This window comes from Palaemon carinicauda, chromosome 15 (assembly GCF_036898095.1).
Source record: "Palaemon carinicauda isolate YSFRI2023 chromosome 15, ASM3689809v2, whole genome shotgun sequence".
NCBI classification, from domain to species: domain Eukaryota; kingdom Metazoa; phylum Arthropoda; class Malacostraca; order Decapoda; family Palaemonidae; genus Palaemon; species Palaemon carinicauda.
The window spans coordinates 38,301,431-38,445,609 of NC_090739.1; the positions used below are offsets into that span (position 1 = coordinate 38,301,431).

At 43.9% G+C, this 144,179-nt stretch overlaps 3 protein-coding genes across 8 annotated transcripts in view; 2 read left to right on the plus strand and 1 right to left on the minus strand.

Annotated features, from left to right (window-relative positions):
* Positions 1-12,342, minus strand: part of LOC137654565 (ubiquitin carboxyl-terminal hydrolase 8-like) — a 181,327-nt gene extending 168,985 nt beyond the window's left edge. Inside the window, exon 1 of the mRNA XM_068388305.1 lies at positions 12,205-12,342. The gene's annotated coding sequence lies outside the window, so the exon portion shown is untranslated. The remainder of the gene's footprint in view (positions 1-12,204) is intronic.
* A 13,979-nt stretch (positions 12,343-26,321) lies between these two features.
* Positions 26,322-90,843, plus strand: MsrA (methionine sulphoxide reductase A). 5 transcript variants are annotated; one of them, XM_068388308.1, is made up of 6 exons: positions 26,352-26,394; positions 27,829-27,942; positions 52,483-52,661; positions 70,877-70,991; positions 76,717-76,853; positions 88,894-90,843. In XM_068388308.1, exons 5-6 carry the CDS (start codon positions 76,720-76,722, stop codon positions 89,123-89,125), a joined length of 366 nt encoding a protein of 121 aa, XP_068244409.1. In that variant the 5' UTR covers positions 26,352-26,394; positions 27,829-27,942; positions 52,483-52,661; positions 70,877-70,991; positions 76,717-76,719; the 3' UTR covers positions 89,126-90,843. The 5 variants fall into 5 exon arrangements, with proteins under 5 accessions (XP_068244410.1, XP_068244412.1, XP_068244409.1 ...); XM_068388307.1 differs by having other exon boundaries at positions 26,374-26,407; XM_068388309.1 differs by lacking the exon at positions 27,829-27,942 and having other exon boundaries at positions 26,322-26,407.
* A 49,156-nt stretch (positions 90,844-139,999) lies between these two features.
* Pmi (Transmembrane protein Pmi) overlaps positions 140,000-144,179 on the plus strand; it is a 78,056-nt gene continuing 73,876 nt past the window's right edge. For both annotated transcript variants that reach the window (XR_011046660.1, XM_068388312.1), the window contains exon 1: positions 140,000-140,122. Coding sequence is in view for 1 of the 2 variants with exons in the window: in XM_068388312.1 (XP_068244413.1) it covers positions 140,103-140,122 (20 nt within the window). In the remaining variant the exon portion in view is untranslated. The remainder of the gene's footprint in view (positions 140,123-144,179) is intronic.

The window sequence follows — 144,179 nt, forward strand, 5'->3', positions numbered from 1 at the left end:
CTCTGCAAGGACCGCGGCCTACATAAGCTTATGTGTGAAGGAATGAAGTGTGACTCGTCCTAGGAAGTTGACCTGAAGTCCTTTAGATGGAATTCTAGGATAGGATGTTCCCAATACCACCTCGTAAGGGTATGGGGACGTGACAATATTATCTTAATACTAGGAACACAACGAAACATGGTTTACCTGCATTGGTTTGAAGTCAGCTGTGCAGAGAACCCAGGATGCTGCTTTCCCCAAGAGAGGGGAGAATGAAGAAAAGAATAAGGGCCAGGCATACCTTTTCATTTATGCAAACTAAAACTGGGTAAAAATGCCCTCAACCCTCTGCTACTTGTCCATTAAGGAGCCTGAGGTTTAAACCAGCTGTTGTGCAGCCACCACAGGGCCGATAGAAAACGTATCGAGCCTCCTGTAGGTCACGTCTTGCCGGTAGTGGGCTGTGAAGGTCGTCTGACGCTTCCAAACCCCTGCTTGTAAAACCTGCGTCACTGAGTAGTTCTTCTTGAAGGCCAGGGACGTAGCGATGCCCCTGACATCGTGTGCTCTAGGGCGACGTGACGGAGGAGGGTCGGGATTCAGGGAATGATGGATAACCCTGCAAATCCACGCTAAGATAGTATTCTTAGTGACCCTCCTCTTCGTCCTTCCGGTGCTCACAAACAATGCCTGCACCCGAGGATGAATTGTAGCTGTTCTCCTAAGATAGAGCCTCAGTCTCCTAACTGGGCACAGTAGGAGATGGTCTGGGTCATCTGTTACAGAACGAAGACTCGAAATCCGGAAAGAGTCGAACCGAGGGTCTGGCACTCCTGGATTTTGAGTCTTAGCAACAAACTCAGGGACGAATCTGAACGTTACCTCCCCCCATCCCCTTGAATGGGCGATGTCATACGAGAGACCATGAAGTTCGCCGACTCGCTTGGCCGAGGCCAAAGCAAGTAGGAACACCGTCTTCCAAGTCAGGTGGCGATCAGAGGTCTGGCGTAATGGTTCATAGGGAGGTCTCTTAAGAGACCTGAGAACTCAAACCCCGTTCCATGGAGGAGGTCTCACTTCCGACTGAGGGCAAGTGAGCTCGTAGCTTCGTATGAGTAAAGAAAGTTCCAGCGAAGAGGAAATGTCCCTTCCTTTGAGCCTGAAGGCAAGACTTAAGGCTGAGCGATAGCCTTTCACTGCCGAGACCGAAAGGCACATTTCTTCCCGCAAATACACGAGAAACTTCGCTATTGCTGGAATAGTGGCATCGAGTGGAGAGATACCCCTTCCATGACACCAACCACAGAAAACTCTCCACTTTGCCTGGTAGACCCCTGCGGATGACTTTCGCAGGTGTCCAGACATCCTTTCAGCAACTTGTTGCAAAAAGCCTCTCTCTGTGAGGAGATGCTGGATGGTCTCCAGGCGTGAAGTCGCAGCAAAGCTATGGCTTTGTGAAAGATGTTGGCCTGTGGTTGTTTGAATAGCTCATGTCATGGAGGAAGTTCTCTCAGGAGTTCTGTCAGGAGCTGCAGAAGGTTCGGAAACCACTCTGGGTGATGCCATAGCAGAGCTATCAAGGTCATTGAAAGGTTGACCGATATTCTGGTCTTGTTGAGTACCCTCCTCATCAGACAGAACGGGGGAAAGGCGTATACGTCGATGTTGTCCCACCGTTGTTGGAAAGCCTCTTGCCAGAGAGCCTTGGGGTCCGGGACTGGGGAGTAGTAAAGCGGAAGCTTGAAATTCAAAGCTGTCGCGAACAAATCCACCGTCGGGGAACCCCACAAAGTCAGGACTTTGTTGGCTACTAGACGATCCAAAGACCACTCGGTACTCACTATCTGCGATGCCCTGCTCAGACTGTCGGCGAGCACATTCCTCTTGCCTGGAATGAAACGAGCTTATAGGGGAATCGGTCCATCTCAGTATCTCTACTGCCAGATGGGATAGCTGCTCTGAAAAGGTACCTCCCTGCTTGATGATGTAAGCCACTACCGTGGTGTTGTCGCTCATCACCACCACGGAGTGACCCGCCAGGTACTGTTGGAACTGTTGAAGTGCCAGGAATATGGCCTTCATTTCTAGCAGATTTATGTGGAGGCACTTTTCTGATTCTGACCAGAGGCCTGAGGTCCTGTGGTTCAGAACATGGGCCACCCACCTTTTCTTTGAGGCGTCCGAAAACAGCATCAAATCCGGGGGGAGGACGAGAAGATCCACTCCCTTTCGTAGGTTCTCATCTGTCACCCACCACTGAAGGTCCGTCCATTCCGCACGACCCATAGGGACCATGACATCCGGGGAATCGTGTCCTTCATTCCACCGAGACTTGAGTCGCCAGTGCAGGGATCTCATCCTGAGGCGACCGTTTGGAACTAGACAGGCCAGGAAAGAAAGGTGACCGAGGAGACGTAACCAAGATTGGGCTGGGAGTTCTTCTCGTCTGAGGAAAGGATCTGCGACCCTCCTCAGCCTTGCTATCCTGTCGTCTGATGGGAAGACTTTGTGGAGATTGGTGTCTATGATCATGCCTAGATATATCAGTCGCTGAGTTGGAAGCAGAGAAGACTTCTCAAGATTTACCATGATCCCTAGATCTTGGCAAAGTCCCAGAAGCTTGTCTCGGTGTCGAAGAAGGGTCGACTCCGAGTCTGCCAGGATCAGCCAGTCGTCCAGATAACGGAGGAGACGGATGCCGATCCTGTGTGCCCACGAAGAAATTAGGGTGAACACTCGGGTAAATACCTGAGGTGCTGTAGAGAGACCGAAACACAGCACCTTGAACTGGTAGATCTTGTTGTCTAGGCTGAATCTTAAGTACTTCCTTGAAGACGGATGGACTGGGATCTGGAAGTACGCGTCCTTCAGGTCCAGTGTACACATGAAGTCTTGTGGTCTCACTGCAAGTCTGACCGTGTCTGCCGTCTCCATGCTGAACGGGGTTTGTTTGACAAACCTGTTCAGAGCTGAGAGGTCGATGACTGGTCTCCAGCTTCCAGACGCCTTCCTTACAAGAAAGAGTCGACTGAAGAAGCCTGGGGAGCCGTCGACGACCTCCTGGAGAGCGTCCTTCTTTAACATGGTCTCGACTTCTGCCCGTAGGGCTTGGCCCCTTGCCGGTCCCATGGCAAAGGAGCTCAACGACACTGGATCCGCTGTCAGGGGAGGTAGAGATGTTGTGAACGGGACGCGATATCCCTGACTGATTACGGAAATCGTCCAGGAATCGGCCCCGAGTTGCTGCCACCTGATTGCGCAACTTTGTAGGCATCCCCCACACTGGTGGACATGCAGGGGGATTGCCAATCCTAGCGTTTGCGGCCTCGGCCACTCCCTCTAGGATTTTTCCCTTCCCTGGAGGACTTTTTGCCTTTCTTGTCTTTGACAGGAAAGGGCTTCGACACCGTTACCTTTGCTGCCACTGCCGGTTTCGTCGTCTTGGACGGGCGAGGTTGTTGAGGTGCTGGAGGTTTATAGGGCTTTGATGTAAGAACCCTATGTAGGAGAGAGTCCTGATTGGACTTCCTCCACCTCTCAGCTGCCTGTTCCACGTCTTTAGGCTCAAACAGATTCTTCCCCAAAAGGGAAGAATGTCTGAGCCTGCTGACCTCGACGGCTGGGACCTTCGTGTGGAACCTCTCTGCCACCGCATTACGTCGTTTCAGGATGAAATTGGCCCACAAGTTCGAGACTTGGTGGGCCAGAAACACAATGGTGCGGGTGCCCGAAAGGAGGAAGGTCTCCAGGGCCTTCCTGGTGCTCTCCTTAGACAGGTCCTCGGATCGCAACAGGATGCCAAGAGACCCCAGCCAGACGTTCAGCCACGAAGTAGCCTGCATGGCACACTTCGCAACCTTCTCCTGACTTAGGATCTCTGTCGCCGAGAAAGACTCTTGACGGCTAGAGAGCCTCTCTAGAGGGACTCCCTTGGTGAGCTCTTCTACCGAATGGTGCAAGGGGAGAGCTAGGCAAGACTCCTCCGTGATCTCAAAGTACCTCCTCTGGTGGATACGAGGAGGAGGGAGGAGCTTGTTGCCAGCAGTGGAACGGCTGGAGGAGGCGAGTTCGGAGAGCTGGCCCTCAACCTTATCCCTGGCACTCTTCACCCCTTGGGACCAGGGCAAAGCCGCACTGGCCTTAGCGGGTTTCTGAGTGCCAAAGACTCGGTCTAGGACCGTGTCCTTGCCCTCTCGAGGAGGAATCTCAGGGTCCGGGAACCCGTTGAGATGCCTCATCAGGGTCAGAACCTGCCAGAAGGCATGCTCTGACTCCTGTGGCTCCCCTCCTGGAGAACTGGCAGCAAAGTCTCCCGTTCCCAAAGGCTCTTCTTGGGGGGCCACGTGGACGTTCTCTGCGGGTCTTGTTGGCTCTAGTCGAATCCTTGAGGAAGACTTGGGGATGCTTTTAGAGTCCTTAGGCTCCCTCCTGGGAGGAATACAGGACTCCAACAACGTCGTCTGTGGGCTCTTCTCCGCCCCAACCCAGGACGATTCTCCTGCACGAGGTGGGGTTTCTCCCATTGGTGCGATGGGAGAACGTCTCACCTCGGTCGACTCCCCTGAGGACGGAAAATCCTCATCCACAGGAGAGGGAGAGAAAGTCTGGGGAGGGGGGAAAGAGCCTCCCTCACGGACTTGCGAGGAGCCAGCTTGGCCCTGGGAGAAGTTACCACGACTTCTACTCCTCTCTTCCTCTTCATTGGGGTCGAAGCTGCCATTGATTTGAGGCCCAACTCAGAGAAGGCAGGTTTGAAAGCCTGCATGACGGCTCTGACAAGGGGCCCGAACCATAGCTGCTTAAGAGACTCCCTCTGAAGGGAAGGGGATCGGGTGATCCTTTGGAGTACAAACAACTGGGCCTGCCTGAAAAGAAAGGGAAGAAGAAGGTTGGTTCCTGGACCTATCCAGAGTATTCCCCTCCTCCTGCGGGAGCGCTGATCTGCGCTTGCGAGGTGGGGGGGAGAACGTGAAGATGACGACCTGGAGGCTCTCGTTCATGTAGCTTCGTGCAGGGGCTCGCGCTGTGAAGCCCGATGGGAATCGCGCTGGCGCTCGTGCGATGGGATTTTCCCTAGTTCGCGCGCATGCGCGCGGAGATGATGGCAAGAGCGCGCGGGCGAGCGCTGGCGTGCAGGAGAGCGATGGCACCCTGGTGAGCGATGGCGTGTTGGCGAGCGATGGCGTGCAGGCAATCTGTGACGCGTGAGCGAGTGGGCGCGTTGACGCGCTGGCGAGCGATGGCGCACAGGTGATCGGTGGCGCGTGCGCGATCTGGCGACAGCAGAGGAGGCGTCGAAGGGTGTGCAAGCGCTTGCGCGCGCGTTGGCGCGCAGGAACTCGCTAAACTCTAGAAGGAGTGCGCATACGCGCAGGGGAAATACCCCTAGCGCGTGGGCGCGCAGGAGGGCGCACCGCAGGAGCTGTGACAGGTGCGCGTGATGGAGACTGCGCGCGATGGCGCGTAGGCGGGGGCTGACGAGCAGGCGAGGTCCGAAGGCGCGTAGGAGATCGCTGACGGGAAGGAGAAGAAAGATTCTTCCCTTCTGCATCCAGATCCGAAGATCGTGGGCGTGCAGGCGCACATTGGTGCGCAGGCGAACGCTGGCGTGTAGGTGAAGAGCGCTGGCAAGGAGATCGTGGGCGCGCATCAGGATGAGGGCGCGCAGATGTGCGCTGGCGAGGAGAAGATCGCTGGCGTACAGGAGATCGCTGGTGCGCAGGTGAGCACTGGCGAATAGGAGAGCGCTGGCGCGTAGTCTCAGCCACAGGAAATCGCTGGCGCGTAGTCTCAGCCACAGGAAATCGCTGGCGCGTTGTCCCTGGAGGCGGTGGTTTCTGAAGAGCAGTCTCAGGAACAGCAGGAGAGCGCTTGTGCGCCATAGCGCGTGGGCGTGCAGGAGAGCGTTGGCACACAGGGGATACCTGGTGCTTAAGGGACTTATTCACCATGTGAGAAAGCCCCTTTTGCCCCGAAGGGACCGATGCCCGTTGGATAACAGGGTGCGTGGGCACCCACAGTGCGTCAGCGGCCAGGAACAGAGATGGAAGGTCAGCAGGTCTGGCAGGCGAAGGAGATCGTGAAGGATCTGCAGAGAGGTCCAGGGATACAGCTGCAACGGTCGGTGCACGGCGAGGAGGATACTCTGCGGGGGACTGCGAAGACGAAGAACTGAAGAACCTTTAGGGGAGAAGGAAGTCCTCTACGGCAAAGAGAAAGGCGAGCTTTCTGTCTGATACCTCCTCTGGGGGCAGCAGGCAGACCATCGGCAGTCCTCCGAAGAGGAGTCTTTGTTAGTGAACTCCCCCGAGGGGAAGAATCACCTGCAGGAGAGACCGTTGGACTTAGCTCCTCCCTCGAAGGATGTTCGGAGGGGGGAACTAAGCCTTCAGCTGCATCAGGAACCATAGCAGGGGTTTAACCTAAGTCGTCGGAAGCCCCTGCCACAACAACGTCGACGATAGACAGAGGATCAACCTCTGCTACCGCCGGCGACTGTTTGGCAGCATCCCCCAACCTGATTATGTCAAACAGGGCTTCCTTGGAGGGCAAACCCTGAAGCCCCATGGAAGTCCAAAGCTGCAATAAATCATTGTTAGACACATTATCAGAAATATCCTCCCCCGGGGGAGGAGGAGGAGCTGCCTCGCTATGGGAGGCAACTCCCTCTCTCGAACCCCGAGGTTGGTCAACGTAAGTACGGCCTACGCTACCACTCGACGGCCCCTCGGGAGAGACCGATGGAGTGGGAGCTTCGGAGGAGGTTCGGGCTACGGAAGAAGAGTCCTTGGGATTTTCTCTCTTCAAGGAAACCCCTGGAGGAGAAATATCCAGTTTGGACTTCTTCTTTGGCGCTGGGAAAACCTCTCCCACTGGGAGGTAGACCACTCCCTACACTCACCGCATACTTTATTTCTTTCACACCGTTGGCCCCTGCAATAAGGACATAAGGTGTGAGGGTCTGTGTCCACCGCCGACATAAACGTTCCGCAAGGGCGGTCAGGTAAGCCGGGACACTTCCGCATGGTAGAGGCCAACTTCCAAACACACTGAAAAGAAAAAGCAAAAAACAAAGATCAAAAGCTGTCATAAGCGAGGGTGGGAGCAGACACGTCTGATTGTCACCCAAGCCAAAAGCAAAGGGAGCTAATCACATGTGTGTGAGGGGGGAAGGGGTAGCAAGCTACCCCTCCCTACCCCCTCGCTAGCTCTCGTTAAAATTCTAATGGCTTGTCATTTCAGCTACGCCGAAAGTAATACCCATATTAAATAGCGTGGTTTGTATTTCAGTTACGGAACAACGACAAAATTTAATGACAGTCCAAAATAGGCGAGGAGAAAGAGCGGTAATAACTGGTCTCCATCCAAGCCAAAAGTAAAGAGCTAAATCACAGGTGTGTGAGTGGAGTGGTAGCAAGCTAACCCCCCCATCTACCGCTAACTAGCGGGATGGGTAGTTAACCATCGCTAAAATTTTAATGGCTCGTCCTTTCTGTTTCACCCAAAGTAATATCCCTAATAAATAGCGTAGGTTTGTATTCCAGTTACGGAATAAACTTTCTTTGTAAAATGAAAGGAAGAGGAAGAACCTCAGATGACGATCCCGCCCGTAGAGAGCTAGAAGAGCCTGCTACCTGGGAGATTGCCTTCTTTCTGGCCGCTATCAGTCCCTTCAACCAAGGCAAAACTGCGCTGGTCTTAGGGGCCTCTGGGTACCAAATAAGTGGTACAGGACCATGTCCTTGCCTTCCTGGGGAGTGGAACCAAGGTCTAAAAGCTTTTTGATGGTACGCATACAAGCAAGGACTTGCCAGAAAGCGTGTTCCAACTCCTTATGCTTATCTTCGGAGTGGAATTTAGGACTCGCTGCTGTAGCAAGGTGGTCATCCTCAGAGTCCAGGAACTCATCTACCTCCAAGTTCTTACACATAGGAGGCTAGGGTAGGTCTAAGTCATCAACAGGGGTGGCTTCCTGGGAAGGTCCCGCCTCGGGGGATCCCCGAACTATCTCAGGCCTAAGTGTTTTTCTTGGTTTTGAGCTCTTAGGAACCATTTTGGAATCCTTAAGCTCCCTACAATGGAAGCTCTAGGGGTAACCTGTGGTTCCGTCAAGGCGTGAGCCTCGGAGGTGGAGGATTGCTCGTCTCTATGTGGTCTGGAGACGGGGCGACGTTTCAGAGGAACTTTTTCCAAGGGTTTTGCCTGAAGGATCGAAGGGAGATCTCCCAGGGCGAGCCCATGTCTCAGCTCAACCGAGGTTGAAGCCAGTCAGAGTGAGGTGGAGTACAACGCTACAGCCTTTTCTGTCTAATTGTTAACCTATCCCCAAAACGAATAGGAGTGAAGGGGGGTTGACCGAAGTCTCTTGACTAAACCGAGTTCAATCCTGTCTTCACCCCTAAGTCTAGTTGGAGTGGACAGGTGAACCGGAGGGTTGTCGAGACGACAAACCGAAGCAGGTTTCTTCCTGGGATCAGAAGGGCGTGCGGAGGTTGACGAGTAGGATGCCAACCTCTCTAGCGGGATCCTTGGGGTGGACGACCGGATCCGAAGCTGCTGGGGCTGAGAAGGGGCCAGAAAGCCTGAGCCATTTAAGGACTCTAGTAGGGCAGACACCAAGGTGTAATACCACAACGGAAGTTCCCCTACGGACATCAGGTCTAGGGTGTCCTTCGGGAGACCTAGAAGAAGGGAATGCTTTTGAGCAGGACGATGTTTTGGAGCCTGAAAAGACTGATGGGACATATGTCAAGGCATAAGGTCCTCCTTTGTCGTCCTTAAAGGACAATCAGGGGAGATCAGAACACCCGCGAACTTATTTGGGGGTTCTCAAAACCCTTTTGGGAAGGGGATCGGTCTACTGTACTGCTAAAAGGAGCAATTGTAGGGGCTCTTTGCCGAGGCTTGGGGCTCGAGACCGATGGTGAAAGCGTGGCTAAAACATGTGAAACTTGTGTGAAATCAGCCGATTCACATGTGAAAGGGTGCGATTCACGAGCCAATAAAAGTATTTTACGAGAGACTAATAGCGAGCGAGGAGGAGGGACCCTTAGGGGCGTCTGCAGCACTGTAGGGCTTCGATCGCTCGCTGGAGGAGTCGAAAAAAGCCTCTGATGTGGTGAAACGTGTCGCCTTGTCGAGTGTCGCATCAGCGGGCGACATGTAGGAGAATGTCGCGTAGGAGCGTGTCGTGTAAGCGAACGCTAGCAAGGACACCCCATGCTGCAAAGGGAGGATGGATAGACAATAAGGAGGACTTTTAGTAGGAGATTGCCCGTCGTTGTTCAAGCGCAGGTCGTATGGTAGAAGGAACTGTGGGAGATCGCCGGGTCGGAGAGCGTCGCATTGAACATGAACACAAACTTCTACATCATCATCGTGAAGAGGATCGTCTTGATCTAGAAGGATCTCTCTGTGCCCCAAGCTCAAGAAGCTGAATCAACGCTTCTTTAGAAGGGAGTGCAGTCACTCCTAGGGACGGTCACGCCTGAAGCACATCTGAAAAAAAAATGGTTCCCGAGTGGTCGGAGGTGAAGGTGCTCTTCTAGGGGAAGCAACAACCCCCCGGTGCTACAAGTTTGCCTTTGAGTCAACAATTCTGCGCTCTTACTTGACTGGCCCCCGGAGGAGGAGCTCCAGAGAGATATCTAGGGGTGAGGGAAGAGGAAGTCCGAGGTCTTTTCACCCTTGAGGAAGACCCTGGGGGAGAGAGATCTCTCTTGGACTTCTTCTTACGACACCCAAATTTCTCCCACTTTGAGGCAGGCCACTCCCTACATTTGTCACAGGGCGAGCCCTACTCGCAGCGACACCCCCTGCAGGTCGGGCACAGCGAATGAGGATCGGTGTCCACCGACGACCTGAAGGTACCACAGGAGCGCCCTTCGGGACCCGGGCAGGTATACAGGGGGCCGTCAAAGAGAAACAATCACACCCGTAAGAGAGAAAGAATTTTGCATAAGCGATAGTCTGTAAGGCAAGCCTTGAGAGGCGAGAGCGGACATGTCCGATCTCTACAAGCCAATAGAAAAAGGTGACGAAATTCATCAATGTGAGAGTATATATAAGCAGCTAGGTAACCTCCAGCAACCCCTCCTCACATTTAAAGTCTTATGGCTAACTTTCCAACTTCGCCGAAAAATAATACTGTAAATATAAACACTGTAAGCTTTATTAGTGCAGGAACAAACAGGGTTTCCCATACCATTTTCTATGGCATCGTTCATAGCTGTGTTCACTGTATTACAAATAATTCCTTACTTCATTGAGCTAATGATTAATTGGTTTTTGCTCTGCCGTATACTCGTTCTGCTTGCGATTAAACACTATCTCACTGCTCCTATGTTTTGCTATGTGCACTAGAACTGTGGGGTAGTATTTTGTCTTTTCAACTATACAAACTTAAAGGAGTGAATATATACACACTTAACAAAGGGGTGAATTGTAGCTTCGTGCTCCAGCATCTGTTCGAATATGGACTTGGCTTCCATTTCTAATGATCAGTCTAAATATATCAAGCACACGTTTCTACCCTAACCTTTTACTATCAACATGATCAATAAAATAAGAACTAAGATTATATTGCATACTCTATTCCAAAATTGAAAATAATAATAAAAAAAAAAAGGGTTTAAAATACAAAATGCGGGGCCCTTTATTCTGTTTGACCATATAACTTATGCAGAAGTACCACCTATCAGTGTTTTTCTGAACTATTGGGAAGAAGGAGGCTCCTAAATGTGCTGTGACAAAAGAAGCAATACGGGTATTTCTTATTATAATCTGTAACTTTGTTAATAGGTTTCCACCAGTAGTATATGGTACGAGGTACTCAAAAGTGTATTTGCAAATATCTATTCAATTATCTAAGTTTCATGGTTCTAACTAATATTGCACCATTCTATAACTAAACCAGTAAGTAAGGATTTGGCTCCTAGGTTAGGTTAGGTGAGGAACATTAGGTTAGATGGTGTTCTAGTGTTTGTTTTCAGGTAAAATTATAGTTATTGACGGGACAATATTTCGAACAGAAAATATACTATGTTTTCCTGTAGTAAATAACGTGCTTTAACCGAATTTGATTTTAATGTCGTGAGTAAACAGAAATATGTACAAATGGGTATTGTAACAACAAACACATACAAATGGTATCAGAAGGGCCAAATACTAGAATGTCGCGGGTAAAAATAAGGAGGGCTTATAAGAAAACAGGTAATCCTATTGGTCAAAATAAAGGAGGGCGGGGTTCATGTGCAGAAGTTCTAAAAGTGGTTTACACGCGCGTACTTAAGAATGAACGGGAGAGAATTTAACCGGTTTGTACAATGTCAACAAACAAATGAAAAATATACCAGTAGTGTAAGATATAGACAATCTGTGCAGTTTTCCATGGACTTATTATACGTCCAAGAAAATAATGTATGGAGAAAAAAAAAGTTTTGTTTTACCATTATATACCGTTTTCCAAGTATGTTTTCCTCAGCCAAAAGCCCGGGTTCCCACTGGGGTCCCCCATTGTCAACAGATATATATATATATATATATATATATATATATATATATATATATATTTCACTAAGTACTTATTTTCGGTGAAAATAAACTTAAATTTCAAAGTAAACGGGAGTTTTTCTACAGGAATAAGCTGTTTTTTGAAAATGGGGTTTTTAGTCACAACTTTAGAATTATAAAACATCTAATATAAATAAAAACACTGTATGGGGTCTCCCAATTTTTTGCACAAAAATAGTTTAAAGTACTTTTAAGTACACCATAACACTTTTTATTTCCTTTATTATGAATATTGTACTATAGTAAACATTTATCAATGGTAACTACTGACCCAGTCCACCCTAACTCTTAACCAACTACAAAAGCTTCACTGATATAAATTGACTAAAAACTGGGCAGCATAAAGTATCTCGGGATTGGCAAGTTATCGGTGCCCGAACCATTTTACAGTAATGTGCCAGTCACTAAGTTAGGTTAGGTTAAGTTGTGTTGCAAGAATTAATCTAACAGTACTTTTAACCCATTTTCTCTTTAATTCCTTAGGCTAGACAAGCCCAAAGGTTATCAACCATGGTTATCTTACCGTCCCCTAGCCTAGGCTAGAGTAGCTAAGGTAGCCTAACGTTTCATGTTTGTACCCAGTCCTTCCACAAACAATATCGAGACATTACTGCCCGTGTCACTATTTTACTCTAATATAAATAGCACACTCACTTTATAATTTCGTCTTTCACACTTGTTCATGAAAACTTTTTCTTCAGCTAGGTCATAAGATAACTGCTTACAAATAGGATTATATTTACGTCAGAATACAGAACGCTTATTCTATCAAACAGCAGAGTCAGATCAACTACTACTGTCACAGAAAACGGATTTTATGTGTTCTGCAATAATATTGATATATTTTGGGTAGTGTAAGTAATAATAAAATGTTGTTTATGAGATCGCAAATACATGAGTAGAAATACTGATTAACCAAACATGATATAGCAATAAAATTAGCACCAAACCTTAGTCTCCGAAATGGTTTCATTAGCTGTAAATGGGTTATATCATTTACCAATTCATTTTAAGTGATTATTTTAAATTTATGCTCTTGAATTTTACTTAATGAATAAGCACAATAAAGGGCTTTATATATGAAAATAAGCGCTTACAAACGTCGCAGTATGAACTCTACCCTAGAGAAGGAATTGGCATACTCCGCCTTACCTCCTTCTATTACAGTGCTTTTTATTCCTTTTGCAATTTGTCTTATTTTAGCATAATACAATTACCCTTTTTATCCTCATCAGCATATTCCACTAACAACTATGCAGGCTCTCTGTCACAAAATTTGTTCATCAGGTCTACACCCTTTCTATTGCCAGCTGAAGTTTATAGTTTTCTTTTGTCATGGGTGTTCTTTTTTTATTTATTTATTTATATATCTTTAGTTTCGTTTAGAATGTCTTTATGTGTCGTACCATTTTAGTTTCTAGGGGTGTTGTATATATAAAAGGCCATCTGAGTCTCTCTTACTGTTTGACTCCATTACTCTATATTTGTCTGTGTTTCTACAAGTAGTCACACAGAGTATATATCAGTAATGAATATCTAAAAAAAATTGCTTCATACTCTTAATTGCTATACAAGTTAAAGAACATATCTTATACTCGATCCTTACTTAACTATAAGTAGCCGGTGAAGATCAATCAAGAGAGGACGCGTGGGCGTGACCTTATCATGCGGTGGTTTGTTCTTCATACATCATTAAATAAGCTGTATTGATTAGTAACCCGTATCTTGACCATACATCTGATATACCATTATAAATGCAGTTGAAATAATGCCATATTAAGATTACAAAGCTATTTACGGTATAAGTATTTTCGAGCTATCGCTTTTTTTACATTTTTCTATGGAAGTTACATTCTTAAATCATGATATATTTTCAATGTATTTATTATCCAACCTGTCAAACCTAGGTAGACTACTATTTTGATTTATATTACAGCCTTTTTACCTCTATGTTTTTAATGTTTAGTGTTTTCTAGTGTTTCTTTTCTGTCGTGGTCTCTAATGATATGCTGTTAGTTTTGTCTTCATTTACTTTACTTTTACTTAAATTGACTTTGAGGGTTCTTTTCTTGATACTATCACGCAGAGGATTAGCCTCGAGTTGAGCCTGAGAGGAACCCTGTGCCCTACAAGATCCACAAGAACGGTTTATCGCATACATTCTTATGCATTCATTGTATCACTTAACACACTGTATGTTTATTGTCAAATCCATGTTATCGAAAGCACTTAGAAAACAAAAAAAGTTTCCAGCTTCTTGAAAGCCTTAATATCACGTCTTTCGAATGTCCAACGTGAGCTTCTATAGTCTTGGGTCAGCATATTTGAAAGCTCCAGAACCTACAGTAGACATGAATCTTGGCTACAATCATTTGAATCCACCTGTAACCATTATCGTTTCTAGACGATTCGTTGGTTGCATGATGTGTAGCAATCCTGTTAGATATTTTGGACGTCCGGTGTAGCAGGAAATTTTCCCACCTGACTAAAATCCAACCCACCTCCACGGGAAAATTACCCTTAGGATAGATTTACCCCCCAGGAAAAGCAGCCTGGGCTGTTAAGCCCCCAGGAGAATTTCAGGCCTAGGATATTTCCCCTCCATATGTCTCCCCTCCCCCCCCCCTTCTTTTTACATAGAAGCTTTGACCTTTATTTCCACCGCAAGTAAACCGTTCTCCCGTTAACCAACCCCCCTTTCCAGACGAACACTGTCGGGAACTTGGGACTTTGGGTGGATGAAAACAGGAAAAAACGTGATTATTTAACACTTTCGAAATTCGTAAATGGCCACAGAATCTAACACACTCACCTAACCTAACTTAATAGTTCCCAGGTCACAGACCTACCCGGGGGAGAATGACTCACCCTTCTAGATCACAAACCTGCCCAGGTCACAAACCTACCAGGGGGACAGCCCCCAGGATCCCCATCCTAGCTAACAGACCTAGCCGGGGCAAGGCCCCAGGAACCTCCCCCCCCCGCCTCACCCTTCCAAAGTCACAGACCTAACCCCCTTTCCAGGTCACAAACCTGCCCAGGTCACAGACCTAGCTAAGAGCTTGCCCCCGTAACCCCCTTCCAAGGTCACATGACCTAGCCGGGGGTTAAGCCCCGACCCCCTTCCAAGGCCACATGACCTAGCCGGGGGTTAAGCCCACACCTCTTTCCCAGGTCACATATCTAGCCCAGGACTCTCCTATCCCCGCTACAAACTCTAAAAGCAAATCACAAATAATTGCTTCCCTTATGACTGACACCGTCTCTTTTTATGGCTTAATAATCTTCACAGTCAAGTTACAATAAAATGTGTTAATCTTCAATAAGACAGCACTGGGGTCAAGGGACTCTTGGCCCAGAGGGATGAACATTATCCTGTGACAAAATTCACCCAGGGGGATATATGTCCTGGTCTATATTTCTCCCAGGGGAAATTTCAGACAGTGGGGAAAAAACAGACCATTACACCGGCTCTGATAACTTGATGGATTACATCATATATCTATTCTAACTTTAACAGGCAGCCAGTGTAATTCAATTAGTGTAGAGGTAATCTTTTCTCGGGGTGGGACACCTTTTATTGGTCTTGCTCCTTTGTTTATTATTATTATTATTATTATTATTATTATTATTATTATTATTATTATTATTATTATTATTATTATGTTTTGTAATCTCTCAAGTTGCACTTTGGGTACTTTTAACCAAAAGTACAACTTAATAAATTACATAACATAATAAACAGAGGAGCAGGACTAATAAAAGGTATCCCACCACGAGATAGGATCACTACTGTACTAATTGATTTAAACTGTCTGCCTATTAAAGTGAGAATTAAGTTTAAAATATGTACAATAACCAATCAAGTTATCAGATCCGGACGCCCAAAATATCTAAGAGAATTGCTACACATTTTGCAGCCAACAAATTGTGTTGACACGTGAATAGTTACAGATGGTTTCAAACTATTAGAACTTAGATATATGTTTACTGTGGGATCTAGGGCCTTTAAATATGCGACCCCGAGACTATACAATAAGCTCCAACAATGCATCCGAATGATTGAAAATATTAAGTTTTCAAGAGGAAACTGAAGACTTTCTTATTCTGTGAGTGCGTCGATAGTGACGATTTAACAGTAATCGAGCAATGCGCGTTGTGAAATGTTGAATGCTTTCCAACGAACACAATAAAATTATTGTGGAGGTCATGTAGAGAGTAGGGTTTCCCTGCTGTATAGGACCGAGAAAAGAGCCCTTAAAGTAAGTAAAGTAAGATGGTAGTATATGGAGTTGCAGTAGTCAATCCTGTTATAACACAGTTTATTACTAAGTTTCTTTATAGAATATTCATCCGGATAATTCCTTAAAAGTTCAATGTTTCTAAGATAATATCAATCGGTTCTTACTTCATTATTTATTTGAGTACTGGCAGACAAGTTAAAGTCAAGAGATCAATGAATACCTCTAGGTTACGAACTTTACTAGATATTGGGACCAAGTTGTCATTAATATTTATTTGGATGTCGTACAAGTTTCTTAGGCTGTTTTCACTCCCAATTACCATAAAGTTAGTTCTATTTTTATTTAATTTTGGTTGTTTAACTGTCATCCATTCCTTATAACTGATAAGAATGTGGTTTAAAGTTTCAGCAACTCCCACTCACGACCTGCCAACACAAGAGCCCGTGGTCCGCCTTTTTAATGTTTTGACCAATCTAATACATATATAAATTTCAGTAGTATCACCAATGTCATTATTTTATTGAGAAGTAAAATTGCATATCATCTGCAAATAGTTAAAACTTCACTTATTCATGTCTCTGTAGTGCTTTTGATAGACCGATAGTATAGATACGGAATAAGACTGAACCTAATACACTTACCGGGGGTAGTCTTACCACTCTGAATAATGATTCACAGTGAGCGTTTCCAGTTTGTACACAGTAGTTTCTGTCAACCAAGCAGTATGTTAGATACTCAATCATTAGGCAGTAGTTCGTACACAACTGCATCAAAATCAGCACTAAGATCGAGTTATATCAGGATACCACATTTGTTCTCATCCATCATTTTGAAGTATAACATTTAAACAGAACAAATAGCTGTCTCTGTAGAATATAAATTTCTGTATGCTGCCTGGTTATCGTTATATCTAAGCAACTAACAGGTTGTTCAAAGATTACATATTCTAACACTTTTGAAATAAAGGATATATTCGAAATAGGTCTGTATTAACTTAATTCCTGATAAGCTTGAACACCTTTCAGAACCGCTGTAACTATATAGCCTTTTTTTCAGATTTAGGAAACACACTATTTTTGTAATTGTTTTGTCAAGAATAGAAAAGTTTCCACCTCCAAGTAACCTACTTCAAATATTGGCATCGGATCAGTAGCACAGCTTATTATTTTTTTTTTCTTTTTTTTTTTGTCCCCTAATAATCCTGGTGACTTCATCTTTTGTTATATTAACAATTCTAATTAGTTTTATCTGTGTATTTGATATAGCATTAATCAAAATATGGAATATTTATAAATGACTTAATTATATTTTCTATTTTGTTATGAAAGAATTCTATAAATTTATCAGCCAGCTTTTGGTAGCTAAAGGCTATACCTCCGGTAGCCTTTTTCTCTTTACATTTCAGTTTTAACTAACGCTACTTTCTTTCTTTATGTTTCCTTCCTCTTTTTCTCTAAAGTCACCCAATTGAACCAAAGATATTTGTCTTTAACAGTTATAGTCTTTCTACAAGTGGACACATGGTATTATATTGAATTTTACTCACCTTATTACTGTATATATAGTGATAAGGAAGTCAACACATAATAGAGCCTAATAAACGTTGGTTATCGTGGTCACCAGAAATATTGATAACATCTTTTAGTTCTTCATTACTCCATCTATAAGTAAACAAGGAAAGAAAGTTGATTTATTTCTAGAGCCTGTTTTGTGTGTTTTGTAAAGCTAATCTTAAAGTTATAAGCTTGCGCACTGGAGAAATAGATAATTTCTCTTCCACATCAATATCAGATATAATATTATTCATTATATTACTTAAAATTAGGTCCAACGTATGCCAAATCGAAGTTACTGCAAAGTCTACGTTATTAACTAATTTATATGATTTCAATAACTCACTAAAGGCTGAAGCGTCACGATTTGATGCATCATCCATCCAAAGTTTGAAGTTTCCACAAATAACCAAATTAAACTAACTCAATATTTTTCCATGACAATCATCTCAATGAGCATACCGAACTCTTCAAAACAGATTTGTTTATGTTCTTGGAGGTTTGTAACATATTATAATAGATTTTTGGTATGGAAAGTATGTTTCCATATATTCGAAACGTGTTAGGCCTATGCTAGTTCTTTTTATTATCTTGAGATTAGAATGTCTATTCTGAACGAAAAGCCCAACTCCTCGCTAACTTGCCCTCTCTGAGAATATCAAAGAAATCCTGTGCATTAGAGATTGTATTGGGGTTCTTTTCAGCTATCTTAGCCTTGTAGAAGTTATAATTTCTTTATGGGAGTATAAATCATATTGTTATATTTTCCAAGGTCTGTAGAGACCTAAATATTTTTAATAAACTTATTATCTAACCTGTGTTACTCAGGCAGACTACTATTCTCATTTATACAACGACATTTTTTATCTCTATTTCATTAATTCTGACTACGATATGTTTTCCGCTGTTTCTCTTCTGTCTGGGGCTTTAACGATATACACTTTGTTTTGTATTTATTTAGTTTCAGACTTTTACATGCCTAGACAATTGTTTATGGTGTTTATTTTGGATATGACATATTCAACATTGTCTATGAATAAGTAAATCCGATGATTATGCAGGTCAAGAAATGTGTCTTATGATACGCCTTCTAACAAGTTTTATTCTGAGTAGATTTAGTAATTCGTCAGCTTGGACTTTAAAAAAAAATAGATATGGCAAAATCAATGCAAATCTTTTGTAGTCTATGCCCTATATCAAAAGATGTAATATACATCTTACCTTTATCAGAAGAGTCTCTAAAAAAGTGGAGTTATTTTTTAAAGATGATTGATTACCTTGTAAAACAATTCAAGATGGCCGATAAGCTGTTAGTGTGTCACTATTTTGATAAATGTGAGAAGATTTACCAGTCGGACACTGACCTGTTGACCCTACGATATCCGATTCTGCATTATCTATTAAAATGCTAAAGGTTGGTTTTACTCATGGCAACTTCACTCTGCCAGTGTACTAAGGTTTTCCTAGACACATTTATTTCGTGTAAAAATAGTATCTTAAAAATATCCTGTTCCTGTAGGCTTACCATGATTTCTAATGTTCTCATTGTGTTATTGATTTTCTCCGAGCCTAATTCTTTTAAGTAATTAATCTCGCCTTAGAATTTATGGGAAGATTGCACATATTTTGCTGTCTCTCAGGTTCAAAACACTCATATACTTTGCCTATCTCAAAATACTTCTAGAGTTCTTTACATCTTCTAGGTTGATGTACTGTTAGAGAGAGAGAGAGAGAGAGAGAGAGAGAGAGAGAGAGAGAGAGAGAGAGAGAGAGAGAGAGAGAGAGAGAGAGAGAGAGTATGTTGCATTCATCTCCGATTATGAGCAGGCACGCAAACAAAGCTTCTACATGCATACAGCTGTGTCTTGAAATTTTTGTTTAAGAATTAATCCCTATTCCCTTTCTGTTTTGTCATTCATCACATTTTCATTATATTATAAACCTTTCTCAAATCAGATTTTTTTTCTTATTTTCACTCATTTGTGTTTTGTTTACCATACCACCCACCTTATTCCACCAAATAACTACTGAAAGTTTTCCTTATTCTCTCTCTCTCAGTTTAAAAGGATCGTTCCTCTTGTATTTTGAACTATCATTAATAACATGGACCTAGAATATAAGTCCTTGCAGTATAGTGGTTAAGAAAATTACTCAATCAGCAAGAGGTTTGGTACCAGGCGAGCGAGCCCGAATACTTAGGCATATTCAGTCAATTCTCACTAAGCTTCCTTTTACCCTATGTAGCCTAATGCGTCAAGAAATATCTAACCATTATCTGGTTTAACCAAAAGTATATATAGTTAGGGAGAAAGGGGTAAAAGGATAAAGATAAAAGCAAGAGGCCTATCATCTTTGGAAGGGCAATAGATTAGATTTGACTTGTGATAACTAAACTTAGTTAAGAGCTGTTGCTCAGATACTTTATGCTTCAACTGAAAAGGAATACAATTTGGCCGTAAAAAGAAATCCTTTCTGGTGGAATGCCAGGAATATTAGTGGCGGGCTACCTTTAAATCTGCACTCTTTTGTGTAGACTTGAAAGTTCCTCTTTTACTTAAACCAGATGACTCTGTCATTCACTGTGCAAAAGAAAAGGCAAACCTTTTGGCTGATGTTTGACAGTAAGCAGGACAATGAGAAACTTCATCTTTATTTCTGCTTTCCTGAGGCTAAACTAACTATTTTAGCTTTTCTGTTCTGTAAAATTAAAACACTATTGGTGTTCTTTGATGATATTTTCCTTTATTCTTATAAATACTGCAGATTTCTTAGCTCCAAAGTTATCTGTTATTTTGCGCAAGTTAGTAAGAAGAGGTTATTTTGGCACTTAGAAAATTTGTAATGTTACTCCATGAGGTAAATGTGTTCGTAGTTGTTCTAGCCGAGCTGATTACTGGCCAATTTCCATAACTCCCATATTATCTAAAGTACTTGAACGTCTTTGGGCAAAAGGTCTAAATAGGTATGCCAAAGGTAACCTGGTCCCTAGTTTGCTATTGGACCTTTGCAAAGGCTTTGGAGCATGTAATGCTCTTTTTAGAATCTCCAATGCTGTGCGGAATTCCAATAATTGTGGTCAGGAAGTTCATAAGATTGGCCTTAAGTGGGTATTTTCTTAGCGTCATCATTGAATTTTATGTAGTAAATTACAAAATGTTGTTGTTGATGGGCGTCATAGTGAGTACAGGGATGTGATATCTGGTGTTCCCAGGGTAGTGTTCTTGGCTTATTATTTTTCCTAATATACACACATATATATATATATATATATATATATATATATATATATATATATATATATATATATGTATATATATATATATATATATATATATATATATATATATATATATATATATATATATATATATATATACACACACATGATATGTGGTTTGGATTAGAAAACAAGTTCGTTGTATATGCAGGAAATGCTAATCTCTTTGCCTCAGCTCCATCTCCTGAATATAGATTTGGGGTTGCTGATTCCCTTAATAGAGATCTAGCTAAAATGAGTGCAGGGTGCAAATTATGAGGCATGAAGATGAACCCAAAATAACCTCAAAGTATGATTGTAAGTAGGTCGATGACAGTGGCTCCTCAACATCCAGATTTATGTATAGATGGTGTTTCTTTAACTCTATACGACTCTTAAAATTTTAGGTGACGTGATCCTTGATAGTAAATTTACTTTTGAGAAACACTTCGGTCTGTTTCTTTAATTACAAAAAAAAAAATGTTTTAATTCTTCCATTCTCTCTTTTTTTCGAGTATTGCTCTCATGTCTGGTTTACAGCGGTTGACTTTCTTCTCAATTTGTTGGACAAAAACTTGCAGTCTATTACATTTCTTATTCCTGATATCAGTATTAATATCTGGCCCCGTCTTTCAGTTAGTTCTTTATGCATGTTGCATTAGATGTTTTTCTTCATAATTCTGACCATCCCTTGCATTCAGATTTTCCCAGACTGCCATCCTCTAAATAGACTATGTATAATTCTAATGGTCTTGCCTTAACACTACACAGTATTCTAGAAATTTTATTCCAGCTGTTACAGATTGGGGAATTATATTCCTAATCGCGAAGTTGAACAGGTGGAATTTCCGATGTTCAAACCTGCAGCGAATGTTTTTATGCTGAAAAGGCTGATGTTTATATATTATATATATATATATTCTAACATTATTAATGGGCTTCAAATATTTCATATTCCTTATCCATTAATTCTTATGTAGTTTATTTATTTCCTTTCTTCACTGGGCTATTTTTTTCCCCTTTGAAGCCCTTGGGCCTATAGAATCCTGCTTTTCCAACTAAGGTTCTATCTTAGCTAGTAGTAGTAGTAGTAGTAGTAGTAGTAGTAGTAGTAGTAGTAGTGATAACAATAATAATAATAATAATAATAATAATAATAATAATAATAATAATAATAATAATAATAATAATAATAATAATAATAGAACTGCTGACCGTTTTACTTCTAGTGATTGATAAAGGCATCTTATCACTGTGGTTACCTAATACTCTAAGGACTATAACACAGGGAAACCCTGCGCACTACAGGACTTGCAAAAGATCTTTTTCTTTTTTTTTTCTTTTTTTCTTTTTTATCATATACACACTTGGGTATCTAGCAGGGACGTGCAGAAGTGGGGTGCTAGGGGTGCCCAAGCACCTGCCCCTTTTGCTACTGTATTAAAAGTGCCCTTTTGAGAGGGATGTATTATAAGACTGCCGCCTATCTGTCAATGGTGATAATAATAATAATAATAATAATAATAATAATAATAATAATAATAATAATAATAATAATAATAATAATAATAATAATAATAATAATAATTATTATTATTATTATTATTATTATTATCATTATTATTATTATTATCATTATTATTATTATTTTTATTATTATTATTATTATTATTATTATTATTATTATTATTATTATTATTATTATTATTATTATTATTATTATTATTAACTCTTGGTTGGAGTATTCACCTCAGAAAGATGCCATGTTCTGCTTCAGCTGTTGTCTGTTTTTGAATGAGGAAAAGTACAGGGGCCGAGTAGCTTGTAAATCAGAGGGCATAAGCCATTAGAGGACAGCTTTGGAGTTGATAAAGGAGCTTGCTAGTTCAGAATCTCACATGATTGGTATGATTCGGTTGGTATGGTTCTATGGAAAGGGTTCCAAAGTCAAGTATTAGATATTGCTATAGAAGCAGCTAATCAGGAAGTACAAGCTGCTAGAGACAAAGAGAAGCAGAGAAACAGATATTTTATGTAAGACAATGTTTAGCAAGCATGACAGTGTAGTTAAATTGCACCTTGATGTAATTAAAAATAAACAAGAAATACTGAAAAGATCCTAAGTGTCATAGCTTCCAAATAACATAGATGATATGCGTGGACAAGGATATGATGGGGCAGCAAATATGAGTGGAATATACAATGGATTACAGTCCAGACTCCAAAGACAGAGCCCAAAGGCACTCTATATACACTGCAATGCACTCAGCCTAAATCTAGTATTAGTCGAAAGTGCAACATCAAGTATTCAGTTTGTAACTTTTTTCAGTTTTGTGGAAAAACTGTATGCTTTTATTGCTAACTCTTCAAAACGGCATGCTGCTTTCTTGGAGATCCAGAAAGCAATGTATCTAGAAGACCGCTCACTTGAACTTAAGAAGCTATCAGACACAAGATGGGCTTGCAGAGAGTCAGGTCTTAGAACCATGAAGAAGGTCATCCCAGCTCTGAAGCAAATTTTAGAAGAGATAGTGCAAAATCCTCCTCCTGATGCATCAGCAGGGGATGCCTCAATATTGCTGCAAAGTATTAACTTTGAATTTCTTGTTTGTCTTGAGATTGCTACCCCAGTTTTTCAAGAAACTGCCACTGCCTCTTATGCCCTACAACAGAAAGACTTTGATTTGGCTGCCTCTTACAGAATTGTGGATGGAGTGCTACAAAGTTTGAGAGAATTAAGAAATGATGAGAAGTTTCAGATTTTTACAAATGTTAAAGAGAGAGCTGAATCCATGGCCATCGACCTCCCCTCTGAAACTCCTGGACAAGGCAGAAGAAGAAAAATGCCTGAAAGATACAAGTATATAGCTACATCTGCTACTGAGGACCAGCAATATCAATCCTTGGATGAGTACTACCGTATGAGAGTATTTTATGTGTTTTAAGATACAATATCACGAGAGCTACAAAGATTTAAAGGTGGAGACAACACAACATGGGGTATCCTAAATGCCTTTCATTGTATGACAGTCCAACATAACTTGGAAGAACCTGTGAATGAAGAGGCATTCAAGTCATTGCGACAATTATGCCAGTTTTATGAGTTAGAAGTAGACAAGCTACGGTTGGAATTAAAGATCTTCTATTCTTCATTTCCTTGCCTGCCACAGAACACTGCAGCTACAATGCTCAACCTGATGAAAGAAAACAATATCTAGGAGATATTATCACTTATGCTTGAACTCTTAACAATTTATGCCACTCTACCCGTCACAACTGCAACAGTGGAAAGGACCTTCTCCAAACTCAAGCTGGTGAAGACAAAGCTACTCAGCCTGTCCAGTGAGGAGAGGTTATCTTATCTTTTGTTGCTAGCAGTTGAAAAGGATATCACAATCAACAACAGTGAAGTTATCAGCATATTCAAAGAAATGGCAAACAGAAGGGTTCTCTTATAAATATAAAATGATAAGGTCTGGTTATTAGCCAAGTGTATGGATCATGCTGATTGATTTTCTTGCAGTCATTTTTGTAAAAGTAATATATATATATATATATATATATATATATATATATATATATATATATATATATATATATATATATATATATATATATATATATATATATATATATAATTTTTCTTTTGTTAAATTTCCTAGTTTTACTGGTAGTCAGTACTGTAGATTTTATGTTCATAAAAAACATTAGTCCACTGGTACCTATGATATCAGTCATGTTTATCTCTTTCTTGAATTATTAATGGCTATTTTAAATAAATTTGAAAGAATATTGAGAAGGTATATATTTAGCCTCATTCATTTCTATATTTTTGCCCTTTTTTTCACTTGAGCTCCTGCCCTGAAAAAGTTCTCTGCACGTCCCTGGTATCTAGAGTATCACAAAGTATTTCGCATTATCAAATCCACACTGTCGAAACATTCAGAAAACAAGAAACTCTTTAGTTTCTTCATGAAAGTCTTAATATCTTTAGTTTTCAGGTGTCTAGAGGGAGCTTATTATATATTTCAAAGCTCTAAAACCTACAATAGAGGTACATCTCGACTCCAATAACTTGAAACCGTCTGTATTTTTCTGTTTTCTTTTTTGTCGACATGATTCGTTGGTTACACGACGTGTAACAATTCTCTTCGATATCTAGACGTCTGGTTCTGATAACTTGATGAGTCATTGAACATATCTTAAACTCTGTTCTTGCTTAATAGGCAGTCAGACTGCCAATTAGTATATGAGTAATCCTTTCTCGGGTTGGGACACATTTTATAAACACCAATACTTTGTTCATTATGTTGTGTAACTGCTTAAGTTGCACTTTGGGTAGATTGTAATATATGGAATTGTAGTAGCCAATCCTGGTAATAACACAGTTAATTATAAGTTTCTTTTATAGAATAATGGGTCATATACTTCTTTACATAAGCTTCATTAAATGGACCAATATCATTATCATTACTTGCTAAGCTACAACCCTAGTTGGAAAAGCAGGATGCTATAAGCCCAGGGGCTCCAACAGGGAAAATAGTCCAGTGAGGAAAGGAAAAGCAGGAAAACAAAATATTTTAAGAAGAGTAACAACAACAAAATATATTCTATATAAACTATAAAAATTTTAACAAAACAAGAGGAAGAGAAATAAGATAGAATAGGTCTATTAGTTTATATATTGCACTACTCCTATATCCTGACAGACACAAATGCATAAAACCTCCTGGTGACACATCATAACAGATCAACATCAATCTATTTTTGGACACACATCACCAAGTACAAACCATCTAGCACTGGGGTCACAAAAACAGAGATATGGAAAGGAAGTCCCTTCACAACATTGGATCACCTCAGGATTCCTGATAAAAAAAAAATAAAAGAAAAGAATTGAGGAAACTGACAAATGGGAAGCAAAAATAAATTGTAATTAAAAAATATCTAACAGATAGGCTATAACTGCAACCTTATTATAACATTTCTTTTTCGTTTAGAGCGATTTAGATATTTTCCTTCATGCGAGTTCCATTCCTTGATGTTATGGTTTCCTTCACATTTTCCGCAGAGCCCATCCTCAGTCTTGAGAACTTTCATTATTTTCTTATCTATGAAATTGACATTTGAAGCAGGTGATCGAGTACGATTAGTACTCATCTCGTCACGTCACTCGTATGCTTTTCTACTCCCTTATATTGGTTACAACACATTGTCTCCATTCATGAATTATAAATAGAGTGTATTGTTTTGTTCAGTGATAACGTATACACTTTACTCTCATACTTCTTTAAAATAGTTTTATATATTTGTGTTTGAGTGAGTCAGAGATAGATATTTTGTTCTAAAGAAAATGGGTACCGCCAGATTAAGTTGGAGTCGGGTCTTTATGTGGGTCCTGGTTGGAGTCGAGTATGAAAAATGAAGAACTGATAGCAATAAATCACGAGACTATGACGCAACTATTTCTAATAGCATAGTGTGACTTACCATGCTCATGATTCATCTAAATTTTGACTGCATACAACATTTGTTGGATGGTTAAATTAATGTGATCTGTGTATGAACCTTTTAGTTGGAAAATTTGGCACATGCCATGGTAAAATTTTAAATAACATGACGGGAGGGGTTAGCATACCTTAAAATGCGAGAAAGTCATTACATATTTTCAAATACGATTATGGCATATTTTAAAATGTGGACTTTCCGTAATCAAGACTTCAGTCACCTCATAACTTTAATGTAGAATGTGTTAACTTCACTCATTACTCAACAGCCTGCCTGTCGTTAGGTAACGTTACTACGTACAGTAAAGCGGGGTTTACACGGGCGAGCAGCTCGTCGAGCCTGGCTCGACAACCCTGTGTTTGAATTGATGTTCGAGCGTGTAAACGGGATATTTGGTTGTCGAGCGCGCTCGTCGAGCGGCTCGATGAAAGTCAGGCTCATCTTGACTTTTGTGGGCGGAGCTACATTGTTTGACGAGCGGTAGAGTGTGAACGGGTGTCGAGCATCGAACCTCAGTTGTTATTCAAACCTGCTAGAGGAAACATCATCAAAGAAATGCATAATTGCTGCCATTAATGAAAGTAAGAATGAGAAGGAAGTCGTACTTGATTTCATACATGCATATCGAGCTCATCCAGCTTTATGGAAAGTTAAATCAAAAGACTATTCCAATAAAGTAGCCAGAAACAAAGGAATAGCGGACAATCAGTCTTTCATGTGGAGTTATGGCCTTCCTCATAGTAATGAAAGGGCTGACACGATTCGGTAGATCAATGTACGTGTCTTCATCCATACGCAATAATTGCGCCAGTCATCAGGCTCTAATTTTAAAGCAACAAGAAAGTTGGTATATGAAAATTTCTCTCTTTTGATCTTTTTTTTTCCTTCTTAGTGCCACTGCTAAAGCAATGGCTATCAAATCGTCCTGGTCGAGAGACATGTTGACGTTGTTTTAGCACGAGGCACACTGAGGCTCGATGTACTGTCTGAAAGCTCTTCGAGCCGTTCTACAAGTAGGTTCGACAACCGGGCTCGACGAGCTGCTCGGCCGTGTAAACCCCGCTTAACGTAAGTTCCGCAACATTCTTCTGATATCAGAGAAATAAATCTGGATAAGGCATCCCTTGTAATGAAGACAAGATTAAATATGCTAAATTCAAAAGCGAATTTCAGGGGAAAATGTGAAGATAATTTGTGTGACCTGTGCAAAGATGAAGAAGATACTACCGAACATTTATTTTCTATGCCCAAAATTAGGACAGCTAATGAATGTAGACGTAAGTTTAGGTACGCTGAAAAATACTAGCAGGGATCTGGCTGCATTTAAAGGTAGGGCAATGCATATGAAAGAAGAATTTAAGAAGTCCAAACTGACCACAATAGGTTGCCAAGAGCCCAAGACTGATGATAGCAAGGTGTTATCTTATCTAATTTCAAGGTAGAATGGGGTAAAAGTAAAGATTGAGAATCTCATTACTGTATTAATTTATTTAAGGCACAGGTAATATAAGCTTAATAATAATAATAGGAATAAGCTTAGAAGCTTTGCACCTATCTATAAAGTGATAGAGTGCCCCCAAACTTATTTTGCGCAGTGAGCAATAAGGAACCAGGTTAGGTAACGTTACTACGTAAGTTCCGCAACATTCTTCTTGTGGTAATCAAGGTCTACCGTTCGAGAAAGTTTCAAGTCTGAGACGATTGTCCTTCACTTCAGGTAACAGCAGCGTCTGACAGGCACCAATCACACTGTCATCCCTCTGAACTGTGTACAACAGTCTTTAAGTTCATGAACATAATACGTCAAGTTCATAACATATTCAGGACTGGGGTAAGTAGCCTATTCTTGAATGTTGACTTTTTTTTTTTTTTTTTTTTTTTTTTTTTTTTTGCAGCTAATGACAGCCTGATTGTTTATATTAGTACGATTATTTTAGATTTGAGTTGATTCCCAAAGGCTTTTTGTCGAAGACTTTTTTTATTTATGTAGATTTTTCTCCAGCTTATAAAGTGTGTCATGGTTTCTAATGTACACTTCGGTTTTATTATAGTTACGCACTGGGGAAACTTTCCGTTTAAAAACCAACCATTCCCTACAGAAAAACGCCTGTTTCCTTCGAAAATGACACTTATTTTAACTACATCAGTGGCCAGTTCGTCCCTTGTGCATAAAAAATGCACGTCAACTAACCTAAACTCCCCCCCCCCCAACCTAACCTGCAAGCCGTGTCCTTAGCGACTTACCTAATGAAGAAGGCTAACGTCAGCCGTCGTCATACATACAGGTATCGATATCATACATACACCACCTACTTGATAAATTGTTGATTCTCGGTAACGGGATTCAAGCAGTTTTCACCTTCATTTCAATCGCAACAACAGCAACCAGTTCGGCTTCTTGAAGTTAGTCGAACTGGTTGTTCTGTTTGTTTGCGGTTGAAATTAAGGTCAAATTTGGTTAAATCACGTTATTTACTACAGGAAAACACATGGTATTATTGTAGTGTATTAGTAAAACTTTACCGGTTTAACAAGCAACTTAACTTTTCATAACTTTGGTTTTTCAATATTAAACTTACCCGATGATCATATAGCTGCATCCCTGCTGCCCGACAGAAAAAACCTACGGGCGGAATACGCCAGCGATCGCTATACAGGTAGGGGTGTACATCAACAGCGCCATCTGTCAAGTAGGTACTCAAGTACTCGATGTCAACAAAGAACCAATTTTCCCTCTGTCGTGCCACTGGCAAGACCTACTAAATACGCCGTCCCTAACTGGATTTGTTTTCACAACGATTTGGTGAAGTACACTACAGTATTCCAGTTTTGAGCTTTCGCTATGCAGGGGTTTTTTCTTCATTTCAAAACTTGAACTCGTTTTGGATAGATTTAATTATGGTGACGAAGAGAGTATGGACTCTCTTTCACTTTTAAATGGCCGACCCTTCCCTTAGACGGAAGTGTGTTTAGGTTTTTGGTAATTTTGCTTAACACGTTATAGATCCATTTATTTTATATCTCTCCGCCTTTTTAGGCCTCTTCGGTTAACTTTCCATTTATTATAAACTTATAAAAATTAATTTTTATGTTTGTTTATATGCGACCTTTCCTAATAGTAGGCGGTCCTTACTTGGAACCGAAGTTAATTAACATTGAGCCCGTCATATCGTATTTAACCTTTTAAGAATTTAATACTTTTTTAATTTTAATGTTTTATGAAAGAATTTCTTTGATAGTCTCGTACTGTTTTCAAAGATGAACTAACGTTTAGTTTTTTTTTAGTCTCCGCAGTTGTTGACGTTCAGAACGTTCAACATGCGCTCTATCGTTACGATAGAGAGAGAGTGTATCACGGTTTCACGTTGCAGTAAGAGTAAACCGATTCTAGCGTTTCGTTCATTCTTTCTTAACTTATGGTTTAAATTCTAATAAAGGAACTTTTTATTTGGGAAACCTTTCAGTTTTTTCTTTTAACGATATATAATTGGGCTCTTCTCTCAGGTGCTAAGTCAAGAGAGAAGAGAGAGAGAGATAGAGACGGAGGGAGAGAGAGGAGAATAAACGTTTCGTTCAAGCGGGTAACGTTGTTCTCGTTTTTTACTCTTCTCCCTAGTCGCTGTAGGGGAAGAAGGTAAAACGTTTCTAGGGTTTTATTCTTGTTCCCAGGCTTTATGCGGTGAGAGATTGTAAACGTAGTTTATTTGATCTAGTGTTTAGTCTCTTTTCCAGCCACTGAATTCTTTATCTTTATTTATGTTTTTCTGTTGCATTGTAAAACTGTTTTTGCAATTACTACCTTTTAATGAAGGATAGGATTGCGTGTTTCAGGTAGAAATCAGTTAAAGTTTCGATTTCAGTGAAATAAGTGCAAACAGAAAATCAAAAGTGATAAAGTGATATGCGCAAAGTGTTACAGTGTTGCGTCCGAGGGTTCGTCTGTTCGTGCCAGTTGTTCACCTAGTCCGGGACCTCTTACAAGCTCCAAGCCCAGGGGAGAAGTAATGTCGAACGACTTATGGGTTCCACAGGCCTTGATCGACGATCAGAGTTTCGGGCGTATCTACACACGTTGCCGATGTGAGATCGCCCCACCCACACAAAGACGAGAGAGCCCATTTATTCCTCGTCTGCGGAAGAGGTTTCTCGTAGAAACAATGGACCAAATCTTGCAGCTTTTAAGTGCAAGTCGGTCCCTTCCGCGCAAGTCCAACGGCCTAGGTGTAGCCACTGGGTCAGTTCGGACTCGCTGCAGTCATCCGACGACTGCACACCTCCCAAGAGAGGCAAGGTGGTACCGCAACAGGCAGTAACTCCGTCTGTTGCCGCACCAGCTGTTTTAGACCCTCAGTCACAACGGACAGTAGCTCCGTTTGTTGCCGTTTTTTGTAGACCCTAAGTGGTCTTTACTGCAGTCTATGCAGACTCAGTTAGCTGCGGTTATGCAGGAGTTTCGTGCGGAGAGGTTGACACTGCTCTCGTTAGCCTACAACCTGCCACGGTTGTGCGCCCAGCTCACGCTGAGGCTGCCTGCTCCCACACTCCGGCTGCGGAGAGCTCCACCTCCGATGCGCAATCGACCCTGCCAGACGTATGTTAACGTTAGCCGATGTGCGGCTCCCTCCGTTAACATGCGTGAGCTACCGCATCAGCAGTGGGAAGGTGGAGTCAAGCTGCCGTGTTTTGACGCGATGCGTTAGTTTCCGCAACCCACGGCAGTCCCCACCACGCACCACCACTCCGCTTTGGTTGTTGCCTGCTCCCACACTCCGACTGCGGAGAAGGTTGACGATGCACCCGTTTGCCTACAACCTGCCACGGTTGTGCGCCCAGCATGGCTGCCTGCTCCCACACTCTTGTTGTGAGAGCTCCTCCACCCATGCGCAGTCGACCCTGCCAGACGCATGCTGACTCCCACAGACACACGGAGCACTCCGTTGCTGTGCGTGAGCTACCACAAGCTGCCGTGTTTTGACACGGTGTGTCAGCCTCCGCAACCCACTGTGGTTACCGCCACTCGCCCGCAGCAGACTAGTCAGTCAGGAGTTGAGGCTTCCCCACACTGCTTTGGTTGTTGCCAGCTCACAGACTGTCAAGCAGTAACGTTGCCTTCTGGTCTGCTACTAATGCACCAGTGCTGTATGTCCTCACGCGCCTGTTGTGGTTGACAGTTCAGTTTTTTGACAGTTCACAGACCGTCAAGCAGTTACATGACGTTGCCTTCTGGTCTGCTACTAATGCACCAGTGCTGTATGTCCTCACGCACCTGTTGTGGTTGACAGTTCAGTTTTTGACAGTTCACAGACTGTCAAGCAGTTACATAACGTTGCCTTCTGGTCTGCTGCTTTTGCACCAGTGAGACCCTCACTGAGATAACCTAGCTTTTCTCGGACATGGTTCCTGTAGATGAGAAAGTGCTGTTCTCCCTCCTTCTGATATTTCTTTGAGGACTCTGTCTTTTGGAGAGGAGCCTTAAGCTGCTTAGCCTCCTATGGACTTTAATTAAAGCATAACAAGGCTTCCAGGGAGGTAAATGGTTCCGCTTCAGTCGCTAACCCCGTCTGTTGCCATACCTGCTCCCATAGACCCTATGGGCTTTGTTGCAAGACATGCAGTCCAAGCTTGTGTCCTTGTTAGAGGATTTTTTACGGAGAAGAACCTTCTAGCCAACAACCTTCCTACCGGTTGGTTGTACGCCCTGTTGACGCTGAGGTATCCTACTCACGTCCGCCAGTTGAGATGGTTCCTCCACCGGTGCGACCCAGTGTGGGTTGCCAGTCGCACGTTGACGTTAAGCGACTCTCGGAGGTGGTTGTGGACGTTCAGTGTGTCACTAGGAAGACGTTCAACAACCAGCAGAGGTGACTTGTTGTGACGCAGTGCGGCAACCTCAGCAACCCTGTAGGGGGTTGACTGCACAACCCAGACAGTCTAGACAGTTTCGGGTTGACGCTGTACTTCCTCGCGTCCCCATGGTTGACAGTTCACAGACTGTGCAGCAGTACCATGATCTTGTGTCCGGCTCCGTCACGCATCCACCAGTGCGACCGGATTCAGCGAGTCAGACGTTGCCCACTCCGTTGCCGTTTCCTCATCAGTTTCGGATGAGGAACCCTCTGATGAGGACATTGCTGAACAAGACGATCAACCCCCAGCCCTGCTATCCATCCAGGAGATGCTGAAGAAGGAACACTGCCCTGTCAGGCTGTGGATGAGTCTGGTTAGGACACTGTCATCCGTGGTTCAATTTGTGTCACTTGGAAGACTACACCTCCGTCCTCTTCTGTATCATCTAGCTTTTCACTGGAAAAGGACAAGACGCTAGAAGCGGTCTCGATCCCGGTTTCCGGAAAGATAAAGTCTGGTCTGACTTGGTGAAAGGACTTTATCAACCTTTGAAAGGGTCTTCCCCTGACTGTTCAGACTCCCAACCACGTTCTCTTCTCGGACGCATCGGACGTAGGCTGGGGTGCGACATTAGGCGGTAGGGAATGCTCGGGATTATGGAACTCGAGTCAAAGGACAATGCATTTCAACTGCAAGAAGCTTCTGGCAGTACGTCTGACCTGGAAAAGCTTCAGGTCTCTCCTTCAAGGCAAAGTGGTGGAGGTGAACACGGTCAACACCCTGCTTTGACGTACATCTCCAAGCAAGGAGGGACCTACTCTCTGACATGGTACGAGTTCGCAAGAGACCTCCTCTCCTGTTCAACAGGTCTAGACTTTTCACTAGTAACGAGGTTCATCCAAGGCAACTTGAATGTCATAGCAGTTTGTCTCAGTAGGAAGGGACAAATAATTCCAACATATTGGACCCTCCACAAGGATGTATGCAAGAGACTTTGGGCCACCTGGGGCCAGCCAACCATAGTTCTCTTCGCAACCTCGATGACCAAGAGGCTCCCAATACTTTGCTCACCTATCCCGGACCCAGCAGTAGTTCATATAGATGCCTTTCTACTAGATTGGTCACATCTAGATCTATATGCATTCCCTCCGTTCTAGATTGTCAACAAGGTACTGCAGAAGTTCGCCTCTCACGAAGGGACAAAGTTGACGCTAGTTGCTTCCCTCTGGCCCGCGAGAGAATAACTCACCGAGGTACTTCGATGGCTAGTAGACGTTCCCAGAACACTTCCCCTAAGGGTGGACCTGCTACGTCTGCCACGCGTAAAGAAGGTACTCCAAGGCCTCCACGCTCTTCGTCTGACTGCCTTCAGAATATCGAAAGACTCTCGAGAACTAGAGGTTTTTCGAAGGAGGCAACCAGAGCGATTGCTAGAGCAAGGAGTACATCCACCCTTAGAGTCTACCAATCGAAGTGGGAAATCTTCCGAAACTGGTGCAAGTCAGTATCCGTATCCTCGACCAGTACCTCTGTAACTCAAATAGCTGACTTCCTCTTATACCTGAGGAAAGAACGATCTCTTTCAGCTCCCACTATCAAGGGTTACAGAAGCATGTTGGCATCAGTCTTCCGTCACAGAGGCTTAGATCTTTCCAACAATAAAGATCTACAGGACCTCCTTAAGTCTTTTGAGACCACGAAGGAGCGTCGTTTGGTTACACCTGGTTGGAATTTAGACGTGGTTCTAAGATTCCTTATGTCAGACAGGTTCGAACCACTTCAATCAGCCTCCCTGAAAGATCTCGCCTTTAAGACTCTTTTCCTGATATGCTTAACCTCAGCTAAAAGAGTCAGTGAGATTCATGCCTTCAGCAAGAACATCGGATTCTCATCCGAAACGGCTACATGTTCTACAACTTGGTTTTCTAGCCAAACACGAGCTGCCTTCTCGGCCTTGACCAATATCGTTCGATATTCCAGACTTATCGTATGGTTGGAAATGAACTAGAAAGAGTATTATGTCCTGTAAGAGCTCTTAAGTTCTATTTTAAAAAACCTTTACGAGGCCCGTCTGAAGCTTTATGGTGTTCAGTTAAGAATCCATCTTTGCCTATGCAGAGAATTCTTTATCCTATTTTATCAGACTGTTAATACGAGAAGCTCATTCCCTTCTGAATGAGGAAGACCAAGCTTGGCTGAAAGTAAGGACACACGAAGTTAGAGCTGTCACAACTTCCGTGGCCTTTAAACAAAATAGATCTCTGCAAAGTATATTCGACGCAACCTATTGGAAAAGCAAATCAGTGTTTGCGTCTTTTATCTTAAGAATGTCCAGTCTCTTTACGAGAACTGCTACACTCTGGGACCATTCGTAGCAACGAGTGCAGTAGTGGTGGGGGCTCCACCACTACAATTCCCTAATTCCAGAACCTTTTTAATTTTTCTCTTGAAATATTTTTGGGTTGTCCGGAAGGCTAAGAAGCCTTTCGCATCCTACTTGATTTGGCGGGTGGTCAGAATCATTCCTTGAGAAGCGCCTAGATTAGAGGTTTTGATGAGGCCCTTTAGTATGGGTTGCAACCCTTCATACTTCAGCTCCTAGGAGTCGCTCAGCATCCTATGAGGATCGCGAGGCTCAGTAAGGAAGACGTACTTAAAAAGGCAGAGTAATTGTTCAAGTCGTCTTCCTTACCAGGTACTTATTTATTTTATGCTTGTTATTTTGAATAACTGCTAAAATGAAATACGGAATACTTAGCTCATAATAATGTCAACATGTAATGCTGGTCTCTACCCACCCCCCTGGGTGTGAATCAGCTATATGATCATCGGGTAAGTTTAATATTGAAAAATTTTATTTTCCTTAGTAAAATAAATTTTTGAATATACTTACCCGATGATCATAAATTAAAGGACCCACCCTTCCTCCCCAATAGAGACCCAGGGGACAGAGGAGAAAATTGGTTCTCTGTTGACATCGAGTACTTGAGTACCTACTTGACAGATGGCGCTGTTGATGTACACCCCCACCTGTATAGCGATTGCTGGCGTATTCCGCCCGTAGGTTTTTTCTGTCGGGCAGCAGGGATGCAGCTATATGATCATCGGGTAAGTATATTCAAAAATTTATTTTACTAAGGAAAATAACATTTTTGTTGGTCAGCAGATAGGTAGGTAGGTTTGGGTTGAGGCATATCCTTTGCAACCGTGCCTACAAAGATTATCTTATTATACTGTTTTGTCTTTTCCTCCACATCAGGTTCAATACTTTTTTTTTCTATAATTGTTTCATTAAATAAAACCAAAAATAATCCTATTTTCTTTAGGTCTTCATCGTTTGGTTGTTGAAATTCAATTATTTCACTCCTTTCTCTTATATATTCTAGGCAAAAATAATAAAAATATTTGTATAATTTTCCTCCTTTTCACAAAAATTACAGTTTACATGTCCCCCATTGTGTCTAATTACAATGTTTAGTTTTAATGTATTGGTTCTTCCTTTAAGATATCACTGAAGCAAAAATGTGTTATCATACTACATGTTGAGATTTCTTTCATAGAATAATGCAGTATTAGTTAGGACATTGGAACTGTCATAATTAGATGGATCTTTGCAAATACAATATTCTGAATCCTATATACTACCGGCTGGGTTTTGATATAGTTACAGACGGAAAAAGCTTTTCTACTAAAAAAACAAGTGTTTCCGATAGAAGAACATCGATTTTCACTTCAAATAAAACTTATCTAAGAAATAATAATAAATGGGATTAGTGTGCATAGTTCAGCATGTACCGCTTGATGTTTTTCTTTTAGTGAGCACACGGCGAATGAAAAACCATTAGATTTCTGAAAAATATTTCCGTTCTTAGACTGTCTAATAGGGTTTTCGGTTTATTCCCTGTTGAAATGAAGGTCAAATTCAGTGAAAGGACATTATTTACTAGAGGAATAACTATTTTTACTGTTCAAAATGTTCCGTCCATAACTATAATTTTACCTCTGGCAGAAACATATGTTAACTAAGTTAAAGATTTTAATGTAAGAAAATCCCCTTTTGCCCCTTTTGTCCTCTTGGCACAGGCTGCATGAGCCTCCTTCCAACCTTTAGGCCAGAAAAACATTGACAGGTGGTGCTTCTGACGTAAGTTATGTGTTCGAACAGAATAAAGGGCCCAGTGGGCTTATAGCATCCAGCTTTTCCAACTAGGGTTGTAGCTTAATAAGTAAAAATGTTTTAAATTCTAAACCCCTTTATGTGGTTTTAATATTTGAATATACAGTATGGTACAATATAATTAAATGGTAGCTCTTATTTTATTTGCCATATTGATAATGAAAGGTTAGGGTAGAAATGTGTGTTTATATAGGCCTATTTAGTCTGATACAGTACTAGGAAATGGAATCAAAGTCCATGTTGGAACAGAGGCCGGAGCGTGAAGTTACAACTCGCCCCTTTGTTGTTAATTGTGTATTCACCCATTTGTTAAGTTTGTGTAATTGGTAATTACAGTAACTCTGAAATATTAGCGCACGGGGCTAACGCACGAAGCAAAACATGTTCTGCCTGCCAGAACTTAGAAGCAGTGAGATGATGTTTAATCGCAAACAAAGCAAATTATGGCAGAGCAGAAAGCTATAAATCATTAGCTCAATTAAGTAAGGAGGCATTTGTTATACGATGAATACTGCTACGAACGACTACATAAAAAATGGGATAGAAATTCACGTTAATCTATGCATCCGGTAGTCCCTAACAAATAAAAGTTCCAGTGTATTGACAGTTTCATTAAATTTCTCGGTTTTGATTATAACTTTTTTTATTATGATGACTGGTAAAAACAACTAAATTTAAACAAGTTAATTTAAATATCTTACAATTAGACTAGTACACGTTATATTCTAAGGTGTTTTGAACGTAATTGATGACAATACCTAGTGCAAAGCCATAGCTTTTCAGTTTTGGTAGTCGACCCATCATAACTAAAAAAAATTGGGATATCCACTAGAAATCATAAAAAGTGTTCAAAGCCCCACAAAATTCATTTAAAAACTCTTCTTTTCTATAAAATATTTTTGTTCACATGCTAACAAACCCTTCGCTATTTATTTGGATATTACTTCTAGCGTAGCTGGAAGGCAGCCATTAGATTTCAAGTGGGAGGTGGCAACCCTACTTAACCACTACAGGGGATAGGTAGGGGTGGGTTGCTTGGGGCTACCCAGCCACCTATATCTACTCATGGTTCATTGAACTATGCCACTTTTTACTTTTGGCTGGTAGAGAGAGGACGTCTCCTCTCTCTCCCTTCAAGGCTTAGCCATTTAACACTACAGTATTGCTTTACGCTCATTCTTTTCTTTACAGATATAACTTGGGCTTTTACACGACGCTCCATTGCAGGATAATGTGGTGATTTTAGATATCAATGTTCGTTTTACGAGTTATCGTAGGATTCCTCTGCGCTGACGTCTCCTCTTGGGGGTTTTCTTTCCCGTTCGTGGGTTAGGGTTATACTTCCTCCTTGGAGGGGAGGAACTTTTAATCCTCTATTTATTTTTCCTCAGCGTTTCATGTCTACATCGGAGGTGAAGTAGGTGACTTTGGCTGCAGCTGACATTTTAGCTGTTGACGAGCTCTACTCCCGTTCCTCCTTCCTTCGACTTCTGGTGACAATGAATCTTTTCGCCTGTTTCTGGTCGCATCATCTCCCAACATTCCGCAGCTTTTTCTCTCTTCCTATAGGCAATGTTTCAGCGTGTATGCAGCTTCCGCCTGTTGAGGATTGCAGGATCAAGGACGATCGTCAACCAACAGCTCTTTCAACAATCGCCAAATTGACAGATTTTCCTTCTCCTCAATGATCGCAGGGGCGAATCTCATTAGCTCGTGCCCTGGCCAACCTACAGTCCTCGACAGACATCATTAAGAAGATGCACGTATCAAAATAACCATTATTACTTACTGAACGAACCCACACCAACATGTCTGATGTGGTGCCATTGGCTTGGCATAACATCAGTGTTAGATCAAGAAAGGGCATGTGGAATACTGAACTCAACAATAGGAATCAAAAGTGAAGGAAAGGTTTTGTTGGTTATTCAAAAGTGAAGGGAAGGGTGTTCGTTGGTCATATGCATACTATTGACAATAAGTAGAACTGGAGGGGACGTGATATAGAGATATCAAGCTTGTGATCAGATGTTTTAGAGTTTTAGTGTGGGGGATTCCTAGGATATTAGTGCTGGGGACACTTTAGTGGGAAAAAAAAAGGTCTTGAGAAGCCTTACAATACTGTGCATGTTAAGGTTGTAGGAGTTCCACATGCGATCATACCATGGGATAATTTGGAGCGTTCAACAACAGTGCAAGAGAAATACAGTGGTCCCTCGGTTATCGCGGTTAATGGGGACCGAGACCACCCGCGAAAACTGAAAATCCGCGAAGTAGCGGCGCCTCTTCAAAAATGCTTAAAAAAACGTATATATACCCCCCCCCTGTATACAGTACACCATATAGAATACGGGTAGATAGAGAGAGAGTGAAATTCATGTTATAACAAAAAAAAAAAAAAAAAAAAAATATGTCTGTTTACAATAACAATTGAGGGTCTAGAACACTGTTCTACCGAACAATTTACTTGCGAAAAAACAATTATCGTTATCAGCTTTCAAAAACAAGCAAACACTACAACTAGCTAACATAATTAGTCCGTCTTTTTGCGCAACAAATTAACATTTATAATTTCTATTTCTGGGGGTTTAAGATTACAGGAATACATAAATAAAATTGTACCATACCATATAGAAAATGGGTGTAGAGAGAGAGAGAGAGAGAGAGTGAGAGAGAGAGAGATTCATGTTAAACAATCAAACAATAAAACAACATTTAACTTACCTCTTACAATAAGTTCTTCTAAGCGTAGTTGATGAAAAGACCTGTGCAGTACGATGAGGTGATAACGATGAATGACTGCACAGGGGCATGAAGAGCTTTACTGCTCCTCGGATGACGCCGCAGACGATGCAGGAGAAGCTGCAGGAGGCGGCGTAGTGGCTGCAGGAGGTGTCGTAATGGATGCAGGAGGAGGTGTAGTGGCTATAGGAGGTGGCGTAGTGGCTATAGGAGGTGGCGTAGTGGCTATAGGAGGTGGCGTAAGGGATGCAGGAGGCGTTGTAGCGGCTGCAGGAGGATCTTCTTCTGGTTTTTTGCGCGTAAGAAGCATCGTTATTGGGAGTTGTGAACGTTGTCTTTTTTTGTCGATGAAGATGCGCCTATAAACAGCCATGACGTCATCAATACGATTGCTGAATTCGACGGCTCTTACCATGTTGTCATCCATTTCTTTTGCCCTTTTTTGGAGGTCTTTGGCAACATTGAAGAGGTCCTGTAAATTATGCAATGTAAGGCCACCTTCTTCAGCTTCGTCACCTTCGTCACTAGCAGACTCGTCTTCCTCCTCACTCGCCGATTTGGTCATTTCCTGTAGGTCCTCCTCTGTCAGTGGGTTTGAGTAGCACTCGATGAGATTGTTAATTTCATCAGCCGTCATATCCGAGAAGCCTTCAGTCTGCACCAACCGAGCCAGCCTGACAGCCTTATCAACGGCAGAGTGATGGATTTTGTTAGGCGTGAAACCCTCATAGTCATGAGTGATTTTGTGTGGCCACAATTTCTTCCAGCTGGAGATGAGTGTCTGTTCTTTCATGTCCTTTAGGGCATTCTGAATATTAGCCAGACACGTAGCTATGTTGTAGTCCTTCCAATAAGCTTTGATGCTGAAGGTCTCGTCGGTCTCTTCAATGGAGGAGATGAGACCCTCCATTGTTGACTTAGTGTAGAGGGCTTTGAAGGCCCTAATAACCCCCTGATCCATGGGCTGTATAAGGGAAGTGGTGTTGGGGGGAAGGAACTCCACCTGTACCCCTTCATAATGCAAATTAGTTGCATGACCTCCTGCACAGTCCATGAAGAGAACCACTTTAAAGGGCAGGCCCTTTTCAGCCAGGTAAAGCTTTACCTGTGGTATGAAAGAGTTAAGGAACCAATCAAGTGTGAGGGCCTTGGTGATCCATGCCTTTTTATTGGCCATCCAGTACACTGGCAGTAAGGCTTTGTTCTTGTTTTTCAATGCTCGAGGATTCTGTGACTTGTAGATAAGGCCGGGCTTCAGCATGAATCCTGCAGCATTGCCACACATGAGCAGAGTCACTCGATCCTTGTGAGCTTTGAAACCTGTCTTTTTAAGTTCGTCCTTGAAAAGAAATGTTCGGGACGGCATCCTCTTCCAGAAGAGGCCTGTTTCATCCATATTAAAGACTTGCTCCGGGACATAGCCATTTTCTTCTATTATTTCCGGAAACACATCCTCAACATAATGCCTCGCTGCTGCTTCGTCTGCAGAGGCTGCCTCTCCATACAACGACACACTCTGAAGTCCGAATCGCCTCTTAAACTTATGAAACCAGCCCTTGCTGGCAACGAAAGTCGTACGTGGTCGTCGTGGGCTAGTCTGGCTTGAGGTACCAGGCAGAGGATCATCTTCGTCGCCGTCGTCTTCTTCCTCATCTTGAACGTTGTCGTCGTCACCACCCTCAGGCACCATAGCATCAAACAAAGTTTTAGCCTTACTTCGGATCATGTTTGTATTCAGGCTGATTTTCTTCTCCCTACAAGGTGGTGCAAGGTTGAATGTCATGTTGAATGGAGAGTTACTTGAGGAGGTGGATCAGTTTAAGTACTTGGGGTCTATTGTTGCAGCAAATGGTGGAGTGGAAGCAGATGTACGTCAGAGAGTGAATGAAGGTTGCAAAGTGTTGGGGGCAGTTAAGGGAGTAGTAAAAAATAGAGGGTTGGGCATGAATGTAAAGAGAGTTCTATATGAGAAAGTGATTGTACCAACTGTGATGTATGGATCGGAGTCGTGGGGAATGAAAGTGATGGAGAGACAGAAATTGAATGTGTTTGAGATGAAGTGTCTGAGGAGTATGGCTGGTGTATCTCGAGTAGATAGGGTTAGGAACGAAGTGGTGAGGGAGAGAACGGGTGTAAGAAATGAGTTAGCGTCTAGAGTGGATATGAATGTGTTGAGGTGGTTTGGCCATGTTGAGAGAATGGAAAATGGCTGTCTGCTAAAGAAGGTGATGAATGCAAGAGTTGATGGGAGAAGTACAAGAGGAAGGCCAAGGTTTGGGTGGATGGATGGTGTGAAGAAAGCTCTGGGTGATAGGAGGATAGATGTGAGAGAGGCAAGAGAGCGTGCTAGAAATAGGAATGAATGGCGAGCGATTGTGACGCAGTTCCAGTAGGCCCTGCTGCTTCCTCCGGGGCCTTAGATGACCGCGGAGGTAGCAGCAGTAGGGGAGTCAGCATTATGAAGCTTCATCTGTGGTGGAAATGTGGGAGGTTGGGCTGTGGCACCCTAGCAGTACCAGCTGAACTCGGTTGAGTCCCTGATTAGGCTGAAGGAACATAGAGAGTAGAGGTCCCCTTTTTGTTTTGTTTCATTGTTGGTATCGGCTACCCCCCAAAATTGGGGGAAGTGCCTTGGTATATAGATAGATAGATAGATAGACAATCATGGATCCAAATAGCCAGTGCATTTTCCATTCGCACCATGGTCTTATTCTGGGTGTTTACAACCCTTTTGGCATCTTTCGTGAAAGATATTGCAGCAGTTTTGCGGATGTTCTTCTCTTCCTTCTTTATGTACCGTACCGTGGATTCATTAAGGCCATATTGTCGGGCTACGCTCGCGTAGCTATTTCCCGCTTTCAAATTGTCCAATAAACTCACTTTTTCGTTAATTGTTAACATCTTTCGCTTTTTCTTCGGTTCACTAGATGCACCAAGGGATAAAGAGCGTTTGGAAGGCATCACGAAGGGCTTCACAAAACTTTTACACTTAAAAAATCACCGCGAGACAAAGACTAACTAACCGCGATCTATGGCGAGAAGCGTATACGAGAAAAGCGTGGAGCGATGGGCATCGGGAGAAGCTTGGGCTAGTGAATGGGCCAATGGGGAGTCGAGTTCTCAGCGAGTGCTGGCCAGTCAGCTTGCGTTTATGCCCGTGATGCTTAGCGTATACGTGCATTTCTTTTTGTTTTAAAATTTTGTAAAATGATGCAATTACTAATTCTAATTGAATATTTTGTTTTCAAAATTTGTAAAATAATGTAATTTCTAATTTTAATTTAATATTTTTCATTATTATTAATTTTTTAATATTTTTTGATATTTTTAATTTTTGAATATTTTTTAGACCCGCGAAGCTCTGAACCCGCGAAAGTTGAACCGCGAACTAGCGAGGGACCACTGTACCGTTTTGTGGAAATGACTATACTATACCCATCAAATGAGGCAATGGCCTTACTTAATATTTATTCAGTTCAAAGGAGGATTGTTCCTACACTTGATACAAACCCTCATTCTTTACTATAGGAGATATTCTAGCGCGAGCTGGAAAATACAGCAGAAAAACCTTAACAAGGTCGTTAACGACCGGGCAGGTAATTACCCTTCTTTTCGTGGTGGGGGGACCGCCGGTCAGTAGCTGCTGTTTACCTTCAATCGAATTCTAGCCATCGCAGGGATAACTCCGCTGCTCCTACTTTTATTTGACTGGCAGACTAGCCTTTCTTTTTTGGTTTTTTGATTAATCCTTTTTCTCTTTCTTTGTTAGATGTGATGTCCTCTATATTGAGGAAGTGTTCCGGGCACCTTTATATCTCCGCTGGAGGTGGATCCTCTTTCCCTATGCCCTGGGTACAGAGGTCATAGGTGTTCTGAAGGCTCCCCCTGCCAAGTATGTAGAAGTGGGAGAAGTTTGAGAGAGGTAGGATAGGAAGTCCTAGAAGGACTCTTTAGCTCAAGGATCGCCGTCGAAGGTATGCGAGTCACGGACCTCTTCTTCGGCCTCTCGATCTCTCCCTTCAGACTCTTCCTCTCTTCCTTGCCTGCCTCCCTCCGCTGGAAAGTCGAGGAAGAGTGGCACCATTGATTTAACCCCCATTCCTCTTGGTCAGGAAATACTTTCCGCCACCGGGAATAACTCTGTTACTGCTTCCACTCCAGATCATGTACGAGCAGTATGGCCTGCCCTTGCACTTCCTGGTTCCCCTTCGGAGGAAGTTTGGAACCAGTTCCTCGAGGGTAAGGTAGTGCCTAAGGTCCCTTCTGTTTTGGAACCAGTTCCTCGCAGGCAAGGTAGTGCCCAAGGTCCCTTCTGTTTTGGAACCCTCAGGAGTTCCGGACCCCGCCTACCTCACCATCAACTCAGTCGGCGCCCACGGAAGTTTTAGTGGATATAGTAACCAGCTCCTGCGGTGCCTACTCCGCACTCCATTGCGCATCCACAAATTACAACGTCGCGAGCGCAAACATCGCAGTACCACCTCCTCCTCCTCCTCCTCCTCCTTTTCGGAGGCTAGGAGGGAGAGTGAGTAGAGGAAAAGGAGGGCTTGCTCTGCTTTGCCCAGACATTCTCGCTGGAGACACAGACGTCATAGGAGGAGACATCATCGTTCTCGCTCTTCCTCGCCTTCTATCTCTTCACGAGATGTCTCGCCGCAAGACTATAAGCGCTCTCGTCACAACATATTAAGAGCGCTTCCTCCTCGTCATCGCCCTCTTCGGAGGTCAGGAGGGAGAGAGAGAAGAGGAAAAGGAGAGCTAGCGCGCCTTCACCTAGACGTTATCGCCGAAGAGACAGGCGATATAGGAAGAGACATCATCGTTCTCGCTCTTCCTCGCCTTCTGTCTCTCCTCGAGAATATAAGCGCTCTTGGAACAAACCTAAAAAGAGCGCTCCCTCTCGTCATCGTTCTGCCTCGCTGTCATCTTTCACTTGCGAGGAATCATCTAAGAAGCCAGGCGCGGCCAAGGGCAAAGCACATCCTGACCTCGAACCCTCTTCTTCGCATAATAGTTTGAGGGTCTCCGTTCGCTCTAGAAAAGTCAGAAAGAGTGCTTCTCCTCGCTTTCACTCCTTATCTTCAGAGAAGATCGCTCTCGCCTTCGACTTCTTGATCTCTGACCCTTTGGGGTCTCTTGACAAGGAAACTTCAGTTTCCCGGTGCGCTATCCCTTCGTTTTCTCGCAACTCAAGTTGCTGAAACCTCGGGCTCTCATGCATTTAGTCACGCTGACACTTCGGTGTCTCGTGACATGGGAAACTTCTGTTTCCTGTTGCTCTGGCCCTTCGGGTTCTCGCAACACAACCTCTAGGGGCACACACGATCACGCTGAACCTCCTGGGTCTTGTGAAACAAGTCACCAAGAGTTTTACTCATGACAAAGAGTCTTCGGCCTCTTGTCGCGCGGAGTGTTCGCGTATGCTCAACCAATACTGCGCCCATGACCATTATGGCAGAGTCTTCAGACTCCCGTCACGTAAGGTGTTCGCACGCAATTAGAGCTACACACGCAAATCTGCGGTCATACACTCGCGTGGTCAATCCCTCGCTCTCGTGTTTCAGACAGGACAACCTCCCCAGTTCCTTTGCTTCCTGATGAGTTAAGGATTAGGAGTCTCTCGGAAACCTCGGAAGAAGATGCAGGGGTTCGGCCCTTCTTCTCTTTGGTTGAGAGCAGAAGGAAAAGGCGAAACATGTTAGAGAGGCTAATAGAAAACACCCAGATGCCAGCTACGTAGAACACAATGCCGATGGCTTCGGCTGCTCTGTTCGTTATCCTGCGCTTCATGTGGCAGCTCATGAGCTGCCCATGTTACGAGGTAGCACTCGTTGTCAACCTGCAACTTGATCAACTTGTTGTTGGGAAACATAGATTGCTGCCAGGAGGTTCGCCTCCAGGGGTTAGAAAATCTCCCCTTACGAGGGAGTGATAACCTTCCTCGGAATTGGGCTGCGCGAGAGAACCACCCCCCTTCCGAGTGAGAGCTTCACCACTTCAGCCATTCAGCCATTCTTTCCTTCGTGAAGAGTTGCGAACAGCTCGACGAGTTTTACCTCTGCTATCTCGTCCCCGAAGACTGTGCTTTCTCCCCTTGAGCTGGGGAAATAGCAAGTCTAAGGCTTGTTCCTCTTTTGAGGGGAACTTCTCCCTCATTCGTGAGAGAGATTATTACGCCTACACTTTTTTTCCCATAAGAGCTGGGAGAAAGCTTGGCTCAGGCGATGCCACTTTTGGGAGGACTTCTCTCTCGTTCACGCGAAGAAGATTACTACGCCTACGTTTTTTCCATAAAACTGGGAGAAAACTTGTCTTAGGCGATGTCCTTCTTCGGGAGAACTTCTCTCTCGTTTGCGAGAGAGAGATTATTACGCCTATGCTTTTTTCCCATAGAACTGGGAGAAAGCTTGTCTTAGGCGATGTCCTCCTTTGGGAGGACTTCTCTCTCGTTCACGAGAGGGAGATTATTACGCCTACGTTTTTCCCATAGAACGGAGAAAACTTGTCTTAGGCGATGTCCTCCTTCGGGAGAACTTCTCTCTCGTTCGCGAGAGAGAGATTATTACGCCTATGCTTTTTTCCCATAGAACTGGGAGAAAGCTTGTCTTAGGCAATGTCCTCCTTTGGGAGGACTTCTCCCTCGTTTGCGAGAGAAAGGTTATTACTCCTACGCTTTTCCCCATAGAGCAAGGAGAAAGCTTGTTTTAGGCGATCTCCTTCGGGAGAACCTTCCTCCCCTTCACGAGAGAAAACTTGTATGAGTTTACTGATCCACGCTCCTCCCCCTTACGCTTTTGGTTCTCCTCCAGGGCCGGAGCGAGAGCCTTGCCTTAAGCGATGTTCTCCTTTGGGAGAACAAATCTACCCTGCGGAGGAGTTATCTTCATCTCTGACGTTCTCCCCCCTCATGCTGTAAGGAGACGTCTTTTTGAACCTACTGGTTCTCCTCACGTTGACCCCTCGGGGTATCGTGACGATCACCCTTTCGTCGGGCGTGATCGAGAGCCTTTTGAACTCTCGTCATGTTGATCCTACGGGTTCTTATGACCTTAGGAGTCCTTCGGGACTTTTGAGTTCACACGACTTGGAACCTTCGAGTTTCAGTTACGCTGAGTCGTCGGGCTCTCGTAACAATTATCACAGAGTGTCCGCGCGCGCACGCACGCAATTAGCGCTATGAGCACGACCATCGTCATCAAGAGTTTTACTCTTATGACAGAGAGTCTTCCGACCCTCGTCAACGGTCTTCGCCATTACCTCCAGACACTCCGACTTCTACCGTTCTTCCCCTTTCGATAAGAAAGATGCGAGGGGTAAGACATAAGGTTCGTCTGCTACTCGCATCTCCACTTTACCTGTAATAACACGCGAGGAATTAGCGCAGCCTGAGGATTCCTCAGGAGAGCTGCCGTTAAGAGACTTAGAATCCTCCTATTCAAGGACTCTAAGAACTATGTGTAATATCTCATGCCTCGGCGATTTGCATCTGTCTCCTCGACCTCTTGACGCTCCAGCCTTAGACAGGCTATGTTATCCACCCCAAACCCTAAGACCAGAATTGATCTTCTGGCTGTGGCCTGATTGGTAACGTCTCTGACTGGTGTTTGACAGTCTGGGGTTCGAGTCCCGCTCAGACTCGTTAGTACCATTAGTGCCTGCAACCTTACCATCCTTGTGAGCTAAGGTTAGGGGTTTTGGGGGAGCCTATAGGTCTATCTGCTGAGTCATCAGCAGCCACTGCCTGGTCCTAGCTGGAATGGAGAGGAGGCTTGGTCATTGACCATATAATATATGGTCTGTCTCTAGGGCATTGTCCTAACTGCTAGTGCATTGTCACTGTCCCTTGCCTCTGCCATTCTTGAGCGACCTTTAAACCTTTAAACCTGGTCTGTTCGCCGAGATCAGAGACGTCAACCCTTCTCCTCTGATCTTGGATCCCCTCACGGCAAGGCTCACACCAGGCTAATCCTCGAAGAGACACCACTCTTCCAGGCTCTTCTCAGTCACAGAAGCTTCGGCAATGGAAGCAACTTCAATGTCCCTTCTGGCTTGACACGTGGTCTGGTTCAGTCGGCTACCTCATGACCCACGAGGACTTGTCAAACCAAGACTCCAGGCAGTCCCTACAGGAAGTCCTAACTGCTGGGGCCAAAACAATGGACTTCTTAACCGCTACAACAGCGACCATGTGGAGCAATTGGGTTCTCAAAAGGAAGGAATCACTAGTTCCTAGACTTCCTTTTGTACCTCAGTGAGGAAAAGCTCCTCTCAGTCTCGGCGATTAAGGGCTATCGTTCAGCCTTGAGCCTCATCTGTAGACTGAGAAGGGGTTGACCTCTCCGCCTCAGAAGACATCACCTGGGTTGATTCGGGGTTTTGAGTGATCTTGCCCGCCAGTTGAGATTAGACCATCACCTTGAGACGTGTCTTACGTTCCCTGAAGGGTCTGCCCTATGAGCCCTTAAGGGCTTCAGGCTACTTTCTGAACCTTAAGACCGTCTTCCTCGTACCTCTGTCCTCGGCTAAAAGGGTCAGTGAGCTACATGGTCTGTCTTACGTCGTCACCCATTCTAAGGGATGGGGGGGGGAGTGTCTCGCAACTTCGTACTAGGCTTGGTGGCTAGACTCATAATGCTTCATCTACCGATGAGAGATTTCGTGAATTTCAGTTTTCCAGCCTCAATAAGGTAACACAGGATACAGACCAGTCGTTACTATGCCCAGTCAGGGCGCTAAAGAAATATCTGAAGCGCACCAGTCCTTTCAGACCACATCTCCATCATCTCTTCCTTAGTTAGTACCAACAAGGTAAAGAAGAGAACCTCTCCCAACACCATCCCTTTCTGGCTCAAGAAAGTTATTGCGAGGTCTTTTCACGGAGACCCAGAGCCCATCAAGTTAGAGGAGTGGCTGCCTCACTGGCGTTTAAGAGAAATTTCTCAGTCTCCCAAGTCTTAAGTGCTGGGGTCTGGAAACGCCAATCTACATTCACCGCTCACTATTTGAGCGACGTGACACATAGGTCTCTAGACACCCTTTCTATAGAGCCCATTGCGACAGGTCAACGGGTGCTGTAGCTACTTTACGCCCTTTCAGGGGACAGTAACCATTGGCTGAGGATACTGGGTTACGCTAGGTTTTAAGAAGGACATCCATCTATCTTCGTCTCCTTCTCCCCCCTCCCATCTGGGGATCCTAGTCTGTATCCAATTTCAGCTGGACTTGCCAATGGAAATAAGGTATGATACTCATCTGATTCCTCTCACAGGGTATAAGTTATACTCGTGGTCACGAGGTTTCCCCTTTGCAAGGTCAGGGGAATTCTAAATTTGAAGGGGTGCGAGTCGAATGTTCCTGACCCACTTCATACTGAAACATTTGTTTCCTCGAAGCTACAAACCTTCAGTCGTGCTGAGATTATGGGGATCTACAAAGAAAGAAGATTAATGGAAAATTGTTGCTTCATAAGAGTCTAGTCTGAGGACTATCTTCCCTTGGCCACCCTTGCCTCAAGACTAAGTCTCCTATAGTAAAGAATGAGGGTTTGTATCAAGTGTAGGAACAAATGACAAACTTATAACAGAGTTTGTATTTTTCCTAACATACAAACCCGAATTCTTTACTCAAAACTTCCCTCCATCACCGCCCCCTAGGATAGGCCTAGCTAGAATCCGATTGAAGGTAAACAGCAGCTACTGACTGGCAGTAATTACCTGCCCGGTCGTTAACAACTATGTTAAGGTTTTTCTGCCGTATTTTCCAGCTCGCGCTAGAATATCTCTTATAGTAAAGAATTCGGGTTTTTTATGTTAGGAAAAATACAAACTCTGTTATAAGTTTGGCATTTTTTTGTTGTTTATATTGTTTCTTACGTGAGACTGACTGAATACTTTAACCTGTTCCTGGGGACTTTGTACTGTATTCATTAGTGCCATATGTGGGCAGTTTGCTTTTTTGGTTTTTCCCATCATTTGTTAACCCAGTTATTGTGGGACTGAAGTGAAGAGGGATATTGTACTAGTTTTTTCCCTACAATGAAAATCTTGTTATTTGATTAATTTTTCTTATTAAAATCTATTTTTTATAATCCTCTTTCAATACATTTCTTTCTAGAGGATGATTTACGTTCCAGCCTTTAAATACATTAAGAAAGTTTTTTCTCTTAAAGTTCTTAAGGTTTACCTAAACCAGTATAATATCTTGCCTAGAAAGCATACTGCTCCTTTTATTTAGGTCTCCATACATAGCTCTGCGGAGTGAGACGGGAAACCCAAGAAAAAATAATAGGGAAGTAAGGTATTAGCTGGGTCCCCTTGCCCAGCATAAAATCGAGGGGTGGTGCCCAGTGCCCAGTTCTCTTGACTGTTTCCCTGTTGCCCAGATTTTTTGGGTATTCCACCGTTTTATCTTTTTGTGTAGTGAACGTTGGAGTGTGGTTGTCATTCGGACACTAGGCAGTCTGCATGCTACATCTGGCCACAGTCCACAAAACACTACATCGTCCTTCTCGTCCATCGAAGGAACATGCTCTTCTCCTCCTGGACCTTCAAGGGAAGCTCATGGCTTGCCTAGAGGTTTTGAGCTTCCTGCATGGTTGAGCCCCTTCCCCTCCACCCTGCAGAAGTCTCTGGATGTGGCTCCTCCACCACCACAACCTCCGACTGCTCCAGTCAGAGATACCCCTAGGACTCCTTTGGATTCCTCTTTGAGTTTTTCTTGGGAGTCTAGACCCTAGAAGGAGACCAACGTCAGACAAGGCATGGAGATCAACTTCATCTCGATCTTGTGCCGATGGCCCTCATTTCTTCTGACTCTTACATGGCCAACCTACCTTTTACTTCAGTTAAGGCAAGGAAAACCATGACTAAGAGGCAGAAGAGAAGGATGAGAGGTGTAACACCTCCTCACGCTGACATTATCCACCGTAGGACGAGTAGGGACATATGCCCTACGCGCCCACGCCCATCCCCTACAGCAGCTAAACACCGCCAGCCTGACATGCGCCAACGCACACAGGTTCCGACTGTGCGCCCAAAATATTTGAGACCCAGAAGCATCCCAGAACTAGTGCAGCTTTGCCCTGGTCTAAAGGCTTGATGACCGCTAAAAGGTAGGCTATCGCTCGGATAGCCAGAACTTCTAGTTCCGTGAGGGCAGGTTCTTCCTCTCGGTCTCTATAGCTTACTTTTGTCCTACAAAGTAAGTACTATGAGATCGAAGGGAAACCACATTCCACCATATCCCTTGACCCTTCAGTAGAGTCTCTAACGAAGGGTCTTCCGGTCTTAACCTTCTTCTCTCTGAGGGCCTCCCTCTCGGCTATCGAGTTCCTTAACATAGAGAGAGGCGCAAAGTTCACCATGCAGGGGGCTTCGTGGCTTGACCTATGGTTAGGATCCTTGTGCTTCATGGTCTGCTCCCACGATCTTTCGTAGTCGGCCAGGAAGACTTTGGAGTCTTTCCTGTTGTCGGGTACCCGAACTCTTTGAGTTCCTATCGCACCATATTGTCAACGTGTGGGCGAATGCTATAATAAAGAGAAGGGATACTGTCATCGGGAAATCCCACAGGCAAGTGCTGGAGGTGGAAGTCTCCTGGTGAGGAATTCCACCCTTGAGGGTTTTTCTCTTTTCGTTCCAGAGGAGATAGAGAGGGTTGCTGAACGATGGAGGAAATTGTCAAACGATTCTCTCCCCCATAGGGCCATGACATTGAGGCCACATGTTAGACCTTCCCAGTCTTCTCGTAGTCAGCAAGCACCTGCTTGCAATCAAAAGTGATGTACCTCACAGTTGTGAGAGTATATATAGAGGTGGCTGGGTACCCCCCAGCCTACCCGCTCAAGCGGTTAGGCAGGGTGGTTACCTCGCATTTTAAGGCTAATGGCTACCTTCCAGCTTCACTGAAATATAATCCAAATAAACAACTCCAGGTCTGTATTAGTTAAGGAAAAATACAAATTATCTCCGAATTTGTAATTTTTCCTTGACTGTCTACCTGACCCTAGTAGTTATCTTGTCTAACACTTGTCTCCTCTTCATGCTCAGGACATTAGGAGGTTGACAGAAGTGCTTTAACCTTTCCTGGGAAAGTAAACCAGCCAGTTTATTTTTAGGGACTTTCTCTCTTCTAAGGATGTCTCATTAAAGGACGAGGGTATGTTTTGTGTAGGAACAAGTCACAAAATTTAAAAAGTATTTTGTATTTTTCCTAACTGTACAATCTTGGGTCCTTTAAATTTCACTTCCCGCCTCAATCATCCAACAAGTCCCAAGGTGAAGGTAAAAGGGTGAGCTACATGGCCTGTGGGATGGATGGGGTGTACCCACCGCCCTCTTGCTGATTACCGTCACCTTGTTAAGTTTTAACACCCATGATTAGCTTCACTGAAAGCCTACTCTACTCGTACTGAAGATCACAGGTTTTTATACTGTAGTTTGGAAATCATAGAAATTATTTGATTTTTTTTTCCTAACTACATATACTGTATCCGAGTCTTTCAAGCTATACTTCCCACCTCAACCACCACCTCTAACTGCCTTATATACCGTATATTTCAGCGTATAAGGCAACCTTTATATAAGACGAGGTGCAAAATTAGAGCAAATTTTTATGAAATTATCTCATATCGTTAGTATAAGATGACTGCTCTATCATAAAACCAACTGTGTATAGCCCAGGATAGGTTTTGCAACACCAGGCATCTTATGAATATAGGTTATGTAAAGATGATGATATTACTTACTGTATCCTTATAAATTCAAAATAAATGAAATAACAAAGCAAACCCTTTATTATTGTTCTCCTAGAACACACGTCACCTAGCATGCATTGTTTTGTTTACGCTTATCGGCTGCTTGCATACGAAATGCCTGTTCCTACTCTTTTTCTTCTTCTCTTACTGATTCTTCGTCTTTCTCAAAACAACCACAAACAATACGATATTTACAGCTAAAATTAATAATTTTCACATAAATAAATATTATGATATCCTATACAGTATGTTATTACTATCGTAATTAACACTAGTATTAAAATTACTGAAAGGTTAGCGAGAGCAAAAGTTGCTAAGAATGCAACCAATACCCGATGTTTACATTTTCTCAGCTGTGCTCTTATGGTTAAAAGTTGATATCTGATATGGAATTATTCCTCAAATTTATTATTTATGCCATTTTTGTAGATATGCCAATAATATATATTGTAAAATGGTTTTATTACTTTTATTATACATTTATATCTTAATGTAAATCATTTCATGTGTGTCGGTAGTTATCGCACCTCAACCTAGGCTAGCCTACTGATAAACCTGACATAGAATTCAAGGTGTGAGTTTTATAACGGTAGTATAAGACGACCCTCCATTTTTAATGGTTAAATTTTGGAATACAGTATAGGGTCGTCTTATACACGGAAATATACAGTATTCTTTGCCAGATTGATAAGGAAAAATTTACTCCTTTGCCACTCTTTTTATTTCTTGTTAATAATGGCAACAACGGGGAAGTATTCTCATATAGATATAGGACTATGTTGGGCTTAGAAGGAAAGAAAAATAAAAAATTACTTGAAAAATGTTTCATTTTGTTTAATTTTTTTTTTTCTCAGGCTGACTTAGGAGTTAGAACAATGCCACTCTTTGAACCACAAGTAGCCACCAAAAAGGCCACATTTGGAATGTCATGATTTTGGTTTCCAGAGGCCCAGTTTGGCGCAGCCTCCGGTGTCATCAGAACCAGAGTAGGCTATGCCGGTGGGTCTAAGGTTAACCCAACTTATCACAATTTGTAAGTATTTTGTCTATAACTTTCATGAATACAGTAGTACCTTGTAACTTACATGTGAATGTGTCATAGTTCCTACGCGTATACAAACCTTTCGTCCTTTGAAATACTGTAGGGTAATGTCTTTGTTATGAGCTAGTTAAAAAAAGGTGATGAGTGCAGGCGAGTTCCCCCACCCACTGCCCTGTCAAAGACTTCACTTTTGCCATCAGCTGCAACAAGTTTGAACTTCCTGTTGCGACCTATCAAAAGGAATTATTGTAATATGACAAATTTGAAAGTAATTTGTATTTTTCCTAACGATACAAACCTTGAGCTCTTTATGAGGGATATACTTTTGGCGAAGCTTGAAGACTAACCATAAGAATTTTAGGTTGGTGTAAATAGCTCACAGCTAGTTAGTGGGGGGCAGGAGTTGGTATTCGGTAACCTCACTTACACACACACACACGCACACACACACACACACCGGTGTTATGTCGTCACATTTGATTGCAGGTATGACTTGTAGGGGTTAGGTGATGGCGGGCCAAATTTGTATAAAGAGCTCAAGGTTTGTATTGGTAGGAAAAATATAAAAACTTTCAAATTTGTCATTTGTTTTGATATTAACCTCTTCCGCACGACCTGTCACCAGAGCATCAATATGAGCATTCCCACTTTTTTCCGTCACGCGTAAACGCACCAGAAATCAGCCAATTATCAAATATAACTTTATCTACTAGTATAAGTGTGTGTGTGCGTGCGCGCACGTGCATGTGTCCATCCGTATTCATGTATATATGTATAAGTGCACATACATGTGCATGTATATACTTACGCGCAACTGCGTATACATATATATTTTTCAATATTAAACTTACCCGATGATCATATAGCTGCAACTCTGTTGCTCGACAGAAAAAACCTACGGGCGGAATACGCCAGCGATCGCTATACAGGTGGGGGTGTACATCAACAGCGCCATCTGTCAAGTAGGTACTCAAGTACTCGATGTCAACAAAGAACCAATTTTTCCTCTGTCGTGCCAATGGCAGGACCTACTAAATACGCCGTCCCTAACTGGATTTGTTTTCACAACGATTTGGTGAAGTACACTATTCCAGTTTTGAGCTTTCGCTATGCAGGGGTTTTATCTTCATTTCAAAACTTGAATTCGTTTTCGATAGATTTAATTATGGTGACGAAGAGAGTATGGACTCTCTTTCACTTTTAAATGGCCGACCCTTCCCTTAGACGGAAGTGTGTTTAGGTTTTTGGTAATTTTGCTTAACACGTTATAGATCCATTTATTTATATCTCTCCGCCTTTTTAGGCCTCTTCGGTTAACTTTCCAATTATTATAAACTTATAAAAATAAATTTTTATGTTTGTTTATATGCGACCTTTCCTAATAGTAGGCGGTCCTAACTTGGAACCGAAGTTAATTAACATTGAGCCCGTTTTATCGTATTTAACCTTTAAAGAATTTAATACTTTTTTAATTTTAATGTTTTATGGAAGAATTTCTTTGATAGTCTCGTACTGTTTTCAAAGATGAACTAACGTTTAGTTTTTAGTCTCCGCAGTTGTTGACGTTCAGAACGTTCAACTTGCGCTCTATCGTTACGATAGAGAGAGAGTGTATCATGGTTTCACTTTGCAGTAAGAGTAAACCGATTCTAGCGTTTCGTTCATTCTTTCTTAGCTTAAAGAGTTTAAATTCTAAATAAAGGAACTTTTTATTTGGGAAACCTTTCAGTTTTTTCCTTTAGCAAATAACATGTTTTAACGATATATAATTGGGCTCTTCTCTCAGGTGCTAATTCAAGAGAGAAGAGAGAGAGAGATAGAGACGGAGGGAGAGAGAGGAGAATAAACGTTTCGTTCAAGCGGGTAACGTTGTTCTCGTTTTTTACTCTTCTCCCTAGTCGCTGTAGGGGAAGAAGGTAAAACGTTTCTAGGGTTTTATTCTTGTTCCCAGGCTTTATGCGGTGAGAGATTGTAAACGTAGTTTATTTGATCTAGTGTTTAGTCTCTTTTCCAGCCACTGAATTCTTTATCTTTATTTGTGTTTTTCTGTTGCATTGTAAAACTGTTTTTGCAATGACTACCTTTTAATGAAGGATAGGATTGCGTGTTTCAGGTAGAAATCAGTTAAAGTTTCGATTTCAGTGAAATAAGTGCAAACAGAAAATCAAAAGTGATAAAGTGATATGCGCAAAGTGTTACAGTGTTGCGTCCGAGGGTTCGTCTGTTCGTGCCAGTTGTTCACCTAGTCCGGGACCTCTTACAAGCTCCCAAGCACAGGGGAGAAGTAATGTCGAACGACTTATGGGTTCCACAGGCCTTGATCGACGAACAGACGTTTTTCCCTCCGTGGTTTCGGGCGTATCTACGCACGTTTGCCGACGTGAGATCGCCCCACCCACACAAAGACGAGAGAGCCCATTTATTCCTCGTCTGCGGAAGAGGTTTCTCGTAAGAAACCATGGACCAAATCTTGCAGCTTTTAAGTGCAAGTTGGTCCCTTCCGCGCAAGTCCAACGGCCTAGGTGTAGCCACTGGGTCAGTTCGGACTCGCTGCAGTCATCCGACGAATGCACACCTCCCAAGAGAGGCAAGGTGGTACCGCAACAGGCAGTAACTCCGTCTGTTGCCGCACCAGCTGTTTTAGACCCTCAGTCACGACGGACAGTAGCTCCGTCTGTTGCCGTTTTTTGTAGACCCTAAGTGGTCTTTACTGCAGTCTATGCAGACTCAGTTAGCTGCGGTTATGCAGGAGTTTCGTGCGGAGAAGGTTGACACTGCTCTCGTTAGCCTACAACCTGCCACTGTTGTGCACCCAGCTCACGCTGAGGCTGCCTGCTCCCACACTCCGGCTGCGGAGAGCTCCACCTCCGATGCGCAATCGACCCTGCCAGACGCATGTTAACGTTAGCCGACGTGCGGCTCCCTCCGTTAACATGCGTGAGCTACCGCATCAGCAGTGGGAAGGTGGAGTCAAGCTGCCGTGTTTTGACGCGATGCGTTAGTTTCCGCAACCCACGGCAGTCCCCACCACGCACCACCACTCCGCTTTGGTTGTTGTCTGCTCCCACACTCCGACTACGGAGAAGGTTGACGATGCACCCGTTTGCCTACAACCTGCCACGGTTGTGCGCCCAGCATGGCTGCCTGCTCCCACACTCTTGTTGTGAGAGCTCCTCCACCCATGCGCAGTCGACCCTGCCAGACGCATGCGGACTCCCACAGACACACGGAGCACTCCGTTGCCGTGCGTGAGCTACCACAAGCTGCCGTGTTTTGACACGGTGTGTCAGCCTCCGCAACCCACTGTGGTTACCGCCACTCACCCGCAGCAGACTAGTCAGTCAGGAGTTGAGGCTTCCCCACACAGCTTTGGTTGTTGCCAGCTCACAGACTGTCAAGCAGTTACATGACGTTGCCTTCTGGTCTGCTACTAATGCACCAGTGCTGTATGTCCTCACGCACCTGTTGTGGTTGACAGTTCAGTTTTTTACAGTTCACAGACTGTCAAGCAGTTACATAACGTTGCCTTCTGGTCTGCTGCTTTTGCACCAGTGAGACCCTCACTGAGATAACCTAGCTTTTCTCGGACATGGTTCCTGTAGATGAGAAAGTGCTGTTCTCCCTCCTTCTGATATTCCTTTGAGGACTCTGTCATTTGGAGAGGAGCCTTAAGCTGCTTAGCCTCCTATGGACTTTAATTAAAGCATAACAAGGCTTTCAGGGATGGTAAATGGTTCCGCTTCAGTCGCTAACCCCGTCTGTTGCCACACCTGCTCCCATAGACCCTAATGGGCTTTGTTGCAAGACATGCAGTCCAAGCTTGTGTCCTTGTTAGAGGATTTTTTACGGAGAAGAACCTTCTAGCCAACAACCTTCCTTCCGGTTGGTTGTACGCCCTGTTGACGCTGAGGTATCCTACTCACGTCCGCCAGTTGAGATGGTTCCTCCACCGGTGCGACCCAGTGTGGGTTGCCAGTCGCACGTTGACGTTAAGCGACTCTCGGAGGTGGTTGTGGACGTTCAGTGTGTCACTAGGAAGACGTTCAACAACCAGCAGAGATGACTTGTTGTGACGCAGTGCGGCAACCTCAGCAACCCTGTAGGGGGTTGACTGCACAACCCAGACAGTCTACACAGTTTCGGGTTGACGCTGTACTTCCTCGCGTCCCCATGGTTGACAGTTCACAGACTGTGCAGCAGTACCATGATCTTGTGTCCGGCTCTGTCACGCATCCACCAGTGCGACCGGATTCAGCGAGTCAGACGTTGCCCACTCCGTTGCCGTTTCCTCATCAGTTTCGGATGAGGAACCCTCTGATGAGGACATTGCTGAACAAGATGATCAACCCCCAGCCCTGCTATCCATCCAGAAGATGCTGAAGAAGGAACACTTCCCTGTCAGGCTGTGGATGAGTCTGGTTAGGACACTGTCATCCGTGGTTCAATTTGTGTCACTTGGAAGACTACACCTCCGTCCTCTTCTGTATCATCTAGCTTTTCACTGGAAAAGGACTAGACGCTAGAAGCGGTCTCGATCCCGGTTTCCGGAAAGATAAAGTCTGGTCTGACTTGGTGAAAGGACTTTATCAACCTTTGAAAGGGTCTTCCCCTGACTGTTCAGACTCCCAACCACGTTCTCTTCTCGGACGCATCGGACGTAGGCTGGGGTGCGACATTAGGCGGTAGGGAATGCTCGGGATTATGGAACTCGAGTCAAAGGACAATGCATTTCAACTGCAAGAAGCTTCTGGCAGTACGTCTGACCTGGAAAAGCTTCACGTCTCTCCTTCAAGGCAAAGTGGTGGAGGTGAACACGGTCAACACCCTGCTTTGACGTACATCTCCAAGCAAGGAGGGACCTACTATCTGACATGGTACGAGTTCGCAAGAGACCTCCTCTCCTGTTCAACAGGTCTAGACTTTTCACTAGTAACGAGGTTCATCCAAGGCAACTTGAATGTCATAGCAGATTGTCTCAGTAGGAAGGGACAAATAATTCCAACATATTGGACCCTCCACAAGGATTTATGCAAGAGACTTTGGGCCACCTGGGGCCAGCCAACCATAGATCTCTTCGCAACCTCGATGACCTAGAGGCTCCCAATACTTTGCTCACCTATCCCGGACCCAGCAGTAGTTCATATAGATGCCTTTCTACTAGATTGGTCACATCTAGATCTATATGCATTCCCTCCATTCTAGATTGTCAACAAGGTACTGCAGAAGTTCGCCTCTCACGAAGGGACAAAGTTGACGCTAGTTGCTTCCCTCTGGCCCGCGAGAGAATAACTCACCGAGGTACTTCGATGGCTAGTAGACGTTCCCAGAACACTTCCCCTAAGGGTGGACCTGCTACGTCTGCCACGCGTAAAGAAGGTACTCCAAGGCCTCCACGCTCTTCGTCTGACTGCCTTCAGAATATCGAAAGACTCTCGAGAACTAGAGATTTTTCGAAGGAGGCAACCAGAGCGATTGCTAGAGCAAGGAGAACATCCACCCTTAGAGTCTACCAATCGAAGTGGGAAATCTTCCGAAACTGGTGCAAGTCAGTATCCGTATCCTCGACCAGTACCTCTGTAACTCAAATAGCTGACTTCCTCTTATATCTGAGGAAAGAACGATCTCTTTCAGCTCCCACTATCAAGGGTTACAGAAGCATGTTGGCATCAGTCTTCCGTCACAGAGGCTTAGATCTTTCCAACAATAAAGATCTACAGGACCTCCTTAAGTCTTTTGAGACCACGAATGAGCGTCGTTTGGTTACACCTGGTTGGAATTTAGACGTGGTTCTAAGATTCCTTATGTCAGACAGGTTCGAACCACTTCAATCAGCCTCCCTGAAAGATCTCACCTTTAAGACTCTTTTCCTGATATGCTTAACCACAGCTAAAAGAGTCAGTGAGATACATGCCTTCAGCAGGAACATCGGATTCTCATCCGAAACGGCTACATGTTCTACAACTTGGTTTTCTAGCCAAACACGAGCTGCCTTCTCGGCCTTGACCAATATCGTTCGATATTCCAAACTTATCGTATGGTTGGAAATGAACTAGAAAGAGTATTATGTCCTGTAAGAGCTCTTAAGTTCTATTTTAAAAACCTTTACGAGGCCCGTCTGAAGCTTTATGGTGTTCAGTTAAGAATCCATCTTTGCCTATGTCAGAGAATTCTTTATCCTATTTTATCAGACTGTTAATACGAGAAGCTCATTCCCTTCTGAATGAGGAAGACCAAGCTTGGCTGAAGGTAAGGACACACGAAGTTAGAGCTGTCACAACTTCCGTGGCCTTTGAACAAAATAGATCTCTGCAAAGTATATTCGACGCAACCTATTGGAAAAGCAAATCAGTGTTCGCGTCTTTTATCTTAAGAATGTCCAGTCTCTTTACGAGAACTGCTACACTCTGGGACCATTCGTAGCAACGAGTGCAGTAGTGGTGGGGGCTCCACCACTACAATTCCCTAATTCCAGAACCTTTTTAATCTTTCTCTTGAAATATTTTTGGGTTGTCCGGAAGGCTAAGAAGCCTTTCGCATCCTACTTGATTGGGCGGGTGGTCAAAATCATTTCTTGAGAAGCGCCTAGATTAGAGGTTTTGATGAGGACCTTTAGTATGGGTTGCAACCCTTCATACTTCAGCTCCTAGGAGTCGCTCAGCATCCTATGAGGATCGCGAGGCTCAGTAAGGAAGACGTACTTAAAAAGGCAGAGTAATTGTTCAAGTCGTCTTCCTTACCAGGTACTTATTTATTTTATGCTTGTTATTTTGAATAACTGCTAAAATGAAATACGGAATACTTAGCTCATAATAATGTCAACATGTAATGCTGGTCTCTACCCACCCCCCTGGGTGTGAATCAGCTATATGATCATCGGGTAAGTTTAATATTGAAAAATGTTATTTTCCTTAGTAAAATAAATTTTTGAATATACTTACCCGATGATCATAAATTAAAGGACCCACCCTTCCTCCCCAATAGAGACCCAGTGGACAGAGGAGAAAATTGGTTCTTTGTTGACATCGAGTACTTGAGTACCTACTTGACAGATGGCGCTGTTGATGTACACCCCCACCTGTATAGCGATCGCTGGCGTGTTCCGCCCGTAGGTTTTTTCTGTCGAGCAACAGAGTTGCAGCTATATGATCATCGGGTAAGTATATTCAAAAATTTATTTTACTAAGGAAAATAACATGTTTGGTATGTAAATGTATGTTTAAATCTACTGTATATATATATATATATATATATATATATATATATATATATATATATATATATATATATATATATATATATATATATATATATATATATATATATATATGTGTGTGTGTGTGCGTGTGTCTGTGTATATATTTATATTTGTATATGCGTATGCATTTTCTGTGCGAAAAAGTTGATTACCCGAAGTATTTTCCAAGTGACCACAGAGGTATACTTCTACACTCGTTTTTGTTGACAGAGTATCGCCCTAATGTCCGAGAAAAGATATATGTATGTATTTATGTATGTGTATGTATACATACATATATGCATACATACATATATATATATATATATATATATATATATATATATATATATATATATATATACACACATATATATATATATATATATATATATATATATATATATATATATATATATATATATATTATATATATATATATACACAATATATAAAATTGTGTGTGCGTGTGTACGTGACCATTCGCCACCTAAAGATATGAATGTTTCGTCATCACTTTCATGGATATCACTTTCCATTGATGCATAATTTTCACTGTCTGAATCCTCCATATCATCCTCTGGATGATATGAATCATCACTGTCCAAAATTTCTATGTCAGACGTTATGTAATATACACAAAAAAGGCAAAGGCACGTCAGAAAACGTTCGTATGTCCGCCACCAACAACTCACACGCAATCGCTGGCGATACTGCTATGAGTAGGTTGAATACCCAGTTTTCTTTTATTCTGGAAAATCCCATTTTCTATAGTAGACGAATATAACCTCCACAGGCATTACGAATAGGGAAAACTAATCTATCGTGGCTATTCCGACTTTGTTTATGTTTAAAGGAGATTTAATAGAATTTTGGGACACCCGTGTGACCCATCGTAATATATATGTCATAAAAAAAAGGGTCACACATGTGACCCATCGTGAGGAAGAGGTTAATTAGAACCCTTTCGATCTTTACTAGGAAGGACTTACTCTAAAGGTGGAGGTCCAAACCATCTGGCTGGTTTTTCACCTGGGGTTTTCCTGTACATGGTCTGCATGTAACAGGGAAAAACCCCAACACCTCACTAAATTCAATGCAAAGTATGGTTTTGGGCTGAGCAATCTGTGTGATTGTGTAATACTAGCTGTGTGACTAGTCTAGGTAAGAATTCTTAGAAACGTAGAAATCTTTGAATCAACGATAGACGTTACCCAATCCCACCTCGCCAGGGGATATGGGAAAGCAACAAATAGTATTTCTTTCATAGGTTACACATAGGTGAGGCCAGCTTGCAGAGAACTGTAGGTGCTGTTCCCCAAGAGAGGGGAACATGGAAGAAAGAAAGAGCAAACCACTTGTTGTGCAGCCACCATTGGGCCAGTGAAGAATGTCTCCATGTTCCTGTGGGTCACATCATGCTGGTAGTGGGCGGAGAAAGTCATCTGACACTTCTAGACACCCTCTTGTAAGACCTGTATCACAGAGCAGTAGTTCTTGAATGCTAGCAACTTGCTGATGCCCCTAATGTCATGAGCTCTGGGTCGTGTTGTCTGTGGAGGAGGATCGGATTCAGTGCTAGGTCTTTGACCTTGCGAATTCAAGCAGAGATAGTGTTCTTGGTGATCCTCCTCTTGACCTTTCCCGTGCTGATGAAGTGCTGACAGTTGGGGGCAAGCTACTGCTGTTCTCATAAGATAGTAGCTCAAACTCCTCACTGGACAAAGTAACAGTTGATCTGGATCATCGGTTACGTTACAAAGACTCCCAATCTGGAAGGGCCCGAATCTAGGATACGCTATTCCCGGATTTTGAGTCTTGATGATGAACTCCGGAACGAAACCAGGCTTCACCTCCCTCCATCCCCTTGAATGGGAGGCATCGTAGGAAAGACCGTGGAGATTGCTACCTCTTGGCCGAAGCCAACATGATCAGGGAAACAGTCTTCAAAGTGAGGAGGTTATCTGATGCTTAGCGTTGTAGTGGTTTGCGGACTGTGGCCAAATGTAACACACAGAATGCCTAGTATCCAAATGCTGACCATACGCTGTTCAGTACACAAAATAGAAAAACGGTGGAATGCCCAGAGTTCTTGGCAAAAGTAAGCAATCAAGAATGAACTGATCTCTGGGCATCACCCCTTGATTTTATACTGGGCAAGGGGACCCAGCTAAAACCTCAAATTTCCCTATTTATCTCTTCTTGGATTCCCCGTCTCTCTTAGCAGTGCTATGCACGGAGTCCTAAATGAAAGGGGATGTATACTTTCTAGGTAAGATATTTTTTAATCTCAAGTAAACGTTACCAACATTAGGAGAGAAAAATGATTTGTTCCGTAACTGACATACAAACCACACTATTTAATAGGGGTATTACTTCCGGCGTAGCTGAAATGACGAGCCATTAGAATTTTAACGAGGCTTTACTACCCCACCACTAGGGGAGGGTAGCTTGCTACTCCCCCCCCCCCCCCTCACACACACCTGTGCTTGAGCTCACTTTGCTCTCGGCTCAGGTGATAGTCGGACGTCTCCGCTCTCACCTTCGCCTCTCTCTGACAGCCATTAATGTCTTTTTGCTTTTTCTTCTACAGGTTTGAGTGTGAAGTTGGCCTCTGCGAATATGCGCACCTGTCCCGGATTACCCGACTGCCCCTGTGGAACATTCATGTCGGCGGTCGAGACGGACCCTCACACCCTTTGCCCTTACTGTAGAGGTCAACGGTGTGATAGTGGTAATAAGTGTGGTAAGAGTAGGGAGTGGTCTACCTCCCAGTGGGAGAGGTTTTCTCGGTGACGTAACAAGAAGTCCAGGCGGGATATTTCTCCTTCGAAGTTTTCTTTGAAAGGAGAAAATCCCAAGGACTCTTCTTCCGTTGCCCAAACCTCCTCCGAAGCTCCCGCTCGATCGGTCTCTTTCGAGAGACCGTCGAGTGGTAGCGTAGACCATGGTTCTGTTTCTGGAACACGGGGTTCGAGAGATGGCGTTGCCTCCCCTAGCGAGGCAGCTCCACCTCTACCCCCGGGGGAGGATTTTAATTTATCTAATCTGTTTCAGCTTTGGTCTTCCTTGGGCCTCAAGGGTTTGCCCTCCAAGGAAGCACTTCTTGACATCATCCGATTGGGTGCCGCTGTCAAGCAATCGCCGACTTTGGCAGAGGTTGATCCTCTGTTTATTGTCGACGTTGTGGTGTGAGAGGTATCCAATGCGGTATCTCCTAATACCTATGCCTCTTCCCATCCCACAGTTGCTGAAGGCTTAGTTTCTCCCGTTCCTGCTTAACCTACGAGGGAGAAACTAAGTCCAACAGTCTCTCCTACCGGTGATTCTTCCCCTCGGGGGAGTTCACTCACAGAGACTCCTCTTTGGAGGACTGCTGAAGGTCAGCTTGCTGATCCAACGGCCCCCAGAGGGCGTATATGTCACAAGGCTCGCCTTCCTCTTCGCCGGAGAGGCCTTCCTTCACCTTATAAAGCGGTGAGGAGTTGCCTCTTCGGTTCATCATCATCGTTGCAGTCCGCCGCAGGGGAACCTCGTCAACGATCACCGACTGTTCCTGCTATGGTCCTGGACCTCTCAGCGGATCGTTCGCGATCCCCTTTGGTGGAAGGTCATGCTTTTAAAAGGCACGTCGACCTTCCACTCGACAGACCTGCTGACCTGCCGTCGCCGTTCCTGGCAGCTTATGCGCTTTACGCGCCGACAAATCCTGTCTTTCATAGTCAGGCACCGGTCCCTTCGGGGCAACAAGGGCATACGCGCCATCGCGCGAACACGTTCCATTGCGCACTCACATCCCTTACACGCTATGTTGATCATGCGCGCCAACAATCACCTGCTGTTTCTGGGATAGCGCGCCAGCGCGTCACTGGGCGCCATCAACCTACTGCGTGCTAACACCCTCCGCGCCAGCGCTCTCCTACGTGTCAGCGCTCGCCAACGCACCAGCGCTCTCCTGCGTGCCAGCGCTCTCCAACGTGCCAACGATATCCTGCGCGCCAGCGCCCTCGTACTGTCATCTCTCCTGTGCGCCCACGATCTTCGGATCTGGGGGCGGTAGAGAAGTCTAAGACTTCACTTACGCGCCAGCGCTCGCCAACTCGCTGCCTGCTATCTCCTGCGCGCCATCCATCGCCAGCGCACAATCGTGAGCGTACACCTGCTCGCACCTACGAGGATGCGCGCGCCCTATACGCCCACGCCCATCCCCTACAGCAGCTATACACCGCCAGCCTGACGTGCGCCCACAAGAGGCTCGCCAACGCACACAGGTTTCGACTGTGCACCCGTGCGCTAGGGATATCTCTCCTGCGCGCCCTACGACATCTTTTGGGGCGCGCGATCTCTCGCCCGCACGCCCATCATCCTGATCCTGCGCGCGCAAAGTGAGCTCAAGCACAGGTGTGTGAGAGTGGGGAGGTAGCAACCTACCCTCCCTTACCCCCGCTAACTAGCGGTGTGGGTAGTAAACCCTTGTTAAAAATTAATGGCTCGTCATTTCAGCTTGCCGAAAGTAATACCCCTATTAAATAGCTAAGGTTTGAATAGTTAGGAAAAATACAAATTATCTACAAATGTCATTTTCCCTAGATACAAAATTTTTTTTTATTTTTTCACACAAACCCTCTATCATTATTAGATTCCCCCTTATTAGCTCTTTAGTCCATCTCAAAAATGTCTTATGACTAGTAACAACGCCCTACACCAACTCTGTACATTTCAAGTGAATATATATTTCATCACACAAAAATTCTGAGAGAGGTAGGATGATCAACTAAGAAAAATTCAATTCATCATCTGTCCCTTCACCCACTTATCTAATTATACATATTACATTAGATTACCATTAATATTACAGGATAAATTACAGTATTACAGGCATACAGTCATGAAACTACCCAGGAAAAAGAAAACTGACATTCATTGTAGTCCAAAATCAATTTTAAAGAATACAAAACTTATTGATTTTGGACTATTACAGTACAATAGACAAGTAACAATTAATAAAACAATTAAACAAACCGTAATTCAATACATTTCCTCACACAAGGTGACCCTTTCTATAGCCCTTTAATTACCCCAGTGTGGGAATCAGAAAATGACCAATAAAAAAAGTAAAAAATTCTGTTCTGTGATTAATTCAGTGGGAGACTTGTAGTTCTTCTTCTGAGTCTCAAAATTCTGTCTGGGGACATGCGCCGCGATTCTGCAATCTGCTGGCAAGCCATATTAATCTCTTGGAGCACCGGAGACAGGCTAAGCCGGTGACTCTCCAGGTACAAACAGGGTGTCTTTATTAACCGATCGGTAACCTCGCAAAACAGTTGGTGTTTGCGGGTTAGCGGCATTCTCTGGTGAGATCCAGAGACAGAATCCGTAGACTCAGAAGAGGACAATAAAAATCCTGAAAAATCAGGTGACGACTCAGGGCAAAGTTCTGTTTCAGACAACTGGAAAACGTTCTGTAGCTTTTAGGTTAGGTACTTACACCTGACTCTGCCACTTCAGGCTCGAGTTCCGACCTTGTTTCACTCTGCCATCAGAATGTCGGAAAGGGTTTGAATTCTGAGGTGACTCAGGAAGGGAGGACAGCTCCCTATCTGTAGTATTCTTCTGGTCAGTGAGATGAGGCCTCCACTCCATGACTTGAGGCTGAACTAAAGGTAGGTCAGGAACAGGACCTTTTGACCTAGTCATGGGGGACTAAATCCACTTGAGGTGTGATTTTCAGGCAACAGTCGGTTATCACAATCGGGTGACAAAAAGCCAAGAAAGTCGTGATCAGGATAAATGGTCATTGCCGAGTCTGAAACAGGGGATTCTAAACTAGCTGGTCTTGACCAATCTGGACTGATACTTGTGGAGCCAGCAGAAAGTGGTTCCAACAACGGAATGCTGGAAACTTCCCAGAATTCTCAATTCCCTGGAGGATGAACCACACCTTCCTCTCGGAAAGAGGAGGCTAAAAATTGGGGTTTTTGGAATTCGGGCACAGGAGAGTGAACCACCAGTTCAGGAGTCAAAATCAGTTTGTTCCGATGCAAATACAAACCCTTCAACATTTATAGGAGTATTAACTTTCAGCAATGCTTGAAACTAGCCAAGATAATTTAAGTGAGGGATAACTACCTCTTTCCGCTAGTTAGCGGATGGGGGTTGGGATAGACTGGCTATGCCGTTCACTCACACACATTGGCTGAGTAACCACTTTTGCTTTTGGCTCAGTAGAGTGTAGATGTGCTGTCTCTCTCTCTCATTGACTTACCAAACTTGCTTTGACCATTAATTTTCTTTTTCTTTTGTGCAGGTGTGTGTTTGCTGTCCTGTTATGCAGACATATCCTGGTCATGAGGGCCGCAGCTACGGTACCGTCATGTCGTCCGTTGAGACGGACTCTCACCTCCTGTGCCGGGCTTGCCGGGGCCATCTTTGTTCATGGTATGACACCTGTGTTGAGTGTCAGGAATGGCCTGCCTCCCAGTGGGAGAGGTTCAGGCGTAGGAAGAAGTCCAAGCGCGATTATTCGCTTTCGGGGTCTTCCTCGAAATTGAAAAAGTTGCGGGCTTCTGCTTCTTCCACCCCAAAATCTCTTTCCGAATCTGCTCCTCTACCGGGCCCTTCCAGGTTACGGTCGAGCAGCAGTGCAGGGCTTGTGGCTCCAGGTCAACCCTGTGGGATAGGCCAAGGTATTGACTCCCCTAGTGAGTCAGCTCCTTCACTTCCCCCAAGGAGCAGCTGTTCATTTTCGGATCTTGTATCCTTTTGGCCATCGTTGGGCGTCGATGGTCCCCCTTCGAAGGAAGTTCTCTTTGAGCTCCTTCAGAGGAGAGCGGAGAGAAGGCGATCATCTCGCTCCGCTCCTTCCGCGGAGGTTAATCCTCCTAGTGTGGGCGCAGGCGCTGCAGCCTGTCGGTCAGGCCTTTAGTCTGTTTCCGACACCAAGGACTTTGCTGATCCACCAGGGGTGGTGGCGGAGTTTTCTTTGAGGCAGGTTTTCCCTTCAGGGGAACGAGTCTCGTTGGCTCGAGAAGACTGCCTCAGGGCATCGGCGGTTCCCTTACACTTACGGTTCTCCTCCAGGGGCGGAGCGAGAGCCTTGTCTTAAGCGATGTTCTCCTTCGGGAGAACAAACCTCCCCTGCGGAGGAGCTATCTTTAGAGGTGGATCAGTCTCCTCTCCGGAGGATCGTAGGGTGGAAGGGTTTGTGACCCCTCTCCATCCTGGATGTTCTCCTCTTCGGGCTGTGAGGAGACGTCTTTTTGAACCTGCTAGGTCAATTCACGTTGACCCTTCGGGGTCTCGTGTCGATCACCCTTTTGGGCTGGCGTGATCGTCAGCCTTCGGGCTCTGGTCAAGTTGATCCTGCGGGTTCTTATGACCTCGGGAGTCCTATGGGTCTCCGTTGAGTTGAACTTCGGGTTCTCGTGGCTTGGAATTTTCGAGTTTGTTACGCTAAACCTCCGGGCTCTAGTAACGATGGTTACGCTGAGCAATCAGTCATGCTGACCCTTTGGGGTCTCGTTACAGGGAAACCTCTGGTTCCCGTTACACTAGCCCTTCGGGATCTTGTAACACTGATTACGCTGAGCCCTTTTGTTCTCGTACTACTCGTCACGCTGACCCTTAGGGGTCTCCCAACGCAAGTTACGCTGAGCCTTCGGGCTCTAGTGCCTTTCCTCACGCTGACCCTTCCGTGTCTCGTGACAGGGAAACATCGGTTTTCCGATGCGCTGATCCTTCGGGGTCTCGCAATCCAGACTGCTGAGCCCTTAGGCTTTCGTGCCTCTCGTCACGCTGATCCTTCGGGGTTTTGTGGCAGGGGGATTGCGTTTTCCCGTTACCTTGACCCTTTGGGGTCTGGTAACATTGGTATCGCTGAGCCTGTAGGCTCAAGTGCCAGAAGCTACGCTGAACCCTTGGGTTCTTGTAGCATGAATTCTAGGAGTTCGCGCGATCACGCTGAACCTGTTGGTTCTCGTGACCCTCGTCATCGATAGTTTTACTCTCATGACAGAGAGTCTTCGGACTCTCGTCGTGTAGAGCCTTCGCGCTCACGTGACCAGTGCTACGCTGAATCCTCCGGTTCTTGCAACCCTCATCGTATTTTCCATCCAACAGGAGTTAGTGACAAGGTTCCCCAAGGTCCTCGCAGCGTGGATTCTTATGCGTCGCGCGATCAGGGCTTACAATCCACTGTTGCTCCCCCTCCTGGCTTTCCACCACTTGATCCTGCTCAGTCTCGCTTTCGAAGCCCAGCGCTTGACGTTCCTATGTCTCATTCGAGAGAGGGTTCTCGGGGTTTGCCACCCTTGCGAAACCAACCTCTCCTCACCACGGTGGTTACCTCGTTTTCGTACAAAGTACTATCTTCGAATTTGGCTGCAGAAGGTAACCCCACCCGTGGTAACCATCCTTCAAGGATAGACACTCTTCAGTCTCTCCAGTCTCAAAGGCTTCCATCACCTCAGAGACGTCAGTCGCCCACGCGACAATGCCAAGTCCCTATCCCTAATGGTAGGCCTGTGCCGATTTTTTCCTGCTAAGAGCCTCCCACTGGCAAGAAGGTTAAGAAACCTGCCGAGGTTCTTAAACCCAAGGATCTGTGTTTTCCTAAGGACCTCCCCCTCAGTTCTTCGGGAGCCCGCGACCTCCCATGGCTTCGAGTATTATTCAATGTAAGGCGTCAGGCCGTAACGGGGTCATTCCCCGCTCACAGTCATTAGGAGGCACTCCAAGATCTTTTGTTGCCGCCTCTCGTACCTGGGGCCTCCCCTCCTACCGATCCTAGGAGTGAGTTTGGAGGATTCCGGTCCGGTGGGTCCTTCTGGTAGGGAGAAACCTCAGTCGGGAATGAGACCTCCCCCATGGAACATGGTTTGAGTTCTGCGGTCCCTAACAGAACCCCCGTACGAACCATAACACCAGGCAACAGATCTCCACCTAATTTGGAAGACAGTGTTCCTGCTTGCCTTGGCCTCGGCCAAAAGAGTTAGCGAACTCCATGGTCCCTCGTATAACGTCGCCAATTTAAGGGGATGGGGAGAGGTAAGGTTCAGCTCAGTCCCAGAGTCTGTTTCAAAGACTCAGAATCTGGGAGTTTCGGATCCTGGATTTGACTCTTAACGGATAACGAGTCCCCGCTCTGTAACCGACGACCTAGATCATCTGTTAATATGCCCAGTAAGGTGTTAGATGCGCTATCTCAAGAGAGCAGCAGGACTCAGCCTAAGAGTGCCCTCATTTTTCGTCAGCGCTGGCAGAAAAAAAAGAGGTGGATCACGAAAAACACAATTTTCCCATGGATTCGTAGGGTCATTAACGATGCTCTGAATCCCGATCTTCCTCCATCACGTTGTCCCAGAGCCCAGGATGTCAGGGGCGTAGCTATGTCCCTGGCCTTCAAAAAGATCTACTCTGTGACGCAGGTATTGCAAGCAGACGTGTGAAAATGCCAAACTACTTTAACCGCCCACTACCTTCAAGACGTGACCCACAGGAACGTCGATATGTTCTCTATCAGTCCTGTGGTGGTTGCACAACAGCTGGTTCAGTACCTCAAGCTCCTTATTGGACAAGTAGCAGAAGGTTGAGGGCATTGATTACCTGGGTGTTAATCTGAAAAAATGAAAAAGAATGCCTTGACTCTTTTCCTTTCTTCATCCTCCCCTCTCTTGGGGAAATCAGCATCCTGGGTCCTCTGCACAAGCTGACCTCAAACTTCTGCAGGTAAACCATTGCTCCTTTGTGTAATCTAGTATTGTCCCAATACTGTTGTGTCCACGTACTCTGGCGAGGTGGTATTGGGAATTTCTCGGTTTCCTTGGTTATTCCCTACAAGACTCGGAGTAACTTTTACCTTGACAGTCACATTGCTAGTATCTCATTACGCACAGCTTGCGTAAGCCGCTGACCATGCTTAGCAGGTTTAGCAATGAGTTAGGGTCTCCTTATTTATGCACGAACCTGCAGAGTAGGGAGTACCCCTGGTAAGGACAAAAGTCAGATTGGCAAGGACGTCGACCCTCCTAATGCGTGAGTCACCCCTATAAATAGCGTTAGTTTGTATTCCAGTTATGGAACAAATGACAAATTTGGAAGTAATTTGTTTTTTCCTAACGATTCAAGCCTTAGCTATTTATATATACTTGTCAGACAACCCTGTCCCCCATCAAAGTCCTACCTCCAAGCGAAGTGAAGCACAATCGCAGGTGTGTGGGTGAGAGGGGTAGCTAGCTACCCCCTACTCACTAACTATTGGGATGGGTAGTTAACACTTGCCAAATTCTAATGGCTTACCCTTTCAGCTTTGCCAAAAGTAATACCGTATAAATAGCTAAGGTTTGTATCGTTGGGAAAAATACAAATTACTTCCAAATTTGTCATAGAGTATTTGGAAGTAATTTGTATTTTTCCTTGCAATACAAACCTGGAGCTCTTTACAAATACTGACCTGCCGTCACGTAACCCCTGAAAGTCCTGCTGCAATTACAGTTAGTGTCTAGTTCTGGTGTGAGCAGGAGGGTTAACCTACTCTGCTAACTAGCGGTGGGTAGTTACACCCTGTTGAAAAAGCTCAATGACTGGTTTCAACTTTGCCAAAATAATACTCTACAGTAAAGAGCTCCAGGTTTGTATTTCTAGTTAAAATACAAATTACATATTCTTCCAAATTTGTCATATTTAATATGCAAAACACTAATGGTATAGTATATGCAAGGTCAAGAGTGACAGATATACTACAGTAATGGTTATCTAGGTATAGTTGAGCTAGTGGGTTTCTTAGTTGTAATGGGATACCGTAGTGGACTTTTTTAATGTGAAACTTTTATATATAAACTTGACACCAGCATTCTTTACTATGCTCTGAAGTCTTGAACATTTTGATATATTTCATAATCATTATTTTGTCATTTGAAGATATATAGGTGGCTTTTAATTAAAAATACTGTAGTCTTTTTTTTTTTTTTTACAGGGGTGACCATACTGAAACTGTTGACATTGATTATGATCCTGAGGAAACAGACTATTCAAAGCTCCTTACTTTGTTTTGGAAGTATCATGATCCCACATCCAAATGCTCTCGACAGGTAGTACATTTTTTTTCATCGGGTTTTATTTTTTCATAGTTTCTGCTAAGGTATAAAAATAATATTTGGGATTTAGTCCATTTTCAATTAATATAAATTTCTGAATTATAAATTATAATTACAGTTGAAATGTCAATCTTGTACATGTTTTTCGTATGCAATCCCATTAATCATAAGATGCAGCAATCCCATTAATCATAAGATGCAGCTAAATACTCTAGTTATTAGATGCAGGAATAGTCTTTAATGATAGCCAGAGGAGTGATGTTCCCCTGAAGGAGAAGTTTAAGGTCCAGCAAGGGATATATAGCCAGGCTCACCTGGTGAGGCTATGTCTTAACCCGATCAGTCAGAGGTGAGAAGAGGTAAAATAATGTTGTTTCTGTCACCACTGTATGTACAAACCAACGCTATTTATAGGGGTAAGGGTATTAATTTTGGCGAAGCTGAAAGACGAGCCATTAGATTTTTAGCGAGGGTTAACCACTCACCCGCTAGTTAGCGTGGGGCATAGTAGCTACCCCTGTCACTCACTCACCTGGGCTGTGAGCCTCTCTTTGCTTTTGGCTCGGGTGGAGAACATTTGTTACCGCTCTTCCCCTCACCAAATTTGGACAGCCATTACTAAAATTTTTTGCTTTTTCTTTGCAATGTGTATCTGTGTGTACTTCTTCCTGCCATCAATATGCAGACCTGTCCAGGACCTGAGGGCCACTGTAGCAGGACTCTTACGTCCTTGGTAGACACCGATCCTCACAGTTTATGTCCTGTCTATAGAGGTCAACGGTGTGATAACAATAATACGTGCTGAATGCCGGGAGTGGTTTGCCTCCCAGTGGGAAAAGTTTGGGCTCCAACGGAAGGAGGCGGCTAAATGGGATTCATCCCCTTCGGGATCGTCCTCGAATTCACTGAAACCCAAGACTGCTTCTTCTGCCGCCTGATCTTCCAACATAGCTCCTGTTCGGCTGGTCTCCTCTGGGGAATTGTCGATTAGCAGCATAGGTCAATTAACTCCTGGACAACCTTGGTTTTCGAAGGAAGGTGTTGCTTCCCCTAGTGAAACGGCCTTGCCTCTTCCCCCTCGGGAGTCTGTAATTTTTTCTAATATTTCTCAGGTGTGACAGTCTCTGGGATTGTCTGGCCCTCCTTCAAATTTGGCTCTGTTGCAGCTCCTTCATCTGGGTGCTGAAAGGCAACGTTCTTCCTCCTTGGAGGTAGATCCGTTGGCCTTGCTCAGTGTAGATCTTTGTGACCCTGAGGAGTCCTCTGTGCCCCTGCCTGTTGATTTCGACCCTGCCTTGTCCACTGCTGCTGTCGCTGTTGCCTTGTACTATGCTCCCCCCTTCGCCGATCATCCTTCGAGAGTGGAGCAGAGTCCGAGGCAAGTCTGTCCTGCGGCTGTTCACCTCTCTTGTTCTCGAGGGAGAACTCTCATAAAGACTGCTCTTCAGGGACCAGTCAGAGACCAGCTTGCTGGTCAGCTTTCCATTGCGGAGGCTCGTCCTCATCGGCAATGGACTTGTATAGTTCGTGTCCCTCCTCGTAGCCTCAGACGTTTTCCTTCGCTTGTGGCAAGGAGATATTTGTTTGGCTCCTCTCTATCTGCTGTTGAGCAATCCCCTTCAGAGGATCCGCCATCGCCTAGAGACAGTCAGTCTGACGAGTCTTGCCAATCTTGCTGTTCGCCATCTGGTTCCCAACCTTTGCTGTGTCACCAGAATCTCCTTAGACTCGCCGTTTGCCAGCCTTGCAGTATTTGTCAGTCCAACACTCCTTGCCGACTGCTCACCAACTAACTGCTGTTCATGGTTCTCCAGCTGTTTCTAGTCATCCAGCTCCTTGTAACTTGCCCGCTTGTCACCAGCCAGCTGCTCACCGTTCGGCAACGGTTTGCCGTTCACCTATGGTTTTCCACTCGCAGACTATTTGTTACTCTTTGACGTCTTTCTGTTTGCCTGCTCACCTTCGGCCTTCGACTGCTTGTTAGTTGCTGTTGGCTTGTTGTTCGCTAGTGACTCGCCAATCTCCCAGGTGATCGGAAGTCAAACCACAGCCTCCCATCCATCAGTCCATTGCTGCTTGCCAACATGCTGATCCCCTAAATGATCGGCAGGCAACCGGCATTCTCCGAAAACTCATCGATCGCCAACATCTTGGCACTCTTCTAATTCATCAGCAGCTTGCCAAGCGGCGACCACTCTTCACTCTGGTGACTCGCGATCCCTCGCCCGTTATTCAGCGTTCACCAGAACCATAGCAGTCTCCTGACCATTGTAATCTCTTACCAGAACGGCGCCATTCTAGGGAATGTCGTCGTTCTCATGAGAGGAGATCTCACAAGACGCTCTCCAAAGCATAGGCATTCGCCTTCTCGCCGTTCTTCCTCTCCTCGTTCTCCTCCTCGCAACTGCAGGACATCGTGTTGGCTGGAGAGAACAGGAAGAGACAGGAACATTCCCCAACGATCTCTCCTTCTGGAAGATCAGGTGTTCAAGGCTCGAGGCTCCCAAGGAACCGACATCTCGGCCAGTCCCGTTCCCTCCCAAAGAGAAAACTTTGAAACTTTAGCCTCCCGCTAGGTCGTCATCGAACTCGGGCAAGGCTCCTATGCAGAAACCCTCTTCGTCGATCCTCTGGGGATTTTTCAGCCAGCGCTGCAGTGGGTCAGGAACCGTGAGTCTCTTCTGAGCTCCTTCCGACCCGCATCCATCACAGTGATTCTTCGGGAACTTCGACCAGTTTCAAAGCCTGTGGAAGAAGCCATGTCGCCTCCTGCAGGTGAGCAACGAAAGACCACCTTCCTGAAAACCTTCTTCCTCAGAGGAAAGAATCCAAGGATTCTAAGACTGCCAAAGACCTCTGCAAGGACTGTTGAGACCTTCAGAGGGTACCAGTAGGCTGTTTCCAGTACTATATCACTCCATCGACGACTCCGACCCACCCCGAGATGACGTCTCGTGGGTGTAAGACTCCGAATTTGACAACCTTCCTAAGGCTGCTTGTCCAAGGCTACCGGAGGCAGAGCAAAGGGAGTCCAAGCACACCTTCTGGCAAGTTTTGGCCCGCATGAGGGCCATCAATGGGTTGTCAGACCCAGTGGATGGAACTCAAAAGCCCCCCCCTTAAGACCACATGTACCACAATTAGGCAGATCTTCCGATCAAATGAGTTATTCAGTCTATTTGGCTCTTTCACAGGATGGCTGTTTCTCTTCTGCTGCTATGCCACGTGGAGTGCCTGTGTATAAAGTAGCTACTTCTAGAAGATTCTAGGACCAAGGTCTGGAAGTTTTGGGGGTTGGCCTAAGGGCGTAAGGATTGTCAATGATTGCTCTCTTGGACGCGTACCGAAGCTACGCAAGACGGCTCTCTCTCTCGGCTAGCTCCTCCTTCTTTTGTCCTCAAAAAAAAAAAAAAGCTCTTACACTAGGGTACTCGAGAATCTTCTAAAGCACGTGGCACATATAAGAATTATGCATTTTCTCACAGACATGATGCAATACCTCATAAAAATATACATATACATATTTACACATTCTGACGAATGAAAAATACATTGAAATTAATGACGAAAGTTTTACGTAATTTACATAACAGACTTATGCCTACATGAGAGGAACTCATCTTAAGAGCTGGCTATTCAACTCTTCAATGCACATATGAAAACAAATAAAATTTCTGATCGACTTATTTACTCTACACTATACAGTACCAGCTTTGTGTGTGTATGTAATATATATATATATATATATATATATATATATATATATATATATATATATATATATATATATATATATATATATATATATATATATACATACATACATACATACATACTGTACATACACACACACACAAGATTTTAATGTACTGTAGCATGTTATACTGTACAGAACATTCATTGTTGTATTTTATTTTATATTTAAAGTACAATAATATTTTTGAAGTAAATGTTTACAAGTAAAGATAAAATCCATGGAGTTTATATTGCCTAATACTTTCAAAATTCTTCAACTGCAGTGTTGCTTGTAACAAATTACAGGGGATATGTAAGTTTGTATTTTGCTGAGGCATCCTCAGATTTGTTATTGGTAGAGAACTCCATGTTTCTTGTGGACATCTCCCTCCGGTGAAATTATAAACTTGATGGTCCTGTTAGAATCTGTAGCGAACGTATTGTTACCTCCGTCAACGAAGTTGTGAGGATGTTATGTTTCCGTCGGTTTGTATGTCTGTTTGTGAACAGCTTCCTGGCCACAATTTTGCTCGTAGAGTAGTGAAACTTCCCTGAATTGATAATTATGCTGAGATGTGGAAGTGATTCGATTTTGAAAGACCTAGGTCATAGGTTATAGTCGAGCAAAACGTCAACCATATCAACCCTAACCTTAATCCTATGTTTGCTTATGGTTGTCACACAGACTTCAAATACCCCTAGGGTAAATTATTTTTTGGAAAGACAAGCTAGTTTTGAGAAATTAGGAGCTGTGGCGAAGGTCTGCACTCGAGTGATTTTATATTTTTTATTGTCTCTGACGGTATGTTTGTCTTCTCTGTCTTCTGCCTCTGGTTCCGATTTTTATACCAGTTGTCCATATTTTTTTCAATCCCAAACTAACTAATATAAATGAATACACATCTATCAAAGTAAACCTTCTGGTGAAGGTACATACATACATATACCAAGGCACTTCCCCCAATTTTGGGGGTTAGCCGACATCAACAATGAAACAAAAAAGGGGACCTCTACTCTCTATGTTCCTCCCAGCCTAACAAGGGACTCAACCGAGTTCAGCTGGTACTGCTAGGGTGCCACAGCCCACCCTCCCCCGTTATCCACTAGAGATGAAGCTTCATAATGCTGAATCCCCTACTGCTGCTACCTCCGCGGTCATCTAAGGCATCGGAGGCAGCAGCAGGTAAAATTCAAACGCCCCAAAACTAGAGTGCGGGGAGCAGTCACTCTCCCCCCAGCTCCATCTCTTTGTCTATGTCTCACAGGATGTAGATACAGGAGGGGGGGTTCCCAGCCCCCTCGTCCCGTCCCTTTTAGTTGCCTCTTACGACACACAGGGATAACGTTGGTGCTATTCTAATTGTTTTTATGCCACAGGGGGCATAGGTGAAGGTAATCGGTGAAAAAAACAGTCTGCTGTTACACCAACAGTCCTTGCAAGTGTTGATCAGTCAGCAAGCAGCTGAGACAGTTTAGGCTTTGGTAATAAATGCAAATGTGCACATAAGTAGCTCCCTCATAGCTTGCTGGTCCACTCGGATGTGTGCAACAACTAATCGGAGCGCCTTGCCCAAGCCCAAGAGCTCATTAGCTTGATATCTGCAGCAGATGAATATATTCAGCAAGACTAGCCTCTGTTATTCAGTCTTCCCCTTTCCACGCAATGATAAGAAAAGTATTTTGCTTGAAACATCATTGTGTCATTTGAAAGAAACTATAAGAGAATCAACAACCTGGATTGAATTTGGAATACTATACTGTACTACCGGGAACAGCCTATGCATATCTATTTAAAAAAATGAATACCACTCTTGACTACTTTTCTCCTGTAAAGTATGTACTACAGCTTCATGATGCGTGTTTATATTGTGAGATGTAGACTTGATAGGTATGTTGTACTTGTTTAGGTATTTTTCTTTTTTAAGATTTATCCGCAATATAAAGGATTTCCTTAATTTACATGTAAAAGTTTTTTCTTTTTCAGTACATGTCGGCAATTTTCTACCATGATCAAGAGCAATTGAAACTGGCTGAAGAGTCTATGAAAATGCACCAAAAGAATTTTAATAAACCAATAACAACAAAGCTTCTTCCCTTTAAGAAGTTTTATGTAGCAGAAGAGTAAGTCTAATTAATTTTGATAATTTTTAAAATTTGCTTTCATAGGACACCATGTAGCATTTAGATATTTTTAGTTTAGTACAGTAGTTGGTAATAATCCCTGTTGTCAATTTTGTCAATGTACCGGTAAGTGCTTTAGAATATTTCTAATTCTGGGTTTGATATTTATGGACACATTTATAGCCTACATGGATTATGTTTGCAAACTCAGATTTCCTATCCTTTGGATGGGGCACCATAAAGAAACTACCTTGATCTAGCTCCTATACTTCAACCGGGTGTAGTAATCTGCAATATATTAGCTGGAGCTCTATTTTACTCCCACTCTTTGATCGTGACATTAAATCTAATTTGGATTACTCTGAACAAAGAGGGAGGTTGACTCGGGAGGGTTGAAAGACTGATGTATATTTTGAACCTTGGTATTGAGACAAATTTCAGCAGACTATGGGTCCTAAGACTATTGAGTGTTGTGTTTATCCTGGTGAATCTCTTTGACCAGTATTATATTGGAATAGCAGCATTGTTCTTTCCCTGGTAGGGCCCCTTAGGAGGGCATTAGTTATCTTGGAACAAATTACTTAAACTATGAAACCTCAAAGAAAAAAAAAATGACTTAAAGGTTATGAATAGGCAATTATTCTCGTACCTTCTACTCTATCAGCAGATTATCATCTTCATATAATTGGTAGGAGGGAAATGGTGAGTAAAATTAAAGCAGGAAAAATGGAGGACACAAAGTAGTAAACTTTTGCATTAATAGTTCAGGTATTTCCTCAGGAAGGCAGCTTTTATGGTCATAAAGCAATAAGATAATATCACATTCAGTCTTTGATAAAGAAATAAGATTGTAATTCATCTATTTTTTAAATTTTAGTACATTATCATTATGTATAGTACAAGAACAACTACAAAATGTTATCGGGAAAATATTTAACAACAAAATTGTGTTAATGCTTATAGTTAATAACTGCTCCATATAGACATAATAAACCATCTAAAGGTGAAACTTGGAGTCTTTATAAAAAATTTACATGTTCCATAACTGGAATACAAACCTACACTATTTATAGGGGTATTACTTTCAGCTGGAAGGACAAGCCATTAGAATTTAACAAGGGTTAACTACCCATCCCGCTAGTTATCAAGGGGAGGGGGGTTTAGTTAGCCACCCCTCTCACTCACACACCTGTGAGTGTGCTTCACTTACCTTTTGGCTCAGATGGAGAACGGTTTTGTAGCTCTTCCAACTATTCATAGCTATGGACTGAGGGCCGCTCCTGTGGTATCTTTATATCTGCGGAGGGCACCGATCCCCACCGTTTGTGTCCAGCCTGCAGGGGGCAGTGGTGTGATGAAAGTAATAAGTGTATCGAATGTCGGGAGTGCTCTGCCTCTGAGAGGGGAAGGTTTGTATGTCAGCAAAAGAAGAAGGCTAAGCGTGATTCTTCTCCTTCGAAAGTTCCTTCAAAGCAGAAGAAATCTGAGGCTTCTTCTGCTTCCTGACCTTTCTTCGAAGCTCCTGCTCTAACGGTTTCCTCCGGGGAACTGTCAAATTGTAGCATAGGCCGATTAACTCCTGGACAACCTTGGTCCTCGAGAGATGGTGTTGCTTCCCCTAGCGAAGCAACCCTGGCTCCCCCGCCCTAGGGAATCCTTAGCTCTTTCCCCTTTTCTACAGGTTTGGCCATCCCGGGGTTTGCCTGGCCCGCTTTCCAAGGAGGCTCTGCTGCAACTGCTTCATCAGGGTGCTGGGTTGCAGCGTTCGGCGGCGTCGGAAGTTGATCCTTTGGGCCTGGTTGATGTTGTGGTGTCGGACTATTCGTCTCCTGCCCTGTCAGCAGACTCTGTTCCTGCTTCTTCTACTGCTGCCGAGGACTGCCCCCCCCCCCCTTGCTGACCATCCTTGGGGGGGGGGGGGGTTGATCAAAGTCCAAGGCATGTTTCTCCTGCCAGTGATCACCTTTCTTGTTCACAAGAGAGGCCACTCACAGAGACTTCTCTTTGGAGGCCTACTGCTGATCAGCCTGCATTCTCCTACCCCTGCGGGGGATTGTCACTGTGGTCATAGACCCTGCCATGCCCGTCCGCCGCTTCGCCTCAGAGGTGCTCCTTTGCATTTGGCGAAAAGACACCTCCTCAGCACTTTGGCTTCATCTCCGCAGCTCTCCTCTTTGGAGAAGTCTTCTCGTCATGTTTCTGCTGGTTATGGACCTTCGCCTGTTTCTTCAGACTCTCCTTTTCATCAATGAACCCCGGTTCGTGACTCCCCGTCGAGGACTCGTTCGTGATCCTCTCCTGGGGAGGTTTGCAGTTCCGAAAGGGCACAGTACGTCTCCAAATCATCGTTCGGCTGTTCGCCGACCAACTGCTCACCAATCGCCTGCTCGCCAATCTCCTGCTCATCAGTCTCTAGCTCACTGACTTCCTGCTCGTCAACCTACTGCTCACCGGTCACCAGCTCACCGATCACCTGCTAGTTGATCTTCACCTGTTATTTCTTCTCCATCTCTCTGATTCCAGAAATGCCAATCGCTGACACGACGGTATTTTGATTGTAAATTGCCAATTTGCTGATATATGACTCGACTAGCGCCTGCGCGTAAATCTCCTGCTTGCCGATCTCCCGATCACTGATCGCCTACACATCGAGCTCCTGTTCGCCGATCACCAACTTGCCAATCACCGATATGCTGGTCATCTGCTCATCAACCTCGCCGTTCGCCAAAGCAACGTTCCCATCACTGCTCACCAGCATGTCGTTCGCCACAGGGTCAGCCCCCATCTTGTCGATCGCTAGCTCGCCAATCGTCAATTCACCATCCACCCTCTCGTCGGGTGTCAACAGTTGACCCAGCGCCAATGCGTCAGCAACCCTTGGTTGCCTAACGGCCCTCCCATTGTTTGCCGACTAAGTAGAATAGTCACCATCAGCCACACCCCGATTGTCAGCCATCATCTACCTCTTCCAAGACACCACCCCTCCAACAGCAGGTCTCCCATCGTCGGGTAGGTACTGGCGAGCACCCTATCGCTGAGACTTCCTTCAGAGCAGGAACATAGAGGTGAGCAGCTCTCTAGGTCATCTCCACCAAGAACTTTAGTTCTCTCACCGAGGAAAGGCAAGCTCCCCCCCACCATTGGCTGTTGCCCCATTCCCCTCCCCGCAAACGGATAACAGCGCAACCACCGGGGAAGGAGGAAAAAGGCGAGCTGCAAGTTTTTAAGATCCTGAAGCTGCCTGCCCCTTTGAAGGAACCAACATTACATCGTTCGACGGTCCCAGAGACTCCCTCTTCAGAGATGAAGACTCCTCGGAAGGACCCTAAAGGGGAACTATCAGACAGCGCCTCCATCAGTAAACAACCGTGGTTTGGAGCCTTGGTCAGGGCGGTTACACAGGCTTTCGGGCCAGGTATACTATCCTCGCGCCCTGCGTAGGCTCTCGGAATCCCCACGGAAGTCTTCCTTATTTTTGGACCTAAGGCAAAGAGCCACAGATTGGTCTAACGAGAGGAAGATAGTCCCTGATGGCATTGTGTCATCCAGATTCAAGATAACTCCAGTCGGGATGTCTAGGGTAAAGGCTAACCTCGCTGGTTCCTCTTCCCCTCGCCCTCTTGCTTACTTAGTCACCTGTCAAGAGGTACCCACATGGAAGAGTCTTTGCCAGACTCCCCTGCTGTCTCCGACAGTGGACGACGAAGATCATGCTGCCAGTCCCGCATCAGAAGATGACCAGAGGAAGTTGGACCACACCATTTGGCAAGTTCTGGCTTGTAGGATGGCCCTCAATGGGTTGGCAGACCTGGAGATGGCTCCTCAAGAGGGCAAGAACACGGTCTTGGATCGTGTCTTAGACTCTCAGAAGCTTCCAAAATCCAGTGCAGCTTTGCCCTGGTCTCAGGGGCTGAAGAGTGGCCAGCGTAAGGTTGCCGCTCAGCTCTCAGAGTACTCTGCATCTTTCTGATCGGGTTCGTCCTGTAAACTCCACCCATCTCCGGAATTTCAGCAGAGGAGATACTATGAGGTCCTAGACGAGCCCTGCCCGGCTCTTCCTCTCCACCATTCGCTAGAGGAACCGACGAAGGGGTTCTCGCTGGAGAGGCTTTCCGGTCATCAGGTTGCTTTCTTGGCCGCAGATATCCTGAACCAGGAGAAGGTAGCGAAATATGCTATGGAGGCTACTTCGTGGCTGGATCTGTGGTTGGGATCCGTAGGGATCCTGGTACGGACTGAGGATTTCTCTAAGGAAAGTACCGGGAAGGTGATGGAGACCTTCTTACTCTCGGGTACCTGTACCATCAAGTTCCTGGCCCACCAAGCTGTGAGCTTGTCAGCCAACACCATCCTGATGCCTAGGGACTCAGTAGCAGAGAGGTTCCATCACCAAGTCCCTAATGTCGAGATTACAAGGCTACGGAATTCCTCTCTGGAGGGTTCCTCGTTTGAGCCAAGGGATGTCGAGCAGGCTGCGGAGAGATGGAATAAGTCCCCCAAGACTCCCTCCTCCATAGGGCTCTGACATCCCGGCCCTACAGACCACCAGATTCTCCATAAACCAACAAACCTGAACCTTCGAGGAGCAAAACGGCAGCAAAAGACAAGGTGTCTAAAAGGCCCTTTCCTGCCAAGGACAGGAAAGGCACTCCTGTAGAGGAAAGAAACCTAGAGGTGGCGGCCGCGGCTGAAAACGCTAGATAGGCGATCCCCCTGCTTATCCACCACAGGGGGGGGATGCCTACATTGCTGCTGAAAGAGGTGAATGCAGCTCGGAGCCAAACCCTGGACGGCCTTGTCCGTGATTCGTTCAGGGTATTGCGTCCAGTTCATTTTATCTCTCTCTCCACTGATCAAGACTGTAGTTTTGAAAAGCTCCTTTGCAATGGGACTAGCAGAGGGCTGGCCCAAAAATCCAGACCATGTTGAAAAAGGGCGCTCTCCAGGAGGTCCTCAATGGATCCCAAGGCTTCTTTAGTCGACTCTTTCTTGTGAAAAAGGCATCTGGAGGCTGGAAACCAATCATCGACTTCTCAGCTCTGAACAAGCTTGTCAACCAGACTTCGTTCAGCATGGAGACACCAGACACGGTCAGATAAGAGGTAAGACCACAGGATTTCATGTGCACAGTGGACCTGAAGGACACATATTTCCAGATCCCAATCCATCCGTCTTCAAGGAAGTATCCGAGATTCAGTTTGGACAACAAGAAATACCAGTTCAAGGTGCTGTGCTTCGGTCTTTCCACAGAAACCTCTTCACAAGTGTTATTTTGGGCTCACAGGTTCGGGGTCTGTCTCCTACGTTATCTGGACGATTGATTAATCCTAGCAGACTCTCTGGCAACCCTTTTTCAGCACCGAGACAAACTTCTGAAACTTTGCCTAGATCTGGTGATCATGATAAACCTCGAAAAATCATCCTTGCTTCCCACTGAGAGAATGATTATAGACACCAACCTGTACAAAGCCTTCCCATCAGATGACAGGGTAGTGAGGCTGAGGAAGATCACGAGACCTTTTCTCAGAAGAGAAAAACTCCCAGCCCAGAGGTGGCTATGTCTCCTGGGACACCTACTATCTCTCTCCCGACCAGTTCCCAATGGCTTCCTCAGGATACAATCCATCAAATGGCGTCTATAAGTCCAACTGGAATCAGGCTTTCAATTCCCCGGACATTCTGATCCCCATGGGACCAGAGGAATGAACGTACCTTGAGTGGTAGGTGGCAGACAAGAATCTGCTGAAGGATGTCGATCTTCTCGTCCTTCCCTCAGACTTGATGCTGTTTTCTGACGCATCAAAAGAAGGGTGGGGGGGACATGCTGCACCACACGACCTTGGGCTTTTGGTCAGAGTTCAAAAAGTACTACACATAAATCTCATAGAGATGAAGACCGTCTACTTGGCCCTTCACAAGTTCCATCAGTTCCTGGCGGGTCACTCATTGGTTGTGATGAGTGACAACACCACAGTAGTGGCTTACATCAACAGGCAAAGTTATAAGATCTCTTGCCCCCAGTCGGAGATAAGACCTCCTCCTTGGAATGTTGTTCGCATCTTCAGGTTCTTGAAAAAACCTCCCTAGGAACCATTACGCCATACAACAGACTGTAATGTCACTTTGAAGATGGCATTCCTACTCACTTTAGTATTAGCTAAGAGAGTCTGATCTTCATGGTCTCTCGTATGACGTTGACCATTTAAGGGGAGGGGGGGAAGTGACTCTCGGCTTTGTCCCTGATTTTATTGCAAAATCCGGGGGTACTGGACCCTAGATTCTGACCCTTTCAGGTTAAGAGTCTACTTTCTGTAACCAATGATTCAGATCAGTTGTTACTATGCCCAATGAGGAGTTTGAGGTACTACCTTAAACGTACAGCAGAAACCCGACCTTGATTAACATCGCTTTTTGTTAGCTTGGGTAGAACTAAAAGGAGCATCACTAAAAACTCTGTTTCAGCTAGGATACGCAAGGTCATTGACTGGGCTATCAATCCTAAACATCTTTTGGCTCGCATTATTAGAGCTCATGATGTCAGGGGTATCAGTACATCCCTTGCATTCAAACGCAACTTCTCTGTATTTCAAGTTTTACATGCAGCTGTTTGGAAACGTCAAACTATGTTCACAGCACGCTATTTACAAGATATGACCACCAGGAGACTATACGTTTTCTATCGTACCTGTGGTGGCGGCTCAACAAGTGGTTTAAAATACCTCGGGCTCCTTATTGGATGGGTTATGTCTGGAATGAAAGAAAGTATGTCTGGCCTTTTTTCCTTTCCTCATCTTCCTCTCTCTCTTGGGGTACAGCGTCATGAATCCCTCTGCAAGGTGGCTTCAACTACAGTAGGTAATGACTGTTTCCCTTGTGTAGTCTATTATAATTTATATTGATACTGAATACTTGTGCACGTCCCCAATGTTTCTCGTGAGGTAAAATTTTTACCTAGATGTTCATATGCTATAGCTCGCATCCATTTTGCTCAGGCCGCTATCATTCTCGTTTGTATTGATAAGCGAGGTGGCAAGGTTTCCCTCGATTACAGTCTAATACTGTACTAGGTAAACCCGGGTCAATGACTATGCTAGTAGTCGGACTTATCCACCCACCTAATGGTGAGTCATCCCTTTATAAATAACGTAAGGTTTGTTGTTAGTTCGGTGAACAAATGACAAATTCGTAGATAATTTGTATTTTTCCCTAACCATGACCAATGGCTAACAACGAAATGGGATCGTCCCGGAGATGAGAGATGCTGCTAAGGCTCTTAAAATGCAAGAAGGCATCACTGTACGTCTTGCTGATAAAACTGCTGCCTTCATTCTCATAAATACAGAGGAGTACCATGAAAAACTAGATATGATTTTGGCGGATACCACAAAATTTGAACGCCTGTCCCGAAACCCCACAAAGGATATAAAGAAGTAAGCAAACCAGATTATACAATGCTAGCAATGCCATCCATATGCCACCCATTTCAGGACATTTTGGACTGGGCTACTTATGCGGAAATGTAGAAACGCACAAATAAGGGAACCCTCTCAGGCCTATTATCACCCAGTGCCCTGCCCCTACATACCAGCTTGCAAAGAGATTGAACGCCCTTCTCACACCTTACATTCCCAATAATTATTGTGACATCACCAGCAGAATTCCTAGCAAAACTGAAAAATTCTCCATGTGACAGAGTTATTGCCATCATGGATGTCGAGTCCCTATTCACTAACGGGACAATAGACTTTATAATGTACCAAGTTTATGGATACAACTACACCAACCCTCAACATCCCTAAGGCCAATCTCTGAGCAATATTAGAGATATGCACTAAGAAAGCCTTTTACCACACATTCCCCTTTAGGCATCCTCTTCACTAAGTTTTATATTGGAGTAGTCAAGGAGAGAGATCTCAAAAAAATAAGCAAACCTGACCACTATGTGCGCTTCATTGATGATACTTTCGTTAAAACGGCCAATGTGGAGTGCATAGAACAACTCTGACACATTTTCGAGAAATGCAGCTCCCTCAGGTTCACCCTTGAGCACAGCCTACACGGACGTCTCCCCTTCCTTGACGTCCTCCTATAGACAACCAATACTAGCTTCAACACCTCTGTGTATGTGAAACCAATGAATCTTGGCCTGTGTCTGAATGGTGACAGCAAGTGCCCTAGTCGGTAGAAAACTGCCACCATTAGGACTTTTGTTCGAAGAGCCATTTTTCACTGATCTTCATGGAAAGGCACTCATGAAGTACTGGACTGCTAAAGCTCTATTGAATAATGGCTTTGCAAATAAGGACATTAACCTGCAGATTAAGAAAGATAGGGAAAAATGATACAAGAACAAAGGCCCTTATAATGCCAACACCCCAACAAAAATATATCTTTACTATAAAGGTCTTATAACCTCAAACAACCAAAAAGACAAAAAGGCCATGCAAAATATAATAAAAAAAAACATTTTTGTCACAGCAGAAGGTACTAAAATTACAGTGAGCCCTCGCTACTTCGCGGTTCGACCATCGCGGATTCACGACTTCGCGGACTTTTTTCATTAAATACGTCATCCGATTTCATCAGCAAACCACTATTTTTGGGGGAAACATCATTTTATTCTAGAAAATTGTTACTCTTTAAATAGTTAATTGCACATTAAGAAAGCGTGTACTTTTGTTTTTAAATTTCGGGTGTGTTATAAAAATCGAGTATTGTTGACTTCTTTTTATTTTACTTTTGGCTGTGATCAGATCAGCTGACGTCTAGCTGCTGGTCCTAAGAATATGCGCGAACGATATTGTTTATACCATTTCTTAACTTACTCAAACCATCTATACAGTTGATATTACATAAGCACCAATGTGTTATAACCTATCATATTTTTTTGTTTATTACATTTAAAACAATCTCTCTCTCTCTCTCTCTCTCTCTCTCTCTCTCTCTCTCTCTCTCTCTCTCTCTCTCTCTCTCTCTCTCTGTGTGTGTGTGTGTGTGTGTGTGTGTGGGGGGGGGGGGGGGGGGGCTACTTTTCACTACCTCTCATTCCTTACCTCTATCTCACTAACAAATGAAATCTTTGTTGCTTCACAAAGTTTCATTTATATTGAAAATCAATCAAGATTCAATTTTCCTTACTTTCTCCAATCTCGCACTGTGTCACATCAAACGTTATAGCTGTAACTTAATTGTTCGACAACTTTAAAAATCGGCCTAGAACTTGCTTCTTCTCTTACTTTTTTTTTTTTTTTTTTTTTTTTTTTTTTTTTTTTTTTTTTTTTTTAGATGGTTTCATAATTGAGGGGGTACAAGTTGAATTGTAACTGAAGTTAGGAAAAGTATTTTGGATATGGAATGGAGAATCATCTTTAGTAACAGTTTAGAATTATCGTAAATTATCATTCGGCCATTAGCGGCAGTTTGTTATTGTTGATTAAACGCCAAAAAAAAAAATTGTTTTCCTGCTTTGCTACGTACAGTATGTAGGATTTTATATAGATACGGTAAATAATATTTGTAATAATATATTTACTAAAAGCTTTTAATATCATTATTTATCACTTTCGTCATGCGCGTTTAATGCCTTCGTTTGTTTATTACGATCGAAGATGGAGCGCACAGTAAACGAATGGAAGGTTTCCGTTTCAGTCGGCGTCATAAAGAAAAACATTATATAAATGGCATTCATTTCATTTATTTGGAAGTCCTAAGAAAAGTTAAGTAAAACAATGGTAATAACAAAATCAACATATAATCAATACTCGGTAAGATTGCTGTCGATGCAAACACTAACCTATACACAGATGTGTAAATGCGTCTGTTTCTTCATTATGATCAGAGATAAACGTAAACAAAACATTGGTTGTCATTTTTTATCGTGCTTTTTGGCGTGTTTAGGAAACGTATGATATAAAATCGCCTTTAATATTTGTGCCTGTTTTAGTTTAGGGTACTGTAGTACATGCATTAAGTGTTCTGTACATTAAAGGGTAGTTTGTTAACAGTACTACGTAAAGGGAAGGTTTTAAAAGTCTGAATATACATGTTAAATAAATACGTAAATATGGTGTCCCTACTTCGCGGATTTTCAGCTATCGCGGCCGGGTTTGGAACCTATCTACCGCGATAAACGAGGGTTCACTGTAATCTCATAATTTATAACCAATCGGCAAAAACCTGAGACTTAATCATGAAAAACAACCCTGCCCCTGCCGCGCAAGATGATTTAAAGACGACCAACATAACATACCGATATAAATGCCTTGTCCAGGGATGTCCTGTCATCTACATCGGGATAACGATGATGCGTCTAAAAGATTATCTTACCACGTGCAACAGGGTGCAATAAAAATGCAATGCCTTATAATGCATAACAATATATCAACATATAGTAAAGAATGCTACCATCATTTGCCATGTCCCGGACAGCAGGCACCTCAGGATAATGGAAGATCTTTTCATACTGGAAGAAAGGCCTGACCTCAACACCATGCAAGAAAGGACCTTATTGCCGACGTGTATAAGGTCCGTCACCAACAGTAGCTCAGGCAATCACGACCATAACAGGACTGCACAAGGATTATTTGGAGCAAGAATCTAACATTTTAATCTCACCAAGCATGGTGGCTAGCCAGTGGCAACTACCACCCAGGAGTTATCATATCCGCCCTCGGGTGGTCCATGACCAATAAGGATGGGATGTCAAAATTGGACTCTGTATATAAGCTCTTACAAATGCATCCTGTGTTACAGTTTACTTTTTATAATGAGCAAAAACCTTTCCCTGCTTGAACTCAGTTGAGTTGAAGGGTTTTGTTACACTTAAATCTAAAAATTTTGGATTTTTTTTACATAAAGTGAACATTACTTTGTGCACACTTGATATTGAGATAGTGATTTACGGCAAAGACATAATTTGTTTTTAATATCTGTAATTTTGGAAGGTGTACCTACATATTAAAGAAGAATTGTGAATGATATGGTCTCCATTTTCTTCCACATGAAAATAAGTTCCTTTCCTAGTTACTGGTGGATTATAGCAATGAAGAGGAAAAGATAATAAGAACAATAGGAAAAGTTCATTACAAAATTAATGCCACTGAGGCAGCAATTACTTTCAATAAAACTTGTTTAAAAAGTGTCTACTCCTAAATATTATTATTATCATTATTATTATTATTACTACGAGCTAAGCTACAACCCTAGGTGGAAAAGCAATATGCTATAAGTCTAAGGACTCCAACGGGAGAACATAGTCTACTGAAGAAAGGAAACAGGGAAATAAATAAACTACAGGAGTAGTAATAAACAATTGAGATAAAATATTTTAAGAACAGTAAAATTAAAATAGATATTTCATATATAAACTATGACAATTGCACCTGTGAAGTAAATAAAAGAGGGTAATTGCAAGCTATAATAATTTATGATGTTGCCAATTATAACAACTAATAATAGGAACAATGCAAAAATCCTAACAGAGTAATTCTGATACCAAAGTAAATAAAAAGACCAAAATATTGTCATTAACTCTGAAGAGAATAAGAGTAGTACAGTACTAGTAATGTTTTTAAAACTTGCTGTTAACTTGGCATTCATGCACATATTGTGAGAACCAAGGGGTGAGGAGAGTATCTGGCCTCCCAGGCATAGATTTAACTCAAATATGGAGATTTACTTTTTTTCAATTAAAAAATCTTATGCTTTGTAATATAAACAATTTGACTTGGAGGGACGTTTCAACATAATAAATTTTATTTTTTATCCTTATCTAGATATATCTGCACAGAAATTCCCTGTAACTTGGATAGTTTAGTTCTTCACTTTCTTTGGATTTTAGTTGTTTTGAAATTGTTTTATAGAAATGAAAGATGTTACTTCTGAGTATCAGATAAAGTATAGGGAATAGTTTCTTCCCTTATTCTGATTAATGTATTTTGGGAATGTTTTATTTATTGACTCATTGTTTATATACCATAGTATACTTACAGCAGTTTAATTTCTCTCCTCAAATGGTAATGTATTTTCTTTTTTTATACAGTTATCACCAGAAGTACATCTTGCAACGTCATTCTTTCTTGATCAATGCCCTCGATATTGATCCTGGAGAGGAGCTCATCAAAAGTCATGTTGCTGCACGCATGAATGGGTATATTGGTGGCTATGGAACAATGCCAAGATTTGATTCAGAATGGGAAAAATGGGGAATAACAGAGAAAATGGCTGATTATGTTCGTAAGCAGATGATTTCATCTTTTCGTGGTAAATATTAATTTATGTACTTTTACTCCTTTAGTTTACCAATGAATTTCTGGCATGAGAGTGATTGTAACTGGGCTGTTGCTGGTAAATCGCAATTTGTTTTACTCTAATTTGTTACTTTGATGTGACATCTTTGGTGGTTCTAATCTTTTAATTTAGTGATCCTTTTATTTACTGTATGGGAAAACTTGTTGTTAAGTAGCAGTCTTCAAGAAGTAATTGTGTTTACTGTTTATCATTAATAAGAAGAGGTTGAGGAAAAAACACATCCACATCAATATGTTCAAGTAATAAGGAAGTCAAAAAGGAAAATATGGTAAGTACAGTATATGAATTCTGCCATTATGTTTTCATTTATCATGAAAATAACTTAAAATTTAATAATATAATGAAGAGCTCTCTAAACTATTGTTTTCTTTACTCAGAAATCAATTTATTATTGTTTTCACTTAGATATTCCCAGTCTAACACTTATTTAATCAGTAAAGAATGTAAAAAAATAAACCTTACATAAATTCATGACAGGATTCACCAGTGTTAAAGAATCTGTTGCAGAGATCATGAGCCTCAAGGAGTAATTTTGTGTTCATGACTTTTTAACATCCATTTTCATTTGTAATTCTATAGTAGAACATGCATATTCTTGTTTGATGTTTTTGCTTTGAATCTTATATAGTATTTATGAAAATGTGCCTTTGTAATCAATGTACTGTACTGTATATAGAAGTTTTACTAAAGTCAAGATATCCAGTACCCATTTAGCTTGCTTTAATGGAGGATTAGATATATATGACATAATACAAACTCAACCCTTCACTTCACTGTCTTATGAAAGGAAAATTACACTGTCCTAAGGTAAAGTATAAAATCGCATTACATTGTAATTTACTACCTTATTATTATTTCTGTCAAGGAACTATACAACTTAAAGAATTGCATATTGCAACATATTTGCTGCAAAAAATCCTTGTTGTGATACAATATTGAGTAGATAGTCTTCCATTTTCTTTTACAACTAAGCTAAATCTGTATTTTATTTTTTCCTTTTGTAAATCGGAGAGACATTAACTGGCAGTCGTAGCTGATTAGAAAAAAAAATAAGAGTTTCTTTTAATTTTTCCATGGCAGGTGTACCTCATATCATTCCAGGCCTACTTGCACAGTTACTTATGCAATAGAAACTTTGTGTGTGTTCTTGGTGTCATACTGAAGAGATGACCTTAAAATTTTGCTTTATAATATATGACATTTATGTACAGAATATAGTGTAGACTTCCATGGTATGGGGAAATTGACTTTTTATCTAGCCTAGGCTAAGTGGAAACAGACCTTAAACGGCTTCCAAAACTATTACTGTAGGAGCTTCAATTTTTTAATTTATAAAAGTTTGAAAGTTAGAGATTAAAGTTGTGTACAGCAGTGGAAGGATGCCAAGACTTGCTAGTATAGGTAAATGAATAATTATTGAAAATAGTTCCACAGAATGAATAATGGGAAGTTATTGGTAGATGTTACAATGCTATTTAAGGTTAATTCTACCCTTTTTCTTTACAAATGAATGGTGACTAGAGTACTGTATTACATGCAGAAAAGTAGAATTTAGTTGGATCAGGTAAAGATTAGCGACCCCATGGTGACCATGTAAAGATGAGCAACCCCAGAACTTCCCAGGTAAAGATGAGCGACCCTGGTAGTTTCAAGAGGATTACTGAAAAAAAAAAAAATAAAAGCATATTTAATTATCCAAAATTTAGCACATTGAAAATGGCAATTCACAAAAAATTCAGAACATTAAAAAGAATTTATTGAAAAAAGTTTTCATTAAAAGAATTATAATTTGCAACATTGCAGGACAAGCATATTTATAAATAAAAGAAAAAAATTATGTTAATGTTGAGATAGGTAAAGCAATACATAGAGGGGTTTGGAAACTTTAAAAATCTGAGAAAGACAGATAATGTTTTGCACTGAGGGTATGCATACATATTACTATTTAAAAAAGAAAAAACCTTTGCCCTCCAGCTTCTTCTATGGTATGTATTGGAAGTATTCAAAATGCTACAAATGTTTTTCAAAGTACTTAATCCAGGATATTGTGCAAAATGAAATACATTTAATTTGATTCACAGCAAATCCAGCATTAATGTTGTAAATGTGCCTGGTACATTACCAAATACATTGTAGGGTTAAAAATTTGTAAATATAGCATGTAAGTTTTACTTCGTGCCTCCTCACTCACCCCTCAGTATTTTAGCATTTTCTATGTAATGCAAAGGTTAGTTATTCAAAAGTCAACACTATCCAAGAAAATAAAAAAATTTAGGTTTTATACTGAATTAGGCCTTTATTTTTTATAACTTTCTGTTGGTGTATTAAAAGACCATTTTCAATATTAAACTTACCCGATAATCATGTAGCTGTCAACTCCGTTGCCCGACAGAAATCTAAGGAGGGATACGCCAGCTATCACAATACTAGAAGGGGGTGTACTAACAGCGCCACCTGTGGCCAGGTACTCAAGTACTTCTTGTTGACACCTCCTCAATTATTCCTCTGTCGTGCCTCCGGCTAGACGTTCTGGGATACGCTCATGGTCTTCGAGTTTATTCTCGCTTATTTGGTGATGTATTCTCTTTGATTTACGGCTGTCGCATTACTGGAAACCTTCTGATATTAGCTAGATAGCTTTTATTTAATTCAGTTTAACGGTTAACGAATTTTTGCTTGTTTTTTGGATCTCCCTTTGACTTCTCTTGAAAACAAAATGTCTGACATTTCGCAAGCCCCCTCCCATAGACGTTGTAGGTCTTGCAATAGACGTATTCCGAAGGTCTCGGTAGATCCTCACACCGCTTGTTCTGACTGTAGGGACAGACCCTGTCAGTTAGAAAATCGATGTGAGGAATGCGCCGGTCTTTCGGAATTGGATTTTGTCCGACTTTTAAAGTATTCTTCTAAGTTAGAGAGAATTAGAGCTAGGAGGAGTTCTTCTCACTCTTCTTTATTTTCCTCATCTCATGATCCTCTTCCTGATCCTACCCCTGTAGTGGCTACCCCCGAACCTACTGTGTGCCCTCCGCCTGATATGTCAGTGGTTTTACGTGCTATTCAGGCTTTAGGCGATAAGGTAGAGTCAGTGGTAAGTGACCATAAGTCTCTGATGGCCGAAGTGAAAGAGTTGAAGGCCAAGAGTGCAGTGGGTGAAGTTAGTGCCAGTGCTGTGACGAGTGCTAGTGTCGGTGCAGTGCCTTGTACTAGTGTTAGTGCCAGTGTGGTGCGTGGGGATTTTTCTGTGCGAGCCAGTCGTTCTCCCAGTCCGGGACCTCTTGCAAGCTCCCAAGCCCAGGGGAGAAGCAATGTCGAAGGGCATAAGGGTTCGGCAGGCCTTGTTAGGCGCACAGAATCATCCTCAGTGGTTGCGGGCGTGTCTACCACAGACCGTCACTCCCACTTGCAGACGATTGAGCCCGTCTTCCGCTCGTCCGCTGATCTTCCCTCGGGGAAGAAACGTTGGTCTCAGGTCTCTAGACCGCTTAAACGCAGAGTCCAACCCTCGAGTGCTCAGCCAGGTTGCAGTCGTTGGCTCAGCTCTGACTCGCCTCAGTCTTCTAGCGATTGTACTCCGCCCAAGAGGAGTAAGGTACAACAGAGCTGCACCGGTGGTGCAACCACTGTTATGGCTTTGCCTCAGTCTGCTACTGTCTCTGCTGATCCCAAGTGGTCTATGCTTCAGTCCATGCAAGCACAGCTTTCGGACCTGATGCGTGAGTGTCGTGCTGAGAGTGCTGCACCTCCTGCACCGGTGGTGCACCAACCTCCTGCACCCGTTCAGCCTGTGCTGCACCCGCCTGCACCGGTGGTGCACCTACCTCCTGCACCGGTTCAGCCTGTGCTGCACCCGCCTGCACCGGTGGTGCACCAACCTCCTGCACCCGTTCAGCCTTTGCTGCACCCGCCTGCACCGGTGGTGCACCAACCTCCTGCACCGGTTCAGCCTGTGCTGCACCCGCCTGCACTCGCTGCACCCAGTCGCAGCTCCATCTGCCAGGCGTACGATGTTGAACCAGTTTCTGTGTTCACTGTTCCCGGTGTTGTTCAGCATCAGCCTTCTTTAAGGCAACCTTCAGTTTGGGATCAGGAGGATTACTCCTCAGACATCTCTGCTTGCGGGAACTTTACCTTGTTCTGCACAGCCTCGATCTATTCACGCTCCACTTATACCACAGGAACAGGAACTTGCTGCACCTCCTCCTTCCACCTCTGTTGTTGTTCCTGCTCGTTCTGACTCTGCGGTTCAGCATTCGTTTCCGATCCCGTCGCCTCATTCTGGGGTTGAGATTTCGGATGATGAGGAAGCACACCTTGATCCCTCTTCGGACGTGGACGAATCCAGACCCTCTCCACAGTCTCTTGATTTTCGCAAGGTCTTGGCTCTTCTCAGGGAGGTTTATCCAGACCATTTTGTCTCAGCTATACCCCGCTCTCCACCATCTGAGTTTTCGCTGGGAGTGCAACAAGCTCAGTCTTCCTATACCAAGCTTGTCCTAGCTAGATCCTCCAAGAGGGCTTTTAGGATCTTAGGGGAATGGCTGCAGTCTAAGCAACTTCTTGGCAAGACTTCCTTCATGTTCCCTCCAACGAAGCTCACTTCGAAAGCGAGCGTTTGGTATGCCACAGGGGAAGCACCAGGCTTGGGAATACCTGCCTCTGCCCAGGCTGACTTCTCAAGTCTGGTAGACTCGCCTCGAAGATCTGCTATGAGACGCTCAAAAGTGTGTTGGACCTTCTCGGACTTGGATCACTGGCTTAAAGGAGTGTTTAGAGCTTTTGAAATGTTTAATTTTCTCGACTGGTGCCTGGGGGCCCTCAGCAAGAAAACCTCCCATACGGACAAAGATTCTGCCATGCTGTTAATGTCCTGTATGGATAAGGCCATCAGAGATGGATCGGGCGAGCTAGCGTCCTTGTTTGTATCAGGGGTTTTGAAGAAAAGGGAACAGCTGTGTTCTTTCCTTTCCGCCAGCATTACCCCTTGCCAACGTTCACAACTTCTGTTTGCTCCTCTTTCGAAGTTTATTTTTCCCGAAGAGCTCATTAAAGATTTGTCGGCTGCTTTGATACAGAAGGACACGCACGATCTTGTAGCTTCTTCGGCTCGTAAGTCTAAGGCTCCCACCTCAGCCCCTAAGACTTACCGCTCCCCAGTGGCTGATACCCCTGCGACTAGATTCATACCGCCCTTTCGTGGTAGAGCCCCCAGCCGAGGAAGCTCCCGTCCAGACTCCTACAGAGGCAAGTCCAGGAAAGGATCCAAGCCATCCAAAGGAAAACACTGACTCTCCGATTCTCCAGACGACAGTAGGAGCCAGACTCAAGACCTTCTGGCGAGCTTGGGAGATGAGAGGTGCAGACGCACAGTCTGTCAGTTGGCTGAGGTTCGGTTACAGGATTCCATTCTTCCTTCAACCACCTCTGACCACTTCGCCCATCAACCTCTCTCCCAACTACAAAGAGGAGGACAAGAGGCTAGCTTTGCACCAGGAGGTGTCGCTTCTTGTGCAGAAGAAGGCTGTGGTTGTAGTCCGGGACCATCAATCCCCGGGCTTCTACAACCGCCTCTTTCTTGTGGCCAAGAAGACAGGAGGTTGGAGACCTGTGCTGGACGTCAGCGCTCTCAACGAGTATGTCACCAAGCTGACGTTCACGATGGAGACAACCAAGTCGGTCTTGGCAGCGGTCAGACAGGAGGACTGGATGGTCTCATTGGACTTGAAAGATGCTTATTTTCACGTTCCGATTCATCCAGACTCCCAACCTTTCCTAAGATTCGTTTTCGGAAAGGTCGTCTACCAATTCCAAGCCCTGTGTTTTGGCCTAAGCACAGCTCCTATGGTCTTTACCCTTCTGATGAGGAATGTAGCCAAATTCCTTCACTTGTCAAACATCAGAGCCTCCCTCTACCTAGACGACTGGCTGTTGAGAGCCTCCTCGAGTCGTCGTTGTCTGGAGAATCTTCATTGGACTTTAGACCTTATCAGAGACCTGGGTCTATTAGTCAATTTGGAAAAATCTCAACTCATTCCCTCACAATCCATCGTGTATCTGGGAATGGAAATTCAGAGTCAGAGTTTTCGGGCTTTTCCATCGGCCCCCAGGATAAGCCAAGCCCTAGAGTGCATCATGAGCATGCTGAAGAGGAACAGTTGCTCAGTGAGACAGTGGATGAGTCTCACAGGGACTCTCTCGTCCCTAGCCCTGTTTGTCGAGCTGGGCAGACTCCACCTCCGCCCTCTTCAATTCCACCTTGCAGCTCATTGGGACAAGAGTTCTACCCTGGAAGCAATCTCTATCCCTATCAACCAAGAGATGAAGACCACTCTCCTGTGGTGGAAGCACAACCTCCTTCTCAGAGAGGGTCTATCCTTGGCCATTCAGACCCCCAATCTTCATCTCTTCTCAGATGCATCGGACTCGGGCTGGGGTGCAACCTTGGACGGAAAGGAATGCTCCGGAATGTGGAACAAGGAACAACGTTCTCTCCACATCAACTGCAAGGAACTGCTGGCAGTTCATCTAGCCCTGTTGAACTTCAAGTCCCTCCTGCTAGGCAAAGTGGTGGAGGTGAACTCGGACAACACCACAGCCTTGGCTTACATCTCCAAGCAAGGGGGGACCCATTCGAGGAGCCTTTACGAGATCGCAAGGGACCTCCTCATTTGGTCAAGAAGTCTAAACCTCTCTCTAGTCACGAGGTTCATCCAGGGCAATATGAACGTGTCAGCAGATCGTCTGAGCAGAAGGAATCAGGTCATTCCCACGGAATGGACCCTCCACAAGAGTGTGTGCAACAGACTTTGGACCTTGTGGGGTCAACCTACCATAGATCTGTTTGCCACCTCCATGACCAAGAGACTTCCTCTGTTTTGTTCTCCTGTTCCAGACCCTGCAGCAGTTCATGTGGATGCCTTTCTACTGAACTGGTCCCATCTCGACCTGTACGCATTCCCTCCGTTCAAGATAATCAACAAGGTTCTGCAGAAATTCGTCTCGCACGAAGGGACACGGCTGACGCTGGTTGCTCCCCTTTGGCCTGCAAGAGAATGGTTCACAGAGGTACTACAATGGCTAGTAGACTTCCCCAGGACTCTACCTCTAAGAGTGGACCTTCTACGTCAACCTCACGTAGACAGGTTACATCCAAACCTCCACGCTCTTCAACTGACTGCCTTCAGACTGTCGAAAGATTCGCTAGAGCTCGAGGCTTTTCGAAGGAGGCAGCCAGGGCTATTGCCAGAGCAAGAAGGGTTTCCACTCGTAGGGTCTACCAGTCTAAGTGGGAGGTCTTCCGAAGCTGGTGTAGAGCCAATTCAATATCCTCTACCAATACCTCTGTGACCCAAATAGCTGACTTCCTGCTTCATCTTAGGAATGAGAGATCCCTTTCAGCTCCTACGATTAAGGGATATAGGAGTATGTTGGCCTCAGTTCTCCGCCATAGAGGTTTGGACCTGTCTTCCAACAAGGACCTTCAAGACATTCTTAAGTCTTTTGAGACGTCTAAAGATCGTAGTCTTTCCACTCCAGGCTGGAATTTAGACGTAGTCTTAAGGTTCCTTATGACATCTAGGTTCGAACCTCTCCAGTCAGCTTCATTCAAGGACCTTACCCTCAAGACTCTTTTTCTCGTTTGCCTGGCAACAGCTAAGAGAGTCAGTGAGGTTCATGCCTTCAGCAAGAACATTGGTTTCACGACCGAGTCTGCTACATGTTCTTTCCAGCTTGGATTCCTAGCAAAGAACGAACTTCCTTCACGTCCTTGGCCTAGATCGTTCGAGATACCTAGCCTTTCCAACATGGTAGGTAACGAACTTGAGAGAGTTCTTTGCCCTGTCAGAGCTCTCAAATATTATCTCAAGAGGTCTAAACCTCTCCGAGGACAGTCAGAAGCCTTATGGTGTGCCATCAGGAAACCCTCGAGACCCATGTCCAAGAATGGGCTTTCGTATTATATAAGGCTTCTGATTAGAGAAGCACATTCTCACTTAAAGGAGGAAGACCTTGCATTGCTGAAGGTAAGGACCCACGAAGTAAGAGCCGTAGCTACTTCGATGGCCTTTAATAAAAACCGTTCTCTGCAGAGTGTAATGGATGCAACCTATTGGAGGAGCAAGTCAGTGTTTGCATCATTTTATCTGAAAGATGTCCAGTCTCTTTACGAGAACTGCTACACCCTGGGACCATTCGTAGCAGCGAGTGCAGTAGTAGGTGAGGGCTCAGCCACTACATTCCCTTAATCCCATAACCTTTTTAACTTTTCTCTTGAATTCTTTTTGTTGTTTTTATGGTTGTTACGGTAGGCTAAGAAGCCTTCCGCATCCTTTTGATTTGGCGGGTGGTCAATTCATTCTTGAGAAGCGCCTAGGTTAAAGGTTGTGTAGAGGTCCTTTAGTAGGGGTTGCAACCCTATATACTTTAGCACCTTGGGTTGATTCAGCCTCCAAGAGGAACGCTGCGCTCAGTAAGGAAGACGAACTTAAAAAAGAGGCAGAGTAACGGTTCAATTCGACTTCCTTACCAGGTACTTATTATTTCATTTGTTATTAGAGATAACTGTTATATGAAATTTGGGGATACTTGGCTATCCTTTAATCTTGTTCACTGGTTTTCACCCACCCCCCTGGGTGCGAATCAGCTACATGATTATCGGGTAAGTTTAATATTGAAAAATGTTATTTTCATTAGTAAAATAAATTTTTGAATATACTTACCCGATAATCATGATTTAATTGACCCTCCCTTCCTCCCCATAAAGAACCAGTGGGATCGAGGAATAATTGAGGAGGTGTCAACAAGAAGTACTTGAGTACCTGGCCACAGGTGGCGCTGTTAGTACACCCCCTTCTAGTATTGTGATAGCTGGCGTATCCCTCCTTAGATTTCTGTCGGGCAACGGAGTTGACAGCTACATGATTATCGGGTAAGTATATTCAAAAATTTATTTTACTAATGAAAATAACATGTTGCTATTTTATCATAAATATTTATACTGCTTATACATTTTTAGTATTCAATCAAAGACAGCACATTGTGTTGTATTATGGGATTTTAGTTTGCATATTTTTGCTTAATAGTTGATGGGAATTAGATGTTGCAACAGTTGTCTAGCGGCTTGCCATCACTTTCGGCATGAGTACCACCAGCACAACAGTTCACTACCTCTTAGAATTACATTATTGCAATAGTGCTACAACAGCATATCCAAGCCAGGGATGATATGAAGTTTAGAAATGGAAATCATAAGTTTGACATTTTACATTTATAACTTGCTTTTGTAATTACTAGAGAATTTATGTTTCAGCTTTTGTTTTTACTAATGTTAGCTGTTCAATTGCTTTCTCTTCTTTATTGGTTTTCTAAAGGTCTCTGCTCATTGAAACCTTAAATTGTCCTTTATAGGTCAAATATCTCCTATCTTGACAGCACGAATGGTGAATGGAGTTAGACATTTTTAAATCCATCATAAAAATCGAAATTAGATGAAGGGAAAGGTTTTACTTGAATTCTAAGAATAGCTTATCATGCAGGCTCCTATGCCATTGCCGTAAGGTAGCTTTATTGATATGTATTATCAGGTTTACATATAATATTTCAGGTGTTCAGGTAAATTTGATGAGCGGACTGCTTGCTCTGATACTTTTTTCTTGTTTTTAAGAAAATGGCCAATTCCTGTTAGTAAAATTGTTGACTTCATTAGCAGATAACACTCTAGGGAATAATTGGATGTAGAAAGTTACATGATTCTTGATAACATTTTAAGTTTTGTTGAAAGTTAGATTACAAATAAAACATTATTGCAGCAAATATCTTTTATATTGTATTTTTCCTTGTCAGAAATAGCCGTGGGCACCACGGGATCCACTTCTCTGATATTTACCATAATGTATTTAATTTATTTCACGGTCTACTATATACCATGATGCAATAAATCAACTTTTTTATTGTTTTAAGTTTTCAGAATACTGTACAGAATAAACAAGTGTTTTTGGTTTACTTACTTACTGATAAACTCTTTACAATATCTATTTAGTATTACATTGGATAAATTTGTTTTATAACAAACTCATCACTTATAGCATGACATAATTGTGCTTGTTTCTGACACATTAATTCTTAAAAAGAAAAATAATTAAGGAAATCACTGCACATCTAGTCCAGGATTCTAATAAGATCCAGTTACGGCACTTTAAAACATGTATGTGGCAATCAGTCATCATCTCACCATTATTGGAAAAGTTAAGAATATTTCATAGCAACAAAATTGATAGCAGTAATTTTTCCCCATTTGTATAGAAATATACTGCTTTTCTTTTATTTGGCACTAGATATTAAAATTTCTTTGGTATTTTAGGTATTTTGACAATTTTTATACACTTGACCCTCGGCTATAGCATTTTTCTACTATCGTGCATACAGTACTTTAAAAGCTGTCCAAATACCTTTATCGCACCATATCTGTTATACTTTTGAATTTTTATGTAATTCCTATGTCCCAAGTTATTATTCCCAGTTTCTTGGAACCATAGATTGATTACATTTCATTCTAACGTAAATTATAATTCAGCTGTAATTTAAGTATTGCGTTGATATTGATCTATTTTTTCTATATAAATCCTTGATTAAAAATCAGGATGCCTTCTTCCCATCCGTTATTTTCTTTCACCTAATTGACCAGACAATGCATGAATTGAGTAAATTGACCATTGAGGAATATGAAGTATATGTGCATGGTTGTCTTTGACCTTCTCTCATCATGTTTGTTTTCTGTTGATATATTTGAGATTATGGTCTGGTATAAGTAATGGGTTTGTATGAATTTTTTTTTCAATGACTAATTTTAGCAAAAGTTCATTGTATTTAGGATTATTTACAAGGATCTTTAGGTAGTATTCCAGATATAATAAAAGTACAGTACTGTAGTACATAGTGAAATTTCAGTTCCTAAACATGCAGGGCCGTAGACTACATTTTCTCGTAGACTACGAGTTACTTTTCTGGATTTTATGTGAAGTGAACTTGATTTAAAAATGATCTTTTACCTTTGAGGTGTAAATCATGTCTTAAGATAAATACTGTACAGTAATGGTTAGTGATGTTTTAGACAGTGTTCATGTTTAGTGTAGAATGCAGGTTTCATGATTTTACATTTGCTAAATAGTTTCATCTAACGAAACTTTTCCCTTATGCTCTATCGTTAGTGGAGTTACAAAATGAAATAATGTACTCCTATATTACGTCATTATTCCTGGAAATTGTCAGTAAATCCATACATTCTTTATTTTTCCCAGTTTGAGGTTATGATTGTCATATTAAAACATCACAGAAATTGAAATGTATCATTAAGCTAATGGACTATAATGAAATTTGAGTAGTTGACAGATTGTTGTTTGTAAATATTCATTTGAATTAGTACAGGGGGTTATATTTCTGGAAATATGAAGAGGCTACTTTGTTTCAAAGAATATTTTTTTCAGTAAGGTGCTGCTTGTGTTTCTTAAAACATATGAAACTATTCAGAGGCTTAAAACTTTAGAAATTACCTGATTTTGAGTTTTAATCAATTTTAGATTGATAAGAATTTCAGTACCTTATCTTGATTAAATACATTAAATTATTTGCATTATGGGTAGTAGAATTTGTGTTGATTATTTTTCTTATAGTACTTCTGTATGGGTAATGTGGGATTCATTGAATCTTTTATCACGGTTTATTGAAAAATAGATTATTCTGGGGCCATTTTATGTAAGCCCTTGGCTGGTAGTTGTTACTTTAGGTGAATTAATAAAAGCAACCAAATGTTGCATTTTCTTAGAAACTGATTGATTGAAGTTTTCAAAGTTCAATACCAAGAGTTGTGAATTTCATGCTCATGATGTAAACAGGAACAGTGATTACATGTATCCAACAAAAGCCAATTAAAATCTCTCCATTTATTTTATTGCAATGAAAGGAATTATTACTTGTTAAAATGGAGGCCTTACTTAAAATTACAAAAGCTGTATTCAGGTCTGAGCTTTTACAGATATAGATTTCCTAAAGAGAGATGATATAAACTTTGAAGTAGTTTGTGTTATGCTGTGTAGTGTTGCTTAACAAGTAAAATGTCAATTTGTTTGCACAAACCCATTACAGTATTCATAAGTAACTCCACATTTTTCATCAAAGAATCATCTGGAAACTACAACTCTTTTGAGAAAGACAGTGGTAATCCTCATTGCTCATACATGGGTAGATCTCCAGGCTCTCAGCAGTGATCACATTCTCAGATGCATGTGGTTGTGTGAAAAATCTGAGTTATAGGGAAGGAGTGGATATTGTATGGAATGAATCTTGTATTTTTTTCTTGATATACTTAGATTTTGCAATAAGCCCATAATCCAGTTTACAGTTGAAATGGGAAGAATCTAGCGGTAAAAAGACCCAGGTTGACTGAATGGCACCTGGGGGATCAACTTAAGAGAACTTGGACTAGAGTATGTACAGTATTCGTCTGGTATGGAATGAGAACCTTGGAATGGTAAACTGCGCAATGGCTCTCTCTGGTATCCTATTTGTAGAAAAAATACCCCACTAGTCCTGCTCTCTTTAATACCAGTTGACTTGATTTCCAGATGGATAATCATGAAACATAAAACTAAGGGAATAATACTAAAAACAATAATCTTGAACAAAACACGCACAATTAAAAGGCGAGCATAAAATTTTTGAACAAACAAAAGGAATGAAAGTTAATAGATTGGACCTAAAGACAAACGCTTCTAGTCATTGCAAACATACACGATGCTATGGTCACTGCTGATACCTGGGGTTTATCATCGTAAACAAATTAGTAATTGCCATTTTCTGTTTTTCTTAGATTGCATTTTCTAAAAACTTTGTTGCCCACATATGTTGGGGTAATTATGAGAAATGTATTTGTCATGATTCTAATATAGGATGACTATTGATGTGGATGCTTACATCATTTTTGTTTTACAAGATTATTCATTGGTGGTATGAATGTTATTAAAAATCAGCACTGGGTAAATATCTTACATAATGTGCACAGCCAGATTATTTCACACTTATTTGAAGTAAATCCTAATATCAACTATTTGTTGTTACTCTTAAGTCTCGGAATTCATATGTAAATTAAAATTCCCCCAATTGCTTCATATGTATCATACTTCTGCATTTAAATGTCATTAAATGTGCAGCTTGTTTATTTTTAATCCGGTTTACCTAAGTGGTCATAAATAAATCATGATTTGGTTAATCCTTACATGCATGATGCTTGAGATTAAAAGCTCCACAGGTGCTGTTCTAAAGTTGAATATTGATAAGGTTAATTTAAATCATATTTATATTTGAGCACTTGATGTAATATATTATAATAAATTGTATGATGGAGTAATTTTGTTTGATTTTCATATTTTGTATCATTTTTAAGAAGGGAGGAATCTTTTCAGTCAAAATATCAATTGTTCCGTAACCGAAATACAAACCACGCTATTTACATTGGGTTTACCTTTTAGCGTAGCTGAAATGGCGAGCCATTAGAATTTAACGAGGGTGTATTACCCCCGCGCTAGTTAGCGGGGGGGGGGGGTAGGGGAGTGGTAGCTAGCTACCCTTCCCCCCCCCTCACACACCGGTGAAGCTCACTTTCACTTTTGGCTCGGACTGGGACAGACGTCTCTGTCTTTGTCCTCGCTTGGCAGCCATTATTTGACTTGTCTTTACTTAATCACTTACTTTTCTTTTACTCAATATATATGTGAACATTTTTTCATGTTTGTATATATATTTGAGTATAGAAATCAGTAAGTTTCCTTTTCAGAGTTTTGTGCTTGTGTGTAGTATACGATATCTCCGTGGAGCCCTCGGCAGTTTAGGCCACCACGGTGTAATTTTATGGGTTTCGAGTTTGACTTTGGTCTTTCTCTCTCTCTCTCTTGAGGTCGTTCACCCTTTTACTACGTTACTACGCCTTTGTAGCTTCCTTCCCGGGAGGGGGGGGGGTTGCTACGCTGTACGTTTTGTCTCAATTAGTTTATGAATCTAATTGTATTTGTTAATTTTTCAGCTTTGTAGAACGATTCCTTTCGGGGTTTTCGTCCTTTCTTTAGTGTTCATTCATTTTTAAATTACATAATTACATAGTTACATAATTATAATTGTTATAATTCTGTTTTGGTTACAGCTCTCCTTCCGTGAGTGTAAGTGGTTGCGAGGGCACGTGCCTGTTATGTAATTCTTATTTTCCTTTCCCTCGGGATTCCTCTTCGGAGCCTTCCCGGGGGAATGAATGTATACTAATGATTTTTGTTTTATTTTTTTTTACAGTTACCGATCTAGTTCATTTCTGTAATATGGCAACGGTGTGAGCTGTCTTGTTGAGGCCTGGGGATTCGGCTGTTGCTGCCTCCCCTTTGGATTTTCGTCAGGGGCGTGTCTCCTTCTACTGGAAGTACTCCCGTGACGATTGACAGCTCTCCAGTTCATTTTAGAACTCTCAGGAGGCTTGCCTCCTTGGGTGGGTAACTTTCCTTCCGAGGGAAGTTTTTCCTGTCCAGGCTTGAGTTTTTCCCCTTTTGGGGGGTTCTTCTCTTGCCTTTTTTTCGTGCGACTATGCTCTTGGTGCTGAGCGGTCGCACCTGCAGTTTCGCTCAAGGGGCTGGGCAACTGCAGGAGCTCCTCTTCGGAGGATTGATCCTTTTAGGTCACTGGCTGACCAGTCTCTTCTACGAAGTGTTTCTCTTTCGTTCGCAGGAGAGTACACTCATAGAGACTCCTCTTCGGAGGATTCTTCTGCTGTTGTTGCTGTTGGCCTCCTTCGCCGTAAGGTTCTCCGTCCGCCTCGTCGTAAGGGCCTCCCATCTCCCTATAAGGGTGCTGAGAGGCGCCTTTTTGAATCTCCGTATGCAGCCTACAACTCCTTCTTCTTGATCTTCTGCCCCTGGTGCAGAGGGACAGCAGTCTGACCTCGTCTTCCGACGGGCAACGGTCTTCCCGACGGACAACGGTCTTCCCGACGGACAACGGTCTTCCCGACGGACAACGGTCTTCCCGACGGACAACGGTCTTCCCGACGGACAACGGTCTCCCGGCGGAGAGACAACGGTCTTCCGACGGACATCAGTCTCCCGACGGACAACGATCCCTTCGGGGACAAGGGTTGCCTCCCTCGCGGGTTCTTCCCTTGCGTGTCAGGGTTCCCCTGCGCGCCCTTCTGCCAGCTCAGTGTTAGCGCTCCTGCTCAGTGTTAGCGCACAAGCGCTCTCCTGCTCATCAGCGCTTTCCTGATCGCTAGCGCTCTCCTGTTCGCCAGCGCTCTCCTGTTCGTCAGCGCTCTCCTGTTCGTCAGCGCTCTCCTGTTCGTCAGCGCTCTCATGATGATCATCTCTACTGTTCCTGTTGGTTTCTGTTACGCGCCCTGTGCGCCCACGTTCGCCCTCGCGATCTAGAACTTCGGTTCAGGTCTGGGTCAAGGACTCTTCTTCTACGCACAGGCTTCCACGCGTTGCCTTCTGCTCGCCAGCGACCTTAGACACGTCAACGTTCACCTGCTCGTCAGCGATCTCCTACGCGTCAATGTTCGCCATCGATCTGCCACGCGTTTCAGTTCCCCTGAACACCATCAGTAGCGATCTAGCGCTCGCCTACTGTGGACCACGATCTCCGGTAGCTGAGTCTTGCCGTAGGTCTTCCTCCTGCTCGCCAGCGCTCACCATTACTTCTGTCCTTCTGTGCGCCAGCTTTCTTCAATCGCCAGCGCACATCTGCGCGACCTTCTTTGCCACGCACCAATGGGCGCCAACGGTTTTCTGACCGTCTAGGATCGCCTGATTAACAGCTTGCTTCAGCGCTCACCTTCCTGATGCACCTGCGCGCTAACCATCAATAGTCTCTCTCGCGTTGGCAATCGCCTACGCGCCCGCGCGATTCTTCACCTGCGCGCTAGCATTTTGTTAACGCACCACCGCTCGCCAACGCACCGTTGCTTGCCGACACGCCATCGCTTGCCAACGCGCCATCGCTTGCCAATGCGCCTTCACTCTCCTACGGGCTATCGCTCGCCAGAACGCGCCATCGGTCTCCCGACCGCCTGCGCTCACCCGCGCGACCGCACGCCCATGTGCCTGCATGCCTACGCTCATGCTCTCCAATGTTCGTCCGTGCGCAAACCAACGGTGTCCCGTCGCGCGGACCGACGGTGTCCCGTCGCGCGAACGTCGGCTTAATTCTTGCAGTATCCATTGCCCGCCTATGGGTTATCGCTCGCCGACCACCAGCTCTCGCCCTTCCTACCACGCTCGCCCTCCCTACCACGCTCGCCCTCCTTCTGCGCTCCTTCACTCACCTTCGTTTGCGTTCCTGCGTGCCAGCGCATGGGCGCTTCCACCTTCGCCCACACGCAAATCATTGATTTACCATCGCGCGAGCGCCAGGGCGATTGCGACCGCGATTCCCAGTGGGGTTTCGCAGCATGGCCAGCCTGGCGAGTCTTCTGGAGCGTATTTCCAGAACACGGCCTCGCCCCGTAAATGCAGAGCATGGCACATGCAAGAATAGGAAGAATCTTCAGGGAGGTCTGAGCAACCTGAGCAACTTTCTTCTTTCCAGAACCTGGGTTAGCCCTTCCCCGTCATTCCCTGGAAGGGTTTTTGGCGGGGGGCTTTCCGTTCGAGATTTCTCCATCGGCCAAGGGGTGACTGGTTTACCCCTTCCTCTTCTCCATCTCGTGAAAGGGGCTTATCAGGTCCTTTCCCCCCTCGGTTGCGACCCGAGGTTTTGTTCAAGGAAGCTACAGGAAGGTCATGGGTACTTTCCTCCTCTCGGGCTCACGCACCTTGGCGTTTCGTTGTCAAGTATTGAACTTGCGGGCAAGCTCGATGTTGGACCATCTGGACGCAATGACCGAGGGCTTCCTTTCGGGTGTCTCATCCGTGGATGTCGACAACCTCAGACACCCTTCCATCCTTGAGAAGAGTTTGTTTGTGCCCAAGGACAGAGACATAGACAGCAGCTGTGCGGAGGAAGTCGACTTCCGTTTTCACTCCTCCAAGGCGCTTTCTTCCAGACCCTGCAGGGCTCCAGCGCCTCTTTCTTTCAGCCACGTCGGCCTAAGTTATCGGACCGGCTACGACAACTGAGACAAGGTGTCCAATTGCAGTTCCCTCCTGTCAGGAACGGATGGCACAGGAGGCTCTCCCGGGGGGGCATAGTCCTAGAGGGAGCGGCAGAGTTCACAAACTCTAGAATTGGCACCCCCCCCTTGCAGGTTTCACGCTGGGAGGATGCCTAAGGTTACTCATCCGGATGACAGCTTCCCGATGCCCATTCCTGCACGATCTCTGTGATCAGCCAAGGATATCGCGCCTTCCGTCTCTGTCAGCGAATTCAGTGTTTCTGAACCTCTATGACATAGGGTCGGCAAGAGTTTGCCCGTTTGGGCAGAATGATCCATGCCTTAGGAGAAGGTCCTCCATAGGATCGTCGACGGCTTCACCCCCGGCTTCTTCAGTCGATCCTTTCTTGTAAGGAAGCATCTGAGACGGGAGTTCCGTAGTCGACCTCTCAGCCCTGATCAAGTTTGTCGAACAAACTTCGTCCAGCGTGGAACAGCAGAATCGATCAGACTGGTAACGAGGCGACAGGACTCCTTAGGCCCTGGATCGGAAGAACGGGTACTTTCAGTGTCCATTCCATCCATCTTCCAGGAAGTTCGTGGAATTCAGCCTAGACTACAGGTATTCCTGCTTAAGATGCAGTGTGGCGATCCCGCCGTGGCATCGCAGGTTTTTTCCCCAGAGAACTCTCCCTGCTTTCCTCATGGCCGCTCAGGTGCAGGGTTCCGCCTCCTTCGCCTTTTGGAGGTCTGGTCAACTCCGGTAGGCTCGGGTTCGACCTTCTTCAGCGCCGGGACAAGCTTCCGGATGCTTACCATGAGTGGGGGTTCATGGTATTTTGCTAGGAGCCTTCTCTTCTTCTTCTGCCTCAACATCTGGAGTATCTGGCCATATTATTGAGTCAACGGCCTTGCCACGTTGGAAACCCCGCTTCTCGTCCGTCCAGCGAGATTAAGCAACGTCGGTTCTGGTCGGTACTTGGATGGGTGACCGCCTGGGGACGCCAGATTCTGTTGCCACCTCCTCCGAGCCTTCCCTTCAGTTGACTATGGCAAGGCTGAGGGGAGTCGCAGTACCTGTTCTCAGTCAAGCAGAGCTTTCAGCCCTTCCTTGGAACGTTTCCTAGTTCTCTTTTCCTCATTGACCCGTCTAAAGTTCCGAACGGTCGCCTCAGGATAAGTTCCCTGTGGGGCGGCCCAAGTTCCGATGGTTTCAAAGCAACGATTAACCGGACTTTCTGGCCCCTATGGGACCAGCGGAACGATTAGACCTGCAATGGGTGTTGACCTATGGAATCTCTTGATGAGAGTGGATATTCTCGTCCTTTCCCCACATTTTTTATGCTGTTCTCGGCCTCGTCAAAGAAAAGGGGGGGGGGGGGCATGTTCCGGTCCAGGCCTATGGTCAGGACCTGAAGGATACCTCTCCATCGTTCAGGCAGGCTTGGAGCCATAGTCTGGGCCCTCTACAGATCCTACAGCTCCTGCCGAGTCGCTCCGTGCGCGTCGACTTCATGGTTCTGGCGTGTTCCAACCAGCAGGGGACGCATTTTCACACCTTCGCATCTTGCAGTAGAGATACTGAGTTGATTTGAGATACTCTCAATACCACCATCGGCTCTCTCATTCCGGGCAGAGGAATGTTCTCTCCGACTATCCGAGCAGAGCCTCGTAGAGAGAGTGTACCTGGGGGTCTTTGGCCTTGAGTAACCAGCAAGTCCTGGTCTGGGGGACCTGATCGCGACAGCTTGGAACCTCAACCTTCCGCTGTTCTTCCCCACAGTCTCAGACCCCGAGACTCTGGCAAGATGCATTCCGGTGATGGTGGGACAACATCGACGCCTGCGTCTTCCCTCCTTTGTTGTCTGTTGAGAATGGGTCTCAACAAGACCAGGAGCCACTCCTACCGACGACGAAGTGGTTCATGAGCCTAAGTTTCCTCCTTCGGGTCAGAGGTACGGTCTCCAAGGAAGAGAGGCGCCCCGGTCTGGATGAATGATTATGTAAAATTATCTCTGCTTTAATTCTGCATTTATAAAATGAAAGCAATTTCTGTTTTATTTTACTGCACTTAGACGTGCATTGATTTCATATTCACAAAATTATATTTGTTCCGTAACTGAAATACAAACCACGCTATTTAATATGGGTATTACTTTCGGCGTAGCTGAAATGGCGAGCCATTAGAATTTTAACGAGGGTTTACTACCCCCATCACTAGTTAGCGGGGGGTAGGGAGGGGTAGCTTGCTAACCCCCCCCACACACACACCTGTGTGCTGAGCTCTCTTTACTATCGGCTCGGGTGGGAGACGGACGTGTCCGCTCTCTTCCTCGCCTCTTTGACAGCCATTAATGCTTTTTGTCTTTTTACTTACTTTTTCTTATACTTGTAAATATATATAAACATTCTTCATGTTTATGTATATATTTGTGTATAGAAATGTAGTGAGTTTTCTTTTCAGTGTTTGTGCTGTGTGTGTGATGTACGACAACAACACCTGCATAGTGCAAGGCCACCACGGTTACACGTCATGGGGTACGGCCTCTCCCTCTTGGTCCTTCGGTCATTCCTTCGGCTTTTCCGTCAACTCGGCCGCCGTGGGGAATCGTCATCGCTGGACTTTCTTTAATTCTGCATTTATAAAATGAAAGCAATTTCTGTTTTATTTTACTGCACTTAGACGTGCATTGATTTCATATTCACAAAATTATATTTGTTCCGTAACTGAAATACAAACCACGCTATTTAATATGGGTATTACTTTCGGCGTAGCTGAAATGGCGAGCCATTAGAATTTTAACGAGGGTTTACTACCCCCATCACTAGTTAGCGGGGGGTAGGGAGGGGTAGCTTGCTAAACCCCCCCCCCCCACACACACACACACACCTGTATGCTGAGCTCTCTTTACTATCGGCTCGGGTGGGAGACGGACGTGTCCGCTCTCTTCCTCGCCTCTTTGACAGCCATTAATGCTTTTTGTCTTTTTACTTACTTTTTCTTATACTTGTAAATATATATAAACATTCTTCATGTTTATGTATATATTTGTGTATAGAAATGTAGTAAGTTTTCTTTTCAGTGTTTGTGCTGTGTGTGATGTACGACAACAACACCTGCATAGTGCAAGGCCACCACGGTTACACGTCATGGGGTACGGCCTCTCCCTCTTGGTCCTTCGGTCATTCCTTCGGCTTTTCCGTCAACTCGGCCGCCGTGGGGAATCGTCATCGCTGGATTTTCTTCATTCATCTATTATCTTTGCTGTTCCTCCTTTTCTACGGGGAACTTGGATTCTCAGCGAAGGGAATGTGGGAGTTTAGATTGACTACGGTCTCTCTCTCTACGCGAGGTCGTTCACCCCTTAATACTACTACGTACTATTACGGAAGCTCATTTCCCGTTGTGGGTTGGGTTGCTATTCCGTTTATTTGTCTCAATTATTTCTAATGAAATCTAATTGTATTTTTAACTTTTCAGCTTCTCTGTGGGGAACACTTCCCTTCGGGGGTCAGTGGTTCTTACTATTAGTAAACATTCTTAGATGATTTAGATAATTATGATTCTGTTATACAGTGATGCCTCAGGATACGAAAAAAATCCGTTCAGGATACGGTTTCGTATCCTGAGTCGCGTTTTACATGTAAATAGCCTAATCCGTTCCAAGCCTTACAAAAAGTCACCTTTTCTTTCATAAACACGCTAAACTGTAGTAATAAACATGCAATGCAGCCATTTCTATCATTCAATAATTAACCCAACCGTTAAAAACAGCCTAATCCATTCCAGAAACCACCATGAGATTATTCAATAATGTAGTTATAGTCTAGTTATCCCCTCCAAGCCCTAAGAAAACGGTCCATTTTCTTTACTACTTTATAAAAGTTACGGTACTGTATGTAAAGCATTTGGATCAGTGAAGGTGTATTGTTACCTGTACACCTAAACTAAGGGTTGATACCCTGATAAAAAAGGTACTGTACTCTCGGCGACGAGTTGGGATCTCATAAGCTTTTCGTATCCTGAAAATTTTTTCGTATACTGGGGCATAAAAATCTCTGTATCGCTTTGCGTATCCTGAATTTTTCGTAAGCAGAAACTTTCGTATCCAGAGGTATCACTGTAATTCTGTTTTTATTACAATTACTCCGCCCTCCCCCTTCTCCCGTGAATGTCAGTGGGGGAGGAGGGCGCATACTTAATTTTTAATTCTTATTTTTTGCTATTCCCTCGGGGTTACTGTTCGGAGTTCCTCCCTGGGGAATCTCTGTTAAATAATTATTTTATTTTATTTTCCCAGTTAACTATGTAGTTTTTCTTCGTTTGACTAAAGAGTGCCAATGAAGCAGAGCTGTCCTGTTTGTGCCTGGGGAGTCTGCTGTCGCTGCCTCGCCTCCAGAGGTTGGGTAACTTCCCTTCCGAGGGAGGTTCCCTCTCCGGGTGTGAGATTTTCTCCCTGCAGAGGGAGAACTTCCCATACCTTAATAATTCATCGCCGTCGACTACTGTGCTGCTCTTCAGCCAGACTTTTCTCCCCCCTTGCTGAGTTTCTCTTCCTTCAGGGGTGGAGCACAGTCTTGGTAAGTCTCTTCTACGAAGTGTTCACCTCTCTCGTTCGTGAGAGAGGCCACTCATAGAGACTCCTCTTCGGAGAATTGCTCCTTATAAGGTCAGCTTGCTGATCCAATGGCCCTAAGGGGCGCCATCAACAGTGTCTTCAAGTCTCTTCTACGAAAAGTTCACCTCTCTCGTTCGCGAGAGAGGCCACTCATAGAGACTCCTCTTTGGAGGATTGTTCCTGATTAGATCAGCTTGCTGATCCGGACCTCTCCGCAGATTTGTTCGCCATCTCCTAGACCTGCTGACCTGCCGTCTCCGTTCCTGACTACTGACGCGCTGTGTACACCAACGCATCCTGTTGTTAAACAGGCATCGATCCCTTTTGGGGAAAAAAGTGCGTATGGACAAATACTGCACATACTTCCCTTAAGCGCCAGGTTTCCCCTGCGTGCCAACGCTCACTTGCGCATCAGCGCACATCGTTGGAGTTTCCTGAGATTGCACACAGGCGCTCTCCAGTGCTTCAGCCTGCGAGTGTCTCCAAGTCTCTTCTACGAAGGGTACCTCTCTCGTTCACGGGAGAGGTCTCTCATAGAGACCCCGCCTCGGAGGATCAAGCAGAACTAACAGTGTTGATCGTCCTGCCAGCTGACCTACCGATCTTGCAGCTCAACCTTGCGCTGCAACGAAGGACTTCGGCCCTGGACTCTAAAGCAGACCTGCCTACGGTCCTCATCGGGGATGCCCGCCCTTTTTTAAGGACACATCCCAGTTCCTGATCGTCCTGTCAGCTGACGATCTTCTTACGCGCACAAGCGCCAACGATCTTCGTACACGCACAAGCACCGACAATCTTCTTTCGCGCGCAAGTGCTGACGATCTTCCTACGCGCGTAAGCACTGACGATCGTCCGCGCGCGGGCACCGATGGTTTCCCGCGCGCGCTCGCCGATCTTCTAATGCGAGCAAGCGCCGACAATCTTCTTACGCCTGCAAGCGCCGACGATCATCTTACGCGCGCAAGCGCCAACGATCGTCTTACGCGCCCAAGCGCCGACGATCTTTTTCGCGCGCATGCACCGATGGTCTTCCGCCCGCGCGCCAATGGTCTTGCGCGCACCGATGGTCTTCCGCACGCGTGCGCCAACAAACTCCTACGCGCTGCAGCATGCTCCAACATTCTGGTCCACATGGGCTCTTCATTCTGATCCTGCACATCAATCTGATTCCTGCGCACTCTATGAAGTCTCGCCCGCGACCGCACGAGCGTGCGAGCGTTTCAACAGTCTCCCGCGCGCGAGCCCAGGGTATTCCCGCGCGCCCGCATCAGCGCTACGACAGTCTCCCGCACGCGACCCCCGGGTATTCCCCATCGCGCCAGCGCGCTCCCTAGCACAATCACCAATACACTCCCTAGCGCAATCACCAATACACTCCCTAGCGCAATCACCAATACACTCCCTAGCGCAATCACCAATACACTCCCTAGCGCAATCACCAATACACTCCCCCGCGCGAGGCTGCCGGACATCGCGCGGTAAGGGCGCCATCGCCACATTCCCCCCCTCCCCCCCAAGCACAGAACAGCGCGCTTGCTGGGGGGGGGGGGAAGGTTCCAGAAAGGCCCAGGGACATGCCTTCTTTATCTTTTTACAGGCGACTTCCCCTCCAGAGGGAGTGTCTGACAGCGCAGCCGTCAGCCGGCAGCCTGGTTTGGAACTCTAATCAGAGCGGTAGCACAGGCTTTTAAGCTGTTCTCTCTGAGTTGAGCCACAAATCCTTGGCTGCATCCACTCTCCCGATGAGGAAAAGAGGAGTTTCGGACAAGGTAACTTCTCCGAGGACGTAGCTGTCTCCTCCTAAGTCTTTGAGGCAGGCACTCTCCCCCCTCGGACTTTTCTCCCTCACCTTCGGATGAAGTTTTCCCGCCCTCAGGAGAGTCACGGGAGGCGAGACGTTCCCCAATCACACCATTGAGGGAAACCCCACCTCGCGCGGTAAAGTCTTCTCGAATAGGGGTGGAGAAGAGCCTGCCTCCGTCGTGGTTGGAGTCCTGCATCCCTCCCGGGAGGGAGTCAAAGGACTCCAAGACAGTAACGGGAGTCCCTTAGCACCAAAATCTACAGGCTCAGGCATTCTTTCGTTATGGGAACAAACCTGTTTGAGCCTAAGGACGTGAAGCAGGCGGCTGAGAGGTGTAGGAAGTCACCAAGACTCCCTCCTATATGGGGCTTTGACATTCAAGCCCTATAAACCTCCAGCACCTCAGCAACCACGTCCCACCAAAACAACGGCAGCTAAGACAGTGGGGTCTAAGCCCTTTCCGGTCAAGGACAAGAAAGGCAAGTAATCCCCCAGGGGAGGGGAGAATCCTAGGAGCAGCCGAGGCCGCAAACGCTAGGATTGCCAGTTCCCCCGCATGTCCGCCAGTGGCGGGATACCTACAAGGTTGCGCAGAAAGTTTGCGGCAACTCAGGGCCATTTCCTGAACGATTTCCGTAATCAGTCAGGGATATCGCGTCCTGTTCACAACACCTCTACAGTGAACCCTCGCTATTTCGCGGTTCGACAATCGCGGATTCACCACTTCCCGGGGTTTTTCCATAACCCATATATATATACATATCGCGGATTTTCCGGAAAATTCGAAAATACCGCGAAATCTGAAGACCCCCAAATACGATATTTTGTTACCTGTAATTCCATTAATACTGTAATTAGTAATATCTGCTCTTACTGATTGTTCATTGCATTACATATGATATATAATTCAGCACAGAAAGAAATAAAACACGAAAAGAGAATGTGATCATACGATAATTCAGTACGTAGTAAAATTAAATCGAACATGAAACGCAAATCAGATGCAGTCATACCATATTAGAATGGTGTGTACTGTAATGGATGTGCTTCTTTTCCATGAATCTTTTGTATGTATACGTACGTAGTACAGTACTGCATCCAATAATATTCTTTGTTGCAAAAATCACATTTCGAATAAGCGTACGAGAGAGAGAGAGAGAGAGAGAGAGAGAGAGAGAGAGAGAGAGAGAGAGAGAGAGAGAGAGAGAGAGAGAGAGCGTAAAATAGCGTACGTAAATTTTTATTATTGTTATTATTATTATTGTTGTTGTTGTTAATAAAATTATTATTGTTATTATTATTATCATTATTATTATTATTATTACTGTACAGTATTATTATCATTATTTATTATTATTACGGTATTGTACTTAATCTACGTACGTTCAGTATGCGCGGGGCATCTTCTATGAGTAACCAACGCATCATAGTACTGTAAGACGGGTTGTGATTGGTTCAAGCGCTGATAGATGACGAATCAGAACTCAAGTTTTGTTATCTAGCCTGTGATTGGTGTTTTGCCCGCATCTTCTACCCGCAGCATCAAAGTTCTCGCGGGGCTGGATCGTTCACTTTCTCTTACCGCGTATCGCTGAGTAGACGTTCTTAAGTTTGTGAAGTTTAATCTGTGCTGTGTGCGACCTTTTTAAGTTGAACTTTTTGTTACAGTACTGTACGTAAATCCTACTGTAATGGCTCCCAAGCGTTCTGCTTCTCTTAAGGCTGGTAGTGAGCCTAAACGCCACCGAAGGATGATGACGATAGCTGAGAAGGTTACGCTTCTCGACATGCTAAAAGATGGTAGAAGTTACGCGGCCGCCGGCCGCCATTTTGGCATCAACGAATCCACCGTTCGCTATATCAAAAAGGACGAGGCGAACATTAGAAAGACGGCTGCAATCACCTTTAGCAGATCAGCGAAGCGAGTCGTTACAACGCGTAATAAAACGATCGTACGCATGGAAGGTGCTTTAGCTGTGTGGATTGCCGACTGCCGGAAGAAGAACATAGCGTTGGATACGAACACCATCCAAACAAAGGCTTTGAGTTTATATGAGAATTTTGCTGCAAAGGAACCTAAAGACGACGACGGCAACCATGCTGAAGATGATGATGATGCAGATGATCCTCAACCAGGGACATCCACTGATTCCCAGCCTCAGAAACGTTTTTCCGCAAGCAAAGGATGGTTCGCGAAGTTTCAGAAACGCTTCGCCCTGAAAAGCGTTTCCCTGCATGGGGAGTCTGCTTCCGCTGACACTGCCGCTGCTGAAACTTACGTGAACCAGACGTTCAAGAATATTATCGCCGAAGGTGGATACAAGCCGGAACAAGTCTTTAATATGGATGAGACTGGCTTGTTTTGGAAGAGAATGCCGTCGCGAACTTTCCTGTTCAAAGAGGAAGCCAAAGCCTCTGGCTTTAAGGCATTCAAGGATCGCGTTACCCTCGTGATGTGTGGCAATGCTGCTGGATTTTTGTTAAAGCCGGGGCTTATTTATAAGTCGAAAAATCCTCGCGCTTTGAAAAATAAAAATAAGAATCTCCTTCCCGTGTACTGGATGCATAATCAAAAAGCATGGATTACGAAGATGCTGACCTCCAACTGGTTCCACCAGTGTTTTATCCCGCAAGTCAGCAAATATCTCGTAGAGAAGGGCTTGCCATTCAAGATCCTTCTCCTTATGGATAACGCTGGTGGACACGCAACTGACCTGTCGCATGAGGGCATTCAGGTTGAGTTCCTGCCACCCAACACCACGTCATTAATTCAACCGATGGACCAGGGGGTTATCAGGGCGTTCAAGGCCCTCTACACGAAGAATACCTTGGCGGACCTCGTTGCGTGTGTGGATGCTGCCCAAGATGACGAGGATGAAGATTTCAACTTGAAGGCGTACTGGCGGCAGTACACCATAGCCACGTGCCTGCAGAATATTCAGAAGGCACTTCAAGAGATGAAACCTGCAACCGTGAATGCGAGCTGGAAGAAGTTGTGGCCCGATATTGTTTACGACGACAAGGGATTTACTCCGTCGGAAATCCAACACTCTGCAATACGGAAATCTGTGCAGTTGGCTGCCATAATTGGAGGTGACGGGTTTGGCGACATGACGACTGAAGACGTCGACGAGTTGTTGGACTGCCATTCCCAGCCCCTAACTGACGCAGACCTCGAAGACCTGACGAAATCGGCAAGTGAGGAAGAGAGTGATACCCAGGAAGAGACCCAAGAAAATGTCGAAGAAACGGGCTTAACATTAGAACGGCTTGCCAAGTTCTGCAACCATATCAAGGAGGCGAAAGAAATGTTACAAGAGTGGGACGAGGATATGGTTTGCTCGATGCAATTCTCCAACAAGGTCGATGACATCATGACTCCCTACAGGATGCTCTTGGATCAAAAAAAGAAGCAGCGGCAACAACTTCCGATCACAATGTTCTTCCAGCCTCGCAAAAAAGAGCCAGTTCCTCCTGCTAGTACGCCTTCGGAAGAAATTGAAGAAGTTTCCCAGGAAGAAGTTGAAGAGGTGTCCCAGGAAAAGACACCTCCGTCTGAAGAGACGTAAAATACTATCATTGACTGCACAGTAGAACACATCATCAGCTTCATCATCATCATTTCTACTGTGCAGCAAATTCATCGCCATCACCATTCAAGTTTTTCTTCAACTTCTTTCGTGGTGAGTACAGTAACAATCTTTATTTTTTACTTTAATATTCTTACTGCCTGTTTTATAGTTTAGTAATGTACGTACTGTATGCATTAAGTTAAAGGGAAGGTTTTAAAAGTCTACATGTTGTAACCTATCATATTTTTTTTGTTTAAAATTTACATTTACGTACGTAAAACAATCTCTCTCTCTCTCTCTCTCTCTCTCTCTCTCGTAAATTGTTTTCCTGCTTTGCTACGTACAATACTGTATAATTTATATTTGTAAGGTAACATATTTTGTAAATGCTTTTACTGTAAATACTGTATGTACTGTATCATTATTTATCACTATCATCATGCGCGTTAAATGCCTTGTTTGTTCTGAGCGTGGTTGTTTACTGAGCGTACACGCCGTCGTTTCAGGCGGCGTCATAAAGAAAAAGATTTCATTTGGAAGTCCTAAGAAAAATACGTAAACTAAAACATTGGTAATAAAAAAATCAACATACAGTACTGTATAATCAATATAATCGATGCAAAAACTAACCTATACATATATGTGTACACTAAATGAGTTTGTTTCTTCATTATGATCAGAGATGAACGTAAACAAAACATTGGTTGCCATTTTTTATCGTGCTTTTTAGGTGTTTAGGAAACGCATGATATAAAATCGCCTTTAATATTTGTGCCTGTTTTAGTTTAGGGTGCTGTAGTACATGCATTAAGTGTTCTGTACATTAAAGGGTGGTTTGTTAACAGTACTACGTACAAGGGAAGGTTTTAAAAGTCCGAATATACATGTTAAATAAATAGGTAAATATGATGTCACTACTTCGCGGATTTTCACCTATCGCGCCCGCGTCTGGAACCTATCTACCGCGATAAACGAGGGTTCACTGTACCTCCCCTGAGGACGAATCCGGTGTCATTTAGCACCCTTGCCATGGGATCAGCAAGGGGGTGAACTCTGTGGGCAGAGGCCCAGATTAAAGCAAACTCCGGTCAGCATGGAGACCGCAGACACAGTCAGTCTTGCAGTAAACCGCAAGACTTCTGTATGCTGGACGAAGGACACGTACTTCCAGATCCCAGTCCATCCGTCTTCTAGGAAGTACTTTGGATTCAGCATAGACAACAAGGAGTACCAGTTCAAGGTGCTGTGTTTCGGTCTCTCCACAGCACCACAGGGTTTCACCAGTGTTTACCCTAATATCATTGTGGGCACTCAGGATCGGCTTCCGTCTCCTCCATTATCTGGATGACTGCCTGATCCCAGCAGACTTGGAGTCATTCCCTCTTTGACACCGAGACAAACTTCTAGGACTTTGCCAGAACCTAAAGGTCATGGTAAGTCTCGAGAAGTCCGCTCTGCTGCCCAATCAAACTGGTTCACCTAGGCATGATTATAGACACCAATCTCCATAAGGCCTTTCCATCAGACGACAGGATAGCAAGGCTGAGAAGAGTCACAAGCCCTTTCCTCAGACGAGAAGAGCTTCCAACCCAATCCTGGTTACGTCTCCTCGGTCACCTTTCACCCTTGGCTCGTCTAGTTCTCAACGGTCGACTCAGATGAGGTTTCTACAGGGGCGACTCAGGTCCTAGTGGAATCAAGACTGCGATTCCCCGGACATCATGATCCCTGTGGATCCTGCGGAACAGACGAACCGCCAGTGGTGGGTGACAGGCGAGAACCTATGAAGAAGAATGGATCTTATCGTTTCCTTCCCACGGATTGGATGCTGTTTTCGGACACCACAAAAGAAGGGGGGGGGGGCACGTTCTGTACCACAGTACCTCAGGCCTGTGGTCAGAATCGGAAAAGTGCCTCCATATGAATCTTCTAGAGATGAAGGCCGTCTTCCCGGCCCTTCAACAGTTCCAACAAAGACCTGGCGGATCATTCTGTGGTGTGATGAGCTACAACACCACAGTAGTAGCTTACATCAACAAGCAAGGAGGTACCTTTTCAAAGCAGCTATCCCATCTCTCAGTAGAGATACTGAGATACAGTAGACCGAAGTCCACTCGATTCCTCTATCGGCTCGCTTCATTCCAGTCAAAGGGAATGTGCTCGCCGACAGTCGGAGCAGAGTGTCTCAGATAATGAGTACCGAGTGGTCCTTGGATCATTCAGTAGCCAACAAACTCCTAACTTTGTGGGGTTACCCGACTGTGGATCGGTTTGCTACAGCGCTGAACTTCAAGCTCCCGCTGCATTGCCCCCCAGTCCCATATCCCAAGGCACTCTGGCAAGATGCCTTCCAACAACGGTGGGACAGCACCGACGTGTACGCTTTTCCCCCGTTCTGTCTGATGAGGAAGGTGCTCAACAAGACCAGAATATCGGTCAATCTTTCGATGACCCTTTATAGCTACGCTATGGCATCACGCGGAATGGTTTCCGGACCTTCTGTAACTCCTATCAGAGTTACCGAGAGAGCTCCCTCCACGACACAATCTACTCAGACAACCACATGCCAACATCTTTCACAAAGCCGTAGCTTCGCTTCGACCTCACGCCTGGAGACTATCCAGCATCTCCTCACTAAGAGAGGATTGTCGCAACAAGTTGCAAACAGGATGTCTGGACACCTGCGTAGGTCATCCGGCGTCAATGACCTTAGATGTCAGGATGCCTGAAAACTTTAAATCAATCAATCAATCCGCAAGGGTCTACCAGGCAAAGTGGCGAGTTTTCTGTGGTTGGAGTCGTGAAGGGGTATCTCTCCACTCGATACCACTATTCCAGCGATAGTGGAGTTCTTCGTATATTTGCGGGAAGAATGCGCCTTTCAGTCTCGGCAATGAAAGGCTATCGCTCAGCCTTAAGTCTAGCCTTCAGGCTCAAAGGAGTGGATATTTCTTCCTCACTGGAACCTTCCCTACTCATACGAAGATATGATCTTACCTGCCCTCAGTCGGAAGTGAGACCTCCTCCATGGAACGTGGTTCGAGTTCTCAGGTCTCGTAAGAGACCTCCCTACGAACCATTACGCAGGCTTCAGATCGCCACCTAACTTGGAAGGCGGTGTTCCTACTAGCTTTGGCCTCGGCCAAGCGAGTCAGTGAACTTCATGGTCTCTCGTATGACATCGCCCATGCAAGGGGATGAGGGGAGGTAACGTTCAGATTCGTCTCTGAGTTTGTAGCTAAGACACAGAATCCGGGAGTGCCGGATCCTCGATTCGACTCTTTCCGGATTTCGAGTCTTCGTTCTGTAACAGATGACCCAGACCATCCCCTACTGTGTCCAGTAAGGAGTCTGAGGTTATATCTCAAAGAACTGCTGTATTCGTCCCCAAGGGCAAGCTTTGTTTGTGAGCACTGGGAGAACGAAGAGGAGGGTCACTAAGAATACCATCTCGGCTTGGATTCGTAGGGTGATCCATCTGTCCCTGAATCCTGACCCTCCTCCATCATGTCGCCTTAGAGCGCTGGCCTTCAAGGAGAACTTCTCAGTGACGCAGGTTCTACAAGCAGGGGTGTGAAAGCGTCAGACGACCTTCACAGCCCACTACCTGCAAGACGTGACCCACAGGAGGCTCGATATGTTCTCTATCGGCCCTGTGGTGGCTGCACAACAGCTGGTTTAAACCTCAGGCTCCTTAATGGACAAGTAGCAGAGGGTTGAGGGCATTGTTACCCGGTTTTAGTCTGCATGAAAGAAATGGTATGTCTGGCCCATATTGTTTTCTTCATCATCCTCCCCTCTCTTGGGGAAAGCAGCATCCTGGGTTCTCTGTACAGCTGACCTCAAACCACTGCAGGTAAACCATGTTTCCTTGTGTTCCTAGTATTAAGTTAATACTGTCACGTCCCCATACCCTGACGAGGTGGTATTGGGAAAGTCCTAGCCTAAAGTTTTCCATCTAAGAACTTCATGTCAACTTCCTAGGATGAGTCACACATAATTCTTCACACACAGCTTATGTAGGCCGCAGCCCTTGCATAGCAAGGTGCGAGCGAGGTGCAGGGACTCTTTATTGTCGAGTGCTGACACACTCAGATAATGAGTCCCCGGGCAAAGCCAAAAGCCAGTATGGCTGGGACTTTTCCACCCTTCCTAAGGGTTGAGTCACCCATATTAAATATGTTTGTATTTCAGTTACGGAACAAATGACAAATTCGGAGATAATTTGTATTTTTCCTAACTATACAAACCTTGGCTATTTAATCAAACTTGCCTGCCAGCCCTATCCCCCGTGAAGTCCTACCTCTCAGCAAAGTGAGCTCAGCACACAGGTGTGTGAGGGGGGGGGGCGGTAGCAAGCTACCCCTCCCTACCTCCCGCTAACTAGCGATAGGGGTAGTAAACCCTCGTTAAAATTCTAATGGCTCGTCATTTCAGCTACGCCGAAAGTAATACCCATATTAAATAGCTAAGGTTTGTATAGTTAGGAAAAATACAAATTATCTCCGAATTTGTCATTTTGTATGAGATTTCAAGTTAGGTTGGTGTTGCATTCACGACTCAATTTTAGTGCACATCTTGCAATGCTGATGTAATTATTGTTTCACTTGAGGTTATGTTAATACTGTTGATGTTGCTCTCTCTCTCTCTCTCTCTCTCTCTCTCTCTCTCTCTCTCTCTCTCTCTCTCTCTCTCTCTCTCTCATCTAAATGTTACCATTAGATATTACGATTATGATTTACCTTACATGTCTGATGTTTTTTATTAAGAGAGTATAGCATTTCGTTTGTCATATCTACTTTTGATATTGTCATTTATAAGTTTTGAAAATATTACCCTTGTAATATTTTGGGAGGGAGATGTAAGATGAAGCGCCGCCCACATAAGTGATGTCATTGTCTACGTCACAGGCTATCTGTATTTCCTTCCACTCGCTGTGTATCAGTTGCAATGAAGATACGAAACCACGCTGACTGTCATTTCCTGATCCTGCCTATTTTTAATTTAGTATATATTTTGAATATATATCCAATGCACGCTAGAAATCTGGCATTAACTTCTGTTTAGTTGAATATGTTGACGATGCCCATTCCAGGTCGTTTAGTAAGGAAACCCTGCTAGTTTTTTATATATTTAATTATATTTTTTTCAAAATCCGTTTCCCATGTGATGAATTGTTTTAAATTATGAAAAATGTAATAGAGAAAAACAAAAGCTTTGCATAATTTGGCACTATACTATATGGAGTGCGCGGTCTTGTAAACAATTACCGTTTTCCTTTCAAAATGGAGTTTTTGCCAACACTTTTGGAATTAAAAAAACAAATAGATTTTAAAAATGTTTCCCCGAATCATTTACATCAGAACAGTTCAAAGTACCTATAAGTCGCCTACTCGTGGAACACTTATTTTCTCATTTGGTAATACTTTTAAGTACCATATTAATTTTACCATCGTATTTCACTAATATTTTAAAGGCATAGTTTCAGTAATGATGCTCTGCCTTTTCTGTGTTTGTTGTGAATTTTGGTTTCAGAGAATTGTTTAATTATATCAGGCCCACATTTGTAAAGTAAGACTTGCAGTGGTCATAGCCTATATTAGACCTGTAACCTCAGATCTGGGTAGAGTACATGTTCTGCAATTTATAATTAATAATGCATTCAATCTACAGAGTTATTTCAATTCATCATCGGTAAATTATTAAAATAATGAGTAATGATTTTTGCTCCGCCCTGAGCTCGCTTCGCTCACGAAAAAACGGATTTTGAAGCAAAGCGAAAAATCTATTTTTGGGTGAGATGGCCATGTCGTCCTTATGGAAGGTTCATTTTGGCAGCGTTCTAAGGGATATTTAGCTACAGTGATACTCCCAGAGAATTGACCATAGGTCTCCAGAATTATAACTCCTGGCGCAAGTATCTTTAAAAATTTTCTTAAGTATATCGCATAATATCGGGACGTATTTCTTGATACGACACATGGCAATCTTTACCCCGAATAGAGTTTTTGCTCTGAGGGGGAAGAGTGGTGAAATTGAAGGGGAGCCGTCATCAAGGTTACCCGGTGGATCCCCTTTCCGTACTACAACAGGGCCCAATATGGCTACCCATTCCTTGTAGTAATTAAACATGGTGGCTACAGATAGAATAGTATCGGGTGGGGATTGTTACGTATGTACACTGGCGGGTCCATCAGGACGACATGGCCATCTCACCCAAAAATAGATTTTTCGCTTTGCTTCAAAATCCGTTTTTTGGGCTCAAGCCATGTCGTCCTGATGGAAGCTTACCAGAGAATTACTTGAAAGTACCGTATCTGTGGGTTTGTATAAGTGCCTTAACCTTGATTCAGCTTCTATATGGTCATCCTGACCCCATAAATATATGACGGTACCGTTATTCGTCATAACCACTAAGCTTGGAACAATCGTAGGGATTCCTGCCCCTGCAGGGAAATATCACCATTGACTATAGAAACAACAAGGTTTGTATATATGTTGGAACAAATGTAATTATCTTTCAATAGATATGTTCACACATATTGCACATTCAAGTATTACTTTACTTTAGGAAAATAAGTAAATAAAAACTCTGTCTAATTTTATTTGTCTACCTTGGGGCGAATAAGACGCTAATACATTTTTTATCCTTTATTTGTAGACAACATAAATGGAACGAATGTATTAAATTTGAATTAATATGATATTTTGATTATAAAATAAATTTTTGAATATACTTACCCGGTGAATATATAATAGCTGACGGCTCGACAGATTCCAAAAACTCGCGAGCGATCGCCGTGAAGGTTGCGAGTGTGCCCACCAGCGCCGACTATCGGCCAGATACCGCATATACATGTAAACAGCTCCAGTTCTTCTCATTCCGCTGGGTCTCTATCGGGGAGGAAGGGAGGGCCTTGAATTTATATATTCACCAGGTAAGTATATTCAAAAATTTATTTTATAATCAAAATATCATTTTTAAATATTAAACTTAGCCGGTGAATATATAATAGCTGATTCACACCCATGGTGGTGGGTAGACCAGTATTAATACAATAAAGGCGTATATGCTTAGAGTTTTTGACAGTTATATCATAACAAAACCCAAATAAATATAGGTACCTGGTAAGGAAGCTGACTCTGACGATTACTCTGCCTTGTTAGTCCGCTTTCCTCACGAAGCCCAGCCATCCTCTCAGGATGCTGAAAGACTCCCAGGAGCTGTTATATCCAGGGCGACAACCCATACAACAGGACCTCATCAAAACCCTTAATCTGGGCGCTCTCAAGAAACGACATTTGACCACCCGCCAAATCAAAAAGGATGCGAAAGACTTCTCAGCCTTCCGTACAACCCAAAACAAGATTAAAAACATTTCAAGAGAAGATTAAAAGGATATTGGAATTAAGGGAATGTAGTGGTAGAACCCTCACCCACTACTGCACTCGCTGCAACGAATGGACCCAGTGTGTAGCAGTCCTCATAAAGAGTCTGGACGTTTTTTTAAGTAAAATGAAGCGAACACCGACTTGCTCCTCCAAAAGGTCGCGTCCATAATACTACGCAGAGATCTGTTTTGCTTAAAGGCCACGGAAGTTGCTATCGCTCTTACTTCGTGCGTCTTGACCTTAAGTAAACAACGATCTTTTTCACTTAAGTGAGAATGAGCCTCTCGGATTAAAAATCTAATAAAATACGATAAAGCATTTTTAGACATAGGCAATGAGGGCTTCTTAACGGAGCACCATAAGGCCTCAGATCCACCTCGTAAAGATCTGGTACGAGCTAAATAAAACTTAAGAGCTCTAACTGGGCACAGTACTCTTTCAAGCTCGTTGCCTACGATCTCTGATAGGCAAGGTATATCAAAAGATTTCGGCCAAGGACGAGAATGATTCATTTTTGGCCAAGAAATCAAGCTGAAGCGAACATGTGGCTTTATCTGTAGAAAAACCGATGTTTTTACTAAAGGCATGGATCTCACTGACCCTTTTAGCCGAAGCCAAGCACACCAAAAATAGCGTCTTGAGGGTGAGATCCTTCAGGGAGGCTGAATGTAATGGCTCAAACCTGTCGGACATTAGGAACCTTAGGACCACGTCTAAGTTCCATCCAGGAGTTGCCATACGACGCTCCTTAGAGGTCTCGAAGGACTTAAGGAGATCTTGGAGATCTTTATTATTGGACAGATCTAAGCCTCTATGTCTGAACACAGAAGCCAACATGCTCCTGTAGCCCTTAATAGTGGGAGCAGAGAGGGAGCGAACATTTCTCAGATGCAGGAGAAAGTCTGCAATTTGGGCTACAGAGGTACTGGAAGAGGAAATGGATGATGACTTGCACCAGTCTCTAAAGACTTCCCACTTCGACTGGTAGACCTTGATGGTAGATTCTCTCCTGGCTCTCGCAATCGCTCTGGCTGCCTCCTTCGAAAATCCTCGAGCTCTTGAGAGTCTTTCGATAGTCTGAAGGCAGTCAGACGAAGCGCGGGGAGGCTTTGATGAAGACTCCTTACGTGGGGCTGTCGTAAGAGATCCATCCTTAAAGGCAGACTCCTTGGAACGTCTACCAGCCATAGAAGTACCTCTGTGAACCACTCTCTCGCGGGCCAGAGTGGAGCAACCAATGTCAACCTGGTCCCTTCGTGAGAGGTGAACTTCTGCAGCACCTTGTATAGGATCTTGAAAGGTGGAAAGGCATAAACGTCCAGGTGAGACCAGTCCAGCAGGAAAGCGTCTATGTGGGCTGCCTCTGGATCTGGAACTGGAAAGCAGTAAGTCGAGAGCCTCTTTGTCAGAGAAGTCGCAAAAAGAACTATGATGGGTTGACCCCATGTCATCCATAGCTTCTCGCACACAGTCTTATGCAACGTCCACTCCATGGAGATGACTTGTCCTCTTCTGCTGAGGCAGTCCGCCAAGACATTCATTTTTCCTTGCACAAATCTCGCCAAAGGAGAGATGTTACTTGCCTTAAATGGAGTTCCTTCTGATCCGTGGATCAAAGACCCGAGCATTCCAGACTGTCCAGTGGAGCTCCCTAACCCCAAACCGAAGCATCTGAATACAACACATGGTTTGGGTTCTTGATCGCAAGAGAAAGACCTTCTCGAAGTCTGATGTTGCTGTCCCACCAAGTCAGACATGTCTAGACTGGGTTGGAGATTGGGAAAGAGATACTCTCTAAGCCCTTCTCCTTGTTCCAATGGTTTAGGTGAAATTGGAGAGGGCATAGGTTGAGTCTCCTCAGAGAGATAAACTACTCCAGCGATGAAAGAGTTCAAACTCTTACAGAGCAACTGTTTTCCTCTTGCAAGGGAAGGACTTTTAACAGAGCTTGTTCCATTCTTGTGGGAGACGAAAAGGCCCGAAAAATCAGACACTGTACTTCCATTCCCAAATAAAGAATAGTCTGGGATGGGGTACTGTAAGTTACGACTCCTCTACGTTCACTATGAGACCTAGCTCCTTGGTTAGGTCTAATGTCCATTAGAGGCTCTCCAGACAGTGATATAATGACGACGCCCTGATTAGCCAGTCGTCAAAATAAAGGGAGGCTCTGAATCCTCAAAAAATGTAGAAAGCTTGCTACATTTTGCAAGGGCCTTGTAAAAACAAGAGGAGCAGGAATGAGGCCGAAGTACAGTGCTCGACATTGGTACATTACTTTCCCGTCCACAAACCTCAGATGTTGTTGAAAGTTTGGATGAATCGGGATGTGGAAGTATGCATCCTGAAGGTCGAGAGAGACCATCCAGTCGCCTTCCCTTACTGCTGCCAAGACAGATTTGGTAGTCTTCATCGTGAAGTTTGTCTTGACAATGAACACATTGAGCGCACTTACATCTTAAGTACTCCTGCAGTGAACGTGGCTGCCAGATCATTGGAGCCATCCCTGATAGCCTTGTTCCTGCAGTGAACGTGGCTGTCAGATCATTGGAGCCATCCCTGATAGCCTTGTTCATGCATGACATAATTGTACAGCAAAACATTGACAGCTGGAGAGACCTTCTGACTTAAGGCTCCCAGGGACCAACCAACAAAAAAAAAACTTCAAACGCTCGAAAAAAACTCCTAACAGGAGATGGTCTAGCTCTGAAGCCGACCATAAAATCTTGGAGCGTCTCATGGCCAGGCGACGGGGAGAGTCTATGAGGCTTGAGAAGTCTCCCTGGGCAGAGGCAGGAACTCCCAAGCCGAGAACTTCTCCCGTGTCATACCAGACGCTCGCTCTAGAAGCCAGTTTAAAAGGAGGGAAAGCAAAGGCTGTCTCCCCCAAACTCCTCCTGGTGATCAACCAGTCGCATAGCAAACGTAAAGCTCTCTTAGAAGAGCGAGAGAGCACTAGCTTAGAAAACGACAGCTTCGAAGTAGCTAGGCCTAGCGTAAACTCTGACGAAGGCGAACGAGGAGCAGCAGTTACATAATGGACCGGAAAAAGATCCTTAAAAATCAGCATGATTTTTTTTTAAAGTCCATAGAGGTCTGAGCAGCTTTAGGCTCCTCTCCGTCTGACAAAGTCCCCAAAGGAATATCAGTAGGAGGAGGATCAGCAACTTCCTCATCTGAAGGAACCTCGTCCGTCAATTGTCTAGTCTCATGAAAAGGAGAGACCTGCCGCGGCGGCAATGCTTGACAGGCAATGTCAACAAGCAAAGGAGCAGCAGTAGCAGTAGAGGAAGCGACGTCAGGTCGCTGCTGAAAGGACTGAAAACCTTGTGACTGTCCAACAACAACAACAGGAGTTGATGGACGCTCGACGTCACGTCGGAACTGCATTGACTGCCTAGACTGAGCAGTCAAAACAACCTTCGACTGCGGTGATTGACGCTCAACGTCAAGTCGAGGCAACTGAGCTGGTTGGCGAACGTCCTGAACGTCAACACGAGACTGCGGCAGCGGCTGAACGTCAACACGAAACTGACGGCCAGAGTCTCGTTTAGCGTAACGGCGACTCGAAAGCGAAGGTTCATCGTGAACCTGCTCAACGTCATACTTCTCCATAAGGGAGGCAAGCTTAGTCTGCATGTCCTGCAGGACAACCCATTTAGGATCAACGGGAGTCGGAACGGGCCGAGACGACGGTAACGTCTGAGTTGGCAAAACATTGCCTTTACCGCGACCCTCGGACCCCGTGTTACGCTTGCATTTAAAAGGCGAACAGTCTTCCGACGACTGCAAAGGGTCAGAGCTGTCCCCATGGCTACAGCCAGGACGCTGGACCTGTCCTGAAGGGACTGACTTTCGCTTAAAGGGTCTAGAAACCTTGCGCCAAGGTTTCTTTTGCGAAAAGTCTTCGGATGACGAGGAGAACACAGTCTCACCCGTCTTATGGTAAGGGCGATCTTGACGAGAAACGTCCGATACCAAAGAGGGAACGTCTGTACGTTGGTTAAAGCCTCTCGTCCCCTTAAGTCCTACGACATTACTTCTCCCTGGTGCAGGGGAGCCTGAAAGAGGTCTCGGACTAGGGGAGCGACAAGCACGAACAAACGAACCCTCCGCAACACAGAACATGTTTTCTTGCACTCACTTCACTGATATCGTATTTTTCAATAATTTCACATTAGGCATGAATAAAACTGATATCTACCTGAAGCACGCAATTCTCCCTTACATCAAAAGGTTATAATTGCGAAATGAGTCGTATAATGTAAGCACATTAGTACAAAATGAAACACAAATGCAAAAATCAAAAAAACATATACATATGTATCGAATAATACGGAAATATATAAAGTTAAAAAGGATCAGTGACTGGGGAGGAGACTTAACACTAGTTCACTAAAGACTACGTTTTCAATCTCTCACTGTACAGTGCCTTGGGACGAGAATAAAAACTAAAAACGTTTTATCTTCTCTCCCCGTACAGAGACTTGGGACGAGAGTAAAAAAAAAAAAACTGAATCGAGAACAACGTTACTCGCTCCCAAACTCCTTACTTGGGACGAGAATAAAGATCGGATCGTTCTCTCTTTCTCTCCGTCTCTCTCTCTTGTCACACACAAGAGAATTGCCCACTCACCCTTCATCAATAAACAGGTTATTTGACCAAAGGAAAAAACTGAAAGGACTAAGAAATTGAAAATTAACAAGTTCCTTTAAATTAGTATTTAAAACACTTCAGTTTGAAAGAAGAATGAACAAAACGTCAAAATCGATTTACTCTTTCTGCAAAGTGAAAACGTGATTCTCTCTTTCTCTATCGTAATGATAGAGCGCAAACTGCGTAGCATAAATAAACCAAACGTTAGTTCATCTTTGAAAAAAAAAACAGCACGAAGACTATTCAAATAATATATTTCTTAAAATATTTTCTAAAAAAATATTCATTTCATAACTCTTACAGAGCAAATGATTTAAACTTAACGAAAATAAAAGTTGAATGGGCTCAACGTTGTTTAACTTCGGTTTCCAAGTTAGGACCGCCTACATCTCGGACTAGGGGAGGAATAGGTAAAGGCCGCATATAAACAAAACATAAAATTTATCTTGATGTTTAGTATAAATGGAAAGCTAATCGAAGAGGCCTAATAAAGGCGGGTGAGATATAAAATATATAGAGGAAAATCTATAATTATCAACAATAATTTATAACGTGATAAAATAATTACTAAAAGCCTTAAACACACTTCCGTACACTGAGGGAAGGGTCGGCCATCTTTACTCTATGGAAAAACCAGAGATAAAAAAGCAAGGGCAAAACACTTTTCCTCTCCTTTCAAAAGCATTTCTTTTGAAGATAGTATTGAATAATCCAACACGGCGAAAGCAATAAAACCAAAACCAAGTACTTCACCAATTCGGTAGAAAACTCGAGGTCATAAAGCGAGTGGAATCAACTTGTCGATGAAACCGACAGAGAAGAACTGGAGCTGTTTACATGTATATGCGGTATCTGGCCGATAGTCGGCGCTGGTGGGCACACCCGCAACCTTCACGGCGATCGCTCGCGAGTTTTTGGAATCTGTCGAGCCGTCGGAGACGTCAGCTATTATATATTCACCGGCTAAGTTTAATATTTAAAATTACATACAACCAACATTCTAAAGGTGCATATATCTTTATCACCTGAAAGGGAAGAAATATATATTAGCCACTCGAAATCATTTGAAAATTAAGATAATTTCACTGTCAATGTTGGATGAATTTTAACACTGCGTACAAGTGTACACACGGCACTGGTGTCATTGGTATGATTCTACACCTATAAAGAACAGTCCTAAGGGCACCAGGGAGACCCTTAATAAAAGGTATTACACTGCAAGGTGTTAACACCTTTTCACCCAAACTGTCACAGTCACAAACAGTTCACTGTTCATCGCAGCACTAGATGACAAGTTTTACAACACTACCTGCCGCCACCACAAGATGTTTCAAATCGTTTATAAAAAGACTCTAGAGGATTTCAAACCAGTGTATGAGCGGAGTCTCTCAAAGTCCATATACTGAAAAAAGTTCAGCGAGGAAGCAATCTTTCTCGGATCATGACCTGCGGGTGTACTATCAGGATCTGCTCTGTGAATGAAGTAGGTGAGCTTCGCCCTCAGTTGTTTCAGGGATAAGTTTGATCCTGAGGTTTCGCCTTTGAAGAGCTGTCCTCCCCTGATGTCTGAAGTTCTTCAAAGATAGACCTTTAGACACTACTGGGCACAGAGAGACATCTTCCTTCAGAGGGCAGATTCTCCAGGGACCCCACCTTTTGGTGGGTAGCTCGTTTTTGGCGAGAAAGGTAGGATCAGGAAAAAGATTCAGTTCTCCCACTTCTGTGAACTGAATATGACCCTCGTCTCTTGATAGGGCTACCATTTCACTAACTCTAGCCCTTGAGGCTATAGCGAACAAAAATATCACTTTTTGTGTTAGATCCTTTAGAGAGCAATCTTCATTGTTCAAGTTTGAAGCATAGTGTAAGACTTTGTCCAGAGACCATGAAATGGGCTTTGGAGGGGCTGCTGGTTTAAGTCTAGCGCATGCCTTCGGAATCTTGTTGAAGATTTCGTTCAACAGGTCCACCTGGAAGGTGTATAGAAGAGGTCTAGTCAAAGCTGACTTACACGTAGTTATTGTGGTGGAAGCCAAGCCTTGCTTGTGAAGATGGATGAAGAAGGATAGGCAGAAATCCATTGAGATTTCCGTCGGCTTTTTGGCTTTAACAAAAGCGACCCACTTCTTCCAAGACGATTCATATTGTCTTCTGGTTGACTTAGACTTGTATTCTTCAAGAAAGTCTATACTGTCTTTTGAGATCCCAAATCTTTTCTTGACTGCCAAGGCGAGAAAATCATGAGATGAAGGTTTTGGGTTCTCTGTGATGAAGCGAAGACAGTCGACTTCTGAACCAATTGGGATAGAACTGGGTTCGGTAGAGGAAATAGCCTCAACTTCAGTTCGATCACCAGAGGGAACCAGTTGCTCTTGGGCCACTTGGGGGCCACTACTGCTGCAGTTCCCTTGAAGGATCTCAGCTTGTTGAGGACCTTCAGCAGGAGATTTGTTGTTGGGAACAGGTAGATGTGGGTCCATCTGTTCCAATCGAGGGACATGGCGTCCGTCGCCTCTGCCCAAGGGTCCTCGTACGGGGCTACGTATCGAGGTAATTTCTTGTTGTCGCTCATTGTGAAGAGGTCAATCTGCAGTTCTGGGACTTTTTTCAAGATGAAGGAGAATGAGTCTGCGTCTAAGGACCATTCTGACTCTATCGGCTTTAGCCTGGATAGAGCGTCCGCCATCACATTGCGGAACCCTTGTAGGTGAACTGCTGTTAAGTGCCATCTTTTCTTTCTTGCGAAAGATGGCCAACATCACGTGATTGATGTAGGGCGATCTCGAGCCTTGTCGGTTCAGACATCTCACTATCACTTCGCTGTCCAAGACCAGTCTGATGTGGGCTGATCTGTGAGGGAATAGCTTCTTCAGTGTCAGGAGGACTGCCATGGCCTCCAGAATGTTGATGTGAAAGGTCTTGAACAGGGATGACCAGGTCCCTTGGGATTTCCTTTGATGGGAGTGACCTCCCCATCCTTCCGTCGAGGCATCCGTGTGGATAGTCACCGATGGAGAAAGTAGTTGTAAGGGAGCAGTCCTTGCTAGGCTCTTGACCTTTGACCACGGCTTGAGAAGCGATCGTAGTAAGGTCGGTACCGGTCTCTGTAAATCTCTTCGAGCGTTTGATGCGTATCTTCTCCAGACTCCTGACGCATCTTTCAGCTGTGCTCTTAGCACTGGGTCTGTTACTGCTGCAAACTGGAGAGAGCCCAGTACTCTTTCCTGTTGGCGTCTTAAGATCCTCTTGGATTTCAGTAGTCTCTTGACAGACCCCGCGATCTCTCTCCTCTTCTTTGGTGGAATGGAGAGACGGTATGAATGCAAGTTCCAATGGATTCCCAGCCATTGAAACTCCTGAGCTGGAGAGAGGCGAGACTTCTTGTGGTTGATCTTGAATCCAAGATGTTCCAGGAACTGGATCAATTTCTTGGATGCTTGCAGACAAGCAGTCTTGGATGCTGCCCACACCAGCCAGTCATCCAGGTATGCAGCTACCTGAACTCCTTCTAGGCGTAGTTGTTGTACGACTGTGTCCGCAAGTTTCATGAAGATCCTTGGGGCAATATTTAGTCCGAAGGGCATGGCCCTGAAGACATACTTTGTCTTCCGTAACTTGAATCCTAGGTAGGAGGAAAGGGGGCAACTGACTGGAAGATTCCAGTAAGCATCTGCCAGGTCTATTGAGACTGTACGCCCCTTTCGGTAACAGGGTCCTTATGTGTTGAAGGGTTAACATCCTGAATTCGTTGTTCTCGATGAACTTGTTGAGTGGCGACAAGTCTAGGAATGACTCTGAGTTTGTCCAAGTCCTTCTTGGGGACACAGAACAGCCTTCCCTGGAATTTGATGGACTTTGCTTTCCTTATAACCTTTTTGTTCAAGAGTTCTAAGGTATATTCTTCCAGTAAGGGGGTGGAGTGTTGGAAGAACTGAGGAAATGAAGGTGGAGATTTGTTCCATTTCCATCCTAGTCCATTCTTTATTAGGCTGTGGGGCCAGGGATTGAAGGTCCAACGATCCTGAAAGTGGAGGAATCTCCCTCCTACCTGGAGCATCTCATTGCTTGGATGGTCCTGAGGGGTTGCCACCCTGACCACGTCCTCCCCTGCCTCGTGAGGAGTTTCTTGAGGACCCCCATCTAGATCCGCTTCCTTTCGGGCAAAAGGTAGTGGAGTGCCTCTCAAAACTTGGATAGAAGGCTGGTGACTGGGCTACCAGCTGTTGAGGTACCACTTGGAAGGTGGTTTGTGGTTGAGCAACCACTAGGGGCATCGTGGTCATGGTGACTGTGGGATGTTGCACAGGCTGAGAAGGAAGTCGTGGCTTCTTCGTCTTCCTCTTAGGTTGGGGACCAGCATCAGGGGAAGATTTTCTCTTTGAAGAAATGCCCTACTTTTGGAGAAGATTCCTATTGTCCGTGGTGGCTTTCTCAACAACTTCTTGGACTACTTCCTTAGGGAAGAGGTCCTTGCCTCAGATACAAGACATAATCAGCTTCCTAGGTTCGTGTTTGACCGCTGCATTGGCAAACAAACTCCCTGCAGGCCCTCCTGGCCTTCACGAAAGCCTACAAGTCCTTGACTAAAGTGGCCATGTGCATCTTGGCCAGAACTGTGTATATGTCTGGGGTACTAGGAACGCCTGCACACATCTCCATGCAGATCTGGAGGGAAAGAGAAGTGGCTAGCCTCTCCTTTGTCTCCTGTTCTTGTCTCAGGAGAAAGTCTGACAACTTCGGGAGGTTCTCGCTGAACTGCTGTCCTGTGATGTCCGCATTGAGTTTCGAGATTGAGAAGGTTAGGTGGACCTCCTTCCATTTCTTCTCATCTGTGGGCAAGGCCAGAGACAATGGCCTACACTCCTCTAGTGTAAGACATGGTTTGCCTGCATCAATAGCCTTCATCACACTTTGGAGAACTTTTGATGAGAAGGGGAAAGCTCTTGAAGAAGGAGCAAGAAAAGCAGGGCATTTCTTGCTCAGTGCAGAAACCAGAGTTGGTATACCCTGCCTTTTTTAGGCTACTCATCAAGAGCCTGTGCCTTGTCGTGGTTGAAAACCATGACCTCCTTTGGTTCTGTCTCTTCTTTAGACGCTGGCTCACTCTTCAGCCGGATGAAACACTCCGGGTAAGCCGCAAAGTTTGGCGAAAATTCGATGTTGTCCAGGTGGACGGCTCCCATCTTCTCCGAAATGCAGTGTTTCCCATTCGTAATAGGCATAAACTCCGCATACCTCCAGGGATTCATTTCGGAGCAGGGTGGCAGGTCCTGTACTCTGGGTCACTTGAAAGACCCACGGGAAGTGACTATCCGAGTTGCTTCGCGGAACTCCTTCGTCATTTCCTTCTTCATATCTACGTTTTCCTTACGTAGAGTATTCATTAGCATCATAATCTGGGCCATAACCACTTGACCTAACGAGTCTAATGGAGGGGTAGGAGCCGAAGACGTGGATGGTGCCGGCTGGAATGTCGACACAGACAGAAGGGGGTCCTCCGCTTCCGTCAACTCGAGATCCTCGTCTTCTCCGGGTGGCAGGGCCACCTCTTCCTCAGGATCCTCTTGAAGGAAATCCTTTTCCGTGTCCGATGACACTTCAGACATCCTCTCCTGATGGATGTCCATGCCTTTCATCGCCTCGTTGATGTCAGCCTCAACTGCAATCTGGATGCAAGGAGGCCCGGGTCGTGCCTGGGGTACGACGGCATCAGCTGTTGCCTTCGGGAACAGCATGCTTCTCATCATGTCGTTGGGAAGGTACGGTCCCGGAGAGTTCTTCTGGAACCCTTGTACCCATCTCCGAAGCTTTTCCCTCGCAGCGTCCCTCGACTCTGTCGACTTGGGATCTCCGAAACCCTTGGTCATTAAGGCCAAGCAGATGTTACAGTCCTTGGGGTCACAATACCGAAAGGTTTCGGTTGTGATTGAGCAGGGAGCATGAGACCTACACATAGTGTGACCACAAAAGTTCTTACTCTTGTGGTTACTGTACATAACCTCGCATTTCACCTTGGTCTCCTCCTGTAAAGAAAGGAAAATGAAATGAGTATATGGTAATTTATCTCACTTGACAAATTACTTATGCATGCATAAAATGGTATTACTATTACCAAAGTAGCTTAGGATAGTAAGCTAGAAAGAAATAAGAAAGACATATCTGTGCCTCCTGTCCAGCCAATTGCTGCGACCTCCTTCAATATTAATATTTAGAATTTCCTTATTTAAGGAAAACTAGAGTGGAAGAGCTCTAATATCTAGAGATAAAATTAGTGTATACTAGCAATAACCCTTCCAAAAAGAATATTAATATTGTAGGGTAAAATATATAAGTTCTGATGACCTATGGCTCATCAGGGTATTGAAGGAATACTTCACTTCAATGTTGTAATTGGTCTCAACAATGGACTGGGAGAGGACACACAGAATATGTTGGAAAATATAAACTACTGTATAATACATACTATAGTTTTCTGCCTGCAGTGTGTACTATACTGCAGAAATACTGGCTACTGTATAAACTTATACTGTAGTTCCGCCGCCAGCATGCCGGCTAGGCTAGTACCTGGCGACACCAGTCCAGCCGGCATGCTGCCGGGTAGGCTAGTACCTGGCGGCAGCAGTCCAGCCGACATGCGGCCGGCTAAGCTAGTACCTGACGGCACTAGCCAACAGAGACAGAGAAAGCATGGAGAGAAGGGCTACTTTATCATTATAGTTTAGTACAATAAAATAAGGGTGTAGGGGCTACTGTCCCTACTGCCTTCTTCCTTCTTCCAGAATGAGTGTTCAAATGGAAGGGGGGAACATATAATTCTAGCTTCCATCCAACCACAGGGTCTGTTGCCAGCTACTCTGCCGGTTCCAGGGATTGTGAATGGCACTTAAAGACATCAGGGTTTCCCACCGGCAGCCATCATGGCCGGCACAACCTTTCCCAGAGCCTTGCGTCCGTAGGGGGAAGGCTGAAGTGGGAATCAAGCCACCTATGTAGGAACCCGGCTGGCAACACAACCCACCCGGCGAGCGGGGAGATTGTAGAATACCGGCCAAGATTTTGCAATGGCTAGGCCATCCCTAAAGGACGGAGAGGGGAAGGGAAATGGTCTTGTGTGTCGTGTCGGAAGAAGGCGGCACAATTGCCTCCCCCCCCTTTCGGTAACAAACTCAGAAACATCGTTTCAATATCGGCGCCGTCTTGGCCAGCAGAAGAATATCGATTCCTCAGCCCAAGACTTTGCCAAAACAAGACATGTCTTATAGACAGCAAGGGAGAAGGAGGCAGGCTAGGGAAGCTAGGCTTCCTATGACTGCAACTGTAAACCGGCAGGGGAGTGACTACTCCCCGGGCAGTAGAGTTGCCGACATCTAGACTGAATACTCTTGAGTTACTGTCGTAAATCAAAGCCAGGATGCTCACCAGCAAAGAGGGAAGACAGAAAACACTAGCCTAGTCAGGCCGAAGTACACTACTCTATGGCAAGACCAAGATACGGTTGGCACCTAATGGTGACACTCAGAGGGAAGGTAGGGTTTACCCTTTAAATCTAAAAGAGACGAGTATCGAATTATATAGGTAATTTTAGGAGATATACTATCTCCTGTTGAATTGATAAAACGATACAAGAGGGTAAACGGGGATAATGTACGAAAGTATACTAAAACGCGTAGGCTAGCCTAGCGCAAGTCGAGATTTCGGCTACGCTATATCGCCGAGAGACTAACGTATACGATCGACACATTGTAAGGGAGAGGAAATATACGTGCATGATCTAATCTTCACTAGTATAATTTGCCTAAATAGATATAATTCGTTAAAGCTAAATACTGGGAACGTCGTTCTGCTAACTAAATAAGGCATGTCCAAAATGGCGCCTCAGGTGAACGGCTAAGCTCCGATAAACACAACTAAATTATGCTAATTTAACTGTGAGAAGGAAGCTAAAAATTATACACAGGAAAGATTAAATACTCAACTTTCCAGAGGCTGAAGATGCTGGAGAATGCATGATAAATCCAGATATTAGCAACAAAAACACCTAGAGCAAGCGGGAGATACACTGTGCGTAATTCGCTACTAACAAAGGAATGGGTAGCCATATTGGGCCCTGTAGTAGTACGAGACGGGGATCCACCAGGTAACCTTGATGACAGCTCCCCTTCAATTTCGCCACTCTTCCCCCTCAGAGCAAAAACTCAATTCGGAGTGAAGATTGCCATGTGTCGTATCAAGAAATACGTCCCTGATATTATGTGATATCCTTAAGAAAATTTTTAAGGATACCCGCACCAGGAGTTAGAATTCTGGAGACCTATGGTCAATTCTCTGGGAGTATCACTGTAGCTAAATATCCCTTAGAAAACTGCCAAAAGGAACCTTCCATCAGTACGACATGGCTTGAGCCCAAAAAAGAAAAGCATCAAGCTCCTATTGTACTGGCAAGCGGATGGCTCTGGGTGGGACTCTAACCATAATATTACCAAAACCTGAAGACAAAACTAGATATCTACCATTTACCTTGTCCACTCCTAATTAGTGTAGGAACAGGTCTTATCTCAAATTCGTGGTTTAAAATGCTCTGACGTGTTTCATAAGTTATATTTGTATACTTTGTCAGCTACACGTTATCACAATTCTGCCTTCGTTCCTTGAACGTTAACCTGGCATAATAAGGATGACCTATGAGGAAATTCGCTGTTATGGAGAAACCAGTCTTGGAATCTATTTCAGAATTTCAGAGAGCTGCGTATACTCTTGTTAAATTAGGAAGAATCGACAGTGGATTGTGTACGTCCTAATTATTGCCAGACCCCACCAGAAAGTCTCACCTAGACACCTACTCATACCAATTTTTTGAAGGAAATTAAGAGCAACTGCTTTTACTTTCTAAGTTTTTGTAGACCTTTACTGTCCCTTTTAAATCGTTGACAATTATGCAGTAGTCTACAGGTAAAGAAGGATAACAGGCGAAGAAAAATATTTGCATGGACCTTCATTATCATAATGTGTTGACCGGTTTTTTAAATTATCTATATCTTCCAGTAAAATAAGAATGCTTACTTTGAAAGAAAAACTACAGTATCCTGGTGCTATGGTATAATTAATATATGCTTAGATCTAAGATGTAGGCATTTGTTTATAATAACGTAAGAAATTTAATATGTATAGCCTATTTGAGAGATGATTGGTGACATTAATTAACTGCATTGATTTAGGTAGATGACTTGTGTGTGTGTGTGTGTGTATATATATATATATATATATATATATATATATATATATATATATATATATATATATATATATATATATATATATATATATATATATATATGTTGACTGTAAAGTTAACATTGGGGTTAGCTTGAAGTAGTCTATTATTGATGATAAAACCACAGATCCACAAAACAGTGTTGGTCTGTGATAAAACTGGGAGTTATAAGAGAATGTATGCCATGGTAATGGTATGTATGTTTAGGTTGTTGAATAAAATAGAAAATAAGTACAATTGGATTTTATATGGCTCTAATAATTAGGTTAGCGATATTCTAATGTCAACATTACAGCCGGTGTATATCTTTAATAAATATAGCATATATAACACATAGTATTGTGTAAAAGAAGAGGGTCTTATAATTGCGAGAAAACAAAAGACGAGTAGGTAACGCAACAAATAGGCTAAGTATGAGCGTAAGCAATAACAATTTCCGGTCTTCCATCTATTACATTTTTTTTTATTGAATGTTATAGCTGTTGCAAGTGCATGAATGTTATATTTTTCTGTTTTTTTCTCGTATGCTAAGATCAGTTTATCATGCAGTATATTGTGATAAGTGAACTGCATAGACTTTCATTTATAGTTTTCATTTATATTGTTTATCTTGTTTTTAGATTTTTTATGATCATTTGTCACAGATATGGCTGTAGTTTCATAAAAAAAAAAAACTTTGGTGAAGATGAAGGATGTGAGAATGAAAAGAATATTTCTGCTCTGCCGAGAACCCGACAGGCTACTGTGGCAATCACTAATCCGTCGCAGACTCATAAGCTGAATGTCTGTATTACCACTCAAGTAATAAAAGCATTGTAGACATTTGTTTATATTCCTCAATAAAGGATCCCAATGTCATTCCCACAATTACTAAGTAAAAACTCGACTGTTTAAAGTTTTAAACTAACCGTGCATCTAGTACTATGCGGTGGATGGTTTAGTCTCCTAAGATCGGAATGCAGAAGGTGGCCGGTTTTATGGAAAATCTGGTGCAGCATACATAAAGATCTAACTGAACAACATTGCTGAGGTTAATATTTATATCAGGGCTAAGGAATTTAATGGAGCTAAACTTTTTGTCCCATAATTTCAACTGCTGAAAACAAACAGGAGAATAATATTCAAAACACGTTACTTAATTTACTTTAAGGGTTGTTTTCCTGGACTTGACACATATATATTCTTCAAATATTTCGAGAATCATATAACTACTCCCGTTATTTGTTAAATTTACATTATCGCAGAACGTTGTAAATAAAGTAAGTCTTCAACTTCTTAAGCAAAACTTTATCTCTTCCATCTTGGCCTTTATATCATGTCTCCTGATATCACCATATAAGTGGGAGCTTGTCTTGATACTTGGGGCTACATATTTGAAATCTCTTGAGTCAATATTCGAGGTGCATCGTGGCTTTAATAATTGGATATCAGTCGTAACTAATCTCGTGTCGTCACGATCTCTTGGCTGCACGATAGGTAGCAATTATTAAATATTTTGAACGCCCAGTTATGATAAGTCGGCAATTCATTACCCATATCTTTTAATTCATTCTAGCGTTGATAGTAGGCGGCCAGTATAATTCAATAAACCATTATTCCGTTATTATCGGAATCGGAAATTCCATATCAATATTATATATTCATGAAACAAAATATTCAGTTCTTCCTCCGTTGATTGCCCGGAGCTTTCAAACTTAACCAATAGTTTAGCGCTATAAAAATAACGTTCTTTACTCTTCTACTGTAAACGAATGCATCAATTGACATAATTATGATAAGGTATCTACAAATCAAACTAATACGTATATTATAGTACAATAATCAATTATGCAAATTAATTATAATATAAAACTATTCATTTGTTGGCAGAACTTCTTTATAATCAAAATTAGTAAAAAAAAAAAAAAAAATCATATAAATCTTGGAAGTAAACATTTTGGAGCAGTTTATTACGAAATTGGGGTTATGTAGGTTATTGTTGTTCCATGCAAATGATGGATACGTTTGCAAAGTAATAACCAAGTCAATCTGATAGTCTTAATAATTGGTGTATCAGATAAAAGCTGAAAATCGTATCATTTCAATACTAAAATCCCTTATTTCATAGTAATTTTTAATCCTGAATTTAAACAAAAAATATCCCCAATGTTTTATAATATAACAAGGTCTCTCTCTCTTTATTATATATATATATATATATATATATATATATATATATATATATATATATATATATATATATATATATATATATATATATATATATATATATATATATATATATATATATATATATAGAGAGAGAGAGAGAGAGAGAGAGAGAGAGAGAGAGAGAGAGAGAGAGAGAGAGAGAGAGAGAGAGAGAGAGAGAGAGAGAGAGAGAGAGAGAGAGAGAGAGAGAGAGAGAGTGTGTATAACAATAACTGAGACACATTACTAAGTTACACTCTGTGCGGTGCAATCCTTCCACTCTTCGAACAGCTGATTCACAATAACAACAACAACAATGTCAGAGGAGGGAGAACGGTAATGATTTTATCCTTTTTTGTTTTGTTGAATTATCTTGTTTTAGGCTCTAAATGTTGCAGTGATTGTTAAATGTGTAGCATTGCGTTGGGAATTCAAATTTAGTAGCTTAAAGAATTACGGTAGCCCATAAATAGTATTGATGGTAAGCAAACAAGGTGTGAGAGCAGGCTATTGGTAGGGTACCTACCATATCCCAGGTAATGATGGTCTAGCCTGTTATTAGGCTGCCCTGTGTTTGAAACCTCCTTAATCATTTAGAAATTTTTCTTTTTTGATAGTGTTACTACCCAGAAGTAATTACCAATATTATTATCCAAAGAACTGTTGTTACTAGGTTATGTAATTGTGCCTATCCTGTGGTACATTGTTATAGTTTATGATTATCAGCAGGGGTAGTTTGTAGATCAGCAGAAACATCTGCCTACTAGTACTAGTAGAGATAAGTGGGTTGGGTTGCAGATGCAATAAGGATACCTCTATATAGGAAACGGGTATATGTATAATGACGGCCATGCTCCAAAACGCCCTTATTTTTAACCTTATCACTAAGAATATGGTAGTCTAAGGAGGGTTTCAGGGGACGTTAAGTTAGTTGGTGTTCTATGCACACGGAAGGTCCTGGCTGTCGCTATATTTTCTTACTTAGTATATCCTTAATAAGATTTATTTTTTCACTGATGTGATAATCTATTTCAATCCTTACAATTATGAACTTAACAGTTCACCTCTGTCACCGATTTATTACTTATGTCGTCTTATGGCTTCACCATTTACTCTTTACTACCATTTACTACCCATTCCCCTCCCCGCAAACGCATAACAGAGCGACTGCGAGGAAGGAGGAAGAGGGGCTGCAAGTATTCAAGATTCCAAAGCTGCCTGCCCTTAGAAAGAAACCGACATCCCATCAATCGACGCTACCGAAGTCTTCCTCTTCGGAGATGAATACTACTCTGAGAGACCCTTCAGCTTTGTTTCCTTCAGGGGAACTCTCAGACAGTGCCTTCATCAATAAACAACTGTGGTTCAGAGCCTTGGTCAGGGCGGTGACACAAGCCTCTGGGCCAGGTATGCTATTCCTCACACCTTGTGGAGGCAATGGTGTTACCTGGAAGAGTTTGCCTTATCTTCAGACTCATGGTAAAGAGTGACAGTTTCGTCTCCCCTGAAAAGGAAGAGAAGGGTTCCAGATGTCATCGCGTCATCAAGGGTCAAGCTGACTCCAGTCAGGGCTTCTAGGGTAGAGACTAACCCCACCGTTTCCTCTTCTCCCTGACCTCTTGCTTCCTCGTTACCTCAGCCAAGAGGCACCCGCAGGGAGGAGTCTCTGTCAGAATCTCCCCAGCCGTCCCCGACGGAAGAAGCTCTACGAGACGGCAGTGTCACAGCCTCGGAACCTGTAGAGGTTTCCAGCCTCCCCTCTACGAGCATCCGTCAGAAGGTCATACCATCGAGACCTTTTGAGTTGGAGACCTTTTTCCCTCCTTGGAGGGAGCTGCAAGACTCCAAGACGCTGCAGAAATCCTCGTCTAGAATTTGGAAACCCGCAGAAGGGGTCAGACCATCAGTCAGCCAGCTTGACATCGACCACGATCTACCTCGAGAGAGTTCTTGGTGGTGGATGACGAAGATCATGCTGCCAGTCCCACATCGGAATGTGACCAGAGGGAGTCACAGCATGCCTTTTGGCAGGTTCTGGCTTGTATGAGGGCCCTCACTAGGTTGACAGACCCATAAATGGCTCCTCAAGAGGGCAAAGACGTGGTCTTGGATCGTGTCTTAGGCACTCAGAAGCCCCTGATGTCAAATGCAGCTTTGCCTTGGTCTCGGGGACTGAAGAGTGCCCGGCGTAAGGTTGCCTCTCAGCTCTCTGAGTTCTCTGCATTGTTCCGATCGGGCTCGTCTTCCAAGCTCCTCACACCTCCGGGTATCCAGCTGAGGAGATACTATGAAGTCCTGGACGAGCCCTGCTTGACTCTTCCTTTCCACCATTTGCTAGAGTTGACGAAGGGGGTCTTGCTGGAAAGGCTTTCCAGTCGTCAGGTTGCTTTCTTGGCTGTAGAGATCCTGAACCAAGAGAAGGTAGCGAAGTACGCCATGCAAGCTACTTCGTGGCTGGATCTTTGTTTGGGATCCATAGAGATCCTGGTAAGGAGTGAAGATTTCTCCAAAGAAAGTACCAGGAAGGCTACGGACACCTTCTTACTCTTGGGTACCCGTACCATCAAGTTCCTGGCCCACCAAGTGGAGAACTTATGGGCCAACACCATCCTGAAGTGAAGGGACTTGGTAGCGGAGAGATTCCATCACCAAGTAGGCTCCGGAATTCTTCTCTGGAAGGTTCCTCTTTATTTGAGCTTAAAGACGTCGAGCAGGCTGCGGAGAGATGGAGGAAGTCTAACCAAGACTCCCTCCTCCATAGGGCCCTGACATCTCGGCCCTACAGACCACCAGTTCCTCCGCAAACCAGCCAATCTAAATCTTCAACCAAAAGAGAATGTGTCTAACAAGCCGTTTTCTGCCAAGGACAGGAAAGGCACCAAGTCCTGACATGGAGGGAGACAACCTAGAGGTGGCATTCACGGCTGCAAACGCTAGGGTATGTGTTCCCCCTGCTTGTCCAACAGTGGCGGGATGCCTACAATACTGCTGGAAGAGGTGGATGCAGCTCGGGGCCGAACCCTGGACGATCTCCGTGATTCGTTCAGGATATTGCGTCCTGTTCATTTCATCTCTCCCTCTACTGATCAAGACTCCAGTGTCAAAAAGCTCCTTTGCGATGGGATCAGCAAAGGGGCTGGCCCTTCGGGCAGAAGTCCAGACCATGTTGGAGAAGGGCGCTCTCCAGGAGGTCCTCCACTTCTCCCCGGCTTCTTAAGTCGACTCTTTCTTGTGAAAATGCGTCTGGTGACTGGAGACCAGTCATCAACCTCTTGGCTTTGAACAAGTTTGTCGAATAGATTTCGTTCAGCATGGAGACGGCAGACACAGTCAAACAAGCGGTAAGTCCACATGACTTCAGTGCAAACTGGACCTAAAGGATGCATACTTCCAGATCCCAATCCATTCGTCTTCAAGGAAGTATCTGAGATTCACTTTGGACAAAAAGAAATACCAGTTCAGGGTGCTGTGCTTTAGTTTTTCCACAGCACCCCAGGTCTTCACAAGACTGTTCGCCCTCGTGTCATCTTGGGCTCACAGGCTCGGCATCCATCTCCTACGTTATCTGGATGACTGGCTGATCCCAGCAGTCTCGATGGCAACCCTTTTTTATCACTGAGAAAACTTCTGAGGCTTTGCCAAGATCTGGGGATTATGGTAAACCTTGAGAAGTCATCCTGCTTCCTACTCAAAGACTGGTATACCTAGGAATGATTATCGACACCAACCTGCACAGAGCCTTCCCATCAGATGACAGGGTAGTGAGGCTGAGGAAGGTCGCAAGACCTTTTCTCAGATGAATCCCTTAAAAGAGATCTAGCTAAAATTAGTGCATGGTGCAAATTATGGGGTATGAAGTTGAATCCTAACAAAACTCAAAATATGATTGTAAGTAGGTCAAGGACAGTGGCTCCTCAACATCCGGATCTCAGCATTGATAATGTTTCTTTAACTTTGTATGACTTTTTAAATTTTAGGTGTGATTCTTGACAGTAAATTTACTTTTGAGAAACACATTAGGTCTGTGTCTTCTTCAAAGGCGCAAACAATTGGCTTATTGAGAAAGTCTTTCAAGATTTTCGGTGATCAATCTATGCAGAAGTGTTTTAATTCTTTCATTTTACCATGTTTTGAGTATTGCTCTCCTGTCTAGTCGTCAGCTGCTGATTCTCATCTTAATTTGTTGGACAGAAACTTACGGTCTATTATATTTCTTATTCCTAATTTAGATATTAATCTTTGACACCGTCGTTCAGTTAGTTCATTATGCATGTTGCATAAGATTTTTCATAATTCTGATCATCCTTTACATTCAGATCTTCCTGGACAGCTCCATTCTGTTCGTAATACTAAGCAGGCAGTTAATTCTAATAGTCAGGCCTTCTCCATCATG

What these genes read in the sequence shown, in the direction of transcription:
- MsrA (XM_068388309.1), top strand. Translation starts at nt 76,720, where the DNA reads ATGTCGGCAATTTTCTACCATGATCAAGAGCAATTGAAACTGGCTGAA. An exon ending in AAGTTTTATGTAGCAGAAGA is followed by an intron (nt 76,854 to 88,893) that starts GTAAGTCTAATT and finishes TTTTTTATACAG; the next exon opens with TTATCACCAGAAGTACATCT.